This window comes from Carcharodon carcharias, chromosome 11 (assembly GCF_017639515.1).
Source record: "Carcharodon carcharias isolate sCarCar2 chromosome 11, sCarCar2.pri, whole genome shotgun sequence".
NCBI lineage: Eukaryota > Metazoa > Chordata > Chondrichthyes > Lamniformes > Lamnidae > Carcharodon > Carcharodon carcharias.
In genome coordinates, this window is record NC_054477.1 from 21,121,418 (window position 1) to 21,265,596 (window position 144,179).

Genomic DNA, 144,179 nt, shown 5'->3' on the forward strand with positions numbered 1-144,179 from the left:
GTGGGGTTGAGGTTACAATCAGATCAGCCATGATCTTATTGAATGATGGAGCAGGCTCGAGGGGCCAAGTGGCCTACTCATGCTACTTCAGCTGTTAGGACTGAGATGGGGCAGGGGGTAGGGGGGTGGGTAATGGGGATAATTATTTCACTCAAAGTGTTGTGAATTTTTGGAATTCTCTGCCTTTGATGGATGCTCCATCATTGAATACATTTAAGGCTGTGATGGATAGGTTTTTGGTCTCTCAGGGAATTAAGGAATATGGGGGATGGGCAGGGAAGTGGATTTGAAGCCCCAGATCAGCCATGACCGTATTGAATGGAGTAGTAGGCTTGATGGGCTGGATGGTCAACCCCTGCTCCTATCTCCTGTGTTCTTGTGCATCTAACTCCAACACCCCTTCTGAAGCCTGCACATTGCACCTCAGAGCAACTTACCTTCCATCTCTGACTAGGTTCCTCCTCACATCCCCAATCGACCATGCACCACTGACCCTCAATGTTGCTCTAATCCAAACGTTACAGCAAATCCTTCCCAGTGACTCTCCACAAATGCTGCCCATCCATCCACCTTACAGTTCTTTCACTAATTCATCTCTTCTTTCCCTCCTTGCAGAAAAAAAGCACAGAATGCCAGGGAGAGGCAGAGAACCAGAGGTGATCCTCCAGCCATCTCCGTGCTGACAGCTGCAGAGGTGATGCTGGAGACACACTGAGCCTCAAACTGCTTGGCCATCGGTCATGAAGGCCTGGAGGACTCCCAGCTACCTGGTGTCCGAGTGAAATATCAAGCAGCCACATAGCGTGCAATATTCACTCATGTTATCTTGATGTTAGCCATCAATTAAATATGATTATGTGCACTATGATGACTTAGCACCACCTTTTCATTACAGTTCCGCTTCATACAGAAGCCAAATATGCAGGAAATATGAAATAATAATAGGACATGCTGGAAATACTCAGCAGGTCAGTCAGTCTCTGAGCAGAGAGGAACAGAGTTAACACTTCAGGTCTGTGGCCTACACTGTTCAGTTGTCCTGTGTTTAATTATGTGAGTCTGCTTATAATTGATACTTACTGTGCTTGATTAGTTAAGCCTGGGTTTGGACTCAGAAAAGTGAGCTGAAGCATGGAGTAGACATTTTAATACATTTGCTATGATCCTTGGCCAGACCATGAGATGCAGGGGGAGATCTAGTTAGGGACCAATAATATTTTGTTTAAAGTAGATAAAGATTGAGATTCAAGACACCTATTTTAGAATAAAGCATCAAGATTCCATGGGATTTGGAAAACAATATCTATCTTATATTCTAACACCCAGGGTAAGTATGAGTACATGTGAATCAACAGACAAACTGAACAGACGAACTGTGGTCAGACACACAAAACTACAGAGTAAATGACAAATGCAACCAAGACAGAGTCCATGGATTTCTTAAGAACCCACCCAGATGTCAGTAAACACTAAGTCAAACTCTGTGTTATGAAGTATTCCCTGCTTCACCTTCAAAAATCTCTCCTTGGAATTCTCTTCAAAAGTCGCTCCCACTTGGACAGCTTTAACAGTGGCCCAGGATTTCATCTCACCTCCTGAGATTCCTTCTCCCTGGATTGCTGAGCACAATAGCTTACAAGCACACTTTTGGATCTATGGCCTTGTCAAGCAGAACACCACTGCTCCAAAGCGGGTACCTTTTCCCCCCAATGGCCCTCTTTATTTGAAGTCTGCCCCCTGCAGTTCTTTCTTTAACTTAACTGTTTCTTGTCCCTTTGATCCTTGTGACACTTGTTGGCTGGCAGACTGCTTCCAGAAGAGTGATTCACTGATCCTGATCTGATTGCAGAGGATCCCACCCTTGTTATTATGGAGGAAGCAATGTAATAAGAGTTGGAACACCCTGTACCTTAAATGTTACTATCTCCACAGACTATTAATTTTTTTATTATTCATTCATGGGATGTGGGCATCGATGCTGGGCCACCATTTATCACCCATCCCTGATTGTCATTTAAGAGTCAACCACATTGCTGTGGGTCTGGAGTCACATGGATCACAGATTTCCTTCCCTAAAGGACATTAGAGACCCAGATGGGTTTTCTCAACAAAAAGCAATGGTTTTGTGATCATCACCAGACTTTTAATTCCAGATTTTCACTGAATTCAAATTAACCATCTGCCATGGTGGGATTCAAATCTGGGTCCCCAGAGCATTACCCTGGGTCTCTGGAATACTAGACCAATGACAATACCATTGTGCCACCACCTCCCCTAGCGATACAAAATTCAATGACTTCATGACTCACTGCAAAAAAAACTTGTTAGGTGCCATCGCTGCATAGATCTGAGATATAAAATCTATAACACGGCCTTTCATCAGAACTCTGATGGCACAATCCCCTGATCAGTAGCCGATTTGTGGCCACAGGAGAAGGCTCTTCAAATTGTGCATGTTTTCGTAGCCACACAGGCACAAATCAGCATCTTTTGAAATATTTATACATGTTAAAAATCATTTAATTTGGTGAGAAACTGACTGATGTACACTAATGAGACCAGAGAAGTATTCCTCCATGTTGAACACCACTTGGAAGAAGCATTGAGAGTGTCAAGGGTGCAGAATGTACTCTGGGTGGGGGACTTCATTGTCCATCATCAAGAGTGGCTCGGTAGCACAACAACTGACCGAGCTGCTAGACTGGGTCTGCGGCAGGTGATGAGGGAACCAACGAGAGGGAAAAACATACTTGACTCATCCTCATGAAAACTGCCTGCCGTGGATGCATCTGCCCATGACGGTATTGGTAGGAGTGACCACCACACAGTCATTGTGGAGACAAAGTCCTGCCTTCACATTGAAGATAAGTGCTAAATGGGATAAATTTCAACAGATCTAGCAACTCAAGACTGAGCATCCATGAGGCACTGTGGGCCATCAGCAGCAGCAGAATTGTACTCGAACACAATCTGTAACTTCATGGCCTGGCATATCCTTCATTCTACCATTACCAACAAACCATGATTCAATGAAGAGTGCAGGAGGGCATGCCAGGAGCAACACCAGGCATACCTAAAAATGAGGTGTCAACCTGGTGAAGCTATAATACAGGACTACTTGCATGCTAAACAGCAGATGCAGCAAGTGAATAGACAGAGCTAGGTGATCCCACAACCAACAGATCAGATCTAAGCTCTGCAGCCCTGCCACATCCAGTCGTGAATGGTGGTGACAATTAAACATCTCACTAGAGGAGGAAGCTCCACAAATATCCCCATCCTCAATGACGAAGGAGCCGAGCACATCAGTGCAAAAGACAAGGCTGAAGCATTTGCTACAATCTGCAGCCAGAAGTGCCAAGTGGATGATCCATCTCGGCCTCCTCCGGAGGTCCCCAGCATCACAGATGCCAGTCTTCAGCCAAATCGATTCACTCCATGTGATATCAAGAAATGGCTGAAGGCACTGGATACTCCAAAGGCTCTGGGCCCTGACAATATTCAGGCAATAGTACTGAAGACTTGTGCTCCAGAACTTGCCGCACCCTTAGCCAAGCTGTTCCAGTACAGCTACAACACTGGCATCAACCTGGCTATGTGGAAAATTGCCCAGGTATGTCCTGTACACAAAAAGCAGGTCAAATCCAACCTGGCCAATTACTGTCCCACCAGTCTACTCTCGACCATCAGTAAAGTAATGGAAGGGGTCATCAACAGTGCTAACAAGCAGCACTTGCTTAGCAATAACCTGCTTACTGATGCCCAGATTGTGTTCTGCCAGGGCCACTCAGCTCCTAACCTCATTACAGCCTTGGTTCAAACATGGACTAAAGAGCTGACCTCCCAGGGTGAGGTGAGAGTGACTGCCCTTGACATCAAGGCAGCATTTGACAGAGTGTGGCATCAAGGAGCCCTCACAAAACTGGAGTCAATGGGAATTAGGGGGAAAACTCTCTGCTGGTTGGAATCATACTTAGCACAAAGGTTGTTGGAGGTCAGTCACCTCAGCTCCAGAACATCACTGGAGTTTCTCAGGGTAGTGTCCTTGGCCCAACCATCTTTAGCTGCTTCATTAATGACCTTCCTTCCATCATAAGGTCAGAAGTGGGGATGTTCACTGATAATTGCACAATGTTCAGCACCATTTGCGACTCCTCAGATACTGAAGCAGTCCATGTCCAAATGCCGCAAGGCCTGGACAACATCCAGGCTTGGGCTGACAAGTGATAAGTAACATTTGTGCCAAGCAAGTGCCAGGCAATGACCATCTCCAACAAGACAGAATCTAACCATTGTGTCCTGATGTTCAATGGCATCACTATCACTGAAACCCCCACTATCAATATCCTGGGGGTTACTATTGACCAGAAACTGAACTGGACTGCGCATATAAATACTGTAGCTACAAGAGCAGGTCAGAGGCTAGGAATCGTGCAACAAGTAACTCACCTCCTGACTCCCCAAAGCCTTTCCACCATCTACAAGGCAGAAGTCAGGAATGTGATGGAATATTCCCCTCTTACCTGGATGGGTGCAGCTCCCACAACACTCAAGAAGCTGGACACCATCCAAGACAAAGCAGCCCACTTGATTGACAGCACATCCACAAACATTCACTCCCTTCACCACCAATGCACAGTAGCAGCAGTGTGTACCATCCACAAGATGCACTGCAGGAATTCACCAAGACTCCTTCAACAGCACTGTCCAAACCCACAACCACTACCACCTTGAAGAACAAGGGCAGCAGATAGATGGGAACACCACCACCTGGAAGTTCCCCTCCAAGTCACTCACCATCCTGACTTGGAACTATATCACCGTTCCTTCACTGTCGCTGGTTCAAAATCCTGGAGCTCCCTCCCTAACAGCACTGTGGGTGTATCTACACCACATGGACTGCAACAGTTCAAGAAGGCAGCTCACCACCACCTTCCCAAGGGCAATTAGGGATGGGCAATAAATGCTGGCCCGGCCAATCCAGCTCACATCCCATGAATGAATTTTTAAAAAAATGGTTCAATATAGCTTTTCAAGTCTTGTTTGGTGATTTAAAATCAGGTTACTCATAGGTGCAGGAATAGGCACTCATTACAAATGCTTATTTCTTGTGACAACCTATTTACTGCTGCACTAATATAAATGCTCCAAGTTACCACTCTCAAACGCGTCAATGAAACTTTTCATTGCAAGGAAAAAATGATGAACATCTAATATGCTGCCCGATTGCACAGTTCCATGGAAGATGTTTCATTTGTGATTTGGCTGGCAAATTTTAGCAGAAATTGTAACCGATACAGTTACAATGTCAAGAGCAATTTCCTTTGGTGCTCGAGGGGGAAATCTAGCCATGTTTTTCCAGTTAATGGACCTGCTGTGAACCACTGGCATTCACCTGTTCCACTGTTTTTAAAATAATCAAATTTGAAACCTGCAGTCTCACGATAGGCAGGAATTCAGGTCAGCAGCTGGGGCATCCTCTGGGCTGAATTTGTAAGCTTCATACTGCTGTTTTCTGTGCTCAGAGCAGGACATCATAAACCACAAGACTGAAGCTCAGTTTCACAACAGAAGAGGTTTCTCATCCTTTTCCGAACGTCAATATATGTCATTAAACATATTCCTATCTTGTTATGATTGAGAAGGTAGGAATGCGCTGTTCCCCCGGGGCCCTCCTCTGTGAGATATGTCATCAGTGTAAATGTTTAAGTCGCTTACCCAGCTGGGTAATTGTTTCCTTTCACTGTTATTGGGCCCAGACTAAAAGGAACTTTAACCAGGCTTCTTTCAATAAGCTGAGAATCACAGAATCACACAGTGCAGAAGAGGACCTTCGGCCCATCGAGTCTGCACCGACACATGAGAAACACCTGACCTACCTACCTAATCCCACTTACCAGCACTTGGCCCATAGCCTTGAACGTTATGACGTGCCAAGTGCCAAGAATGATTGACCTATTATGAAACAAAGCTTATTTTTGAAAGCAAGTTGCAAAAGCTGCTTAACATGCAGTTTGTAACCTGGAAGTGTATCTATATACTCCTTTAAATCCCAACACACACACAGACACACGCACACACACACACACACACATAAAGGACAAAACAAATAGGGGGCAGGGTTTTGAGGTTGCTGGGAAGGCTCGTTGGTCGACATGGGAGCGGCCGGGAAATGGACCTCTGCCTGCCCAGCGTGAAATCACGGCTCAGCGCTGACCGGGAAGGGCCAAGTGGGATTTGGGGCCCGTCAGCCGCCAGGTCCAATGGTGACCCGGCAGCCAGTTTAAAAATGGCCCAGGCAGCCCCCGGAAGCACGCCTCCTCTGCACTCCCAAACCAAAATTACAGAATCGAGTGTGGCTGGCCACAGCAGGCGGGAGGGCAGGTCAGATGGGCTTTTCCGACATTCTCCTGAGGAAGCGGCTGCCAGGAGGGACGCCCTTGACCCCCAGAGATGGGAGGAGGAGGCCACTGCACCTCTCCAAAAGGGCATGGGAGGAGGTGGCAGCACTGGTGAGCAGCCATGACGTGGTGAGGGGAGTTCAGGAAGGGTGAATATCATGTTGTCATGGGTCAATGTGCAGAAGTGGTAAGGTCTGGCTGTACCCCCAGTGAGACCTTGGTTGCTAGAGCCTGAGTGCCAACTGTCAGTGACGCCGGAGCTGGCCAAGAGGGTGAATCCTGGCTGCTTAGACTGAGTGCCCTCGGCTCGAGGGCCACAATTCGAATGTGCTCTCAACTGAGGTTGGCCAGGCCGCAAGGGCGTTGTAGGTAGAGAGTGGATGAATCTAGGCTCCTCTGTTCTTTCAGTAGAAGACAAGCCATAACCAGGCAGAAAGGCCATGTACAGGCAGAGAGAAGCCCGGCCTCCTGCTGCTCTCCCAGTTCAAGAGAGGCGCCCTGGAGCTTGAGAGCCGGCATGCTCCACGTGCAACTGGGCGTAGAGAGGTGGGGGTGCCAGATGTAGGTAAGAGTGCTGTACACAGAGGTGAGACTTTTGGATTGTGCAACCATTCTTGTGTAATATCTTTATTGATGTGAACCTCGAACCTGGAGTCCCCATTGATCCTTGAAAGATGATGGCACCATGATCCAGATCTCCATGGTCTCACCAGGGTGCCTGGCATGACAGTGACAGTATGATGACTTTAACTAATGACATGTCCTTGCTTTCCCTTAGATTTGTCAGCAGGTGGTCGCTCTGTAGACCCAGAAGGGGCACCCCTGATGCTGGAGGACCACCAAGCTTCTGTTGCACCTGCATTACACCCATTCCCTGAAGCAGGCAACAGCACAGATACCAACACCTCGGTGGGCATTAGATCGGCAGCTAGTATCTCGGTGCACATTGGTGAGGGTACTTCATACTCGCTTGAGGTGCAGACAGAGGCAAAGGGTGCCCAGGGCACAGACAGTCAGAGGACTGCTGGGGACCAGGACGATGCTCCGTTGAAGGCAGATGATGAGACTCTGGTGACGTCCATTAGGCAGCAGATGCTGGATATCCAGCGAGATGTGGGGGAGAATCTGATGGAAATCCATGTTTGCCATGGTCTCCGTTATGGAGCAGTCCATGCAGAGCGTGAACACTGCGTTGACCTTCATGGCCAAGCACACTGCCTCCTCCATTGAGAGAGTGGCGACTCTCATGGAGAGACAGCTCCAGGGACAGAATCAGGGGTTTCCATGGTTGCGCATGGACCTGCAAGCCCTCACACAGGCAATGACCTCAGGTGGTCAGTGCCAGTGTGGAAGATGGATGAGGCACCCAGGATCCCAGCTAGGTGCCCATCCATCAATATGATGAGCGGGGAGGTCCACAGCAACCTCGCATTGGTGCATGAGCTGTCTGTTATCTCTGCGGGCTCCTCTCAGGGTGTTCTGGATGATGGCAGCAGCTCCTCTGCCCCTCTGCCAGTGACCGCTGCATCTGATAAGGCTGCAGTGACTAGGGAGATGCCAGCCATGGTACTGACTGTTCATTTATGTTTGCTTTGTTTATGAGTGCGCGATGACATTGGGAAGCTCACCTGACATCATCGCACTCTATTTCATGCTTGGGCATGTCGGACATGCACCCACACGCCAAGCAGAAAATCCTGCCCAAGAGCTCTGCAGAGGTTGGCGTTTAAGGGAAAAAACACCTTCTGGCCAATAGGAAAACTTGATGAAAAAGGATTGTCACAACCCACTGGGGATAGTGCGCTGTAATATTAAACCCCACTGTTCCCCGAAATGTGAAAAGTTTGACCAAACCACCAGATTGCCCCAATTCTACCTAACTGTTTAATTCAGGTTAACAGAAAACGAGCACTAGGTTTGTAAACTTCATAAGTAAATAACTGTTTATTGAACAAATCGTCTTTAACCAGTGGCAAAAGAAAGAAATATGAACTGCTAACTTCTGACACTATAACTTAAACTCTACCCCCTTCTTAAATCCCTGTCCACACATGCACACAAGACTCATTAGACACACAAAACATGGATTTTAATTGTGGGATAAAACAGTTCAATAGCACCAATCAAGAGTACAGGATTCGATGGGTTGATTTTTATCGATGTCTTCCAAATTCCTTTCAGCTCTATTTGACATCACGAGGTGGTCTTCCAGCATTTTCAGTATTTAGTTCACTGGCTGAGAACTTGTTTTTTAAAATCTCTAATACTGTTTTTCCCTTATTCCTTATTACAGGGGTTTCACCAAAAAGAGAGCAGGTTATAGAGCTATGGGAAAAAAAAAACAATTCCAGATGTTTTCTCCTTGCAGGACAGGAGCTTTTTGCTGCCCTGCCCTTCACACAAAACCTTGGTCACCTGCTCAGGAACCAATTAAAGTGCTATTGTCAGGCAGCTCCCTTGGTCCAGCACTGTCTTTCATGGCACACTCTGTTCCAGGACTGCAACGTTGTTTGTATCTCTCATCCTGTTCCAGTGGACATGTCTTTCAACCATTGTAATCCTAATTCACAGTCCAACAGAAAATAAAAGATGTGTTCTTTACAACAGTCCAACAGAAATAAAAAAGATTTTTTTTCTTTCAGGATAAAGTTTGAAGGATTGACGCTGTCAATCTGGTGTTCCTGTGTGTGAAGACAGATCGCTGGTCACTGTTGTTGTCTGGAAGTCCTTTCCAAAGGAGCTTTAGGTCAATGGTCAATGTCCTTGGCATCTCTCTCTTGTCTCAGCATCTCAGGTTTCCAAATATAGACAAATTATACTAAGATGAGGATTTCCAGCTGGACTAATAACTACACTGAGGCAGGGAGAGAGCAAGTTAGGTAATCTTCTCCTGTTCAGTTTATTCCCAAAGCTAAGTCGAAAACATGAGTTCAAAGCAGAAACTCATCAGGGCCTCGCAGCCTGAAAACAGCAGGTTTTTTTTTCTCTCCAGCAATTAAGGTTCAAATAAACAAATAATTCTTATGCCCTCAGATGCCTAGCTGGTCACTTAGCTGAAGTTGCGTGTCTTCTTGGAAAAAGCAATTTGCCGACAGCCCAAATTAAACTTATAACCTTTAAAAAAATGGTCAGTTCCAAGAAAGTGTCCAAATAACTCAATGTCCTTTCAATTTAAACAAAACATATAGTTCTGGGAGATATGTATTTATAAAAATCTCTATTTGCAGTCAAAGCAATACTAGTGCAATTAAAAGTAATGTGGTAACAACATTTGTTGAACATTGGGAGAGGCTATTGTAAGCGATAACAGCAGAGTGGGACTGTCACACGATTTACCACAAGGTATAATGCACAGGACAGTTTTGAGAAACAGTAACAACTCACTTAAACTGAACTAGACCAGCCAAATAAATACTGTGGCATATAAAAACAAGAATAAGTGAGGCTGGAAATTCTGCAGCGAGTAACTCACCTCCTGACTCTCCAAAGCCTGTCCACCATTTATAAGGCATGAGACATATAACAGAATACTCTCCACTTGACTGGGTCAAAGCAATTAAGCAGCAGCAGCACCCCCAAACCATTCAAGACAGAACAACCCATTTGTTTGGCACCTTATCCATCAATCCTCCTTCGACAGCACCTTTTGAACACACAACCACTACCACCTAAAAGGGCAAGGGCAGCAGATGTATGAGAGCACCGTGGCCTTTAAGTTCCTCTCTAAGTCACACACCTGCCTGACTTGGATCTAGAACAGAAGTTCCTTCACAAATGTTGGGTCAAAAACCTGGAACTCCCTCCCTAACAGCACCTACACCACATTACTGCAGCAGTTCAAGAGGGTGGTTAATCAACACCTTTTCAATATTAATTAGAGATGGGCCTTAATGCTAACCTTGGCAGCAATGCTCACATTCCAGGAACGAATAAAAATAAACTGACACAGCTCACATATAAGCCATCAATTCCAGTATTAATGAGTCTTGAGAAGGAATCAGAATTAATGGCCTAGCAGGGTTAAATTTACAATCTTTTTTACATACTTTTGCGAAGTGGACTTTAATTGCTTTTGAAAAGTTGGTGGTAAGCCATCGTTTCAAACTGCTCACATAAGTGTTCCCACAGTGTTGTTCAGGAGAGAGTTCCAGGAATTTGACAGCGTTAATAAAAGAACGGCAAATGAGAGTTTCAAGTCAGGATGGTGCAAGTTTGTCTTAGAATGTGACTCATTCTAATTCACAAAAATGGTGTTGCCATGCGCCTGCTGCATCTAACTCCTTCAGCACAGTTTTGTTATAAGCTGACATAACAAAGTTTGGATGAGAATCGGTTTGTCTGATGCCTCACTGTGGTTTCAGAGATTACAGTAAATCAGATGAACAGGAAGTTTTGTTAGTGACCTCAGCAGTGAGAAGCAGACGGAGAGGCACTTCCCTCTTCAATTGCTGCTCTCACACTGGACTGCACAGTGACCAGAATACACCTGGAGAAAAACATGTTTGGTGTTACTCTGACAAAGAAGCATCTGGCTTGTTCCTGAAGTCGATCTTGGGAAGGAAAGGGAAATTTTCCTTCTATCTCCTCGTACAAACGCTTTGGTTCTGATTCCAGCAGTGAGACTTTAATTGGCCATTTCAACTGACACGGGTAAGACCTTTTCCTAGTACAAACTTTTAGTAATCATTGCCTTCAATCTGTTTACTGGATTAGCTCAAATTTAGATGAATTTAATTTTAATAGCAAGTTTGGCACAAATTTAACTGTTTTGAAGCTTCTCTTTCATTTTCTCCAGGCATTGTATGAATACACAGTGCTGGACAATTTTAGTTGGGTTTCCTAGAATAAGAGCATAAGAAATGGATAAGCCTTATTGCCCATCAAGCCTGGTCTGCCATTCAGAAGGTCATGGATGATGATTGTAGCCTTAACTCCACTTTCCTGCCCACCCCCCAAAACCGTTAACTCCTTTGTCAATCAAAAATCTGTCTAACTCAGCCTTGGATGTATTCAGTAACCCAGCCTCCGATGCTCTCTGTGGAAGAGAATTCCAAAGGCTAAGGACCTTCTGAGAGAAGAAATTCCTCATTCCCTTCATAAAATGGGAGTTCCCTCATTTTTAAACTGAGTCCTCTACTTCTAGATTCCCCCACAGGAAAATGAGTGATAATTGTGTGATCCGACCTCATTGTACCTGTCAATATTTAGGGTAGCAAGGCAGAAAGTGAGTGAGCTGGTTTGGTTTAAAGGGGTAGTTCACCATCTTAGAAATATTGAACAGGAAATATAATTGATTGTATATGCAACAGTGCCTGTTTTGTGCTGATGCCCAATTCCTTGTGTTGAATTTCTAATCCATGGACATTTTGTCTCCTGAAATTCTCTCCTCAATGCATTGCTGGAGTGTTATCTAATGGGCATCGTCCTCCTAAGCCCATACCTCCTCTAAGGTACCATGTCTGCTCATCAATAACCACAGGCTGTCCAGGTACTGGCTAACTTAGGACCAATACACTAAGGCCAATCCTGTCCACCACTCATCAATGGCTGAGAATCCAGGCTGATTCATCTTTTCTTCCTTCTTCTGCCTCTATTGCAGTTCCGATTTGAGGTGTTTGCCTACACAGGTCAGAACAGAATCAGAAGGGACTTGGCAACTTAGTGTCTATTAGAAAGAGCAATGAATTACAATGCTAACTAAACGACTAGAAGGATCGCTATTGTATTTCAGCTTATTAACTGGCAACATAAAATAATGGGATAAGATAGTTAGAAGGGAATTATAAGTCCAGTGCAAATTAAATATAACAGTTATACTGTTGGATCTGGAGTGAAAACATAAAAGAGAGAGAATATAAGGGTACTTTGTAACTACATAGTGCACAGTTTATTTACTTCCACACCTTCCTCTGATTCAGACCTCTTGTAGTCCTTCCTCTGTCTTTGCTCCATCATTGGCAGCTGTTCCTTCAGTCACCTAGGCTTTATGCTCTGGAAATCTGGAATTTCCATATACAGCGTAGAACAGGGACTGAATGTAAGACATTCCTACTCTGTGTGACTCAGCTCTACCTGAGATGTTGCATTGGCAAACCAAGGCATCAAGTGAGAATTTATTTGTTTCAAGAATGTGAACCAGGCATCATTTCTGATCCAACAGTTGTAGCAACAATGGATATTTCAATGTGATTCATACTGTTGTGGTATTGCTTTGTAAATATGAAAGAAAAAACTTCTTTTGAGAAGGTGGTTCCTGTTTCAAGAAGGGCAGCCTTCAGATTCTGCAAAACTAGAGGCAGAAGCATCATCATTGCTTGAGCTTGGGATGGAGCAATATAGAGACAAATAAAGGACCTAGAACAATGGTTGAAGGCAGAGCCCAGGAAAGGGGTGCACAAGGTGCAACACACCAGGCCCCATGCCCTAGGGTGGCTGGGGCTCATTGACTGACCAACCTGTCAATTGGAATTCTCTACTCATCAGATTAACTGCTTTGGACACTGTCAGAACAGCTTGTTCCTCTTTTCTTGCTTACCTCGTGTACTTTCCTGTTTTTGTTGGGCACTGTGACAATGGGTGTTTTCTCCGCCCTTCAAACCTGGCTGAAGGCTGGAATGCAAGGTAAAATAAAGTGCCTAGTGCCTCTACATTAAGTTTACCTCCATAAGGCCTTTCCTGACCTCCTCCCTCAACGGTGTGACCCTCCTTTCCCAACCTCTTCCTTCAATGTGTACCCCTACCTGACCACCTCCCTCAATAGTGTGGCACTTCCCAACCTCCTCATCAATGGTGTGTCCCTCCCGACCACCTCGTTCAATGGTGTGGCCCTCCCTGATCTCCTCCTTCATGGTTTGGCCCAGGTTCCACTTTGCCTGCCAATTGGTTTGCAGAGTGCCATTCACAACCTCACAAAAGTGCTTCTCTCAGCTTCTGTGAGGTACTTCCGTAGTCAACGTTGTTATGTAGGAAATTCTGACACCCAATTTGCACTTGCAAGATTCACAATCAGAAAGGACCAGATGTTGGGGGTGAAATTGGATTTTTGGGTGCTGCAAGACCCTTTAAAGTACCGCAATGTAATCCGCGACACGTGCGCACACTTCTGACACAAAGTGTGCCAGATTCCATATTGGTGAGGGATTAACTGAGGTGATAAGGGGCCTGGAAACAGGAGAAGCACCAGGGCTGATGATTTCTCTCCCTGGCCCTGGTTGAGGGAGGCACATTCCTTCATTCTCCTGGCCCCTCCCCCACATTAGTTGGAAAACAGCGTTCATCTTTAATGCATCACAACACTGTGTTGAAGAGATGGTGAAACTCTCATTGACGGCTTTAGTGTTCACTCAGTGTTTGATTCGGAAACCATTTATTTTTGTCACATTTGCAAACCAAGGCATCTAGGGAGCATTATGGTTGACTCTTTGGTGATATGTCTTTTTTCCTGAAAGTGATTCCGAAATAACAACCTCCTTTAAAAATATGTTGCTGCCTCATCTGAAGACTTTGAAAATCCCAGGTGAACTGACGTTGTGTCTAGAAGTTTTGAAGATAATTTAAAATTTTCGAAGAGTAAGGGATCGTTGTGTGTTTGAGTTGGAATATTTTTGCTCCATGGAGTGGGGCTTGCGGGGAGGTTTCAAGCTTTCTTAAATTCCTGGAAGAGGCAGAAATCATTTGAGTCACTTCCATTTTTCTTTCGCTTCCAATCAGTTTGTGACGCAGTATAAACTGAAAATTGAAAACTTTTTCAAATTGTCTTTTAATCCTCCGGGGCTTCTTTCGGTAACTTCATTCCTTTGTTCCTGAAAGCATTGACTCTTGTTGAGTTATCGTTACACACTAGAGACCACCAATAGAAGAAACCCAGTAGGGAATTCAGAAGAATCTTCTTTACCCAGGAATGTGGAGCTATTTGCCACAGTGGGCAGTTAAGCGAATCACAGAATCACACAATTGTTACAGCGCAGAATGTAAGGGGTGGTAGTGTGTGTCAGTTTCATCTCTGACTTCTGAGCGGTTCGAATCGCTCCCACTCCCTGGGTTCTAGACCTTGGACTTATTTGAGGGTTGTGATAAAGTGCAGCAGACAACTGGTTTTGGTGCAAGAAAAGCTGAGTTTATTGAAGTCACAAATGAACTTATAACATTAGGATTACACTGAGGATATACAGACCTACAAAGTACACTTAGTTAAGAATGGGGAACACACGGCATAACGAGGGAAAAGTCACGCTACTAATCCCCTTACGCTTGTCCCACCCCCAAAACCTAACTAAATTGAACTAGGAGAGGTCAGGGATCATGCTCACCAACAAGGGTTCCTTGACATTTTGAAATCCAGCAAGGTAAGCCGGTTGCAGTTTTGGGGTACGCTCTTTGTGTCCTCTGGGGCCTGCCATCGCCACGTGGTCCTGGTCTGTGCAACCTGCGAAGGGTGGAGGGTGCGGTTGTGGGTGGTTGATCTTCGTGGAGGGCTGTGGTTGAGCCTGCCACCCCGTGCCCCTTGCTGTGATGTCACCTGCAAGCCTGAAAAACCTCCAGTCTTCTTGCTTAAACTCTGTTTCAACCGCTCCCAGTTGCTCACTGCCTGCTAGCAGGTTTCTCCCTCTCTCTCCTTCGTAACTGACTGCCCAGTTATACTGTCTTTCTAATTTCTTATCGGAATCCAAATCAAGGTTAGTTCTTTGTCTGACTTTGGTGGGCTTCCTTAGGTGATTGTTGTGTCTTTGTTTTTAATGAGCTCGCACGATGTTTATCATTGTCTTCCTAGCCTAGTAACTAGTTTTGAACTGAAAGCCATTGTATGTGTGGAGTATTGATGGGTTTGCATAATTGAATTGATTGTGCCTTTGATTATTTATGCAAGATTTTGATGGGCTTCAGTTTCGTGTGAGGTGAAGTCTTTCTCTGGGTTGGTTGTATTAAAGGGAAGAATGCGTATTCTGTCTCCTCTTGTTGTCTGGTTTCAAGCAAAACAATCCAGACTGCACTCAATAAGCCCAGGCATGTGCAGCCCCAGGCCTTCATGGGCCCAGCCTCCTGGTTGCAGGGTTTTACACTTAATTCAGCAGTTTAAGAGTCCAAAAGTCATATCCTTGTTGTTGATATGAAAAATGTGGGAATTTTGAGAACCCTTCAAGAAGGAGGCCGTTCAGCCCATTGTGTCTACACTGCCTCGCCAAATGAGCATTTAACTTAGTTTCATGCTCCTGCCATCTCCCCGTAACTCTGCAGATTATTTATTTTCAAATAATCACCTAGGTCCCCCTCTTGAATGCCTCGATTGAAACTGCCTTCACCCTACTCCCAGGCAGTGCATTCCAGGCCCTAACCACTTGCTGTGTGAAAATGTTTTTTTTCTCACATCACTTTTGGCTCTTTTGCCAATTATTTGCTGTCTTGTTCTTGATCCTTTCAAGCATGGAAACAGTTTCCCCCTATATACCCTGTCCAGGCCACTTATGATTTTGAATACCTCTATTCCCATTGAAGAGTCCTAACTTCTCCAATTTATCTTTATAACTGAAGTTTCTTATCCCTGGAACCATTCTCGTAAATCTCTTTTGCACTCTCGCCAATGTGTTCATTTCCTTCCTATAGTGCGGTGCCCAGAACTGTACACAATACTCCAGCTGAAGTCTGATTAGTGTCTTACACAAGTTCAACATAACCTCCTTGCTCCTGTACTCTATGCTCTTACAAATAAAGCCCAGGATTCTGTATGCTTTATTAACCACTCTCTCAACTTGTCCTGCCACCTTCAATGACACGCACATATACATCCAGGTCCCTCAGCTCCTGCACCCACTGTAGAGTAGTACCCTTTCATTTATATTGTCTCTCCATGTTCTTCCTACCAAAATGTATCACCTTACATTTCTCCACATTGAACTTCATCTGTCACTTCTCCACCCATTCCACAAACTTGTCTGTGTCCCTTTGAAGTTCTACGCCATCCTCCTCGTAGTTTACAATGTTTCCCAGTTTTGTATCATTTGCAAATTTTGAAATTGTTCCCTGTACATCAAGGTCTAGGTCACTAAGACATATCAAGAGAAGCAACTCCCTGGGGAACTCCACTACAAATCTTCTTCCAGTTTGAGGGACAACCATTAACGATTATTCTCTGTTTCCTGTCACTCGGCCAATTTTATGTCCATAGGCAGAATTTTCAGGGTGACGTGCGGGGGCCGGCCCTGAGCTCTTGCTGTGTGAAGAAGTTTTTTCTCACATCACTTTTGGCTCTTTTGCTAATTACTTGCTGTCACCGCACGCCATCGCGATATTTAGTTGGGCGGGGACCCGATGAACTGCGACATGCGCCCGCCGTTAATTAACAGGCTGGTTAAGGCCCTTAACTCGGCAATCAAAGCCGATTTTCAGGCGCCCGTGTGATCCTCAGCTCGGCGCACGGGCACAACGAGCAGGCGGGTAAGCAACTTTTTAATAAAACTCATCCACGGGTGGGATAAGAGGGCTCAGTGGGGGTGTCAATCTGGTCTGTGAAGTTTTTATTGCAGAAAGTTTTTTATACTTGCCTGTGTGATCTGTAGCAGTTCAGAGTGAATTCCAGCATCTTTCTGTGTACTTTTAGCCTTCAGTTCAGCAGTTTGCAGTCAGTAACCTTTATCGGGCTTGCAGCTTTCCTGGGGCCTCCCTTTAGCCTGGGTGTGGGTTCTGACATGTCCACTGGAGGCAGCTCCTCTGAGGACGAAGGGAGGGCTAGAAGGGGGGAGGAGGCCAGGAGTGAACAATCAGTCTCCAGGGGAGCCGCCTTTGGGAGGACAGGCACAGGCACAAGGGGCGCAGGGCCAAGAGGTAGTCCAAGGTGGAAGGGGCCGCAGAAGATGCCACTATCCTGCTGCCAGAGTATACAGGCGGCAAAGCAGCTACCTCAATATGACTAAGGTGCAATGCCGAAGGAGGCTCCAGCTGTCAAGGGAAACAGTTAACTATATCGGTCAGATGATTGGCCCTGAGATCTCTCCTAACTGTGTGGGTGAACACCCCATGCCAGCGGCTCTGAAGGCCACATTTGCTTTCCACTTCTATGCCTCTGGTTCCTTCCAGGGCTCGGTGGGTGATCTTCGTGGTGTCTGCCAATCAGCTGTCCACACTTGTATCAAGCAGGTTACAGCTCTGTTCAGATGTGCATTGACCTTCATCCACTTCCGTTGGGACCAGGCAAGTCAGACACAGTGAGCCAGAGGCTTCGCGGCCATTGCTGGCTTCCCCCGCGTCCAGGGTGTAATAGACTGCACACATGTGACCATCAAGGCGCCAGCAGGTGAGCCCGGTGCCTTCGTCAATAGGAAGGGCTTCCACTCCGTGAACGTGCAGATAGTGTGTGATCACAGAATGCTGATTCTACAAGTCTGTGCAAGGTACCCAGTCAACTCCCAAGGCTTCTACATCCTCAGACACTCCCAGGTGCTGGGGCTCTTCAGTGCTCCGGCTCGGCTGGATGGATGGCTGCTGGGTGACAAGGGCTATCCCCTCAGAAGGTGGCTCATGACACCTCTCTGCCATCCAAGAACAGAAGCTGAGCAGCGGCACAATAGGAGCCACGCCTCCAAATGGGCAATGGTGGAGTGAGCCATCGGTCTTCTCAAGATGCATTTCCGATGCCTGCACCACTCAGGGGGCGCACTCCACCACTGGGGGGATTGTGTCTCGGTGATAGTGGTTGCATGCTGCGCTCTGCACAATCTTGTGCTGGAAAGAGGGGACGCAGTGGATGACGAAGACGTTGATACAGTGGATGCAGTTGCACACGATGAGTCCAGCAGTGATTCGGAGGATGAGGAGGCACAGGGGAATGCTGAGGGACTGAATGCTGACCCGGGACTACACCAAGGAGGCAGGGACACCCGAGAGACTTTAATCCAAAGAACCTTCAGCTAGCTCCACACAAATGGATCAGGAGGACCAGGCTTGCCTGGTGCTTTCATACACAGCACTTAAACCCTAAATCTGCCAGGTCAACAGCTGCAACTAAAGACTTTGGACATAAACCTTAATGTCCACTCAAACACTCAATGACATGTCTGTAAAACACACAAATGCAGCACAAAGGAGCAACCCTCAGCCATGGTAACACATCTGGATTTAATTTTATCCATGATACTGTCCAACAAAATGAAACCAAAACATTTTTACAACAACAAGAAATAATAATTCCCTAATCTAGGGCCAAAACAAAATCACCAGTGAGAAACTCGTGGTGTGCCTAAGGTGCCTTATGCTTACGTTTACGGGTGCTACGTCTTGGTGCCGCCCCATTGCTCAGAGTAGCTTCTGACAGGCCTGCTGACTCTGCTGTCCTGCTGGCCTCAGTGACCTTGGCGGGCATCCTCTGGCCTGTGGAGCCTGTGCTGGCCCCTCCTGGGAGGGAGTGGCTGGTTTCACAGCTGGCATCTCCCCAGTCGTCGCAGCCTCAATGGACGCAACAGTCACTGGCAGAGGGGCGGAGGAGCTGCTGCCCTCATCCGTAGTGCCCTGAGAGGAGCCCCCAGTGACAACAGGCAGCTGCTGCACCGACGTGAGGTCGCTTTGGACCTCCCTGCTCACCATAGTTGGATGGGCATCGAGCAGGGAAATTTGGCGCCTAGACCATCTCCTACATTGGCAATGACCACCTGTGACCGCTGGCACTGTGAGGGTTTGCAGGTCCGAGCATATTCCCAGGAGAAGCTGGTTGTTCTCCTGGAAGCCCCTCTCCAGGAGAGTGGCCGCTCTCTCCATGGAGGAAGCATGACGCTCTGACATGAGGCTCATGGCATCACTCATGCTCCGCGTAGGCTCCTCCACCATGGACACCAAGCGAAGCATGGTCTCATGCAACACCCCCAGATGCTCCCGCATACCCAGCCACTTTTCCTGCAGCTGCTGTCACGGACGACTCCAGAGGCTCATCATCAGGCACCAACTCAGCATGTGCCTGGTCCCCTGCAGCCCTCCGGCTGCTGGCGCCATCGACACTCTCTGTCTCTTCCATCTCCTCCAGCGATTGTGAAGTGCCCTCTCCACTGTGCCCCAGGACACTAGCCGATGTTGCAATACCCACCGATATGCTAATATCTGTGCTGGTGCCTGCCTCGTTGAAATGGTGTGATGCAGGTGACAGTTCAGGGCCCTCAGGTGTGAGAGGGGGCATCTGTAATGGAGCCTGGTCAGCAGCCTCTGATGATGCTGAAAATAACAACAAGGACAGTGGATCGGTTAGCGTCCACACAGTGACACACTTCATCCCTTTCCCCCTGGCTCATTATGTACTCAACCTTCCAGAACCTAAGGAGATGAACATTGGTGGGGTGGCAAATAGTCAGGAGAAGGCCCAAACATTACAGGCAGGTACAGACGGCCTGGTCAGATGGCCTAAGGAATGCCAAATGGAATGTTATGTGGATAAGTGTGAGGTGATGCACTTGGGCAGAAGAAACAAGCTATGGGAAAACACGAGGAATGGTAGGACCGTGGAAAGTAAGAAGGATCAGAGGGACCTTGCTGGACATGTCGACAGGCCCATTAAGGTAGCGGGACAGGTACATAAGGTGTTTAAGAAGGTAACTTGCCTTTATTAGCTGAGGAATAGAATGTAGGAACAGGGAAGTCATGTTGCAAGTGCAGAAAATGCTGCCGTGGCCACAACTACACTTCTGCATTTAGTGGTGATCAGTGCTTCATGGGAGGGATGTGATTGGAGTGGAGAGGGTGCAGAGGTCGCTGACCAGGATGCATGCTGGGCTGGAGAGTTGGAGTTATGAGGACACATAGCATAGACTGAGGATATTTACCATGGAGCACAGGAGATTGAGGCGTGACATTATTGAGCTTCATAACATTATGAGGGGCATAGATAGGTGGACAGAAAGCAACTTTTTCCCTTTGGTGGAGGGATAACCAACCTGGTGGCATTTATTTAAGGTAAGGGGCATGAGGTTGACAGGTGAGGTGATGAGGAACCCTTGCACACAGTTATATGAGACGCACTGGCTGAAAGGGTGGTGGATGCAGAATCCCTCCTAACATGTAATAAGTATTTGGATATACAGTTGCGATGCCATGGCAGACAAGGCCATGGGGATAGTGGTGGGAAATGGGATAAGGCGACTTTGGAAGGTGCTGGACATGCGCATCTTTGAAGGGCCGAGGGACCTTTGTCTATGACCCATACCTCTGACTCTATCAGTCTGTGACTGAGCAATGTTGCTACATTAACGATTCCAACAATCATCAGTGCTTTGGATGGTGGGAAGACAGAGCGGATATGACTGTGGGCATCAAATACCTGGCCGCTCCACCCCAGTCTCACCAACACCAGTTGACCTGGGTGCATGGCACCTTTCAAGAATGGCTCAATATCACCACCTGGGCCTGGCTGACTCCAATGCGCAAACGCTCATAAGCATTGTGCGCATTTTTCTCCTGCAGAACAAACAAGACCATTCATTGGGGCTAAACGCACATGGACTCTGCAAACACACGCCGCACCCCAACCACAGTGGCCCATCTGAGGCCTCCAGCGTATTCTCTCCACGCTATTGCTGATCGATCACAAAAATATAGTATGACTGCTTCCAACCACCCCAACTGCCACCTTGGACACATTCTGCATCGGTCACTTTCAGAAACACATGGTCTTAGCTCCCATGGCAAGGAGGCTCAACTAGGTGCGGCGTCGAGGGTACCAGATGGCTCTTGGCTACGAGGCCTTGAGGCTCCCCTTCCATGATCTCATCACCATGAATAGGACATGTGTTGGAGTTCTGAGTATGCACCTAGCTGCTTTTCCTGCAGGTTGTCCCCAGATTAGTCATGTGCAACTAAGAGCAACACATGGTGCAGGGGAGAACTCATCTCCTCATGAACCACTCAGGCTGATGTAGGCATGGGCACTATCTGCTCACCCACCCAGCGTATGAGAAATGCCCAACATGATTCAATACAGTCACGTCAGTAAGACTTGTGGGGTGGGGTGGGGGGGGGTGCGGGGGGGTCTCAGGGGGTAAGGCTACCTGCTGGGTTAAATGCCCAACACCAACATGGTACTCACCCTTCCAGAGCACAACAAATCGTTGAAGCGCTTGCGGCACTGGATCCAGATGCGCCGCACCACATCGCGGGAGCTCACCACCTCCGCCACCTCCTCCCAGGCACGCTTCATCATGTGGGGGGGCCTCCTCCTCCCCATCCTGGGGGACCAACACCTCCCGCCGTGCTGCCACCTCCTCAAGGAGGGCAGCAAGGCAATCATCAGAAAATCGAGAGGCACATTGCCCCCCGCACCCCCCTCCTCCCCACTGGCCTACCCTGCAGCCTGCCCTGCTCCTGGCCCACAACCTGCAGCCTGCCCTCCTCCTCTGGCCTTCCCTCAACATCGGCCTGCTGTGCAGACCCCCTGTGGTGCCACCTGCAGCTGGCCATAGTGAACAGCCTAAAGGCGGCTGGCCAGGCCTTTTCTCAAACAGACTGCCGGGTCGCCATTGGACCCAGCGGTCTGTACACGCCCCCCGCAAGCGTCAGACTCCCGCTCTCCATGGGAGTCGGATATGTGCTGGGTGGGCCTTAATTGGCCCGCCCACGCAAAATGGCAGCGCAGCCCCGATTGCGGGGGGACGATCGGGTCCACAGCCGCCCGCGTCAGCACCTGCTCTGCCTGCGTCAGCACGCCAAATGGAAAATTTTGGCTCATGTTGCATATAATAGGGTAATAAATACGATAGATGCATTTAAGGGGAAGCTAGATAAGCATCTTGGGGGAGAAGGGAATAGAGAGTTACAATGGTAGATTTAGACGAGGAAAGATGGGACGAGGCTCAAGTGGAGCATAAGCACCGGCATTGACTGGTTGGGCCGAGTGGCCTGTTTCAGTGCCTTACATCCTGTGTAATGCTCCAGAAACTTAGTCAAGTCATATGTGAGCATAGACAGAGATTGTGAAGGAAATCACATCCAAGCATGATGCTATTTCCACACCTGCTCCTTCCAATGAATAAACAACACTCATGTACCCTGGTTGAAGCAATTCTAGTACTTGGGCCGGGGTTTAATGGTAATGCCCACCAGCTGCAGAAGCGGTGGGAACCTCACTTCCTGCATTTTTGGGAGGCCTGTTGCTATTTGAAGGCAATTCAGCACGTATTTGGACAGCATCGGGCCTCCTGTCGAATTAAGCCCCCAGCAGAGCAGAAATCCCACCCCCAAGAGCTGTGGGTTAATCCAGTACTGGCAGCGCCGCCGGGAAGTGGCCGATGCCAGTTTTGCACACAGGGACCTCACCAGAGATCGTCGATGGATCCCTGGAGGGACATAAGTGGGGTTGGATGGGAGAAAGCAGGGTGGGGGAGGTGGAGCAGGGTGTGCCGGCCAGCGAGGGGAGGGGGGAGGTGTTCGACAGCAAGGGCAGGGGGCAGCCTTCCCGCTCCTGATGCCAGGCCCCTTGATCGGGCACAGAGTGCCTGAATATGAAGGACCCATCTAGTAGGATGCAGGCAAACTGGAGATGGTTGGCTGGGCAGCCTTCCCAGGTGGTGAATCCCTTGCTTACCGCTAGTAGAATTCCAGTGATGTGGGATGAGGCCTTTAAGTTGTTACTTAAGGGCCTCAATTAGCCTCCAAGAAGGAAGGCCGCCACACCACCCCCCCCCAAACCCCCCACCACCTCCCCCCCACCCCCCCACCACCCACCACCCTTCCTGCCCTGAGTTTGATCAGGTGACAGTGGTAAGGCAAGGGGGCCTGCAACCTACACCTACACCCTCCTACCCAATCAAGTCCGCCTCAGAACTCGCCTCCAGGGAGGTCATTAAATCCCGGCCTTGGGGTGGAATTTTACAGCTCCATCGCGGTGGGAGCGGAGCCTTAAGATCCGGCAAGCCGTTCAAAGGTCCATTGACTTCAGCTGGACTGTAAAATCCTGCTGGCATAAAATTCCACCCTAGCAGTGGGTGAGAGGACAGGGGGGTGGAGGGCAGGAGGGGGTAGGGGTGATTGTGCTTAACCTACACGAATGGAACATTTGGATGGAGAGTGGGGAATATTCCCTTCTGAACTCACAGCTTTTTGGCACAAAGTTCAGCGTGGGTATAAAGGAAGTAAAATCACATCTGGTACTTGGAACCTGAGAGATTAGTCACAATAATGAAAATAATGCAGAATCGAGTTTTGATTGCACCCGCTTGCAGTTCTGTTTTTATCTTTTGGATTATGGTTCCTTTGCATCATCTGCTGCTCAGCATTCAGGCTTGGGCTCATAGCTCACGCTACACAAGTGCCAGGCAATGACCATGTCCAACAAGAGAGAATCTTATTCATCTCCTTATTGCATTCAAAGGCATTATCATCGCTGAATCCCCCACCATCAACATCCTGTGGAATACCACCGACCAGAAACTGAACTGGGCCAGCCATATAAATGCTGTGCATACAGAGCAGGTCAGAGGCTGGGAACTCTGAGTTGAGTAACTCACCTCCTGACTCCCCAAAGCCTGTCTACCATCAATAAGGCACAAATCAGGAGTGTGATGGCATATTTCCACTTGCCTGGATGAGCGCAGCTCCAACAACGCTCAAGAAGCTTGACAGCATCCAAAGCAAAGGAGCCTGCATGCCATCCACCACCTTAAACGTTCACTCCCTCCACCACTCACGCACAGTGACAGCAGTGTGTACTATCAGCAACTCACCAAGGCTCCTTTGGCAGCACCTTCTAAACTCATGGCCTCTATCACCTAAAGGGCAAGAGCAGCAGATGCACAGGAAGACCGCCAACTGCAAGTTCCCCTCCAAGCCACACACTACTCTGGTTTGGAACTATATCATCGTTCCTTCACTATCATGGGATCAAAATCCTGGCACTCCCTTCCTGAAAGCACTGTGGGTGTACCTGCAGTTCAAGAAGGCAGCTCAACAACACCTTCTCAAGGGCAATTAGGGATGGGCAATAAATGCTGGCCTTGCCAGCAATGCTCCACTTCCAATGGAAGGCTAAAAAATGTATTGAAGTGCGCCTTTTACAACACTCAGTCCCAAGCAAGTTTTGGCCTCAAATGAAGCTGTTCCTTATTAGGCCAAAGGCATTTCCATTGAGGGTGTCACCCTCCTTGAATGGTTGACCTTAAGCTCTGAATGTTTTCCCTTGACGATCAAGAGCACAATTTATTGCATGATGCACCACCAATACTCATTTCCAAAATGTTGGCCCATTCTCTGCACTTCCAGTAAATCCTGTTTTTTTTTCCAGCATTCATGGTTTTAGTTTCTGCTTTTATTTATCCTTGATTCATGCTTTGAAGCCATTTGGCACACAAGGAGGATGCAGGGTGAATTTTATTTTTTAGACTTAATTTCCCTCCCTATTAAGTGCTTCTCATCTATTTTGGCCTTTACTTTAACTAGAGATGTTCATGTGTATGGACCCATTGGTCAGATCATTGATTTAGATTTGTCATTTGGTCCCCATTCAGTTACTGGTGTTTGGAATTATGCAAATCTAAGATGTAAGGGAAGAGGAATATTTCAACATCTTGCTTTATCTCCATTTTCTCCCTCCATCCCCCAAGTCTTCTAAATATCCAGGGCCTTGGAGTAAGGCTCCAAAGGTCTTGCCTGCCTTTGGGTACCCCAGCCAAAAATGATCTGGACAAATGCATGTCAGCAAGCTGTTTATGTTAAACGGCATCTATGGTGGGCCCACCTTGATTTTGCTTGGTTTCCACCCACATGTAGACCAGAACTATTAGCTCGTTGGGCGGGTGTGCGCCTGACCCCCAACGAGTGTAAGATGATGCGTGATGACGTAGGGCGATGTCATCGCGCACTCGCACGATATTTCAGTCGGTGGGCGCGCACATGAGTCAGCAGCGCGCCCGCCGACAATTAAAAGGCCTATTAAGGCCATTAGCAATGTAATTAAATGACATTTTTCACTGCCTGTCCAACCTTACAGTTGGTGAGCAGGCGAAAAGGCCAAGCGGCCTTTGCAATTCTTGCAAAACCTCATTCACGGGCGGGATGAGTTTTCGATCTGTCATTTAAAAAAATAAAACATTTTCATGCTTATTTCTAATATGTCTCTGATTTTTAAATATTTAAAAAAATTTACCTTCATCTCCCTGAGACAACTCAGGAAGCTTTTCCTGTGCACGCCCGTGAGCTTGGGCGCGCGCCCTCCTCCACCCCATACAGTCAGCGCTGAGCGCTGTCGCGCGCGTTTCACACTGGGAGAGCCTTAAATCAGCCTGCCGGCGTGAAATCATCGGCCTGCCCCAATCGCGGGTGGTGGTCGGTCTTCTGACCTCTCCCAACTGCCCCCGCTGAGCCTGCCTGACGAGGGCATAATTCTGCTCATTGCCTCCAGCATTGGATAGTGTCCTCTGAGTTCACTGCCCTCCCATCCTCCCTTAATGCCTGCCTTCATATAAACTCCCCCATCCATATTCATGACCACCCGCTTGGCCTTGCCTTCTCATGTGGCCTCTCAATCACAGACAAGGCCATCTCTGATCATTTCCTTGTGTCACTAAACACCCACATCCTATGGCCTTCTCTACCAATCTCATTTTCTTTCTGTCCGTCCCTGCCCTGGAAAAAAATCCCCTTTCCACTCACTTACAACTGCACTTTCAAAACCCCATCTGCCTGACCTTTGACTCTCCATTGACCACAACTTTTCTGTGGCTTTTTTTGTGGCCAACTGCATCCTCAACTCCTTCTTTGAGGCCCCAAGCTCAAACAAAACCATCGCCTCTCTCTCACCCTGGTCATTTCCACGGTATGACCTTTATCTATGCTTCCTTAAATCCAAGGGTGCTGACTTGAACTAATATGGTGGGCAACTTGTTTAACTATTCGTTGCCAGATCTGGCGGGATCACTGTTATATTCTACTGTGGGGTCGCTTTGCTCACAAATCAGTTGCACGCTTATCTGTCCGCGGATGAGTCGATAACAATACACTGCAGGTGCAGAGACTAACATGAAATGAAGCACATGCTATTTATTTACACCGACAACAGAGCACTAACATGGTGTGTGCTTCTCCAGCCAGATGCTACTTTAGACTAACGTTAACATGGTAGCCCACGCTACACATCTCTCAGGTCTTACAGTCACGTGATCAATCTGTTCACAGTCTCTTAAAGGTGTATTACACCTCAGATTACCACATCCTTCCCCCTTTACTTGAAAGCACATTAACTATTTACATAAATAAACTATTTACAAATTCAGTCCCTCCAGAGGCTTTTTCAAATGTGTTGACCGTCATAGTTCTACGACTTCAGATGGTTTATCTGAGGCCTCCTTCTCAGGAGTTATCTGTCCGCTAGGCTCCCAGTAGGAACCTGCAAGTTTGCATCTTCGACTCTCTCAGGCTCAATGGGTCCTACAGGTATTTCCAATGCAAGAGAAATTCCTTCTTCCTGTAGTGCAGACTCCAAAGGGAATGCTTTCACCCTCTTACAGGCCCAGTCGCATGCACTCCTGCTGCCCCTCCCCTCCAGGTTCAAGAGTATGAAGGGCATCTGTAAGGCAGGTGGTTGGGCAAGGCTAACTTTAAGATGGAATGAACAATGCCTTGTTAACAATTTTGCTTTTCTCTTCCTACATGACTTCTTTTGATGAGGTTTCTTCTTGGCAGTACTGACTTTAACCCTGGCTTTCTCTTCAACTTCCCTATTGGCCAGACTAGGCTCAGGTATGAGCTCAACCTGAGTGAACTCAGTGGTTGAGTCTTCCAGCATTTGCTCATCTGTCAGCTCCTTTGAAAACTCAGGGGTCTCTATTTTTAAGGCTTCTTGGCTTCCACGTAGCTGGTTCTTCAGCTCTTCCATTTCTTTTTTATATTTGATGGTTGTTTCCTGGGGAATTAAATATTTTTGTACTTTCTTGCCTAATTGATTCTTCATCTCGGCCCGAGATATGCGAATTTTTTCTATTCTTCCTCATACCTTTTAGTGGTACAAATTGAGATCTGAGTGAATCTTGCAATATGTGAAAGTCCTTCAGCAGGTTTTCTTTTTGTTTTTGGAGGTTACTGACTTCAACTCAAACTCTGTCCTAAAGCATCAGCTCTATGAGTTCCTTTTGTTGAGTCTTTACGTGCTCCCTTTTCCATACAGCAACACTTACTGCTTCTGATTGAGACCTCAGTGATCTCTCAAGATTGATCTCTCTCAACCAGTTTCTTCCGAGGAGACTCGGCCCTCTGCTTGCTATCACAATGATGGGTAGGTTTGCTGACTGGCTTCCATATTGTACTGGAACCTTGCATACACCCCTTACTCATATGTCATCACCAGTCTATGCCTTTAGTCTGGCATCTGAGTTTTCCAGCTTTAACGAGTGGCCTCCTCCATTCAGATACTTAAATGTATGTTCCCCCATGACTGTCATGGATGCACCTGTATCCACCTCCATTTGAATGGGTTTTCTCTTGACTTCTACTGTCATGTAGATTGGCTCTGTTTGACCCATTTTTAAGTTGTGTAGCGAGTAAATATCTGATTCTGTTTCTTCGGGTTCCTCCATTATATAAATTTCATGACCTTTGCCTTTCTGTTTGAAATTTTACCTCAATCTCTCATTACAATATCACATAATGTGCCCATTGCGATGGCAGTAGGAACACTCGGTTCTTTTAAATTGTCGTTCGTTTGTAGCTGTCTGGTTCCAATTCTGCTATTATGAATGTGGTTTTTATCCGTTAAGCCATTGCTTTTTGCTGGTCTGTTAATGGTGGCTGCTCTCCACCTTTCCTTGGAGCCCTTAGCTTCTGCGTTATTTCTAACCTCCGGAATTGAAGGACGGCTCCATTTTGTGCTCCCTTGATTTATTCTGAACCCCTGACTGCGCTCTCTCCATTGCCAGCGCCAACTCCAGCGTCTTGCTGAAGTCTAAATTTGTTTCTGACAACAATCTTTTCTGAATGGCAAGTTCGCTAATCCACATACTAATCTGTCTCTTAAGATGTCATTAATCGACGTCCTGAACTCACAGCGCTCTGCCAATTGTCTTAAGGCTGCTACATAGTGAGTGACTGTCCCCGCAGGGGTGCGACACCTCGAATTGAATTTAAAACACTGGGTTGTTACCGAGGGTTTCGGCTGAAAGTGGCTTTTCACAAGATTCACCAACTCATCAAAGCTCTTGGAATCTGGGGTGTTGGGTGCTGTTAGACTAAGAATTAGGCTGAACGTCTGACTGCCGCATGTTGATTAGAGGATTGCTCACCTCTTCTCCTCCTCCAATATGTCATTGGCCAAAAATGAAAACACGAGGTGCTCAATATAATGTGACCAGTCATCGGTAGTCTGATCAAATGGCTCTTGCGGCCAAATTGTGGCATACTGGAGGGGGATAACTTCGACAACTACGGTGAGAGTTTACAATTGTAATGTACTTACAATCGGCCTGCAAGGCACAGCTGATTCACCTCAGTTGGGTTTTCGTGGCTTCCTTGGTGTCGCTGGCTGGTTGCGTTTTGCCTCATCACCAGTTGTTACATTCTACTGTGGGGCTGCTTTGCTCGTGAACTGGTTGCTTGCTTATCTGTCAGTGGGTGAGTCGATAATAGTATACAGCAGGCACAGAGACCAATATGAAATGAAGCACATGCTATTTATTTACACAAACAACAGAGCAATAACACAATGTGTGCTTCTCCATCCAGATCCTGCTCCAGACTAACATTAACATTGTAGGCCGCGCTACACAGCTATTGGGTCTTACAGTCATGTGATCACTCTGCCCACATTCTCTTAAAGGTGTATTATACCTCACATTACCACAGTCAGATAAAGCGTTAATGGATTCTGCTCTCATCTGCAAATTTTCTCTGCCTTAAATTCTTAAAACCCTCTCCCCTGTCTCTTCCACTTTCACCTCCAACAACAATTGTAAGGAGCTTATAAGATTCCTTGTCACTACAATTGAGATCATCCATTCCACTGCCTCTGCCTATTCCCTCCCTTTCCCTAGCTCATGGGCCAAACTCCCCCGAAGCTCCCTTCCCCCTACCCCCTCCCGCTGCTCTAGCCCTGAACTCACATCTTTCTCCAGATCTTCTCGCCCTCACGTCTTCTCTAAGCTCACTTTCTAGTGGGACCCACTTCCTGCTCCCTGTACCCTATTCTTACTAAACTTCTGACCACCCAAATTCTCTTCTCGGCCCCCATGTCAGCCGATATTGTTTATGGCTCTTGCTTGTCAGGTGCTGTCACCACCCCACTCCTTCAAACCTGCCAGCATCAACACCCTCCTCAAAACAAACGACTTTTGACCCCTCTCTCCTTGGGAAACTGCTGTCCCATTTCCAACCTCCCTTTCCTCTCCTTAAGTCCTTGAATCGTGTGTCACCTCCCAAATCTGATCTGGTCTTTCCTGGAACTCCATAGTTGAATCCCTCCAATCAAGCTTCAGCCCTCCACAGTACTGAAAAATCTCTTATCGGAGTCACAAATGGCATTCTATGTGACTGAAAAAAGATAAGCTTTCCCTCCTTGTCCTTATTGACCTGTCTACAGCCTTTGATTTGGTTGACGTCACTATTCTACTCCAACTCCTTTCCAGCTAGGTGGGACTGCTCTCACCTGGCTTCATTCTCACCTATCTAATCAGATTCAGGGTATCTCCTGCAATGGCTTCCCTTCGTGCTCCTGCACCATTGCCTCTAGTGTTCCCCTTGGACCCCTCCTAGTTCTCATCTACCTACTGCCCCTTGTCAATATTATCTGAAAACACAAGTTCACTTTCCATATGTGTGCACATTGATGACACCCAGCTTGAACTCTTCACCACCTCTCTCGATCTCCCTAAACTGTCACACTGCTTACCTGATAGAGATGTGGAGAAATTCCTTCCAGCTAAATACAGAGAAACAAGGCCATTGTCGTTGGTCCCCACAACAAACTCCATTTGTAGCCACCAACTCCATCTGCTCCCTGGCAATGGCCTGACTCTGAATCAGACTTTTTGTAACCTTGAAGCTATATTGACCCCGAGGTGAGATTCTGACCACATGTCCATATCATCCATAAGACCAGCTATTTCTACATTTGGAACATTGGACATCTCTGCCCTGCCTCAGCTCATCTACTATTGAAACCCTCATCCATGCCTTTGTTACTTCTAGATTTGACTATTCCAATGTACTTCCAATGGTCTCCCATCTTCCACCATCCATAAATTTAAGTTCATCCAAAACTTTGCTTTTAAAAATATTCATTCTTGGGAGGTGGGCATCACTGGCTGGGCCAGCATTTATTGTTCATCCCTAATTGTCCTTGAGTACATGGTGATGAGCGGCCTTCTTGAACTTCTACAGTCTACGTCTTGTAGGAACACCCACAGTGCAGGTAGGAAGAGAGTTCCAGGATTTTGATTCAGTGACAGTGAAGGAACAGCGATATATTTCCAAGCCAGGATGGTGAGTGACTTGGGTGTGGTGTTCCCATTTATCTGCTGCCCTTGTCTTTCTGGGTGGTAGAGGTCGTGGGTTTGGAAGGTGCTGTTGAAGGAGCCTTGTTGAGTTGCTGCAGTGTATCTTGTAGATGGTACACGCTGTTGCCACTGAGCATTGGTGATGAAGGCGGTGGATGGGCTGCTTTTTCCTGGACGGTGTCAAGCCTCTTGAGTGTTGTTGGAGCTGCACTCATCCAGGCAAGCATGGAGTGTTCCATCACATTCCTGACTTGTGCCTTGTAGATGGTGGACAGGCTTTGGAGAGTCGAGGGTGAGTTATTTGCTGCAGAATTCCCAGCCTCTGACCTGCTGTTGAAGCTACAGATTTATGTGCCTAGTCCAGTTCAGTTTCTGGTCAATACAATCCCCAGGATGTTGATAGTGGGGGATTCAGTGATGGTAATGCCATTGAATGTCAAGGGGCAATATGGTTACATTCTCTCTTGCTTACAAATTGCTCATGGTGTCACCCCTCCCGATTACTGTAACCTCCTCCATCCTCCCAATTACTGTAGCCTCCTCCAGCCCTACAACCATCTGAGAATTTTAAAAGTGAGATGTTAATTAACCAGGAGGCAATATGATCACTTGATGCGAGTTAGGACACAGATAGCAACATTGGCACCACACAAATACCAGGCAATGACCATCTGCAACAAGAGAGAATGCAACCAAATTCCTGTCTTTTTTACACGCCAGGTTAATCATGCACCATTGGAAGCTGTGCCTTCAGCTGCGGACAACCACTGGAATCGATTCCCTGCATCTCCCTGCCTGATTACTTCTCTCCATCTCTTTCCTCCATTAAAACATTCCTTAAAGCCTATCTTTTTAACCAAGATTTTGGTCATCTGCCCTAATATCTTTGCACGTGACTTAATGTCAAATTTTGTTTGATAATGTTTGTGTGCAGTAGTGCCTTGTGGTGCTTTACTTCATCAAAGGTGCTATCTTATTTGCCAGTTGTTGTTGATACCTATAGAGCGGATGTCACACTGACCTTCACCTCTGTCTTCCTTCCCCCAAATAACAATCGCTGATGCCAACTGTAGCTTTGAATTAGAACTCTTAGCTCAACATGGGCTTTAGAACCTATATCTAACTCTATCTAACTCAAATCCTCATTAACTCATCTAACTAACACATTAGGGGAACAAGTCTGTAGCTTCTCATTAGAATGTGATTAATATTCTCACTTCTACAGATAATTGTAACTTACTTGAGGCTTTGTTGTTCATGATCCATGCAGTTACACTTGTTTGTACCGTGTACAATAAATGTATGGCATAATGTCCAACATATGGTGTTGTGTCTCATGCTTTGGAGTTAGATGGTAGACATGTGTTTTGTGTTCATCCCCACTATTTCCTACATTCCTCCGCAAATATATTTTTTTGCATAGTCTGAAAATTTTAGGAGTGGATGGCATCACCTCTTAGGTCACAACGGTTCATCAGTCAGAGAGTAAGCCTAAACCTTACAGTAACCCACCCTGATTTCCTCACAGAAAGAACCTCCTCCTGAGGTGATAACAATATTTCAGTGGATCTCACTCTCGCCTCCGGGCCAGAAAGTTCATGCCCCACTCCAGAGACCTCCAGGGAAAGTGGTGGCATTGTGGCATTATCACTGACTAGTATTCCAGAGACCCAGGGTAATACTCTGGGGACTGAGATTTGAATCCTACCCTGGCAGATGGTGAAATTTGAAAAAAAAACCTGGAATTAAAAATGTCTAATGATGACCATAAACCCATTGCTGATTGTTGTAAAAAGCCATCTGGTTCATTAATGCCCTTTACAGAAGGAAATCTGCTGTCCTTAATGGTCTGGTCTACATGTGACTCCAGACCCACAGTAATGTGGTTGACTCTTAAATGCCCTCAGAACAAGGACAATTAGGTGTGGGCAATAATGCTGGCCTAGCCAATGATGCCCACACCCCATGAATGAATTAAAAAAAGACACCTGCTTTATAATAATGAACAGAAGGTTGGGTGTGCAAAAGCATTAAACCTTCTATGAATAGTCATTCTACTTTTTTACAACAACAACTTGTGTTTATATAGCACCCTTAGCATGGTAAATCACCCAGGTGCTTCACAGCTGCACTATCAAACAAAATTTAACACTAGGCCACATAAGGAGATCTTAGGACAAGTGACCTAAAGCTGGCAGTATATTATTAAGGGAAAACTACGCTTGGAGTACTTTTCTATCACTTGTTTGCCTTTGCTGGAATTGAAGATGGTCCTTTGGCCTATAGTGTTTAAAATATGTAGATAATCCCTTTTACTTACAAGAGAGAACCAATTTGATGTCCCTGCAGAGAGTCAGTGTTAAGTATCTGGTATGATACATGGTATCTGCAAGTACTCTATGCTGTACTTATGAAAGGTCCGGGTATGTAATTGCCAGGACTAGGGTAGCCAACTGTAATTAAAGGTATTCCTGGGGGTTTATTCGCATGACTTGTCCCCACACCCCAGCCATTAGTCGGCCAACACATCCAACCTTGTTACACACTGCCTTCCTACACCAATTGGAAAGCACAAAGGCACATTACGCAATTGGATGATGCTTGACTGTTAGCAACACAGCCTATTTTTTCCTATTTTCAACAGTTTATAAATCTGGTAAAGAGAAATGTTCAAAGAAAAGGACAGGAATACAATAGTTTTTAATATCTCTGATTTTTCTCCAGAGTTGCACAGGGCAGTGTCCTGGAGAATTGGTAGAGGTGATCAAAATCATGAGGAGGCTGGTTAGGGCAGACAGGGAGAAGCTGTTCCTGCTCATAAAAGGATCAAGAATGAGAGGACACAGATTTAAAGTGATTTGCAAAAGAAACTAACGTGACATGAGAAAAAACTTTTTTCACACAGCGAGTGGTTGGAACCTGGAGTGCACTGCCTGGAAGTGTGGTGGAGGCAGGTTCAATCAAGGCATTCGAGAGGGAATTAAATGATTATTTGAATAGAAACAACGTGCAAGAGTTGTGGAGAAAAGGCAGCAGAATGGCACTAATTCATAATGCTCATTCAGAGAGCTGGTGCAGACGTGATGGGCTGAATGACCTCCTTCAGTGCTGGAACAATTCTGTGATTCAGAAGATTGACCTTTAATTCCTGCAGGCTCCAGGCCAATCCTGAAGAGTTGGCAACTCTACTTGGGGCTGGTCTGACCTGTTTCAAATGCCACGCATCAACTTAAAATGTTTGGATAAGGACCATTGGAAATTGAAGTTCCCATCATTATTTTTGTTGCTAGAGACAATCTCCAGCACCAAAGGAAAAGTGATACTAATAGTAGCAGATTCTAATTTGCAGAATGCAGAAGACTGACACGATAGTTTCTGTTCACTATTTTGTAAAGTTAGTCCGGTGGTTTCCATGTACATTTCTGCTTGTAACTTCCTCTTCCTCTCTGACATGATTGATCAGTTGGTCAGCCGTCGTTCAGGGGATGGTATTCTGACTCACCTCTGGCTCAAAGGCATGAGCCTACAATCCAGGCTGACACTGTCAGAGGTATAATCTTCTGAATGAGAGTTTATCGGTCTTGACTCCCTTGCTAGCCACAAGTTTAACTTATATAAATAGAAGTAAAAATCCATTATTTCAAAGCTGTATTTACAATTTTTCTTCCACTTTTATTATGTGATATTGTTTTTTTTTCAGGGAGTTTTATTACCTGGTATCTGAGCTTATTTCACAACAGGCAGCACTTCTGCTGAAGATTCCCACTATGTTCCAATTGGCACATTGCATTGCAATCTCCTTTGTTTTAACAACTGCCTTAAGTGATGGAAACCTGGAGTTCCTAGCAAACCTTAGTAAGTATAGTTATAGAATCTGTTTTTTTCATTCCTTTTAACAATGGTAGCTCCATCTTTTTAATCCCATTTCCACATTCCTTAATGTCCCTCCTTCCCAAGTAAATGCCCAACTTGCTCGAAATGCCTGTTTACCGGCTGGATTTTATGCTAACCTGCAGGTGGGTTTGAAGGCAAGGGGATAGGTAAAATCCATCACTGCCATGCCTGCTGCCTACCTACAGGAAGTAGGGGAATTCCTAAATCATTGTGGTATGACCATTAGCTACTGAAAAAGGATGAGACCTTTCTAAGCCGAGAGAGAAGTATATGGAAGAGTACAGACTGGAAAGTCTTAGTATCACCAGACGGCATTGTAGAGAAAGTTTTAGGAAGCTTGAGGAGTTGTCTGAGTCCTGACATTGGTAGAGCTGGCTGAGGAGATTTTCAAATCCTCCCACTGGCATCCACAGCTAACAACCTCGACTCAATGGTAGCACTCTTGACTCTCAGTCAGACGGTTATAGATTTAAGCCCCATTTACAGACTCTTGAGCTACATTGACACTTTGGTACAGTACCAAGGGAGTGCAGCATTTTCGAACACACCATCTCTCAGGTGAACTGGGAATGCTGCCGTTCAGGTGAATGTACAAGGCTCCATGGCATTGTTAGAAGACACTGTGTCCCGACTGATACATGCCCTCAACCAATATCACCAAAAATCAGATTAGCTAGTCATTTATCCCCTCGCTGTTGGGAGAAAGTCGGCTGCCATGCTTGACAATGTGAGAAAATTGTCAACACTTCAAAAATAACTTTATTGACTGTGAAGTACTTTAGGTTTCCTGAGGGTATGAAAGTTGTTAAATAAATGCAACATTAGCTTATAGGAGCTTATTGAAATCAAGCACCATTAGCTGGATTAGAAAGTAGCAAATGTGTGACCCACATCTTTATAAAAAGAGGCAGGAATGATTCCTCAAATTAGAGACTTATTGCAATTGGGGTGAAAACAGTTGAGACTCTGATGAAGGATACTATTATCAACCATTTGGAAGGACAGTGGTTGATATGAACATACAAACAAGGAGGAGGAAGAGGCCATTCGGCCCCTCGATCCAGCTCTGCAATTTAATAAGTAACCTCAAATATGCATCCCCATGCCCCTGATAACCTATCATCTCCTTGCTCGCCAAGATTCTATCCACCTCTGCCTTTAAAATACTCAAAGACTCTGCTTCCACCACCTTTTCGGGAAGAGAGTTCCAAAGACTCACGACCCTCTGAGAGAAAAAATTTAGCCTCTTCTCCGTCTTAAATGGGCGAACCCTTATTCTTAAACATTGACCCCTAGTTCTATATTCTCCCACAAGAGGAAACATCCTCTCCACATCCACCCTGTCAAGTGAGGTGACAGTGACTGTCCTTGACATCAAGGCAGCATTTGATCGAGTGTGGCATCAAGGAGCCCTAACAAAACTAGAGTCAATGAGAATCAGGCGGAAAACTGTCTGCTGGTTGGAGTCATACCTAGCACAAAGGAAGATGGTTGTGGCTGTTGGAGGTCAGTCATCTCAGCTCCTGGACATCACCGCAGGAGTTCCTCAAAGTAGTGTTCTAGGCCTAGCCATCTTCAGCTGCTTCACGTATGACCTTCCTTCCATAATAAGGTCAGAAGTGGGGATGTTCGCTGATGATTGCACAATGTTCAGCACCATTTGGACTCCTCAGATACTGAAGCAGTTCATGCCCAAAAGCAGCAAGACCTGGACAATATCCAGGCTTGGGCTGATATGTGGTAAGTAACATTCGCATCACACAAGTGTCAGGCAATGATCATCTCCAACAAGAGAGAATTCAACCATTGCCACTTGATGTTCAATGGCATTACCATCACTGAATCCCATACTATCAACATCCTGGGGGTTACCATTGACCAGAAACTGAACTGGACTAGCTATATAAATACTGTAGCTACAAGAGCAGGTCAGAGGCTAGGAATTGTGTGACGAGTAACTCACCTTTGGACTCCCCAAAGCCTGTCCACCATCTACAAGGCACAAGTCAGCATTTGACCGAGTCTGGCATCAAGGAGCCCTAGCAAAACTGGAGTCAATGAGAAACAAGGGGTAAACTCTCTACTATCCACTTGCCTAGATGATTGCAGCTCCTACAACACTGAAGAACCTGGTCACCTCCCAGGGCAAAGCAGCCCACTTGATTGGCACCACATCTACAAACATCCAGTTCAAAGAACAAAGAACAAAGAAAAGTACAGCACAGGAACAGGCCCTTCGGCCCTCCAAGCCTGCGCCGATCATATTGCCCGTCAACTAAAACATTTTGCACTTCCGGGGTCCGTATTCCTCTATTCCCATCCTATTTGTGTATTTGTCAAGCTGCCTCTTAAACACCACTATCGTACCTGCTTTCACCACCTCCTCTGGCAGCGAATTCCAGACACTCACTACCCTCTGTGTAAAAAAACTTGCCCCGCACATCTCTATAGTTTTCTCCTCTCACCTTAAATCTATGTCCCCTAGTAATTGACTCTTCCACCCTGGGAAAAAGCTTCTGACTATCTACTCTGTCCATGCCACTCATAATTTTGTAAACTTCTATCAAGTCGCCCCTCAATCTCCGTTGCTCTAGTGAGAACAATCTGAGTTTCTCCAACCTCTCCTCATAGCTAATAACCTCCAGACCAGGCAGCATCCTGGTAAACCTCCTCTGCACCCTCTCCAATGCCTCCATATCCTTCTGGTAATGTGGCGACAAGAATTGCACGCAATATTCCAAGTGTGGCCTAACCAAGGTTCTATACAGCTGCAGCATGACCTCCACTACCGTTGCACAGTAGCAGCAGTGTGTATCATCTACAAGATGCACTGCAGGAATTCATCAAGGCTCCTTAGACAGCACCTTCCAAACACACGACCACTACCACCTAAAAGGATAAGGGCAGCAGCTAGATGGGAACACCACCACCTGGAAATTCCCCTACAAGTCACTCACCATCCTGATTTGGAATTATATCACCGTAACTTCACTGTCATGGGTCAAAATTCTGGAACTCTGTTCCTAATAGCACAGTGGGTATACCTACACCACATAGGCTGTAGCGGTTCAAGAAGGCATCTCATCGCCACCTTCTCAAGGGCAGCTAGGCATGGGCAATAAATGCACACCCAGCCAGCGAAGCCCACATCCCATGAATGAATCAAAAAATAAGTCCCCTCAGGATCTGATATGTTTCAATCAAGTCACCTCTTATTCTGATAAACTGCAGCTGATATAAGCCCAGCCTGTCCAACCATTCCTCATAAGACAACCCGCCCATTCCAGGTATTAGCCTGGTAAACCTTCTCTGAACTGCTTCCAATGCCAATTAGCCTGACCTCGGTCATTGGTAAGATTTTGGAGTCCATTATTAAGGATGAGATTTCAGAATACTTGGAAGTGCATGGTAAAATAGGGCAAAGTTAGCATGGTTTCATCAAGGGGAGGTCATGCCTGACAAATCTGTTAGAATTCTTTGAGGAGGTAATGAGTAGGTTAGACAAAGGAGAGCCAATGGATGTTATCTACTTGGACTTCCAGAAGGCCTTTGACAAGGTGCCGCACAGGAGGCTGCTCAGTAAGATAAGAGCCCATGGTGTTAGAGGCAAGGTACTAGCATGGATAGAAGATTGGCTGTCTGGCAGGAGGCAGAGAGTGGGAATAAGGGGGTCCTTCTCAGGATGGCGGCCAGGGTCACTGTTGGGACCACAACTTTTCACTTGATACATTAATGATCTAGATGAAGGAACTGAGGACATCCTGGCTAAGTTTGCAGATGATACAAAGATAGATGGAGGGACAGTAGTATTGAGGAGGCAGGGAGATTGCAGAAGGATTTGGACAGGTTGGGAGAATGGGCAAAGAAGTGGCAGAAGAAATACAACATGGGGAAGTGTGAGGTCATGCATTTGGTAGGAAGAATAGAGGCATAGACTATTTTCTAAATGGGGAGAGAATTCAGGAATCTGGAGTGCAAAGGGACTTGGGAGTCCTAGTCCAGGATTCTCATAAGGTTAACTTGCAGGTTGAGTCGGTAGTTAGGAAGGCAAATGCAATGTTGGCATTTATTTCGAGAGGACTAGAATATAACAGCAGGGATGTGCTGCTGAGGCTTTATAAGGCTCTGGTCAGACCACATTTAGAATATTATGAGCAATTTTGGGCCCCGTATCTCAGGAAGGATGTGCTGGAGAGGGTCCAGAGGAGGTTCATGAGAACGATTCCAGGAATGAAAGGCTTAACATATGAGGAACGTTTGAGGACTCTGGGTCTATACTCAATGGAGTTTAGAAGGATGAGGGGGGATCTGATTGAAACTTACAGAAGACTGAAAGACCTGGATAGAGTGGATGTGGGGAAGATGTTTCCATTAGTAGGAGAGACTAGGACCCAAGGGCACAGCCTGAAAGTAAAGTGAAGACCTTTTAGAACAGAGATGAGGAGAAACTTCTTTAGCCAGAGAGTGGTGAATCTATGGAATTCATTGCCACAGAAGGCTGTGGAGGCCAGGTCATTGAGTGTATTTAAAACCGAGATAGATAGGTTCTTGATTGGTAAGGGGGTCAAAGGTTACGGGGAGAAGGCGTGAGAATGGGGTTGAGAAACTTATCAGCCATGATTGAATGGCGGAGCAGACTCGATGGGTCAAATTGCTTAATTTCTGCTCCTATGTCTTATGGTCTTATGGTCATTTACATCCTTCCTTAAATAAGGTGCCCAATACTGTATACAGTACTCCGGATGTGGTCTCACTAGTGCTCTATATAACTGAAGCATAACCTTACTACTTTTGTACTCAATTCCCCTCACAATAAATACTAACAATCTGTTAGCTTTCCTAATTACTCGCTGTACCTGCATACTAGCCTTTTGCAATTCATGCACTAAGACACCCAGATCCCTCTGAATCTCAGATCTCTGCAATCTCTCACCATTTAGATAATATGCTTCTCTTTTATTCTTCCTGCCAAAATGGAAAATTCCCCTTTTTCCTAACTTATGCTCCATTTTCCAGATCTTTGTCCACTCACTTAGCCTATCTATATCTTTTTGTAGCTTCTCTATATCCTTTTCACTAAATACTTTCCTACCTATTTTTGTCATCAGAAAATTTGGCAACAATCCCATCCATCCCTTCATCCAAGTCATTTATATAAATTGTAAATGGTTGAGGTCCCAGCACTGAACCCTGAGGCACACCACTCGTTACATCTTGCCAATCTGAAAAAGACCCATTTATGCCTGTTCTCTGCTTCCTGTTAGCCAGCCGATCTTCTATCCATATGAATGTGTTACCCCCTACATCATGAGCTTTTATTTTCCAAAATAACCTTTGATGTGGCACCTTATCAAATGCCTCCTGGATATCCACTGGTTCCCCTTTATCCACAGCAAATGTTATTTCCTCAAAGAACTCCAATAAGTTGGTTAAACTCGATTTCCCTTTCACAAAACCATGTTGACTCTGCCTGATTACCTTGAGCTTATCCAAGTGCCCTGCTGTAGCTTCTTTAATAATAGCTTCTAACATTTACCTATGACTGATGTTAAGTTAACTGGTTGATTAGGAAAAGCTATCTTAAGTTTCTAAGGGGTACGTCATGCTTGACTAACTTTCAGGAACTTGATGAGGTCACATAGCCATTAACACAAAGATGAGGGAGTTAATGTTACCTACCTGGGTTGTAGCAGTGCATCTAACAGTATCCCATATAACTGGTACCAAATGGATAGATAGCAAGCTCTTCCCGAAGACTGATGCATGACTGAAAGTTAGAAAGAAAAGTTTGGTTGTGTATGGCGAGGTGACAGAGTGGAGACCCACAGTGTTGAAGTTTCTACCGTTTATCATTTTTATAAATTCTCAGAGGACAGAATATCAAACAAGGTGCTTAAGTTTGCAGGTAAGGCCAAACTGTGTGCAGTAGCTAATGTCTATAGCCAAATGGGACCTGAATAACCTTAGCCAATAGTGGCAGGCAAATCTCAATACCACTAAGTGTGTAGTGATGAGGTTTGGTGGAAGACCATTAATGTGGAATAGGTGTTTTCTGATAATGCGCTTGAGGTAACAAAGCAGAAAAGAAATCTGGAACTTTTGGTAGCTTGGTCATTCAAACTGTTAGTTTGGTACTTACAGGTAGTCAGTAAAGATTTGGTTGTGTCTCCCAAGTCCAAAATAATGATTTTAAAATTATATCTCGCTTTGGTGAGGCAGCCTCGGAATAATGCTGTTTACCTCTGGGTTCTATTTTACTGGAAAGAAATAGAATTACTGAAATGAGTCAGGAAGATTCTGATGAGATTGATTCTGAACATTTTAGGGCAGAGTTATGAAGAAGTGTTCTCTAGTCTGGAACTTTGCTCTTGCAGAAAGTAGAAGAGCATCAGAGCACATTATAGACCTTCAAGGGCAGACTTTGAATCTGAGACAGCTAGTAAGCGTGAGGGGAGGCAGTGGCATAGTGGTATTGTCACTGGACTGGTATTCCAGAGACCCAGGGTAATGTTCTGGGGGCTGAGTTTGAATCCCACCATGACAAGTAGTGAAATTTGAATCTAATAAGCATTTGGAGTTAAAAGTCTCCTGATGACCACGAAACCATTGCTGATTATTGTAATAAACCCATCTGGTTCACTAATGGAAACCTGCTGTCCTTATCTGGTCTGGGCCACATGTGTCTCCTGACCTGCAATGTGGTTGACTCTTAAATGCCCGGACAGTTAGGGATGGGCAGTAAATGCTGGCCTAGCTAGTGGCATCTACATCCCAGGAATGAATTTACAAAAATGTTTGGCATGGGATTTGCAGAACAGTAAAAGGTGTTGGAGGACAATAAGAAATTTTGACCACCTTTTATATTTAACAGGCGATGGAATTGCAGATCGAACAACCAGCATGTCCTTTCCAGTGAAAGGGTCACAGTGCTATTGGTTGCAGAATCCCAGTAAGGAGCTGGATAGAAGGTGATGATGAGTAGCTTAGATAGACTTTTCCTGCCTTGCTATGTTGCTAAGAGCTGTACAAAGTCTCGAGAAGTGCCTACATTTTCTCTCATTGTCTGCCAATGTTGAACAGGAGCCAGAATGTGAAGTAAACTCACGCATTTGCAACTTTTTGTTTTGCTCATTTATTTTTTGTTTATTCATTTTTAAACAGCTGAACTTAACCCACCGACCAACATCACAGTTATAAATAGAGAGCTCGGAGAGCTGACGTTTGCTTGGAATGACAACCTCAGTGAAGACATGAAGAGGCGGATTGACGTTAGATATCTATTTGAGTATAAGTACTTTGATTCTCATGATTGGGAAGTAAGATGTCGTTCTTTTCTCTCTATTATGTCAAAGCCTAATTCCAATATTTCATAGTTTATTTGTAACTTTCATTTTGGAGACGTGACTTTCAGTATTCATAGTATATCTCCACTTTCCAGAAAGGCCCCAATTTCCCTTTAAGAGGTTGCCTGTCAACAGCAGCAAAGATGCCACATTCAACTGGCAATAAAAAAAAATGCTTCACTTTTCCCTCCCCTCTCTAAGACCTCAACAGCACAACTGCTCACAGGGGGCGGAATTTTGCAGTGGGAATTGTGGTGGGTGGAGGAACTGAATTTGCCGTGATGGGAAAAGTTTTCCTGCTGACGGAAAATTAGTTTGGAATTCCCGACATTGATGGTGGGTTAAAGGTGGTTCAGGTTTCCCGCTGATCTATGTCGGCAACCCCATTTGCATCTCATGAATGCTCATAAAAGCTGGAATCACATTTCTGCTCCAAATTAGGTGCCCCAGCAGTGGATAATTAGAACGGTCTGTTTCCCAACTTGCATAAGTGGCATGTGCCTGGCGAGCCTTACATCATCAAGGACGTGGAATTACCTAGATGCTGCTATCGCCTACCTTTAAGAGTGACGCTGCAAGATTTTGGGTGCCTGTTTCACAAGCTGCACCAAGGCTGGATAGGGGAGGTGGGCTTATAAGGAAAAGGTGGAGACGGTGTCCGGAGAAGTTGCTGGTGGAGGGGTGGGTGGGGGGCGCTGTCCATGGAAGGAGGAATGTCCGGGAAGGGGTGGAGGGCTCTTAGGGGGTGGGGACAATGGCGTAGTTGGTGGAGTCCTCGGAAGGAGTGGTGGGGGAGCTCACGGTACTAGTGATAGGAGAAAACAGTCACAGTCAGAAGAGATGAAAGTCAAATACTGCGGATGCTGGAAATCTGAAATAGAAACAAAAAATGCTGGAAAAACTCAGCAGGTCTTGCAGCATCCGTGGAGATAGAAACAGAGTTCACGTTTCGAAGAGAGCCAGACCTGCTGAGCTTTTCCAGCATTTTTTGTTTGTATTGCAGCTGGAGGGGGAGTGGGATACAGTCAGGTTCAGGGTGGGAGTCTGGTGGGCGAAGGTGTCATCAGGTGGGTCAGGAAGGGGACAAGAGTTTTTTGATCAGTTAACAGAGAGGGTTGATAAGGGTAATCCACAAACAGGACTGTCCCAGCAGGCCAATCGTGTCAGCCTGTTCCTGCCCCACGGAACTCATTTCTCGCTATCTTGACTCCATTCTCTCTCCCCTTGTCTTCTTCCCACCTAATGTTCAATATGTAAATAGGCAGTCTACATCATTAGTGATGTAAGATCACATGACAACAGATTGTGCTAAGATATAGTCCTATGTGAAGCCTTGCGCTTAATTAGCACATTCCTTAGATAATATCACCACCTTCAACACCTCTTTCTCCTTTTATCTGTGACATCTTTTGGTTATCTCCACCTATCTCTGGCTCTCTATCCAGCTCTTTTTGTCCCATCCCCCCCCTTTAAACCAGCTTATATTTCACCTCATTTCTACTTTTACTTTGTTCTGTTGAAGAGTCATATGGACTCAAAACATTAACTGTGTTCCTCTCCGCAGATGCTGCCTGACCTGCTGAGTTTTTCCTGGTATTTTTGTTTTTGTTTTGGATTTCCAGCATCCGCAGTTTTTTGCTTTTATCTTTGGTAAGCGTAATGTTCTTGATGTGACGTACTTGGACTCCCATATGGCATTTGATGAAGTGCCACACAACAGACTCATGAACAAGGTTAGTGTCATAGAATTGAAATGACAGTAGCAGCACAGAGACAACACTAGTTGAATAAGAGGAAGCAGTGTGGTGGTCAGCTTTTTTTTATCTAGGGGTTCCTGAGAGGCCAGAGTCCGAGCCGCTGCTTTTTCTGATATGTATTAATGATCCAGACTTGGATGTACTGGGCAAAATTTCAAAATTTGTGGATGAGACAAACCGTGGGGCAGGATTTTTAATTTGGTGGGCACGCGCACTTGGCGGGCCCAAAAGCAGCTGGGGAACAGACCCCCGACTGCGATTGGCCCCCGGCCGCAATTTCACGCTGGCTGGCCAATTAACAGCTAGCCAGTCTGAAACGCGCGCTAACAGGCTCAGCACTGCCGGGGTGGGGGCGGTGGGAGGAGGGTGAGCGCTGAAGTCAGTGGAGGCACAGGGGAGCGCAGAATGGAAGCTCCCTGAAGGCAGAGAGCTGCCTCACGGAGCTAGAGAATTTAAATGCAGTGAAAACAGATTTTAAAATCCAGAACAAATGCCCACGCATCAGAATCACTCACCTGAACATACACAAGATGAAAATCCTGTCCACACGTTTTTAATTTTTAAATTTAATAACGGAAACGTATTCCCGCCCGTGGATGAGATTTCCTGAAAAATGCAAAGGCCACCTGGCCGATTTGCCCACTTGCCAACTGTAACATTGGACGGGCAATGAAAAGTCCCCATTCATTACAACTTTGATTGCCTTAACCGGTCTCTTAATTGTCGGTAAGCGCACTTCTGCTTCTTGTGCAGGCCTGCCGGCTGAAATATCGTGTGAGTGCGCGATGACATCGGGACGCTCACCCAACGTCACCACGCGCTGTTTCACACTCGAGTGGGTTGGGTGCGTGCCTGCACACCGTGTGAAAAATTCTGCCTTGGAAGTATTGTGAACTACGAGGAGGATACGGTAGAGCTTCAAAAGGACATAAGCAAGTTAGTGGAATGGATGGACAAGTGGAGGTGACAGTTAATGCGGAGAAGTGATTCCTTTTGACAGGAAGAACATGGAGAGGCAATATGGAGCATACAATTCTAAAGCGGGTGCAGGAACAGAGAGACCTGGCACAAATCACAGGGAAATTTGAGTAGCAGTTTATATGGGACCATGGGCTTTATAATTAGGGGCATAGAGCACAAATACGAGGAAGTCAAAATAAACCTGGAGTATTGTGTCCCATTCTGGCACCACACTTTAGAAGGATGTGGAGTCATTAGAGAGGGTGCAGAAAAGATTTACAGAAATGGTTCCAGGGTTGAGGGAATTCGGTTATGTGAATCGATTGGAGAAGCTGGGGCTGATCTCCTTGGAGAAGAGAAGCGTGAGAGGAGATTTGATATAGTTGCTGAAAATCATGAGAGGACTGGACAGATGGAGAGTAGACAGGGAGAAACTGTTCCCATTGGTGGAAGGATCGAGAACCAGAGGACACTGATTTAAGGTGATTGGCAAAAGAAACAAAGAAGACGTGAGGAAATACTTTTTTTTTAACACAGTGATGATCTGGAATGCACTACCTGGGAGAGTGCTGCAGGCAGATTCAATCATGGCTTTCAAAAGGGAATTGGATTGTTATCTGGAGAGAAAAGTCTTGCAGAGCCACAGGGGAGGGGTGGGGGCGGCGCTGGGGATGGGACTAAGTAAGTGATTCTTAATGGGCCGAATGGCTTTCGTCTGTGCCGTAACCATTAGAACGAGCATAAGATGGCGCGCGATAACATCAGGCAAGATGCCGACGTCGTCGAGCACTCACACGGTACTTCAGTCGGTGGGAGCGTGCAGGAGTCAGCAGCGCGCCCCCTGACAGTTTAAAGGTCTACTAAGGCCATTAAAGTGATAATTAAGATCAATTTTTCGCTGCCCGTCCATCTCATGTGACAGAGTCGCATCAGGGGAGGCGTTTTTTTAACATTTCAAAATTCTTTGCTTTAAATTTTTTTAAATCTTCGGCTCCCCGAGGCAGCTCTGTGCCCCAGGGAGCTTTTCCTGTGCGCACCTGCGCAGAGTTCTCCGCTCGCACCCCCCCTCCTCACTTGGCCCACCAGCGTGAAATTGTGGCCACGGCCTGATCGCGGCTTCCCGGCCGCTGCCGCTTGCCCCAGCCAAGCCCGCCCGACGGGGGTAAAATTCTGCCCTGCGATTCTAAGACCCAATGCCTAAGGCCCACCTCAAGTTAAAATCACCACTCATGCTTCTCTAAAACCCGCGTTTGCGGCCGTTCCGTATTAATAAGCCACACTTTTAAAAGTAACAATAATAAAACGAGTCCCACTAATGCCACCGGATACCTCAAAGCCAATTAAGTATACTTGAAGCACATTGGCTGTTGTATAAAATACAGTGGGATCTTCCTGTGCCATTCGCTGTCAGGATTTGCAGGTACTACCAAAGCCAACGGGCTTTTGGCTGGCTTGCCACAATTTCCGCTCCCGTTGTGAGGAACCCAGGTTTTGGAAGAATTTAAAGGAAACTGAATTTTGGACATTCTTCCTCCTGAGTTATTTTTTTAAAAGTTTGCAATATTAGTTTGGGGCTGCGAACATGCCATTCTCCAAGAAACCACGGTCAGGATGTCTGTCCAGCGGAGAACACCTCGGGGTGGGGGGTGGGGGGGTGGGGAGGGAAGAGATTCTTTGTAACGTCTAAGTTAAAAAAGAACTGCTGCTGCCGGGCTAAATTAAGACTCTTGCTGATTGGTTGGAAACACCTGGCCTAAGGGACGTATCCTTTGAACGTCCTGGGCCGGAATTTTCCAGCCCTGTCACACCGGCGGGATCTCCCGGTCTCGCCGATGGGAATGGAGATTTCAATAGCTCTCCCGTGGGAGATCCCTCCATGGGAGGAGGGGAGGGGGGGGGGGTGCGGGGAACAAGGCTGGAAAATGCCGGCCTTGATCTTTAAGACTATTAATCAGTGAGTGTGTGTGGGGAGTGCTTCAGACGCAGCCTTCCAGGAAAACACTCTTTCCCTCCCTGTGCCTCACATTTGTGATTCATGCAGCCTAAATTGGGATCGACTTTCCTCAGAAATGCCTCATCGGAATACATTATCTGTTTTTACTGAAAGTCTGCAAAGCTGTGACAATTAAGAGTCATCAAGGGCAGTTTCGCCAAAAAAAATCCATCTGAAAGGACTTTCAGATCTGTTGCGACCAGGGCCGGTGTTTTACTTGTGGCCTACCCGACATGCAGGAGATTAAGAGGATGCGCGCTGACGCCGGACGTGGGTCCCAATGTCATCACGCACTCGCGTGATACTTCGTTGGGCGGGGCGCGCGCTGGAGTCAGTTGCACGCTTCCGCCGATAATTGAAAGGCCTATTAAGGCCGTTAACGAGCTAATTGACTTCAAATTGACTTTGCCCGTCCAACCTCACAGTTGGCGGGCAGGCAAAAAAGGCCCAAGCGGCCTTTACATTTTAAAGGAAACCTCATCCGCCAGCGGACTGACGCTTCCTAAAACTAATACAAGTTAAATAAAAGCTTGATTTTGAATTTAAAAATTGTGTCCCATCTCGTGGGACGCAGGGGGGACATGTTTCATTAAACTTTAATTGTCTTTATTAATTTTTTTTTAAAAAAAAGCGCTTCAACCTCCCTGAGGCACGACTGAAGCGCTCTTGCACGCGTGTGTACGAACTGCGCACCAGGCCCCAGCCCAGCCCCCCCTCCCCACCACCCCCCCCCCCCACAGGTAGCGCTCAGTGCCACTGGTCGAAATCGTGGTGCAGAGCCGATCGTGGGTGGCGGGCGGCTCCCTGACTGTTCCTGCCGAGCCCGCCCGACAAGGGAAATATTCTGGCCCAGGGTCCTCTTAGGTCAACAGCGTCGAGACCTTTTATCTTATCCTTTTAAAAGAAACTTTCCCATACTTCATCCTCTGCATGGGACTGCGCTTCATTCGTTCTGTTTTGCGTTTGTGCGTGAGTGCATGGGAATCGAATATCTGTTTTTTAAAAGGGGAAAGTTGTTACATTTCTAAACTACAACTTGTACGTTAACCCAAGTTTATTAACTTGTTTTTTTTTATGAAGTTGTTTGTTTTATAATAAATCAATTTTTTGTGTGCTTACTGAAAGAAGCCTGGGTAGAGTCTTTTTATGCTGGGAATAACAGCGTCTCAGGTAAACAAATTGGCCATTTATGTGGTTGAACTAAACATTTAAGCTATTTTTGCGACCTGTGAAGGAGTGGGGCTAGAATTAACTGCACACTCCTCCCATCATAGTCTGTAACACTGCCCGCAATGAGTCCCGCTGAAGCAGGGTCAGAAAATCCCACCCAAAAGAAACCAATTTGCACAGACAAAACACCCTCAAACAATAATGACACTAATAGTTCACAGCATAAGACCATAAGACATAGGAGCAGAAATTAGGCCATTCGGCCCATCGAGTCTGCTCTGCCATTCAATCATGGTTGATAAGTTTCTCAACCCCACTCGCCCGCCTTCTCCCCGTAACCTTTGATCCCCTTACCAATCAAGAACCTATTTATCTCGGTCTTAAATACCCTCAGTGACCTGGCCTCCACAGCCTTCTGTGGCAATGAATTCCATAGATTCACCACTCTCTGGCTAAAGAAGTTTCTCCTCATGTCTGTCCTAAAAGGTCTTCCTTTTATTTATTTACTTATTAAGCATTGCAGGATTCAGCACACCGAAAACGAAGACACTTTTGAGTTACACAGGGGTGTTTCCGTGCGAGTTAAAAATGTGCTTCTGGACAGAAAACAAGTGACAGTAAAAGAAAGTAACTGGACAGTAGAGGAGATCGAACCATCAGGTATGGCTGCTGTCTATTTGAATATAACTAACGTGTGAGTACGCATCTGTATGTATCTGTGCACATGTTTTATTTATTCTTTCATGGGATATGGACTTCGCTGGTTAGGTCATGGTTTGTTGCCCATCCACAAGTGCATTTGAGAAGTTGGTGGTGAGTTACCTTCCTAAACTGCTGCAATCCATCTGTAATATATCTAATGTACTGTAGATGTACGTATATATATGTATAAGATTTGTGTACGGATACTGACATTTATAGGATCGACATCTTCCATCTGTAATGCTGTAATGAGAAGTAGCTTGTTTGGATCAAAAACACAAGCATGGGTTTGCTGGGCCTAACAACCTTTTTCTGTGCCACGTATTCCAATGTATCTTATGTGCAGGGCATTCAGTCTCAGAGGGCAAATTTTACGGGCAGCAGGATTTTATGTTCCCGCTGAAGCCGATGAGGTTAAGAAGGTCTCGCCGCATTTTACAGCCCTGTTCCCACCGAAACGGGGGCCATAGAAATCTGCCCATAGCACGCGGGTTACTGGTCTGATATGTTTCTTCATTCTAAAATGGCTTCATTGCAAATGTCTTTAGGAATGGTGCCATCTTTATTTTGATTTGACTGTTGTGCCGTCATGATTTAGCAAGTGTATGAGGGCCCATGAGATGATGCACAGGAGATTTACCAGAATGTTCCAGTGATGTGGGATATTAGCTACAGGGTTAGGTTGGAGACACTGGGGTTGTTCACCTCGAAGCAAAGGAGGTCAAGGGGATATTTAATAGAGCTGTACAAGATTATAAAGGAGGAACAGCACCCCATCTTCTGATTAGGCAATTTACAGCCTTCTGGTCTCAACATTGAGTTCAACAGCTTCAGGCTATGAACTCTGTCCTCTATTTTGAATCTCTTCCTTCCAGGTGCTGGTCTGTATCTTGTTCTTATGTTATTGCTTTCAGGCAGCACTGACCTTTATTCTGCTTTTAACACCTGCTGTGGACCAATGCTTTGTGTCTTTAATATTATTGTAACCACTCCCTTTGCCTTGTGTTCCATGATGTCTTTGTCATTTAATCTCCCCACTCTCTAACCCATCCCCGGCCTTCTCTATTGCTCCACCTGCTCCTCTCCCCTTTCTCAACGGCATCACGGTTTTACCTCTCTTCAGGTCTGAAACAGAGTCATATGGACTCGAAACGTTAACTCGGGGCAGGATTTTTAGTTTGGCGGATGCCTGCAATTGGCAGGCCTGGGAGTGGCTGGGGAACGAACCCCCAGCCGTGATTTCACGCTGGCTGGCCAATTAACGGGCAGCCGGCGTGAGAGGCGCACTGAAAGGCTCAGCGCTGCCGGGGCGGGGAGGGTGCCGGAGGAGGGCGAGCGCTGAAGTCAGCACGGGCACGGGGGAGTGCGGAATGAAAGCCCCCCTGACGGCAGGAAAAAATGCCCACACATCAGAGTCAGTCACCGGAACATACGGATATGATGAAAATTCGGTTCAAACGTTTTTATTTTAAAAAAAAAACGAATATTGGAAACCTCGCCCCGCCCGTGGATGAGGTTTCCAGAAAAATGCAAAGGCCGCCTGGCTGATTCGTCCACCCGCCAACTGTAACGTTGGCCGGGCAACAACCACAAAAAAATCTCAGTTAATTATTAATTTAGTGGCCTTAATGGGCCTCTTAATTGCCGGTGGGTGCGTATCCAACTCCCGCGCATACCCGCTGACCAAAATATCGCATGAGTGCGGGACGACAACATGCACTCGCCCGACAACATCGTGTCCAATTCTGTGTACAAGATTACGGCAGGTTTAGATTGGGTGACAAAGAAAAGCTGTTCCCATTAGCTGATGGAAGAAGGATGAGGTTCATGATTCAGGTTTATGATTTGGACCAAGAGATGCAGGGGCGATGTGAGAAAAAAACTTTGACCTAGCAAGTGGTAATGTCTGAGAGCTTGCTGCCTCCCAGGGCGGTGGAAACAGAGATGATGAACAACTTCCAAAGGAAATTGGATAGACAGTTGAGAGAAATAGAATTTTAGAACTATGGGAGTTGAGTAGGGGTATGAAACTGACTGGATTGCTCGAAAGAGAGCTGGCATGGGCTCAATAGGGCAAGTGGCCTCCTTCTGAGTTGTATTGACTCTTAAGGGTGGAATTTTCCATGCTTGGCTGGCATCGGGCGTGTTTGGCTGCGTGAGCAGACAATACAACAAAAAGGCATCGTGAAACCAGTTTGCAATCATCTGCCCAGCCCATCAATGGCAGTCCACGTTTCCTGTCATTGGACATCTGGAACCTCATTATAAAACATCTGCATATCATTATAAGCCCAGACCGCCAGAATCGTCCCCCCTCGCTGGATCGTACATCCATGTTGGTGAGAAAACATGCTGACGTGTTTCACAGCAGCGTATATAAAGCATGCACCTGGCGAGCTACACTTTGCTCGGGACTTCGATGTTTGTTTGCCTACCTTTCTTCAGACAGCACTCGCAGTCATCAGTGCCAGGCTTCGCAGGCAGCACCACATCACTTTAAGGGGGCCCATGAGCAGGTCTCTACCTACCAGAGGTGGGGGTGACTTTTCAATGGCTGCAGGGCTAGGTCTTGCTTAGGGAAAGGGGAGGAGTGGCCTCAGGCAAGGGAAGAGGCTGCAGGGCGAGGGTAGTACTGGGGAAGGAAGGTATCCCAGGGTGTGTGTGGGGGCATATGTTGATCTGTGCAAGTTGCCTCAAGATGATGAGGACTAAGGATGCGGTCTCCAGGGGAGGCGAGGCCAGATGGAGAGAATGGAGGGTGATGTCCCTTGAGCTGGCAGTGAGTGAGATGCCAGTGAATGTGTGATGGGTCTGAATGTGTGAGTTTAGAGTGATGAGATGGTTGTCATACCCAGGCAGCACAGATGAGATCATTCATCTTCTATCTGCATTAGGTATGGTGAAGCGACAAGGTGACAGCAGGGTGATTGAATCGGAGCCCGCCCACCATGGAAACACCGTGTTTCTCAGGAATGCATAATTAATGTGGCAGGATTGGGACGATACAGTGAGAAGCCCCCAATGCAGCCAGCGGTTAAAATATCATTCTTCCCGCCCGCTACCGCACTTAGTGCAAACCTGGGATGATTCTGCCCTATGATTCTATGATTATTCCCTCATATTGGAAGATTGGATCATGAGAAATGGAATTTCAGTTCCACCTGCTAATACCTCAATGAGCGCAAGCAGGACTCAACTTGCTTAGTGTTTTCTCCAACTCTGGAGCCTCACTTGCCAAAAGTGGGTCTGTTATAACTGTGTTCCATTAAAGTTGGCGTTGAGCTCTTGAAGCCATTTCTGTATGCATTCTTTCAGTGCACGAGGCCAGAAACATTCATTCGCAGCAATGGTCCTCAATGAGTTTGGTATCAGAAGAGATGGCCTGCTTGGAGCCTGTCACTTGCATTACGGACTGATTAATATTGAAGCTTCAATGCTTCAATGTGCAGATATTTGTTTATAGACTGAAAAGAAACACACACATGCATGGTGATGTCGGGGAGGGGGGTGAGAGGGTGGAGACTGAGAAATTTTCAATTGGCACTCTTTATACTGGAAAACAGGGCACTGGGGATTGAAAATTGGAAAACAATTGTCACCCAATGCCTGTCTGAGGCCCATCCAACAAGATGTTCATGTGAGGAAGGGACTTTATTAAAATATTTAAATTAGCATTGCTCAGGAACAGGATTGCTTGATTTGGACTGTACATTCTCTTCAGTTTCACTTCAAAGCAAAATGTAATCTGATATCTGTGTCATTCTGTCATCATTCCCATATTATAAGATCATAAGAAATAGGAGCCAGATAGGCCCTTCTGCCTTTCGAGTCTTTTCTGCCATTCAAGAACACCATGGCTGATCTGATTGTGGCCTTTACTCCACTTTTCTACCTGTCCCACATAACCATTGAGTCCCTTGTCAATAAAAAATCTGCCTAACGCAGCTTTGAATGTGTTCAATGACCCAACCTTCATTGCTCCCTGTGAAAGAGAATTCCAAAGACTAACAACCCTCAGAGAGAAGAAATTCCTTCTCATCTCCATCACAAATGGGAGACCCCTTAGTTTTGATCTGTGACCCATAGTTTTAGGTTCTCCTAGAGGGGAGACCTCCTCTCAGCATCTATCCTGTCAAACCCACTCATAAACTTATATGTTTTAGTAAGATTATCTATCATTCTTCTAAACTCCAATGAGCATAGGCCCAAATTGTTCAACCTTTCCTCACAAGACAACCCTTCATCCCAGGAATCAGCCTAGTGAACCTCCTCAGAGCAGATTCCAATGCAAGCATACCCCTCCTGATGGAAGAAAACCAAAACCGTACACAGTACTCCAGGTGCAGTCTCACCAATGCCCTGTACAGTTGTAGCTTCTTTTATACTCCGCCTCTCTTGCAAAAAAGGCCAACATTATATCTGTCTTCCTGATTACATGCTGTACCTTCATGCTATCTTTTTGCGATTCATGTATGAGGACAGCCAGATCCCTCTGTATTGCAGTGTTCTGCAGTCTCTCTCCATTTAAATAATATCCTGCTTTTCTATTCTACCCACCAGAGTGGACAAATTCACATTTTCCCACATTATACTCAATTTGCCAAATTTTTGCCACTCACTTAACCTATATTATATCCCTTTACAGATTCTCACAACTTGCTTTCCTACCTATCTTTGTATCAACAAGCTCAGTGCCTTCATCAAAGCTATTAAAATACATCATAAATAGTGGAGGTCCTGGCACTGATCCCTGTGACATTCCACTAGTTATGGGTTGTCACCCTGGGGACAAATGGTTGGGACCAATTTATCCCAAACCTCTGTTTCCTGTTAGCTAATCAATTATGGGGGACTGTTCCTTTAGCCATCTTGATTCTAAGCTGTGGTGCTTCATTTGTAACCCTCTCTGTCTCTCTCTCTCTCCTCCTTTACAATGTTTCTTAAACCATACAAAGTTTTTGGTCACGTGCCAGTTCTTCCTCTTTGGCTCAGTGTCATGTGTTGTTTCGTAATTTCCCTGTTAAGTGCCCAGGCAAAGTTTTATTACATTAAATACGCACTATTCAAATTAAAGGTGTTGTTTTATGCTTTAAGTTTTGGAACTACACTTCACAGACAAGAAATAATTAATCCATAAAGAGCTACTTATTGTGGCCTCTTGATGTTGAGGAATTTACTTGGATAAAAATTGAATAAGCGGATGTATCATTCTGTGAACATTTAGCACAGACACTTGATACATTCATAATGAAACTCCTTTGTTTCTTTTTTTAATGAAGGTGTTAAACCTATTTAAGGTAAATGCCTCTGAAACAACAGGCAGACATTTCAGAGGAACACGTTGTCTGCATTCTGTGGTCAGAGGTGAGGGGCCGATTCACACACTTCACCTCAACCTGCAGCTGCTCATAAATTGTTTGTGTGCTTTCGAGGGCAGCCTAATTCTAATCTGGGGTCTGATCCAATGCAGTGCCCTTTACAGTGACGTCTATGAGTGGGGTAAGAAATGGCGAAGCTCTTCAACCAATCAAGTTGAAGAGTCCTCACTGAGAGAAGCAAAGCTTAAACCAAGAAGCATAAAGCAGGAAATAAAAGAATAGATTTAAATGAAAGTGAAACAAAGATTGGGAAAGACAGATTGGATTAAGACAGAGAGAGAGAGAGTTAAGAGGCAGACAGAAAAAGTTTTAAAAAAGGATTCTGAATGACTGAACATCTACACTTGTAAAATTACATTTTGAGGCCCAGACAGGTAGTTTTGCAGTAATTAGCACTTACTGCTGTTATAAATTAATTTATTCCAAAGTACATCAACCTTAACATTTTATGGGAAGTTTAGTGGGAAACTAATGTGTAAGTACATCAAATTCATGCTATTTCATGTTCTTCAATCCCTAGCCTATGCTGAGCTGCTGTTGTAGTGGAGAAGGATAACTTGGACCACAACTTCTGTATTTTCATGTTCAACTTCACATGTGCGGACCCCGAAATTTGCTGTCCAATTTACTATGTAATAACCGTGAGCACTGATAGCCTCACCACCCATGTTAATATAAAATTTGAGGCATTAGTTTCTTGCATGTCAGTATTGCACCGTCTGACTTCATCCCAGAAAGGATTTGTGTCTGAAATCATGTGTTAGGAGCTGGCTCTTCCACACCGAGCAAGAAAAATCACAGTAGGGATGGCTGAGATTTTTTTCTTAAAAGTTAGAATTGTGATTAGCAGAGTGTGTTAAAATTTTCAGTTTTGTGCCTTGATTGGAGTGCAGGCCATAACTTCTCTTTTTAGATAAAAAAACTACTTGGAGCATAAAGAGGAAGATTGGAGGATAGGAAGTATGAACAGAAGAATAGGAGTGGACAAGTGATGTATGTATCAGCTCACGACAAAAGTGACTCTGCTACTCCCACTCCCCTGCCCTTCTCCCAAGCCCTGCAATCTTTTTTTCCCATCAGCTGCTTATTCAGATCTCTTTTGAAGGCCTCAACTGAATCTGCCTCCATCAGACTTTCAGGCAGTGCATTCCAGATCCTAAGCACTCACTAAGTTCTTCCACATGTTACCATTGCTTCTTTTGCCAAACAGCATAAATCACTGTCCTCTGGTTCTCAACCCTTCCACCAACAGGAACACTTTTCTTGCCAGCATTTTAAACAGCTCCTTCAAATCTGTTCTCAACCTTCTCTTTTATAAGGATAACATCCCACGCAACTCTCATCCATGGAGCATTCTCGTAAACTTTCCCTGCAAACTCTCAAAAGCCTTCACATCCTAGCTGAGTGTGGCACCCAGAATTGGAAGTTCCTCTCCAAATTACACACCACATAAAATGCAATTCCTTTGTCATCACTGTGTCAAAATCCTGGAATTCTCTCGCAGTAATTTGGGAGTGCCTTCATCAAATAGGTTGTAGCAGTACCAAAAAGGCACTCACCTTCACCTTCCCAAAAGCAGCTCCAAAAGATGCACTGCAGGAATTCACCAAGGCTCCTTAGACAGCACCTTCCAAACCCACGATCACTACCACCTAGCAGGACAAGGGCAGCAGATAAATGGGAACATCACTACCTGGAAGTTCCCCTACAAATTATTCACCATTCTGACTTGGAAATATATCGCTGTTCCTTCACTGTTGCTGGGTCTAAATCCTAGAACTCCCTTCCTAACAGCACTGTGGCTGTGCCTACACCACATGGACTGCAGCGATTCAAGAAGGCAGCTCACCACCACCTTCTCAAGGGCAACTAGGGATGGGCAATAAATGCTGGCCTAGCCAGCAATGCCCACATCCCATGAATGAATAGAAAAAAAAGGTTAGCAGTGGGGATATTCACTGATGATTGTACAATGTTCAGCACCATTTGTGCCACACCAGTGCCAGACAATGACCTTCACCAACAAGAGAGAATCTAACCATCGCCTCTTGGCATTCAATGGCATTACCATCACTGAATCCCCCACCGTCAACATCCTGGGGGTCACCATTGACCAGAAACTGAACTGGACTAGCGATATAAATCCCGTGGTGGGTAATTCATTTCCTAATCCCCCATGACCTATCCACCATCTACAAAGCGCAAGTCAGGAGTCTGATGGAATACCCTCCACTTACCTGGATGAGTGCAGATCTAACAACACTGAAGAAGCTGGACACCATCCAGGACAAAGCAACCCGTTTGATTGGCACCACATCCACAAACATTCACTCCCTCCACCACCGATGCACATTCGCAGCAGCATGAACCACTTAAAAGGTGCACTGCAGGAATTCACCAAGACTCCACAGACAGCATCTTCCAAACCCACGACTGCTACCAGCTAGAAGTATAAGGGCAGCAGATAAATAAGGACACCACCACCTGTGAGTGCCCCTCCAAGTTGGACGCTATCCTGACTTGGAAATATCTCGCTGTTCCTTCACTGTCGCTGGGTCAAAATGCTGGACCTCGCTCCCTAATAGCATTGTGGGCATATCTACACCACATGGACTGCAGTGGGTCAAGAAGGCAGCTCACTACTACCTTCTCAAGGGCAAATAGGATGGCAAAAATTCCTGGCGCAGCCAGCAATGCCCACATCTCATGAACGAATATAAAATAAAATCACACACATAATTTGTACTTGTAGATGGTGGACATACTTTGGGGAGTCAGGAGATGAGTTACTTGCTGCAGACTTCCCAGCCTCTGACCTGATCGTGTAGCCACAGCATTTATATGGCTGACCTAGTTAAGTTTCTGGTCAATGGTAACCCCCAGGATGCTGGACAGTGGGGGGATTCAGCGATGGTAATGTCATTGAATATCAAGGGAAGATGGTTAGACTCTCTCTTGTTCAAGATGGTCATTGCCTGGCACTTGTGTGGCACAAATTTTGCTTGCCATTTATCGCTTTACAGGGGGATGGTGGTGTAGTGGTATTTTCACAGGACTAATCCAGAGACCAGGTTCATATCCAGGGAGTGCAGCTTCAAATTGCACCTTAACAACTGGCAGAATTTAAATTTGATTAATAAAATTGAGAACTGAAAGCTGGCCTCAGTATTGGTGACTATGAAACTATCATCAATTCTTGTCAAAACCCATCTGGTTCACTAATATCCTTTAGGGACAGAAATCTTCCATCCTTGCCTGCCCTGGCCTACATGTGACTCCAGGCCAACAGCAATGTGTTTGACTCTTAACTGCCCTCTGAAATGGCATAGAGAGCCACTTAGTTCAAGGGTAATTGGTGATGGGCAACAAATGCAATGCCCACATCCCGCGAATGAATAAATTATAAAAAAGCCCGAGCCTGAATATTGTCCAGGTGTTGCTACATTTGGACATGGACTGCTTCAGTATCTGATGGTGCTGAACGTTGTGCAATCATCAGCGAACATCTGTATTTTGGGGCCTTATGGTGGAGGGAAGATCATTGATGAAGCTGCTGAAGATGGTTGGGGCTCGGACACTACCCTGAAGAAGTCTTCCAGTCATGTCCTGGGACTGAGATGATTGACCTTCAACAACCACAGCCATCTTCCTTTGTGCTAGGAATGATTCCAACCAGTGGAGAATTTTATCCAGATTCCCAATAACTTCAGTTTTGCTGGGGATCATTGATTCTACACTCAGTCAAATGTTGCCTTGATTTCAAGGGCCGTCACACTTATTTCACCTCTTAAGTTCAACTCTCTCATCCATGTTTGGACCAATGTTGTAATAAAGTCAGGAGCTGAGTGGCCCTGGTGGAACCCAAACTGAGTGTCAGTGTTGGCTTTACCCATGACATTCACGTCCTGAGAATCAATAGCCAAAAAAAACACACATAGGAAAGCAGGATCTGGGGTAGTTTTTTTTTATTAATTTTCCTGAGCTACTTAAAATCTTGGAACAATGTTTTTCATTCTATACTGCATGCACTAGATTTAATTTTACAAGATCTTTTTACAAGATCTTTTTACACGATAAATTTAAAAAAAATGTTTCCTCAAATTATTGGTAAAGAGCCACCTATATTACCTTTTAATTAAAACATTGTTTATTTTATGAATGCAGGTGATCCAGAAACATTGATTTCCAACTTCTCATGTATTGTGTATAATCATTCATCCATGAATTGCACATGGAGAAAAGGCAGGAAAGCACCAACTGACACCCAATATACAATGTATTACAGGTAAGTTTCAAAATGTGGGTACACAATTAATTAAAACTTCTCCAAATCTGCTGATTTTTTAAATGTTATTAATTACAAATGTTTTCCCTTTAAGTCAGAATAAGAACACAAGGCAATGTACTCAGTATTTTATGGACGTGTGTGGGATGCAGGGCTGTCATGTAGACCACATTGACATCGAGGAAATTCTAATATGTGTCAAAGGATCAAGTAATTCTAGAACAATTAGACCATATTATACAAAGATTGATCCAACAAGCTGTGGTATGAAATAGCCCCTTTCCTAATGTAGTATTTATATTTTTTGGATTGTTGTGTTTCTCAGTGCATGAAAGGGTCAATTGACTGTGAATGGTTTTGTGCCTTTAACTTTCAGTGACATACAGCCCACCAGTAAACCTTAAGGTTTTACAAAATCTTACTGTGAAATGGGACATGCCTCCAGATGAAGACTATTATAATGACTTTTTTGAATTTGAACTGAATGTCTCAGGTTTGGATGTGGTAAAGTATATGAATTCCTTCCTTCACTCTTTTGTATGTTGCTAACAAATGACATATTTTTAAACTCACCATTGTGTTTACAATTGAATTCCAAATTCCATGTTATGTTTGGAAGTGACATAGTCCTACCAGAAACAAGAATCTTAAACTTAAATAAAGGCAATTACAAGGTATGAGAAGAGAACTGTTAAAAGGTTGATTAGGTAAATAGGCTAAAATGTATGGTGGTTAATATACTTTGGGAAACATTTAAAGAAACGATTCAAAATATTCAACAAAAATATATTCCATTGAAAAACAAAAGCTCAGCAAGAAAGATCCATCCGCATCCTACTCAGGAAGTTAATGCTATATTAGATTAAAGGCAGAGGTTTCTGTGGATGCAGAGAATAGTGGATATGAACATCGAAGTTAAGAGCTGGAGTAGACCATTTGGTCCCTTGAGCCTGCTCCACCATTCAATAAGATCATGGCTGATACGCTTGCAACCTCAACTCCACATTCCCGCTTACCCCTGGTAACCTTCCAACCCCTTGTACATCAAGAATCTATCTGACTCTGCCTTAAAAATATTCAAAGGCCCTGCTTCCACCGCCTTTTGAGGAAGAGAGTTCCAAAGACTCACGACTGCGAGAAAAAAAATTCTCCTCATCTCTGTATTAAATGGGCAACCTTTTATTTTTGAAAGGTGACTCCTGGGCCAGAATCTTCGGGTCGGTGTGCGGGGGTAGGCCCTGCTCGCTGACGTGTAAAATGATGCTTGGTGACGTTGGGCATGTGTCCTGACATCACTGCGCTTCACTTCGATCTCCAGTTCGGCGGGCGCACACCGGAGTCGGTCTGCCTGTCAAAGACCTATTAAGGCCGTTTAAAAACTAATTAAAAGGATTAACAGAGCTGCCCGTCCAACCTTAAGGTTGGCTTCGGGCAGGCAAAGAGCCCAGGCTGCCTTCGCATTTATCATGAAACCTCATCCATGGCCAGGATGATATTTCGTGAAGGATTTTTAAATCAAATAAACTTTTTCATTAAAATTCATTGATGTATCCCAGCTCATGTAACAGCTTACTTTTTTTTCTTTGTTTAAATATTTAATAATGAACTTAAACTCCCTGAGGCAGTTCTGTGCCTCAGGGAGATTTCTGCACTCTATCGCGCAGGACCCTATTCAGCCTCCTTCCCCCAACTGCACAGAAAGCACTCAGCACTCCCAGGTGCATGTCACGCTGGACAGTCCTTAATTGGCCCACCCAGGTAAAATGGCGGCCACAGCTGATCTTTGGTGGCGATCGGCTGCGCAACCACCCACGCCCACTCTCGCTCAGCACCCCCCCAATGGAGAGAAAGTTCTCCCTCCAGTTCTAGATTCCCCCGCAGGAGGACAGACATACCTTTTCCACATCCACCCTGTCAAGATGCCTCAGGATCTTATATGTTTCAATCAAGTTGCCTCTTACTCTCTTCTAAACTCCAGTGGATACAAACCTAACCTATCCAACCTTTCCTCATAAGACAACCCGCCAAATCCAGATATTAGTCTAGTAAACCTTCTTAGAACTGCTTCCAATGCATTTGCATCCTTTCTTAAATAAAGAGACCAATACTGTACATAGTACTCCCGACGTGGTCCCCTTTATCCACAGCACATTATTTCTTCAAAGAACTCCAATAAATGTATTATACATGATTCCCCTTTCAGAAAACCATGTTAACTCTGCCTGATTACCTTGAATTTATCTAAGTACTCTGCTATAATGTATTTAATAATAGTGTCCAACATTGTCCCTATGTCAAACTAACTGACCCATCATTTCCTGCTTCTTGTCTTCCTCCCTTTGTGAATAAAGGAGTTACATTCGCTATTTTCCAATCTAATGGAACCCTTTTCTGAATCTAGGGAACTTAAGAAAATTAAAACCAACGCATCAACTATCTCATTAGTCCCTTCTTTTAAGCCCCTAGGATGATGTCAGCCTACAGCTCCAACACTTTTCTCATTACCACTTCCCTGGAGATTGTAATTTTCTTGAGTTCCTCCCTCCCTTCCATTCCCTGACTTACAGCTATTTCTGGGATGTTATTTGTATCCTCTATAGTGAAGACTGATTAACCTGGGACTCTGGATTACTAGTCCAGTGATATTACCACTACACCTCTAACTCCCCCACTCCACAAGGAGGACTTAGAGTGTTTTAGAAAACAGCAAAGGGCCACCAAACAGTTCTTAAGAAAGGGAAAAAATAGATTATGAAAACAAACTAGTTAGGAATATAAAAACAGATTATAAGTACATTTACAAGTATATAAAAAGGAAGAGAGTAGCTAAAGTAAATGTTGATCCCTTAGAAGTAGAGACAGGATAAATTATGGGGAATGAGGAAATGGAAAAGACATGGAACAAATATTTTCACTGGGGTTTCTAGTCAGGCCTATTGTGGGAACTGTTGTGGGTGGGGCGGAAAATTTGACAGACCAGTTAAAGGTCCGTTGAGTTCAAGTGGGAATTTGCAGTCCCATGGGGTTGTGGATGCTCCATCATTGAGCAAATTTAAGACTGACATAGACAGATTTTGGTCTTTCAGGGATCAAAGGATGTGGGGAGTGGGCAGGAAAGAGAAAATGAAGCCCCAGATGAGCCATGATCGTACTGAATGGCGGAGCAGGCTCAACTGCCCGCTTGATCTTCTCCTGCTCCTATTTCTTGTGTTCAGACTTTTTAAGCAGGGGCTATAAGTATAATGCCTGTATTGCATAAAAATAGAGCTGATCTCACAACATGATTGCCAAAATTATATTACTTGCATGACTAAAAGTCTGAAATATGAAAGAATGCACTTGGTACTGCATCATATGCAAAGGAAGTCCAAATATTCTGGCCATTGATCTTAGGATCTTAGTAGATAAGATGCACTATCCTCTCTATTTATTTCTCCAATTGCTATTACCAAAGAGTAATCTTCCATAGAATCTCATAAATTAGAATTACATTAAATTTTCCAGCAAAGAAACAGGCCATTCTGCTCCGTAGCTTCATTGCCAGTCTTTATACTCCTCATGAACCTTTTCCCACCTTACTTCACCTCACTTTATCAACCTTGACATCTATTCCTTTCTCACTTGTGTAATTATCTAGCATTGCCTTCAATCTCTCAGTCATAACTCTGGGAAAAACTCCCTCAGGGGAATGGTTGTTTCCAGCTGTTTGTGCCATTTCCCTCATAAGCTGTTTCCTCCCTTCTGGCAGGTATATGGGATTTCAGAGCCAATTTCTTATTTCTTCTAAGAAAGAATTAGAGAAGGCCTACGCAAATAGAATCCACTAAAGAATCATGCAGCGCATAAGGAAGCCATATGTCTATGCTGGCTCTTTGAAAGAGCTATCCAATTGGTCCTATCCCCTACTCCTTCCCCATAGACTTTCAAGTATGCCTACAATTCCCTTTTGAAGGTTACTGTTGAATCTGCTTCCAAGATCTCTTTCAGGCAGATCATTCCAGATCACCATAGCTCGCTGTGTAAAAAAGGGAAATGCTTCTCATCTCTCTTCTGGTTTTTTTATAAGGTATTTTAGTACACAAAGTCTGCATCTCTAACTGTTTTGTTTTAGCCTTTAATTACTGTTGATGAACCAAATTATGTTTTTGTAAACATCAACCCAACAAAACGTTACTCAGTGAAAGTAAGGATGAGATCAAAATATTGCAAAAAGGCTAAGATCTGGAATAACTGGAGTAACTGGAGCAATGAGGATTTCATTGGTAAGTTTTCTGTATTTTTCTTTTCTTGAACCTTTGCTCATTGTTATGACCACTGAGGCATATTGATTACTCATAGTTCCTGTTTTGTGGCATGGATTGAATATTTTTGAAAACTGTAAGTTTCCCACAACTGCTGCCAGTGAGGATGTGGGCAGGTTTTCTCAGCCGGCTTGTTTTTCAGCTTGAATGCAGTGTTAGTGAGATGAAAATGAGAATAAATTAACTTACTGTTGATTTCCACACCCGCACTCCACCCCCCCACCCATCCCTCCCACTCCCGAAGCCTGCCTAAAGGGATTTGGGAGAAGGCCTGAATGTAGCCAGCCTAGGTTTCTGTAGGAAATAGACAGGAACCTTGTTATCCTGCACAAAATGGCGTTGTGAGATGTGACGCCTCTTTTCCTCTGTCTTCTGAGTTTCATTCTCCTGCGCAGACAAGAGCGCTGAGTTTTTTATTAGGGGAGGTTGCCATGTTGAAGAAGTCAATGATTAATTCACGAAAGAGTAAAGCACAGAATCATTCAGCAGAGTGGGAGGCCATTTGTCCCATCGTGTCTATGCTGGCTCTTTGAATGAGCTATCCAATTAGTCCCTGCACATTCTCCAGAATGCATTTAGAAACAAACTGCTTTAACTCTGGTTTATCTAAGAAGCATTTCTCTGAAAGGATGTAGATGTATCTTGCTTTATAAAAAAATGGATAGCAAATAAAACTGGGTCACCAGTGTATGTTGAATTTTAAATGCTGGCCCATAATGTGGTAATGATTATTCATGAACAAGTAATTAGCTTTGGGTTATGTGCTAGATTATGTTTACTTTTTTTAAAAGATGCTCGTTTTTGAGAATTCCTTTGACAATGTTCCTTCATGGAGAGATGTAAATTTTTCATTTAGTTAGTCAGATATGTGTATTTACATACTCAAACAAAAACAAAATACAGCTGGAAATCTGAATTAACAACAGCAAATACTGACAACACTCAGCAGGTCAGGCAACATCACTCTCACCTCTGAGCCAGACAATTCTGCATTTGAGTCCCTTTCCAGAGACTTGAGCACAAAAATCTAGACTGACATTCCAGCTAAGGGATTGCTGCACTGCAGGAGGTGCCATCATTTGAATGAGATGTTAAACCCTGTCTGCTCTCTCAAGTGGACAGAAAAGATCAGCAATAAATGTCACCTATCCCTAATTGCCCTTCAGAAGGTGGTGGTGAACTGCCTTCTTGAACCACTGCATGTGGTGTTGTATTTCTATGTGTGGCGTAGGTACAACCACACTGCTGTTAGGGAGGGCATTCCAGAATTTTGATCCACCGACACTGAAGGAACATCGGTATATTTCCAAGTCAGGATGGTGAGTGGCTTGGAGGGGAACTTTTAGGTGGTGGGGTTCCCATGTATCTGCTGCCCTTAATGAAACTAGGCCTGGAAATCTGGTTATGTGAAATTAGTGTTCAGTCCTTGCACACCACACACACTGCACATACCAAATGAGGACGCCATCTGATTTCTAAGACCATTTCTTTGAATTTGGAGGTCTTGTGGTGCAGTGGGTGGTACCCCCACCTCTGAGCCAGAAGCCCTGTGTTCAAGTCCCTCGCCAGGACCCAATGGCCAAGGAAGGTATATTCATAATGCAGTCAAACAGTTTGCATATCAACTTGCAAATCCTTCCTACATACGCCAATGGCAAACAGTAAGAGTCTTGGTCAGCCATGTGGTGGAAACAAATCGGATCCTCCATCATCACTCTCCATAGCTCCAGACTACAACATGCACATAGAAGTGCATGTTGCCACAGCAACTCAGACTCCTTCTGGGGGGACAGGTTGGCTCAGTGGGTTGGACTGCTGGTGTTGATTAGATTGGTGCCAACAGCACCAGGTTCCATCCTTGTTCTGGCTGTGGTGGATTCAGGGTCTGCCTTCTTGCCCTACCTGTAGTGGAGGACGTGGTGCTATGTGTCAGACCTGCCTTCAGGCAGAGAATACAAGATGGCGACCTTGGAATGCATTCATGCTGATCGATTTTACAATATATCACATGCAACTTCTATTCAATCAATTTCCATATTTTTTGAAACAATGATTAACATTTCTGATCTATAATAACCGCCTTGTTTATTTACAGAACCTACCCAGTCGTTTAATTCATTTTGGGTATTGATTATATTGGCCATTATCGTAACACTGGCACTGTTGCTTCTACTCTTTGCATTCAAAAGGTAATTCTCCATGCAGAGGTTAATTGAGTTATAACTAGTGTCAGGTTTCTCCTGGTTCCTGTCCTGATGCACTGACTGGCATCGAGGCTCAGCTCCAGAGTGTTTCAGCTGCCCTGAAGTGCCTTGTTAAAAGTCAAGACTCCTGAAATTCACAGGGTTTCTCCCAATCTCCTGCCACAGCTTTGATGTGAGTCCAGGAGAGCCCTCCGAAAAGCAGCTGAACTGGAAACTCGCGCTATTCGCCTGTGGAGGTTGGGTTGGGTGATGCTCACTAATCTGGTAAATCACAGCAGGAAATATAACTGCAGACCTTTCTTCTGTCTTTTGTTCTTTTCCTTTCTCTTTCTTTCCTTCTTTCTTTTTCTCTCTCTCTGTCTCGCATGTTCTCATCTCACTACTTTCGTCTGAAGATAGGCAAAATCAGTTGCAGATAATGTTACCTTTTTCTTATGTTTGGAGACCAAGAATTATGATTGACACAATCCCACACTAAATCCAACACTTATATTGAGAATTTTATATAAAACTGTTTCAATTAAATCAGACAGATGGTCAATCTGAAATGACTATAGTCACTTAGGATCTTCCTGCTTGGTTGATAAGCACACAGTTAAAAATTAAGTCAGACTGTTACTCATCAGCGGTCATTCTGAGATGACTGTAGGTCACTTTGAAGTGATTTTTGACCAAACGCTTCCTGCTTGGTTTACTGGGATTCTTCCCATTGATAAGTATACAGTTAAAAATTAAATCAGGCTATTACTCCTCAGTGGTGAATTTAAGATGATGATTGGTCACTAAGGAGCAATCCTTGACTAAGTTCTTCCCACTTGGTTCACCAGGACACTTCTCTTCAACATGTATCTTGCATTCTTTCTGGAGAACTCTCCTTTGGGACAAAGCTCCTGTCTTCCTTCTTGAGCACTCCTGTGTGGGACTTTTTCAGGGGATTACACACAGAACACAATTTGTGCAAACCTCAACCCTGGTTGGCATTCCATTTCTGAACCCAGGGTCACTGAGGCCAATGATAGCGACACTGTGTAAAAACCTGAGCTAAGGCTCCCATTCAGAAAATTCTGATCTTATTTAAAATAATACGATAGAAATCGCAATTGTAAAGCTAATGCAAAGTCTTCCCATTGAGGTGGTGTACATAAATCATATTATTTTCACTTGTATTTTAGATTTTTTTAATGCACAGAAATGTAGATTTTAACTTTGTGGGATAGTGTATAACGGGTGATAAGGAGTTGGCAGTTTATTTTACATCTTTCCCATTGACTTCAGTGGAAATACTAATAGGGAGAGACCTGCAACAGGCTGCTGATCTGATATCACAGGTTCTTCACTATCACACAAAGCCACGATCTACCCTAAACATTCTTCTGTATTTCTATGTAAAATAGCGCAAAGCTAATGTGGATTTCGTTAATGCGTTTAACATTGCTTAGGTGCAAAGTGTTGGAAACTGTATTCAAACCAATCCCCGATCCTCGAAAGAAGTTCAAAACATTGTTTGAGGAATACAACGGTGATTTCCAGGTCAGCATACACTAATGAAATGCTTCATGGTCAGAAATTCAAATATTCATCGTCTAATTATTTGTATCTAATGTAACATTTTGTGTTTTGCATGGAATGGAAACTCAGTTTTAGAAGTAATCCCTCTTCAGGCATGCAATGTAAATTGTCAAAAAAAACCATTTTCACAGGTAATAAGTTTCAAATTTGAGTGCCCTTACCAGGAAGTGGAAGGTGTTATATCAACACTTGTTCTTTCTCACTCTGTGTCTTATCTGAGAATGAGTACTGACCCTGTCTGATGATCCAAGTGCCAGAGAGCCTCAGGGTTCAAACATTTCATTACTCAAAGTCAGCAAAACAGAAATAACACAATTGGGGAATCAGAGTTTATGGAGTAAACATTTGTCTTTACTGTATGCATAGTAATCTGGTACAACAGGTCATCTGCTAGTTATAGACCCTGCCCAGTTTACATTCCATTGATCAGCTATTAGGGTGCATTGATAATCAAGGAGGGTTGACTAATTGGATGAGATGAGAGATGAAGTGTAGCGTTCACCCAAACTATATTTAAGTTTCTCTATGGAGGGCTAGAGGAGTGTTTTATTGGTTTCTGGTGAACAAGGATATAGAGACACTCACATCAAAATAGGAGGCATGTCAACAGTTTCAAGCCAAATCATTTTTAGGTGCTGAATACTGTAAAAAAGACCTGATGGAAAATGAGCTGATTGAATCGGAGGGAAAATCTATTCTGAATAAAAACAGAAAATGCTGGAGGGCTATGGGGGGGAAGGCACGGGAATTTCTCCTTCAGAGAGCCAGCACAGATGCAACTGGTTGAATAGCCTTCTGTGTTGTAACCATTCTATGATTCTCTGATTGAAAGAGCCTGGAAAGGCATGATGGACCTGCCCATTGCAGTATCATTTTATGATTCTATGATAACTAAAGCAAACCAAAACCATTAATATTAAATTGAGCTTTTCTTTCCTCAACAGAATTGGATCAACTATCAGATACCAATCTCAAAAGCTGACGAGTGCCATCCAGTTGTCATTGAAGAAAGTCCCAAGGCTGAAGCATGAATGAAGAAAATTTCATCACAAAAAATTTTTGCACCTGACAGACTGCCATAAACCTGTGCGTACACAAACCAATATTCAGAATGCTTCACTTCACCCATGCCTTATCTATTAAAAACTGCTAGTTATTGTCAGTCAAGGTTTTCCACATCGCTCAGGATCAGTTCTGAAGCAACGTCCCTGACCAGGAATGTTGGGATAAATTTTCCCAGCCCCATGGTGGTGGGCTGGAGACGAGTAAGGTGGGACAATAAGAAGGAGATGCAGTGGGATGCAGTCTTCTCAAGGGTGGCCTGGGAATTGGATTGGCTGCCTGAACAATGGAGGTGCAGCCAATCTGCATATTTAAGGCCACAGTGGGGGCAATTTAGAAAATCGCTTTTGCTGGTAGAGCAGCCACTAACCACTAACCCTCCCCCCAATTTAGTGGAGTTGGCCTTCCTGCTGCAATCCAGGGAGACCATCGAAGCAGGAGGCTCCATGCTGGCTATTGGGTCTACAAGCGCAGGAGGTCATAATCGCGGCTGAGGCAGATGCAACTGAGGGGTTTCCCATTTGCATAGATTTGTCACTTTTCAATATTTCATGTGCAGGCCAGCAAAGGCACCTCCATGTCAAGGTTCACCCTCACAGTCTCTGATCTGCATCAGCAGCACCTGCCTCTCTTGGTAGGGCTGCCGAGATGTCAGCCCCCTGATTGGGCCGGCAGCCTTTAACTCCGGCTCAAAATCCTTAATTGGGGGTCCAAACTTGGAGGCAACTAATTAGGAGGCTGCTTCTGGGAATGTTGCTGGGTTGATCCGACTCTCGGCAAGTGAGGACCCCCATTTGCTTCTGACCGCAGGGTTCTGCCCATTAACTCTGTATCTCCCTCCATAGGTGCTGCCAGAGTGCTGACTATTTCCAGAATTTTTTGCTTTATTGCAACCTATTCTGTTGTGCTTAAATTCAATTCCCACAAACCTCCCCCTCAACCCCTCAGCCCCCGACCTAAAATATGGAGCTGTTTCTAGCAATGGGTGTGCATTTTGTCAAAATATAGCTTCTTTTCTTCGGCTGTGGTTTTTATGTTTGCTGAACTCTGCTGTCTCTATCTTATTTTGTCAATGGGGAAATTATGATTAGGTAAGGAAATGATGAAAATTCTGAACAATGTGAAAGTAATTCTAAATGCTTTTAAAATTTATTTTTACTGACCATTTGCATAGTTTCTTGTGAGCTGTGTTATTGCTCTGTAAATCTGAAAAACATCACGGATTGACAAACCCCCAGGACCAGGTGGTTTCCAATGCAGGGAATTGATAGACGTAGATGAGACTATTGTAGATTCCCTAACTATGTTCTTTGACAGCTCTCTCGATTCAGTAATCAATACTTCAAATTCTACTTTTTTATGATAGGCGAGATGGGATTAGCAGGGAATTTTAGGTCACTGAGCCTAACATCTGTTGTGAAGAAGTTACTCGATTCTATAATAAGGGTGGAGTGACTCAACACATTGGGAACCAGTATAGACTTGTTAATAGCGGACTGCTTAACATCTTTGTCCGCTATTTTAATGGAGGTGTTCATTTTCATTGGCGCACTGAGGTTGCTGAAATAGAGGATAAAATAAATTCAGACTAATACTTTGAAGTGTTTTCCTGCTGATAACGTAATTAGCGCTTTCTACACCATAGAATCTGACTGGACTTCCTCGTTTTGTTGCTTTTTACACATCATGTGGGAACTTTTAATGCAATAACTGTTTCTGTGCAAAGGTCTTGAGCAGATGTGGAAATGTGTTGGCACGTGTGAAGCAGATCACTGCTACAACAAGAAGTCATTTTTAAGCTAAATAGCCTGATGGTAGTTATCTATTCCAGCCTAGCTCAAACATTACTGCCATTTTTAATTCGTGTTTTTTTTAAAGCAGCCTCACAGCTAGCAGGTGGAGAAATGTGCAAAGAATTCAGGAATGTACATTGTTTTAACGACTACGGTCTGTGATGCATGAGACTGTCACACTATATTAAAGATTTTAATTTTTCAAAACCTAAAATGATCTGTGTGCGTGCTTGTTTCTTACGTTAAGCAAGTAGCCATGTGGTAAAATCACATTGTCTAAATGAGTTTGAATTGTACATGATAAGTGATCCCAGGTATTGATTTGTATAGAGAGGCTGATACACATGTACCCTGATGTTTTTTTTAATTAAAGTTTGCCCATAGGGGGTCATTTTGTGATTTTGCAGTTGTTGTTCCTGAGCTGTGGCATTCCGTGTTGTGAAGGGAATGAGATTCCCATATATATGTGAAGGACAATTCATCTGGCTTGAGGGGGAATAGAGGGTTACACAATGACCTATTTAGATGAGGAAAGATGGGAGGAGGGTTGAGTGGAGCACAAATACCAGCATGGACTGGTTAGGCCGATTAGCCTGTCTCTGTACTGTATGTCCAATGTAACCCTCTGTGTCTCCACTATTTAACCTGTAAGGGAAAGGATCATTGCTGAATTCATTTGTAATGATGGATAAACAAATGGAAGCTATTTCCTTCATCTTGCCTTCAGCTCCAACTGTGTACATGAACACAATCTGATACGTAGATATGTATAGGCTGTGCACCGGAAGATGGGTGGTGGTGGGGAATGTAAATGATGTCACAGTTATTGGTGTTACTCTGAACTTTTCTCCCTTCCTCCTCTTAAACTCAGAAGAGGAAGGCCTGAATTCTCTTCCTGTTTGTGGTGGACGGGTCCTAATACCAACCATCATGAAACTACCAGGCTCACCAATGATTTTTCCTCGCAACAATCAAGAGCCATTGAATGTATTTTGGTGACCAGGAAATCAGCTTTTGTTGACTTACAGCTGCTGGGAGGCAGGAAAGTACAGTCCTAATGCAGTCTTTAAAAGACTGGACCCAGTGTTTCTCACGTGTCGGTGAAGACTCGATGGGCTGAAGGGCCTGTTCTGCACTGTGTGATTCTGTGAGTCTGTGATTCAGTCAAAGGGAATGTACAAACATGCGAACTAGGGCCAGGAGTAGGCCACTTGAGCCTGCTCCACCATTCAATAAGTCCATGGCTGATCTGAATATAACCTGAACCCCCCATCCCTGCCTACCCCCGATAACCTTTCACTTCCTTGTTTAGCAAGAAACTATCTACCTCTGCCCTAAAAATATTCAAAGGCTCTGCTTCCATCATCTTTTGATGAAGAGGGTTCCAAAGACTCACAACCCTCCGTGAGAAAAAATTTCTCATCATCCCTTCTCAGATACAAGGCAGAAGAAACAGCAGCCTTGGGGCAATAAGCAGCTGATATGGCCCTAGGTTCACCAATGAATCTGTGGAAATATTTCTGGTAAAAATGAGGACCTGGGGAGATTGATGATCTCCGAGGGCAGCAAGTTCCATAGGGGACCTGTGCAGTCTTGTCTGGAGGGAGATGGCAGAATGGTTAACGTAGGCTTCACTAAACCAAGAATTGCCACATGGTGCAGAAAAGGGTTCAATAACCTCACAATAGTAGCTAAGGTAAGTCGAGTCCCTGGTAACAATACACATCCTCTATCAGTGTTACAGATTCACTTAGCTTTTTCCCTACGATAATCTCTCTCAGCGCCTAGTGTCAGAGAAACTTATTCTGTTAAGTGCGATATCTCCAAATACTCATGCACTTTTATTACCCAAAACATCCCAGCTCCCTGTCACAATGGTTTCTGTTGGCCAACAGAGAAGCTTCTTTTAAAGAGTCATGAAATGTTCATTTCTCATCAGGAAATTCCTGACCTCATCTGGGGCAAATCAATGCCACTTATCAGGAATGGTTTCAGTGACACGTGTCCAAAGTGCTGGAGGTCACCGGCCTCTAACTGATCCTCAGCTCTCTGAGGGGGGATTTCCTGTCCCTGAGGGCTGGAAGTCCTGCTTCTAGTATGTTGAAGACCAATTGGCACAGCTAGTATTCCCCTTGCTGGTTCCCCCCACCCTACTCGTGGTGACACTGAAAGGTAACGGGGAGCTGCCCAGTCTCTGATTGGTCGGCAGATCTCAGGATTTCCATCCCCTGGGGTTCTAAATCCCAGGGAAGGCCCACCGCTGAGCAGTTAAATTAACATGGTGGGCCTTCCCCAAAGGAGGCAAACGTGGGGATCTTGCTGGCTCTTCAGCAGATGGGAAAGGCCTCCATCACCTGAATTAAATTCCGTCCTCCGTTTCTCATCTCTATAGAGGCTGCCAGACCTGTTGAGTGTTTCCAGCACTTTCTTTTTATTATTAAAGCAAAATTGAAAGGTCATGTCAGTCAGAAACACTACTGCAGCCTAGTCTCTAGTTGATTATGGATTGAGAAATCCATGGTCATAACTTTACTTTCCCCTGTTGGCAGGTTTGTAGGCGGGTCAAAGGTGAGTGTAAAATTTCTCAGCATGGCCTTCCTGCTGGGTTGCTGCCCACCTTCGCCTCTCCGCAATTTTACACTTGGATGGGCGAGGCTTAGGCCAACTCGCCTCTCCTTACATCAATTGAGGTCCTTAAGTGGCCTATTATTGACCACTTAAGGGCCGTTTCCCACCAGCCTCAATTTTCAGGCTAGCGGGACGAGTTCAGGGACAGGGGTTGCCCGAAAATGAACCGGGTTCAGGACTCCGGCAGGAAGTAGGGAGGGGGCACCTCCATCAGCAGCACCTTTTTAACACCGGGCTCCCCGTTCAAAAGGCCTGACTCCTGCAGGGATTCCACTCCCCCCACCACTGCCACATCCCCCAGGCCTCTCTGCCAACAGCCCTGCACCCCTCTCTGCCCACTTCTGTGCCTCATCTCCCCACCCCACACTGAGAACCCCCCCCCCCCCCCCACCACCCCACACTTACCCAGTCCTGGACTTAGGATCTGGGGATTCAACGCAGTCCCCACTCCTGTCCGCTGAATCTTCTGGTTGTCTCGGGACAAGAGAGCTGCAGGCCAATCGGATTGGCTGGCAGCTCTCGGAGTCGGACTTCCATCTGGTTGAGGGGGCAGAAGTCCCATCTCCAGTCAATTACCGCTTGTCAGAGCGTGAAATCGCTGCGGGGCAGGCTGTGTCAGCGGGAATGTGTTCTCTGCCGGCTTTTCGAATGGCAGGAAGGGAAACCCCACCCTCCTAAAAATCCTGGCCCATGTTTAATATACATAGCAGTACTTTCAGCAGAAGTGAGTTAAAAATAACAGCAAAAGTTTTTGACCAAGGAAACACCCAACTACAGTCACCGTACACAAAATGGCTGCCTCAGCACGCTATCCGTCCACCTTGAGTATTCCCTGTAGCAGCTCTACTAATACAGCTTCGCCAGTTATTTTCAGCTTATTTGGGACAGAAGTTGAGGGAAATGAGGCAAAGGAGTTAGCCACAACCATTGATAGGTGGCAGAAAGGCATTGCATCAGGTCTTAAGGAACTCCTCTTTTGTTGGGAGGAGAGGTGCACTTTATTTTGTGGGAGGTTTGAACAGAAGCCTTCAAGAATATATTTTCCGAATAATTCAGCTGTCATTCTGAAGACTTAAATCCTGTTGCTCACTCTCGTGGCACCACTGTGGCAAAATCAAGACTAATTCCAAAGTGACCAACCACAACTTATTTCCCTCAGCACCTCAAAACCGCGCAAAATCACCATCTCTGAATTCTTCTTGCCTTTCAGTGTTTTAAAGTTGAATTGTTATTTCCAGGTTCCCCGCACCATCTGCACTGTTCTTTTCAAGTGCCAGTTCTATCTTCTGACTCTTCTGTTGCATCACCATGCTCTGAGAAACCGGTGATCACAATCTTGTTGGTTTTTGCAACAGGTTAAGAAATTTGCTCATTGTACTTGGCAGTAACATCCTCATAACATAGAAACAGAAAAGGCTGGGGGAGGATTTTCTCCCCATTGGGGGGGGGGGTGGGGGGGGTTGGGCAGCTCAGTCAATTATCTTAATTGGGATCTAAATGGCCTTAATTGGACGTCGACAGTTCGGCGGGCGCGCTGCCAACTCTGCTGGGCACCCACCGAACTGAGGATTTGAGTGATGTGTGGTGACATCGGGAAACGCGTCCAATGTCACCTGTCTTCATTTTACATGTCAATCCCTTCTTTGTCCCACTTATCGCTGGCCTTCTATCCAGCTCTACCTGCCCCACCCTCTTAAACAGTATAAATTACATCACATTTCCACTTCTCTTCAGCTCCGAAGGAGGGTCATACGGACTTGAAACATTCGCTCTGTTTCTCTCTCCACAGATGCTGTCAGACCTGCTGAGTTTTTTTTTCCCAGCGTTTTCCGTTTTTGTTTCAGATTTCCAGCATCTGTAGTGTTTTGCTTTTATCGATGTCCTTATGAATGGGCTTTGGCCTTCTCAACAACAACAGTGACTGGCAGGAAGACTGTCTGGTCCATCCAGCCCGCTGCCCCGCATTGTTCATCACAATAAATGAACTCTGGACCACACTCGAAACCAGCTTCTTCTATAATCTGTAAATTCAGTTCTGTGTTGGTCATGTTATGATCCTGGACCAAGCCCCCACATTTTGGGTATGATCTGGTTAGAGACCTGCAACCTTTTGTTTGAAATAGACACAGTTTGAGATTCAAGACACTTACTAAGAGAATAAAGCCATAAGATTCCACAGTTTTTGAACTAACAAAATAAACTTTATTGTACAAGCTTAGAAAAATAAAACAATGTAAAATGTCTATCTTATACTCTAACATTCAGAATCAACATGAGACACATGTGAATTAACAGACCTACAGTGGTCGAATATACTACACGGTACAATAAATGGCAGATGCGACCAAGGCAGAGCCCATGGATTTCTCAGCAACCCACCCAGTTGTCAGTATCCACTGATAGATTTTTTTTTTTCATTCTTTCACAGGATGTGAGGGTTGCTGGCTAGGCCAGCATTTTTATTGCCCATCCCTAATTTCCCTTGAGAAGGTGGTGGTGAGCTGCCTTCTTGAACCGCTGCAGTCCAAATGGTGTAGGTTGGAGACAGAGTTCAAGAATTTGACCCAGCTTCAGTGCAGGAATGGTGATATACTTCTAAGTTAGAATGCTGTGTGGCATGGAGTGGAACTTCCAGGTGGTGGTGTACCCATGTGTCTGCAGCCCTGAGGGAGTGGATGTTGGAGATGGTGGATGGGGTGCTAATCAAGCGGGTCACTTTGTCCTCGATGGTGTCGAGCTACTTGAGTGTTGTGGGAGCTGCACTTATCCAGGCAAGTGGAGAGTATTCCATCACACTCCTGGCTTGTGCCTTGTAGATGGTGGACAGGCTTTGGGGAGTCAGAAGATGAGCTACTCACCACACTTCCAACCTCTGACCTGCTCTTGCAGTATTTATTTGGTCAGTCCAGTTCAGTTTCTGGTTAATGGTAACCCCCAGGGTGTTGATAGTGGGGGATTCAGTGATGGTAATGCCACTGAACGTCAAGGGCCGATGGTTAGATTCTCTCTTGTTGGAGATGGTCATTGCCTGGCACTTGAGTGGCACAAATGTTACTTGCCACTTATCAGCCCAAGCCTGAATGTCATCTGGGCCTTGCTGCATATAGGCACAGGTTACTTCAATATCTGAGGAGTTGCAAATGGTGCTGAAGATTGCAAAATCATCAGCAAGCAGTGCCGCTTTTGAAATTATGATGGAGAGAAGGTTATTGATAAAGGAGCTGAAGGTATTTGGGCCTCGGACACTACCCAGAGGAACTTCTGTAGTAATGTCTTGGGACTGAAATAATTGACCTTGTTAGGGGGAATATAGGGATACAGTGAGAATCTATTGTAAGGGAATGAAATTGCTTGAATCTCCAAACAACCAGTGCCAGCAAGTACATCAACAGTTAAAAACTGCCATATGAACCTTGTACACCCTCAGGGCCTGTGAACATCAGTAAGATCCTGGGAGCCAGGCTAGGCATAGAGGAATGCAAATAAGATAGATTATGTGTCCGAAGAGTTAGACTGGAGACTTAGATTGAAAAACAACTAAGATTGAGCCTGTCTTCAGCAATTAAGGAAAGGCCAGATGGTTCCAGCTTAGATTGGGGGAGAAAGCTCTGCCTGGGTGTAGGGGGAAGTGTGTATCTATATGTTGACAAGATTGGAATCTGAACAATGTTCTTAAACATGAGCTGTAATGTATAAATATGCTGAATACTTGTAATTTAGCAGGGTGCTACCTCAAGCTGCTTGAGGTGGATCTCTCCTTGCAATTGCTTGAATTAATGATCATAACCTGTACCTGAGCCTCCTGTGGTCCATTTGTCAAAGATACCACAGCAATTTGGCGTAGTTGGCAGGATACTCAGATCGAATCCTCAGGACGGCTCTGAAAAGTAGGTGAATATATTTTATTTACCACCTGTAGTTTGTGCAGTAAGCTTACCCGAGAACAGTCCGGTTGAGTATCAAAAGAATTGGAAGGACAACTCAGGACAGGAGGTGCTGGGGTAGGAGGCGGTGCCGCACAGGCGGGCTAGCGGTGCCAAAGCCGCACAGGGAGGCCGGACCGCTACCAAAGATAGGAGACAGAGCCGTGCTGGCGGGCTACGGTTTGAAATAAACCGAAGCCGAAGCCACACAGGGAGGCCAGACCCAGTGAAATAAGCAGACCGCACGTACCGCAAGTAATTAATTTATCAGAGCCGCACAAACTAACTGCGCAGAGACGGATGGGAATATAAGAATAGAATGCCGTCAGGAAAACAGGGAAGTGCTATGGAACTTGACTGGGGGGAGGGTGGGGGGAGGGGGGGGGGTTGCTGCGGATTCCATCATGAGGTTCATAGCGGAACAACAAAGAATGGGAATATGTGGAAAGATGATTGGGACCCGAAAGGTCCCCTACCGAATTTTTTTTGTACTTAAAAAAATGAACTGATCTAAGTTACAAGAGCTGTTTGTGCTGAAGAGTGAGAGAGAGAGAGGGAGAGAGAAAGAGGACACCCCTAGGGGGTTAATGGGCAGTGACAGGCAGGAGCAGAGGAAATGTGAAATTCAGTCAGTTTGATTGTCCCTATAGGTGGAGCCTCCAAGATCCCTTTACTCCCCCACTGCTACTTGAAGTTTTGTTTAGAGTATGAGAGTGTTAAGTTGTTAAGTTCATGTTATTGGAATATAAATACATACCTTCAGATATGCGTTTGTATGCAAGGAAGCATTTGTATGTGAGTTTTAAAGTGTTTCCTTCCTTAAATTGTCACTTGTTTGTGTGGTTCAGCACTTGAGAGTCAAAAGTCCCATATTAGATTAAAGGAAAAGTATACTCAAACATTCCAAAGTTTTGAGTATAAGGCTTAAGTTGAGATTTCTGGCAAAAATTGCAATTTGAAGGTATTGTAAAGATAAAAGGGTTTGCCTTTGTTTGAGATGAACCAACCTTTGTACCACCCCCTTGCAGATCAGTAGCACCAGCGTCCAAGCTGATTGGGATTGATACATACGAGTTACATTAGCTCATATGAGTTGGTATTCAAAATTCTGACAGGAAAAAAATTACCTGAAGTTCAAAGGATTCTAGGAAAACCAAAAGGCATAAACACACGGTCTTGGTGGTTTCAATGGATGAAAAGGGATTTCTTCTGAAGAGGTGAATTAAATAGGAAAGGAAATCTGCATCCCAACAGCACTGTTATTTGAATTTGGGACAATTTTGAGATGTGAAAAGTGCAGTGTAATTTAACAGGTTACTTTGAATAACTAGGATGCTATCTAAAATGAGGAATGTGTCAATAAACACATGGGACTTTTAATCTGGAGACAAATCAATACACATGAGAAAGAGGTTGTTTTAATTTTGATAGTGTAAATTACAGTTCTTACAAAGTTTAAACATTTGAGGTTTGGTTCCTGATAAAGTTCTCAAAAGAGAGTTTTCATTTTAAAGGGTTTTTGACAACAATTGGCACTAATTCAAATGCTGCAAGGTTTTGTATTTATAAATCTATTCCAAAAATCTGAAGTTAAGCTCAAGACCTTGACAAAGTTTGGCAGAAATCCAATTTTTGGCCGCGTTAATGAATCTGGGATAATCCAAAAAAAAAGTCAGACATAATTTAATGGGTTACTTTTGACATAATAGGATATTGTTTGAGAAGAAGGTAAGGAAGCAAAACATGTCAATGCCTGATTTCTGTTTAAAACTGTTATGAGAATACTTTATTGGACTGTAAAGTCTCTTCAGACAGCCTGAACAAGATAAGATGGTAGCTGTTGCATGTGTAAAATGTTATGAGGAAAGTAGGAGAAAGACTTAGGGAAAGAGGTCATAATATACAAAGTGTCTTAAGGGAACTGAATTTGATAATCTGATCATCAACTGAGACATTGCAACCACATAGGGGGAGATAAGCAAAGATCTAGAGACAGAGATCCCCATTAACAAGGAATAGTTAATATGGCCTAAAGAGTAAGGAAACATTTTAAGCAATCAAGACAATAAAGAAGCTGACCTCAAAAGAATCTTAGGATGATCATGGTAAGGAAAAAAAATACTTAGAGGTAAAACTATGTGGAATCTGTAGTTGAGGCAACTGAAGGGTAAGGGGAAATAATACTTAACAATTTACCACAGGATGGATACAGGTAAAGGGGAAGCTGGAAAAAGGCTAATTAGATGTATTACTGACTATATTACTGTGCCTGCGAGCTACCAAAAGTAAGACTTTTGGATTAACACCCTGATGACAGGCAGAGTTAAGAGGCACCCAGAGGGAACTGTCACTGGAAGTGAAGATACTGAGCCATTGAAAGATAGGATAAGAAGGTGCATTGTAAAGATCTGTAGACAGCTTAAAGAATTGAGGTCCGACATAGGACTGCAGCAGGAGGTAGCGGACTGGAAGGAGTGGGAGGGGTGCCTACCCAGATGGACTCAGATCAGAGAACTCATTTCACAGGAAGAGCCATAAAGAAATGTGTAAACTTATGGGGATTAAACAGAAATTCCACATTCCCTACCACCCATAGAGCTCGGGGACGGTGGAAAGGATGAACCGAACTTTAAAAAAAACATCAATAGCAAAAGCAATTCAAGAGACAGGGAACAGCTAGGCAACAGTGTTGGCCAATATTCTGATGCACCTTAGGGTTACCCCAAGCAGAACCTCCGGGTTCACCCCATTTGACCTAATGACAAGGAGAGCAATGCAGTTACCCGAGAGAATCATAGAAGGAGAGGGAGATGTAGGACCACTGAAAGGAAGGATGCGAGACTATGTGAGGGAAAGAGTAAGCAATTGCATGAGTTAAGGAAGAAAATCAGGGACCGACAGATGATTAAGGATATGGAAACAGGTAAATCTGAAAGGCAACAACAGACCCCCCAGGTGGGGACCGAGGTGATGGTTAAAATAAACCCAGAACAAACAGGGTTTGCACCCAAGTGGGTGGGACCATGATTACCTCGTGGGCGTGCGTGGACTTTGTGGAAAGGGACAATGGAAGCACTGGTCACAATTGAAGCGTTTTATTAACAGATTCTATCCACAGAACTAATCTCAGCAACTGACCAGTCACGACTGGGACGGTTATCCGCTTAAGTTCACAGAATGTTAATTGCCATGTCGACGCTCGTGGGCATGGCGATACTGGCAACAAGGCCGGGGATTATCACAGCTCGTCCCACACCGCAAGAGGAGCTTTGGTGCAGGATGGACAGAGCCAAATGTGACACACAGTAGGGAATGCTAAATGTAACAGTAGAAGAACAAGTGATTTTGAATTGTAGCAAGGGTTTGCTTCAGATCGCGCACAGAAGTGTCAGGGATATGAATACGTACAGGGACATAAATGGTTAATTCTATTGACCTGGCAACTGTTAACCAGAAGGTCCGGTCCCTAAACTTTAAGCTTAAGGACATTTTAGAATGGGGACAGGGAATTCACAGCACCCAATTAAATACAGACCAGGATATGAAACGGTTAATCTAAAACCTGGCTACCGTGCTCAAAAGTCACGCGGGGACTATCAATAAACTGATCGGGATAGGGAAAAACATTTCAGATGAAGCAAGCAGAAATGATGTTTGCAGCACCTATGGATCTTGGGCACTGGAACAAACCTAAGAGAATTTAAGACAGTTTAATGAAGGGGTAGTTCCTTTATGGGCAACTAATGAACATTTATTTAATCTTTCACGACATAAGGATGATGACTTGACTGGTTACCAGCTCAGAGATTTAACACATGTATACAGAATGAATGTTGAACGTATAGTGAATAATAATATGCTAATAGGCATTGTCTTAGTGATACCTGTTATACCTATGTCAACAACCAGCCGAACATTATATAGAGAAGAAAATATTGGGGTGATACAGGGGGATTATTATATTAGGTGCCATACATTTCACCATATGCAGTAGACATAGAAAGGAGTATAGTTAGCACCATATCAGAAGGAAGTAGTATAGAGACCACTGCAGTAGTATGTGCACATCCAATATATGAGATGGAAGAAGCAAGGTGCGGATTTAAAGCAGCAGCAAATTGTACAATGGAAACTATATGGGCTGCAAAAGAACCGATCAACGTTGCATATATGGGGAATGGGAGATATTGTGTTACCATGTGGCAGCAAAAGATCCAGTACTGGAGCAACTGGATGTGCCCTATCCACAATCATGCCTACATCCGCAGGTGCCGGCAAGGGTGGGGAAGGTGGAACTGGTTGAAATATACAAGAGAGGAACAACTACTATTCAGGTCAAGGGAAGCCTTAAAGATAACCTGACACAGCATTTGAACCAGTTCTCCTATAAAATTCCCCTATTACCGGAGCACCTAACCGCGATTCGGAGACAGGCTCAGCAGATATATAGAACTTATTATACACTGCAGCAACAGGTTAGAGCCTTAAAAGAGGATATCGAGCAAATAGGTTCTTCCACATGATGGGAGGATCTGTGGAATTGGGGCTCAAACATACAAATAAACACCTGGATTCGGATTATCTTCCATGCCCTAGTTGTGCTTCAGCTGATATTAATTATATATATAACATACTTGATTCATCGCACCCAAAGGTCACAAAAAAGGTGGCGCTGGGGGAGTTCTTACAGCTGGAAAAGGAACTTAGTCAGAGGTCTGAATTGAAGGGCCAGATGATACAGATGATCTGACCAGTACCTTTTTAGGTGCCAAAGCTGGATACCTGGCCTGTATCAATGGGTGGTGGTACGTAAAAGGGGGCAGACAGGACCACTGTAGTTGGCTACCCTCGGCTAGGCCAAGGGCCAAAAGGGGGGACAGTTAGGGGGATTGTAGGAAAACAGTGCGAATCTATTGTAAGGGAATGAAATTGTTTGAATCTCCAAACAGCCAGCAAGTACATAAACAGTTAAAAACCACCATATGAACGTTGTACACCCTCAGGGCCCGTGATCATCAGTAAGGTCCTGGGAGCCAGGCTAGACATAGAGGAATGCACATAAAATAGATTAGGCGTCCGAGGAGTCAGACTGGAGACTTAAATTGAAAAACAACTAAGATTGAGCCTGTCGTAAACTGTTAAGAAAAGGCCAGGTGGTTCCAGCTTAGATTAGGGAGAAAGCTCTGCCTGGGTGTAGAGGGATGTGTGTATCTATATGTTGACAAGATTGGAATCTGAATGATGTTCTTGTACATGACCAGTAATGTATAAATATACTGAATACTTGTAGCAGAGTGCTACCTCAAGCTGCTTGAAGTGGATCTCTCCTTGCAATGGTTTGAATAAACAATCGTAATCTGTACCTGAGCCTCCTGTGGTCCATTTGTCAAAGATACCACAACAACCACAATCATTTTTCTTTGTGCTAGGTGTGATTACAACCAGCGGAGAGCTTTCACCATGATTTCCATTGACTCTACTTTTGCTCAGGTTCCTTGATGCCACACTGGGTCAAATGTGGCTTTGATGTCAAGGGCAGTCACTCTCACCTCTTGAGTTCAGCTCTTTTTTTCCCATGTTTAGACCAAGGCTGTAATGAGGTCAGGAGCTTAATGGCCCTGGCGGAACCCATACTGAGCATCAGTGAGCGTATTGTTTCTGAGTAAGTGTTGTTTGATAGCACTGTCTACTGCCCCTTGCTGATGGTCTAGAATAGACTGATGTGGCAGTAATTGGCAGGGTTAGATTTTTGTGGATAGGACATACCTTGGGCAATTTTCCACATTGCCAGGTAGATATCAGTGTTGTAATTCATTTGTAGCCTCAATTTTTTACAATTTATATAAATGACTTGGATGAGGGGGTCGAAGGTATGGTTGCTAAATTTACTGATGACACAAAGGTAGGCAGGAAAGTAAGTTGTAAAGGTGATGTAAGGCAGCTACAAAGGGATATGGATCAGTTAAGTGAGTGGGCAAATATCTGGCAAATGGAGCAAAAGGTGGGAAAATGTGAAATTGTCCATTTTGGCAGGAAGAATTAAAAAGAAGCATACTATCTAAATGGTGAGAGAGTGCAGAGCACTGAGGTGCAGAGGGATCAGGGTGTCCCAGTGCATGAAACACAAAGGTTAATGTTCAGGTACAGCAAGTAATTAGGAAAGCTGGTAGAATGTTATCATTTATTGCGAGGGGAATTGAATACAAAAATAAGGATGTTATACTTCAGTTATACAGGGCATATTGGTGAGACCACATCTGGAGTATTGTCTATAGTATTGGTCTCCATACTTAAACAAGGCTGTAAATACATTGGAAGCAGTTCAGAGAAGGTTTACTAAACTCACCTGGAATGGGCGGGTTTGTCTAATGAGGAAATGTTGCACAATCTAGGCTTAGAGTTTAGGAGAGTGAGAAGGGGCTTGATTGAAACACAAAATCCTGAGGGGATCTTGACAAAAATGTGGAAAAGATGTTTCCTCTTGTGGGAGAATCTTGAACTAGGGGTCACTGTTTAAAAATAAGTGGTTGTTCATTTAAGAGAGAGATGAGGAGAAATGTTTTTTTTCTCTTAGAGGGTTGTGAGTCTTTGGAACACGTCATCAAAAGACAGTGGGACCAGAGTCTTTGAATATTTTTAAGGCAGAGCTAGATAGATTCTTGATAAACAAGGGGGTGAAAGGTTATCAGGGTTGGTGGGATTGTGGATTGAGCTTAAAATCAGCTCAGCCATTATCTTATTAAGTGGTGGAGCAGGCTTAGGGGGCTGAGAACATAATTCTTATGTTTGTGTGTATAATCTTGTTAAAGCTCTGTCTCCCCTACGAGGGACTACAAATCTTTATTGTTTCCTTCTGAAGACCGAATCTCAGAATTTCCTCCAAAAGTCACTCAGAATTGGACTGCCTCAATGACTGCTCAGCTTCCAGGTTTCCAACCACGTCTCCTGAGAATACGTTCCTCTGGATTCCCGAGTCTGCACTCCAGCACCAACTCGCAGGCACAACATCAGCTTTCAGCCAGGCTGAGCAGAAAACCACTGCTCCAAAGGGTTACCTTTGGCCCAGAAACCTGCAGCACAGAGTCACCAACTTTCCATTGCCTCTCAGCTGCCCTGGGCTTCTCCAGAGCTCTCACTGCTCGAAGCCTGCCAACCACAGCACTTTTATTGTTTGGAGGCTCTTAATTTGCTCCTCTTAACGGTGGTTCCTAGTGGTGGTCTCCTGGTCCCAGTGACTCCTTTACCAGTAAGTTGTATTTTCAACATGTTATGATCCTGGTCAAAACCCCCATGTTTTTGTTATGATCTAGTTAGCGACCTCTAATTTTCTCTCTCCCTCTCTGGGACCTCTTGCTGACCTCGCTTCCATTCTTCCTTGTCTATGTTTCCTCTTTGGGACCTCTCCCTGTTCCCTCTCACTATCCCCTGTCCGTTGAATCCCCTCTGGTGCTCTCCTGGGTCCTGCGGTCGGGTTTTTGCACAGTGGGCACTTATCCCTGGCCCATAGAGCTCTAGATCACTGCACTGTCTGTGCGCTGCCCACTCCCAATCCGCGCAGATCCAGAAAATCCCAGGCCATCCCGGGTCCCTGTTGCTCCTGGCCTCCATTCTGGGATTCTTAACATCCTACACTTGGGGGATAAAAAGCCTCACTATTTTGAAGGTTTCTATGCAATTGCTTTACTAGAAGTACTTAACATCATAACATTTAACAAATAGCTCAGGATGCATTGTACCAATAATCTTTTCATTGGGCAGGATTTTGCTCTAGTTAGGTGGGCTCGGTGAGGGTGGTTCAGAAGCTCGATCGGAGCCAGGCCGCGATTTCATGCCGGCGGACCAGTTAAGGTCTGCCCAGTGTGAAACGCGTGCGGTAACGCTCAAGACTGCCTGTGTGGCGGTGGGGGAGGAGGAAGGCAAGCAGACCAAATGCGAACTTCATGCTTTTGCGCGAGTGAGTGCCTGAAAATCTCCCCGAGGCACACAGCTGCCTCAGTGAGATGGAGTTTTTTTTAAAAAAAACAAATACTTGAAAAATGTTAGAAAGCATGTCCCCTCGTGAATCTGTCCAAAAAAGTGCAAAGTCAGCTTGGCCTTTTCGCCTGCCCACCAAACCTAAGGTTGCTTCAGTTACCTTCAGTTAGCTTAAGAGGCCTTTTAATTGTCGGCGGGTGCGCTACCGATTCCCACCCGTGACAGCTGAACAAAATATCGCACGACTGCGCGTTGATCGCGTGGCGCTCGTCCAATGTCACGCGCGTCATTTTACACTCAAGCGGGTCAGGTGCACCCCCACCCACTGAGGTAAAAAATTCATTTTTTTTCACCATTACACATAACATATTATTAAGTCTTCGCCCAGATAAAAGCAAGCACATGTGACAATTAGGGTTAGCAGAATTTAAAAGTCCTAAAACTATCTCATAAATCAGTGCCAATGTTTTTTCTCACGATCATCCTTTAACTCTGCAAAGAATGTTTCAGTTAAACCCAGAGCCCAATTTTTATGAGCTGTGGCCATAATTCCATTTTTAAGTTCCTTTCTAAAGCCAAAAGTGGTAGGTTCCAGTTTTGAGGCAATAAGTCAAAATGGCTTCTTTGTACGCCAAAAACTCATTCTTCCTCTGATCGAAATCTCTTTTAGCCATTTCAACGATGTTATCGTGATGCTTTTTACGTTCACCCAAAAGGATTTGGAATTCCTGTTTGATCTTTGAATAGTTTAAGATCGTCAGTTTCTCCTGATTCCATTCTGAATGGAACGGGTCTCAATTTAATTCTGTTCAAGCGAGGTCAACCACTTCCCCACTCTGGACTTTCATTTATCCTTCCAATGCTTCGTGCCTTCCATGCAAGTCACAAAACACACAATTCCCATCAGTTTTGGGTTTTAAAATACCTTCTATTAACTGCCCAATTGCCTGGATTCCTGATGTTGTATCCTGCATCTGAACATTGGCCAGTGCTCTTGGTTTGGTGTCAGCTGCCATTCACCCTTTGAGGTCACTTTGAGGCCTCAGTCTTTCCCATTGAAAAACTTTGCTCGGCAATTCTGCGGGTCCTTGGACGGCCTCTATACCGTCCATTACTGAGATGGGTACTTCGTCTTTCTTTCCTTGTCTTAATTCTTAACTGAACTGGATCACAAATAGGCTCCTTGTTTTTACTTGCAGGAACCACTTCGGATCAGTGACACTCCGTCCGAGGTTGTGGAAACAACAATACTGCCTGCTATATCATTGTCCAATATAAAGTTGACAGTTTTTAATGAGTAATTCAGAAAGAATCCCAGCCACCCAAGGCCCCTTCATCAGAGCTCAATTTAAATCTACTTTACACAATGGGAAAGAGATACATTCCCCATCAATACCTTAATATATTTTTGAGCAACAGGTGAAGCTAACCGTTTCACACTGTTACTATGCAGTACCAACATGAATGTTATTCTCTACTAATAGGATGCTGCTGTTAAGTCAAAAAGGCGTTCTGCCTATCACACAAATGAGTAATGTGGGTATGTGAACTTCCATGCCGGTGTGGTGCCAGATATGTAGGCCATATATCCCAATGACTGGCAGAACATATCAGACAGCATGTATGTTCGGCTGTCACGACAGGCAGAGTACTGACCGCACCCAACCAGCCTGTGCTTGAAAAACTCAGAGCATAGTGTCCAACATTAGATGTGATTCCATGGTTAGGTAACACTTGCTAAACAATCCTGGATTGTACTAAGAATTACACTAACAATCAATTTAAGATTATTAGTTAGGTTTGCGGTGTGGCTCACTTACACGTGCTAGATGCCACATATTCAGACAAAGGGCACTGTTCTTTGCAAACAGAAAGAGCAAGTCCACAAATTACATCTTTTTCAACTAAACAAAAGCTTGGATGAAAGCCATTCCCTGGTTCATTCCCCATGGCAATGCTTTGACCAATCAGATTTGACCTGCCTGGTTTGAATTTGAACAGTAGCTTGGTAGTTAACTGTTCCCTGCTGCATTCTCAATGCCAATGCCTCTACTAAGAAGAGTGCACATGCCAACCAATCAGCACTCTCTTCTCATGCAATATAATTTATTGTTCCCTTTACTGTTGCTAATCTTGCGATCTGTCTTGATGCATGCAAGACGAAGAGCTTAGACAGCATGTCTCTTTTTCAGCAGTAATACATTTTTATTCAGTGAATCATTTGCTAACAATAAGCTCTGAGCCAAACCAGTATCTCTCAGAATGACAATCTTTCTAGGCTCTTTCGTGGACAAAAATGGAGCGAAATACCCTTTCAATATAAGCCACTTATAATCCTTTGCTGTTCAATCTATTCTTACTGTAAAAATGTTACAAGCAATAGGTTCCTCACAAGCTTCATTTCTGGTGATGCTTTTTCTGTGGAAATTCCTGTCACCTGCACAAGTGCCACTGTTTTAACATCCATTTCCTTTATTGGACCCATCTTTTCTGAACACTCCTGAAGTGTCCCTAGTACTTCCACCTGTTTGCCATTCAGCTTCCAACAATTGGCATTGACATGCCCTGTCTTATGGCGATAAACACATACTGGCTTCATTACAGCATTTTAACCCTCTATACTAGAATTTTTATTACCTGAAACAGCTTCTGCCTTCTCCCTAAAGCTAGACTCTTTCCTATTCCTTCAGCTTCCCTGAGGGTTTACAAATGGAGATTTACTGCCTCTCACTTATCTATGTGATATATCAGACCCATCTGCCTAAACAGCTGCTACCCTAACCTTAGAAATCTTATGGTCTTCCAGGTGTGACCTAATCGCTATTGGGATACTGTTTTGAATTTCTTCCGGTATCATTAGCTCTCTCGTATTCTCAAAATTATGTTCAAGTTTCAGTGCCCAAAACCATGGGTACCACACCATTCCTTTCTCCCCAGCACATTCTATAAATGTTTTATTCAATCTTATCTTTAACGTCCAAAATTTCAACAGATATGCTTCAGGGACAAGCTCATAAAGCATTAAGTACCATAGTTTTAACTGCTTCATAATCTGAGGCTTGTTCTGCTGAAAGGCTAGAATATACATCCATAGCCTTCTTCATCAAAACACTTTGCAAATTGCGAGTGCACGTGTCCCTAGGCCACTTTAGCTTTGTAGCCACCTTTGCAAACAAGGTAAAATATCGCTCAACTCCATCCTCTGTGAATTTAGGCACTAAGCGAAGGATCTTTGTTATATGAAAGCTTGGAGTGGGACTTGACTCATCATCTGAATGATTAGACTCTCACCTAAGCTTTCCTTTAGCCAGTTCATACGGCCTGATATCTTTCTCTCTTTGAAGCTCTCGGTTTCCTTCCCTACCTCTTTCCTCCCTTGCCATTTTCTCTCTCTGGAGTTCAATTTCAAGCTTTTGCATTTCTATTTATTTTGGTCCCTTCTTTTTCTTTTTCCAATTTGAGCTTTTTCATGTCTTTTTCTATTTCAAGCTGCTGTGTCTGCAACTGAACTGTAGCCAACCCAGCTGGATTGCCATCTGGACTAAATTTCCCTCCTTCCAATCTTGGATACTGCGCTATCACCTCAATTATGTACGTTTTCTTAGCTCCTGCTTTTAACTCTAACTTCAAGCTTTCTACTAATGTAACTAACCTAACCTTGGTTATGGTTGCAAATCAGTCAGGGATAAATCTTCCCTTTCCGGAAAAGTTGTAGCGATTGACAAAGCCATTTTGCCTTTCAATAAGAATAGTAAAGGTCACAGTGAAAACCTCATCAGCCTTAAGCCCAAGCGCCCATGTCTTTCTGTAGATTTGAAATCCCACAAGAGCCCCCAATTTACTTCATGATTCTGGACCAGATCACCAAGTGTTTGGTGCGATCTGGTCAGGGACCAGTCATATTTTCTTAAAGTAGACGGAACGTGAGATCCCAGGTACTTACTAAGAGAACAGTAGCTACGAGGAGAGATTGGATAGGTTGGGGTTATTTTTCCCTGGAACAAAGAAGGCTGAGAGGTGACTTGATTGAGGTGTACAAAATCATGAAGGGAATAGATAGAGTGGACAGGATAAAATTGTTTCCCTAGATGGAGGATTCTAGACCAGGGGACATAGATTCAAGATAAGTGGCAGAAGGTGTAGGAGGGACATGAGGAAGAACTTTTTTATGCAGAGGGTAGTGGGTGTCTGGAATTCGCTGCCCAAGTTGGTGGTAGAGGCAGAAACTTTAAACTCTTTTTAAAAGTACCTGGATCTGCACCTAAAGTGCTGTAAGCTGTAGGGCTATGGGCCGGTGCAGGAAGGTGGGATTAGAAAGGGCACCTGGGTGTCCTCAGGCTGGCATGGACAAGATGGGCCAAATGGCCTCCTTCTGTGCTGTAACTTTTCTATGCTTCTATGGTTCTGACAAAGCCACACTATTTCACAGTTTTTGAACAAACAAAATAAACTTTACTATACAAAGTTAGAAAGATAAAACAATTTACAATATCTATCTTATACTCCAACGTTCAGGAATAAAATGTGATACATATGAATTAGCTGGTGGATGCTGGTGCGATCCATGGTGACCACATTTGCAAGTGTTGGCTGATCGAGGAACTTTGGTTCAGAGCTGATGAGCTGAAGTCTGAGCTGTAGACACTGCAACACATCAGGGAGGGGAAGAATAACCCCTGTGTTTCAGGAGGCAGTTATAGCCCTTCGACTAATTACATCAAATGTGGTCTGTGGTCAGGGATGGGAGGATATGACTGTGAGTGAGGCAGGTATGGGGATCCAGAATTTCGCTTTGTAGGAGCCTCAGCTAGTGCTCTTGTCCAACAGATACGAGGTTCTTGCTCCTGGTATGGGTGAGGGCACAGGCTGCAGGGAGGATGTACCAGCATCGTGGTACAGAGCACCATTCAAGTGGGGGGAGAAAAGAGAAATGTAGATGTAAAAAAGGATAGCATAGTTAGGGGAATAGTTACTGTTCTCTGCAGCAAAGACAAAGAGTCCCGAAGGCTGCATTGCCCACCTGGTGCCAAGGTTAAGGACATCTCCCCTGGGCTGGAGAGGAACTTGTAGTGGGAAAGGAAGGATCCAGTTGACGTGGTCCATGTAGGTACCAATAACATAGGTAGGACTAGGAAAGAAGTTCTGTTGAGGGACTGTGAGCAGTTTGGGGCTAAATTAAAAAGCAGAACCACAAAGGTAATAATCTCCGGATTACTACCTGAGCCACGTGCAAATTAGCGAAGGGTAAATAAGATTAGAGAGGAAAATGCATGTCTCAATGATTGGTATGGGAGAAATGGGTTCCGATTCATGGGGTACTGGCACCTCTACTGGGGAAGGAGAGAGTTGTTCTGTTGGGATGGGTTTCATTTGAACCATGCTAGGACCAGTGTCCTGGCGAACCATGTAACTAATGTTGTAGATAGGACTTTAAACTAATTAGTGGGGGTGGTGGGGGAGAGTGTTCAATTGAAGGGGAGTTTAGAAAATCAAAAATAAATGAGAGAGCAGAGGTGCAGGGTAGTGAGGAGGTGAATGACAATCAAAGTGTGGCAGGAAGAGGCAAAAAATATAAGCAGAAGACTGCAGCAGAAATTAAAACCAGAATGAGTAATAATGGTAAAAAGTCAAAGCTTAAGGCTCTTTATCTGAATCACGCAGCATTTGTAACAAGAGAGATGAGTTGACGGCACAAATAGAAATAAATGATTATGACTTGACAGCTATTACAGAGACGTGGTTGCAGGGTAACTCAATATTCAAAGTTATTTGACGCTCTGGAAAAATAGGCAAAAAGGAAAAGGAGGTGGGGTAGCTTTGTTAATAAAGGAAGTTATCAGTGTGGTGATGAGTAGTGATATAGGTACAATAGATCATGATGTGGAATCAGTTTAGGTGGAAATAAGGATTAGCAAGGGGAAGAAGTTACGGGTGGCAGTCATCCATAGTTCGAGTTGCCTCACTGAAGGACAAGGTATAAATCGGGAAGTAATGGGGGCGTGTAGGAAAGGCGCTACAGTTGTCATGGGTGATTTTAATCTGCATATTGACTGAACAAGTCAGATTGGTAGGGATAATATGGAAGACGAATTTGTAAAGTGCATCAAGGATTATTTCTTAGAGCAATACATAGCAGAACCTACCCGGGAACAGACTATCTTAGATCTAGTAATATGTAATGAGGTAGGATTAATAAGAGAGCTTGTAGTTAAGAACCCACCAGGGGCTAGCGATCACAATATGGTAGAATTTAAAATATAGTTTGAGGGTGAGCAACTCAGATTGCAAACCAGTGTCCTCTACTGAAATAAGGGCAATTACAGAGGATTAATGAAGAGTTGTCTAATAAAGAGTTGGGAAAATAGACTAAGGGGAAGGTCAGTGGATGAGCAGTGGTGGACATTTAAGCAGATATTCCATAACACTCAGCAAAGATTTATCCTAGTCAAAAAGAAGGACTTAATGAGAAGGATGGACCACCCACGGTTAATTAAGGTGGTCAAGGAGAGTAACTAATCAAAAACAAAGGCATGCAAAGTGGCGAACACTAGTGGTGGGCCAGAGGATTGGAAATATTTTTAAAAACCAGCAGTGGATGACTAAAAAGCTAATAAAGAGGGAGAAAATTGATTATGAAAGTAAATTGGCAAGAAATATGAAAACAAACAGCAAGAGCTTCTACAGGTATATTAAAAGAGAGTGGCTAAAGTAAGCATGGGACCCTTGAAGGAGGTGACTGGAGAATTCATAACGAGGAACAGGGAAATGGTATATAATTTAAACTAATATTCTGCATCAGTTTTCACTAGGAGGACACTATAAACATTCCAAAGATATCAGACAAGCAACGAGCTAATGGGAGGAAAGGTCTTGCAACAGTCTCTATCATGAGGGACAAAGTATTTGACAAACTAATGAGATTAAAGGCAGACAAGTCACCAGGACCTGATGGACTGCATCCAAGGGTTTTAAAGGAAGTGGCTGCAAGAGATAGTGGAGGCATTGGTCAAAATATTCCAGAACTCACTGGATACTGGGAGGTCCCAGCAGATTGGAAAACTGCTAATGTGATGCCCCTGTCCAAGAAGGGAGGGAGACAAAAAGCAGGAAACTATAGGCCAGTCAGCCTAACATCTGTCGTTGGGAAAATGTTTAACACAATCTAACAGAGTCAATATGATTTTGTGAAAAGTAAATCATGTTTGACAAATTAGCTAGAGTTCCATGAGGATTTAACCAGCAGAATTGATAAAGGGGAACCGGTAGATGTAGTGTATTTGAATTTCCAGAAAGCATTCAATAAGGTTATTGCCAAGATATTGGGGGTAACGTAATAGGATGGTTTGAGGATTAACACACAGAAGACAGAGAGTTGGGATTAATGGGTTTTTTTCAGGTTTGGAAAGGTGTTATTAGTGGAGTGCTGCAAGGATCAGTCCTAGGGCCTCAATTATTTATTGTCAATCTTAATAACTTGGAGGAGGGGGCAGAGTGTAATGTATCCAAATTTGCTGATGCTACAAGAATAGGTGGGTGGGCATGTTGTGATAAGGGCATAAGGAATCTGTAAGGGGGCATAGACAGGTTGAGCAAGTGGGCAAAAGCTTGGCAGATGGAGTTTAATGTAGGATAGTGAGGGGTCATGCACTTTGGTAGGAAAAATCAAAAAGCAGACTATTATTTAAATAGAGAGAGACTTTGAAAAAGTGCAGCACAGAGGAATCTGGGTGTTCTTGTGCATGAAACACAAAAAGTTAGCATGCAGGCGCAGCAAATAATTAAGAAGGCAAATGGAATTTTGGCCTGTATTGCTAGGGGCTTGGAGTTTAAAAATAGGAAAGTCTTGTTACAATTATACAGGGTGTTGGTGAGGCTGTACCTGGAGTACTGTGTACAGTTTTGATCCCCGAATTTAAGAAAGGATATACTGGCATTGAAGACAGTTCAAAAGAGACTCACCAGGCTGATTCCTGCGATGAAGGGGTTGACTTATCAAGAAAGGCTAAGCAGGTTAGGCCTTTTTTCTTTAGAGTTTAGAAGAATGAGGGGTGATCTTATTGAAACGTATAAGATTCTGAGGGGGCTTGACAGGGTAGATGTTGAGAAGATATTTCCATTAGTGGGGGAATCTCAAACTAGGGGACATAGTTACAGGATAAGGGGACCTTCATTTAAAACTGAAATGCGAAGGAATTTCTTCTCTCAAAGGGTAGTGAATGTTTGGAATTCTCTATCTCTATCTCAGAGAATTGTGGAGGCTACATCACTGGAAGTATTTAAACAGGAGGTAGATAGATTTTTAAAATAACGGGGAGTTGAGGGCTATGAGGAGCTGGCACGAAAGAAGGGTTGAGGCCTGGGGCAGATCAGCCACGATCTTATTGATTGGCAGGGCAGGCTTGAGAGGCCGAATGGCCTACTCCTGCTCCAATTTCTTATGTTCTTATGTAAGTCGGGATTCTTAAGTCATAACAATCAAACAATTGGAGAATGTGCATTGATGATGGAGGGCAAGTAATTCCTATTCCAGCAGTTGTACATCTGCACATCGCTTTTTGTCTTCCATATGAAAATCAGACAGCTCTATGCATGCATCAGCAAACTAAACAGGCCCACAATTGGTCTGTGCCTTCATCCAGGAGATCTAACATTTATGGAATGCCTTGATAATGAGCTTTGCCATAGAAACAAAGCTATCCCAGCATTTATTGCAAAATAGATAATGCATCTGTGAAAACTGTAAAAAGACTTGCATTTATCTATCATCTTTCACAGCCTTAGGAATCCCTGTTTGGGAACCACTGGTATAGAGAATAAAATGAATAACATTAGAACCATAGAAACCATAGAAAAGTTACAGCACAGAAGGAAGCCATTCAGCCCATCTTGTCCATGCCAGCCCGAGGACACCCAGGTGCCGTTTCTAATCCCATCTTCCTGCACCCGACCCATAGCCCTGCAGCTAACAGCACTTTAGATGCAGATCCAGGTAGTTTTTAAAAGAGTTTAAAGTTTCTGCCTCTACCACCAACTTGGGCAGCGAATTCCAGACGCCCTCTATCCTCTGCGTAATAAAGTTCTTAATCATGTCCCTCCTACACCTTCCGCCACTTATCTTGAATCTATGTCCCCTTGTCTAGAATTCTCTATAAAGGGAAACAATTTTAGCCTGTCCACTCTATCTATTCCCCTCATAATTGTGTACACCTCAATCAAGTCACCCCTCAGTCTTCTTTGTTCCAAGGAAAATAACTCCAACCTATCCAATCTCTCCTTGTAGCTACACTTTTCTAACCCTGGCAACGTTCTTGTAAACCTTCTCTGCACTCTCTCCAGAGCTATTACGTCCTTCCTGTAATGTAGTGACCAGAACTGCACAAAATACTCCAGTTGTAGCCTCACCAGTGGTTTATACAATTCCAACATTATATCCTTATTTTTATATTCTATACCTCTGCCAATGAAGGAGAGCATTCCATAGGCCTTCTTTACAACCTTGTCTACTTGAACTGCTGCCTTCAGGGACCTGTGTACTTGTACGTCAAGATCTCTCATTTCATCTACCCCTTTTAATATATTCCCATTTATTTTGTAATCCCTGTAACTGTTTGACCTCCCTAAATGTATGACCTCACACTTCTCTATGTTAAAATCCATCTGCCACTTTACCGCCCACTCCACCAACCCGTCTATATTGTTTTGGAGATTATGGCTATCCTCTACACTATCCACTACTCGGCCAATCTTTGTGTCATCCGCAAATTTCCCAATCGTGCCCCCCACATTCACATCCAAATCGTTAATATATAACACAAACAGCAAGGGTCCCAACACCAAGCCCTGTGGAACACCACTTGAGACAACTTTCCATTCGCAAGGGCATCCATCGACCATTACCCTTTGTTTCCTGATACAAAGCCAACCTTTTATCCAGTTTGCCACATTACCCTGAATCCCATGGGCTTTTACTTTCCTGACCAATCTGCCATGTGGGACCTTGTCAAATGCCTTGCTAAAATCCATGTACACAACATCCACTGCACTAACTTCATCAACCCTTTTTGTCACTTCCTCAAAGAATTCAATCAAATTTGTGAGGAAAGACCTTCCTTTAACAAATCCATGCTGACCATCCCTGACTAGTCCATGCCTTTCCACATGACAGTTAATCCTATCTCTCAGGATTGATTCTACTAATTTGCTCACCACCAATGTAAGACTAACTGGCCTATAATTGTTTGGCATTTCCTTTGGTCCCTTTTTAAATAATGGAACTACATTTGCATTTCTCCAGTCCTCCGGTACCTCCCCTGTATCTAGCGAAGATTGGAAAATCATCCTCAGAGCATCTGCTATCCCCTCCCTGACTTCCTTCAGCAGCCTCAGAAACAATCCATCTGGCCCTGGCGACTTATTAACTTTCAAGGATTTCAATCCTTCGAGTACTTCCTCTTTCTTTATGACTATCCCGTCCAATATCTCGCAGTGTTCCTCCTACTACATGCTCCCTTTCCTTTGTAAAACGAAGACAAAATATTCATTCAAAACCCTTCCCACAGCCTCTGCATCTACACACAAGTTTCCATCTTCATCCCTGATAGGTCCCACTTTTTCCTTACCTAACCTTTTAGCATTAATATATTGATAAAACTTCTTTGGGTTATCTTTAACTTTACTTGCTAATTTTTTTTCATCCCCTCTCTTTGATTTCCTTATTTCCTGTTGTTTAAATCCAATCCATCCTCTGACTCTTCTGTCGCGTCACTATATTTTGGGAAACAGGTGAACACAGATCTTTCGAGTCCATATGACCCTTCATCAGAACTAAGGAAATATAGAAATAAGGTGAAATATAAGCTGGTAGAGGGAGGTGCAACAGGTAGAGTTCGATAGGGGGCCAGTGATATGTGGAGGCCAAGAAGAAGGCACCTATCACTGGCCCCCTATCCAGCTCTAACTGTCCCACCCCCCTCTACCAGCTTATATTTCACCTCATTTCTATATTTTCATAGTTCTGATGAAGGGTCATACAGACTTGAAACGTCAACTGTATCCGTCCCCGCAGATGCTGTCAGACCTGCTGAGTTTTTGTTCGAGATTTCCAGCATCCACAGTATTTTGCTTTGAACACAGATCTTGTTGGTTATTGCAATAGGTTTTCTGTGAAATTTGCTCATCGTCATTGACAGTGGATTGGCATAAATACATTACACAATTTCACAATTGCTACATGAGTCATCTTTCATCATGTTGTTGCTTTAACCTGCTGTCTTGGTTACTTACGGCTGCCTCGCTCTAGTGATTGTTTCATCATGTTTTGGTTCTCCTATGACCTTTACTGTAATCTACACAGTAACAGGCACCTCACTCACAATGTGCTAATTGGCAGCCAAGAGCCCTACATTGTGAGTCTTGTTATATTGTTTAGCTGAGGTATGTTATTTGTCACCTTTAGCTTGGGACTGGCCGACACGTAAAATGGCATGCGGGGAGGTTGGGCTTGTGTCCTGACATCACCGCGCGCCATCGCGATATTTCAGTGGGTGGGCACGCAATGAGCTCTTATGCGTGCCCGCCATTAATTAACGGGCCACTTAAGGCCCATGAGGCATTAATAGATGGCGATTTTTCGAAGCCCGTGCAATCTTCAGAGCATCGCATGGGTGCAACTGGCGGGCAGGTAGGCCACATTTTTAAAAACTTCATCCACGATCGGGATAAGAGGGCTGAGTGGGCTCGCGAGTGGTATTTGTTAGACATTTAATTTTTAAACTTGCTCCTACTTGCTTGTGTGAACAGGAGAACTTCAAATCTCTTCACAGCTGCTTGTACAGGAATAACAGGCTTCAGGTCAGGACTCTGGAGTAAACATCATTCTCGGGGCCTTGCTGGTTTCAGGAAGTCTTCCCTTAAGCCTGAGAGTGGGAGCTGTGCTGTCCACTGGAGGCACCTCCTCTGAGGGGGAAGAGAGGGCCAGAAGGGGAAGGAGGTCAGGAGTGCACATTCAGCCTCCAGGGGGAGCCACCTTTCAGAGGTGAAGCGCAGGCACAAGGGGTGCAGGGCCAACAGGAGGTGCAAGGTGGAAGGCGCTTCTATCCTGCTGCCAGGGTTTATAGGCGGCGAAGCAGCTACCTTAATATGTCTGAGGTTTAGCGCCCAAAGGAGGCTCCATCTCTCAAGGGAGACAGTCACCTCCATCTGTCAGATGATAGGCCTGAGATCAGCGGCAGTTGTGTGGGTGGACACCCCATGTTAATGGTGTTGAAGGTCACAGCTGCCCTCAACTACTATACCTCTGGCTCCTTCCAGGGGTTGGTTGGTGATCTTCTCGGAGTCTCCCAGTCAGTTGTCCACACTTGTGTCAAGTAGGTTACAGACACTCTGTTCAGATGTGCATTGACTTTCATCAACTACCATTGGGACCAGGCAAGCCAGATACAGCAAGCCAGAGGCTATTGCTGGCTTCCCCCGTGTCTAGGGTGCAATAGACTATACACATGTGGCCATCAAGGCGCCAGCAGGTGAGCCTGGTGCCTTTTTCAATAGGGAGGGGTTCCAATCCATGAACATGCAGATTCCGCAAGTCTGTACAAGGTACCCAGGCAGCTCCCACGACACCTACATCCTCAGACACTCCCAGGTGCTGAGGCTTTTCAGTGCTCCAGCCCGGATTGATGGATGGGTGACAAGGGCTATCCCCTCAGAAGGTGGCTCATGATGCCTCTCCGCCATCCAAGAACAGAAACTGAGCAGAGGTACAATAGGAGCCAGGGCACCACAAGGGCTGTGGTGGAGAGTGCCATTGGTCTTCTCAAGACCTCAGTGCACGGCAGTCTTACCTCCCCCGGGCACCCCAGCCTCGCCGCTATCGGTTGACCTGGGCACATGGCGCCTCTCCAGCTCGACAGCCTCCTGCTTGTATCTGGTGAGAATCGCCAACTGTGCCTGCCCTCTGCCAGTCTGCATCCGCTCAGAGTTATTGTGTGTGGTCTTCTCCTGAAAAGGAGAGGGGAGCATTGATTAGTCCACCCTGTACCTGGATTGCCATTGCAGCCCTGCCACCCCTACCTGAGTGAAACATTGCAGAGCTCATGTGAATCATGACCCTGGAGCAGCCGCACACTCACTCCAAGCAGCCCGGGCTGATCCCCTTGCCCAGATGTTGCCTCCACCACATTTGCCACCCACACTGGATCACCTTCCAAAGCAAAGAAGCACTACCACGTAGAATGCCAGGGGCAGTAGATGGATGGGTGCCCTGCCACCGGGAAGTGCCCCTCCCAGTCAGTCAGCAGCCTGACTTTGAAATGTTTCGGAGTTCCAGCACTGCGCCCAGGTACAGATCCTTGAGGCTGCCTCCAGAACAGCACTGTGGCAGTAAGGTTACCACACGCCACGGATACAGAAGGCGGCTCAGCGCCACCCTCTCAGGGTGAACTAGGCAAAGGCAATAAATGCTGGCCCACCCAGCGAAGGCCACAGGCCGTGAATGATTCAATACAGTAAGTACATTCAGAGTTGGGGAGAGGGAGCGGCCAGCGGGCAAACCTAACTGCTGTGCTAAGTGACCCATGGTACTCACCCTCCCCGATCGCATCGGGTCGTTGAAGCTCTTGCGGCACTGAATCCAGGTGTGCCGCACCACATCATGAGCACTGACCCTTTCTGCCACCTTTTCCCAGGCCCGTTTGACCATGTTGGGTGGGGGGGGAGTGGCCTCCCCCCCCCGTCCCTCGGCATGAGGATCTCACGCCGTGCTGCCACCTCCTCGACAAGGGCAGCGAGGCACTCATCTGAGAAGCGAGGGCCCCACCGACCTGCCCTGCCTGCCAGGCCTGCTCTCCGGCAGCGCCCTCGGGAGCCCTTCTGCTGGCCAATGGTTACCAGCCTTTGGGAGGCTGCCTGCGCGCTCTTTGAACAGGCCGCCCGCCCGCCGCCCGCCCCCTCCCACTGCCTTTGGGACCAGCGAATCACGCTGGGCGGGCCTTGATTGGTCCGCCCCTGTAAAATGATCCCGGGCAGCGATCAGCTCCACGCCTGCTTCCGAATGGCAGAAAATTCTGTCCAACGTTACCAAATTTACCTGGCTGGGCTTTGGGCCCAAGACCCACCTTGTAAGAAATTAAACTTGGTGGGGAAGCCATCACTGTTCTTCCACACAGGCATCTGACTAACGTTGTGATAATGTCGTCTGTACCTGGTTGGCATATTTCAATGAAGGACCCTCCCGTGGGTGTCCAACTTGAGCCAGTTTAAAAGAGAAACTTAGCATTGGGACAGGACAAGGTCAGAGGAGGTAAGTGTGAGCAGCCTCATTTCAACTGCCCATCCTGCACCAAACCCTGCAGCGCAGAAACCAGGTTAAGTTAAAATCAGGGTCAATGGGAATAATTCCCTTCTTTTGGTTCGGATTACAATTACAGGACTTTCACTCATTCCTCTGTCTCTGCCCCATTCCCAACCCACTGAAGGATTCACTACCCAATGCTGCAAATTGACATCCTGGGGGTTACCATTGACCAGGAACTGAACTGGACTAGCCATATAATACTGTGGCTGCAAGATCAGGTCAGAGGCTAGGAATCCTGCGATGATTAACTCACCTCCTGACTCCCCAAAGCCTGTCCACTATCTATAAGGCACAAGTCAGTACTGTGATAGAATAATCTCCACTTGCCTGATGAGTGCAGCTCCGACAACACACAAGAAGCTCGACAGCATCCAGGACAAAGCAGCCCACTCAGTTGGCATCCCATTCACCACTGACACACAGAGGCAACAGTGTGTAGCATCTACAAGGTGCACTGCAGCAACTCACCAAGGCTCCTTCGACAGCACCTTTCAAACCCACAACGTCTACCATCTAAAGGACAAGGGCAGCAGATAGATGGGAACTTCACCACCTGGAAGGTCCCCTCTGAGCCACTCACCGCCCTGACTTGGGAAATATATCGCCGTTCCTTCATTGTCGCTGGGTCAAAATCCTGGAACTCCCTCCCTAACAGCACTGTGGGTGTACCTGCACTACAGGGACTGCAGCAGTTCAAGAAGGTGGCTCACCATCATCTTTTCAAGGGCGATTAAGGATGGGCAACAAATGCTGGTCTTAGCCAGTGACACCCACATCCCATGAAAGAACAAAAATAATTTCTAAGATGCATTTTTAGCATATGAAACGTTGTGCTTGGAGTACTAATTCAGAATCTGTCCCTTCAAACCCAGGCAAAAAGACAACATACCAATGGCAGTCAAATGCTCTTGGAAATTGTGGAAGAACATTACTTTGGAGATAGGGTCAAACCTCCCTCCCACTCTTCAGCTGCACATTCATTTCTCCAACTGTTTCCTCTCCCCATATTACAGAACCCTGTTGTTTTGACCCCATATTGTAGCAAGTATTTATTGCCTATTTTTCCTATCCATCCTGAAGGTGCTGACTCCTGGTGGAGAATCTGCTTACAGGCCGCAGGGGAACTACGCTCCCCAGCCAAAATCATGGTTCTTCCTGTATGGATGCCTTGACAGTGCTTTAGAAGACCATTGAGAAAATTGGGTTCCAAAAGTTTCAAAAACTGCAATCAGTTCCCATTGAACTGATTGTAGAAATGATTCAATGAAAGATGAACTCATAGCTGAAAAAAGGCAGCCATTTTGGAGCTCGCCCAGTCGCCTGGTGAATCATCTACATGGTGCTGAGACACACTAACCAAGAAAATCTCATGAGTGATTATTGAGTTGGAGCAGAGTAATCTAACATCAACTAGGAAAAATTCTGAGGACACAAGAGTGCGTCCGTGGCTGGGAATTCTGTGGCGAGTAACTCACCTACTGATTCCCCGGTTGTCCACCATCTACCAGGCGCATGTCAGGACTGTGATGGAATACTTTTCATTTGCCTGGATGCGTGTGGCTCCAACAACACTCAGAAAGCTTGACACCATCCAGGGCAAAGCAGTCACTTGATTGACACCTCATCCACCATCTTCAACATTCACCCCCTCCACCGCCGACACATAGTGGCAGCAGTGTGTACAATCGACAAGGGGTACTGCAGGAGCTCACCAAGGCTCCTTCCTCAATTGACCTGGGGTATTGCTGTGTATTTTTTGCTGTTCCAAAAAATGACATAGCTGTGGGAGCAGGAGGGCTGAGGTTGGGGAAAAGCCCAGAGGGATTTGAGGGGGCAGGGGGGTTTGGGAAGCAGGATATTGTGTAAGAAGCGTTAAGTCATAATGTTCCAGCCATATCAATCTAACTACTTTAGTACCAAACTATAGCACTTCTCTCCTCTCAACGGGACGCTCAGCCTTGGTAGGCCTGCTGGTCTTTTCCTACTCATCATTTGCCTATGTTAAGAATGAGTTCACCGGAAGAGCTGGATGAGTTTTCACAGGTCTGACTCTCTCAGTGGTTTATCGACTGGTAACCCAGTTTCCAATTCATCCTTTTGCTTTCATAGTATAGTCACTTCACTCACATTGAATATTCTGCTGACATTCACTGTTTTGTCTCGTATATAAGGAATGGCCATCTGGGCAAGATTCTTGGGGTGCTTTTGGGACCGAGGTAAATTTGTGCTACAAGAGTCAGCGCCTGCAGGAGAACATAGGAAAAAAGGGCTGGAACTCAAATGACAAGCACAGAGGACAAGGATCAAAACACTGTTGTTTCCACCTTTTCCGTCCAATGTGAGTGTGGTAAATACCAGTATTGAATGCATCCATATTACATTGTTATACTATTTGTAAAGATTGAGGAGCTTTATTTTCATGTGCATGTATATCCAGAATGCTACATAACTCACCACTGCACTCAATGAGGTGCTGAGCAACAACATATTAATCCACGGCACATGATGCAATCTGCGAACTATGATTGAAGAAAGCTCCAGCATTTTGTGTCTAAACATGTGATTATTCCAAACTTCTGGGAACCAAAAACACAACAATGCATGAGGTGAAAAGCCGCATGTTTTTTTTTTTAAACAGGGAAAAATACAACAGGATTTGTGGCTTGCCTTGCAGTTAAACTAGCAAGTGACTTAAACCACAGTGCACACAAGCCGGAAGAGCTGGATGAGTTTTCACAGCTCTGACTCTCTCGGTGGTTTATTGGCTGGTAACTCAGTTTCCAATTCATCCTTTTGCTTTCATAGTATAGTCACTCTGGAATCGTTTCCCTGAATTTCTCCATCCCTCTACTTCTCTCACCTCTTTTAGGATGCTATGTAAAACCTATCAAGCTTTTGATCATCTGTCCCAATATATTCTTTGGCCCAGCGTCAAATTTTGATTAATAACGCATTCATAATTCATTAGTTAAATGAATACTCTGCACCGGTCTTTACCAAGGAAGATGCTGTTCAGATCATGGTGAAAGAGGAGAACATTCAGAGACGTCTGAAGGGTTTAAAATTGATAAGGACGAGGTATTGGATGGGCTGTCTGAACTTTTAAGTTGATAAGGCACATTTATCCAAGGATACTGAGGGAAGTGAGAATGGAAATTGTGAAGGCACTGACTACCATTTTCCAACCTTCCTTAGATTCAGGGGACCGGAGAATTGCAAATGTTACCCTTTTGTTCAAAAAAGGCTGTAAAGGTAAGTCCTGCAACTATCGGCCAGTTAGTTTGACCTCAGCTGTGGGGAAGCTTCTAGAAATGATAAAATAATTGAGGTATCATCAAAAACGATCCCAGGGTGTGTTTAACAGAGACTACTGGAAGCACGGCATCAAGGAACTCCCAAATGTTTATTAACTATATATAACTACGTACAGAGGCAGATAAGCACGGGGCTCCTTCCAGAGGCATCTCTCTCTGAGTTCTAGTGACATGTGATCTGACATCGTTGATGATGTATATTAGCTATTAGCATACAGTAGCCACATTATAGGAAGGGTGTGATTGCACTGGAGGGGATGCAGAGGAGATTCACCAGGATGTTTCCTGGGGTGAAACATTTAAGTTATAAAGAGAGGTTGGATAGACTTGGGTTGTTTTCATTGGAGCAGAGAAGATTGAGGGGCGACCTGATCGAGTTGTACAAGATTATGAGGGGCATGGACAGGGTGGATAGGGAGCAGCTGTTCCCCTTAGTTGACGGGTCAGTCACAAGGGGGCATAAGTTCAAGGTGAGGGGCAAGAGGTTTAGGGGGAGGAAAAACTTTTTTACCCAGAGAGTGGAGATGATCTGCAATGCACTGCCTGGGAGGGTGGTGGAGGTGGGTTGCCTCACATCCTTTAAAAAGTACCTGGATGAGCACTTGGCACATCATAACATTCAAGGCTATGGGTCAAGTGCTGGTAAATGGGATTAGGTAGGTAGGTCAGGTATTTCTCAGCTGTTGGTGCAGACCCGATGGGCCGAAGGGCCTCTTCTGCAATGTGATTCTGTGATTCTGTGACAATAGCTATTGACCCATTATACTACAAAAATTAATTGTTACTTGGGTGAATGTGGGTTAATTAAGGAAAGCCAACATGGATTTGTTAAGGCAAATTGTGTTTAACTAATTTGCTGGAGTTTTTTGATGAAGCAACAGGGAAGGTTGATGAGGGCAATGAGGGTTGAAGTAGTGTACATGGAATTTCAAAGGGCAATTGATAAGGTTTCTGAGGAACATTAAAGCTCATGGGATAAAAGAGACATAAAAGCAATATGCTTACAAAAATTGCCATAGAGTACAAAAGGAAGGAGGTCAATTTAAACTTGTATAGAACACTGGTTTGGCCTCAGCTGGAACATTGTGTCCAATTCTGGGCACCACACTTTAGGAAAGATGTGAATCCCTCAGCGATAGTGAAGTTAAGGTTCGCAAAAATGGTTCCAGGGCTGAACAATTTAAGTTTTATTGATAGATCGGAGAGGTTGGGACTGTTTTCTTTGGAGAATGGAGGTTGAGAGAGGATTTGATAGAGGCATACAAAATCATGAGGGGTCTGGACAGAGTAGATAGGGAGAAACTGTTCCGATTGGCAGAAAGATCATGAACAAGAGGACACAGATTTAAGGTAATTGGTAAGAGAAGCAGTGGAGACATGAGGAAAAACTTTTTCAGGTTGGGAACTGGAATGCACTGCCTGAGATTGTGGTGGAGGCAGGTTCAATGAAGGAATTTAAGAGGGAATTGGCTTATTATCTGAAAAGGAAGAATGTGCAGGGTTATGGGGAGAAGACCGGCGAGTGGCTCTCAATATATTGTTCCTTTGGCGAGGCAAGGAAGACACGATGAGCTGAGTGACCTCCTTCTGTGATGTAACCATTCTGTGATTCTGTGAACGCACTTGTGAAGCAAGTGGAATGTTTTATGATGTTAAAGTTGCTAAACAAATTGAAGTTGTTGTAATATAGGAATTGATGCAGGAATTATTGGATTTATCAGCCACATTAATTTAGCACTGACTCCAGTGGTTGAGGGATTCACCACTGTTCTCCAGGTCTGATAATTTTCAGATTGTAATGTAGCTGTTTGGAGTTTTGTTCTGATGATAGTTTGCCAGTTGCTGTTTAATTGTTGGTGTCTCTGGATAATTGTGCCCATTTTCCTATGATCTCTGTGCCTACAGGAGGACCCACTTTCATTTATCCATATCCTTCCACTGAGCAGGGGTTTGCTTTGTTAAATTGAGTGCTTCTGATTCCCTGTTGTGTTTGGCACTGATGGTCTCTCCCTTGGTCAGATTATCATTTCCTGAGTACAATTGTAATTCAGTAATTCCGAGAAAGCTGTCTATTTACGTGTTGAATGTTGATTTCAGATCTATTTTAACACTTTCAGTTCTCTTCCATTTTCTGTTTGCTCTTCTATGCAGATGTTAGTCATTGTAGTTTATCGACTGCATGTGAGTTTTTGCATAACCACTGCCTCATTAGAAAAGTGAAATTAATTCGCTGCTTCTCTAGACTCTTGTATATGAACTCATAGGCCTGAATTTTCCCGTCGGCGATTTGGGGGCTGGACCCACTCGGTGACAGGAAAATGACGCGAGATGACATTGGGAAGAACCCCCGACGTCATCCTGGTCTGTTTAAATATTCTGGAAGGTGGGCGGACAGTGAAATCAGCTGTCCACCCGCCAACCCCGTCAACAGGATCTTTAACCCAATTAAAGGCCTTGCCCGTCCAACTTTATGTGAGATTTATTAACATGTCCCACCTTGTGAGACATTGTCACGAGAGGGGCATGTTAATAATTTTTTTTATTTTTCTATTTTTAAATGTTGAAGCATTGTCAGTGATCTCCCTGAGACAGCACTTAGTCTCAGGGAGCAGTGCGCTCTTTGACAGTTGGGAAATCCCTCCCCCCTCCGCACAGGGAGTGCATAGCGCTTCCCATTGGGCAGGCCGCTGGGCGGGGCTTAATTGGCCCACCCACTCAAAATGGCGGCAGGGCCAGCTTCAGGGGCGGAGTTCGGCTGCCTGCCCAAAGCCGAGTTGGTGGGGCCCACCCGCCAACCTAGGGCAAAATTCTGCCCATAGTTCTTCCATAACATTATTTCACCTCTAAAATCCAGCAAGTCCCATTCACCCATTCCCCTGCTGTTGCTCGCTGACCTTCATTGGCTTCTGGTCCAGCAATGCTTCGGTTATAAAACTCTCATCTTTGTTTTCAGGTAACTCCACGGCCTCGCCCCATCCTCTCGTCGTTGCATCCTCCAGACCTACAAGCCTCTGAGGTCTCTGCATTCCTCCAACTCTGTCTTGGTACACATTTGCTATGTTATCCAATCCTGCATTGTGACTCCAGCTACCTAGGACCTAACCTTCAGGAATTCCCTCCCTAGACTTCTCCATTTCCCTACAACACTTTCCTCATTTAAGATGCTCCTTTAAATCTATCTCTTTAACCAAGCTTTTAATCATTTTCCCAATAGTTCCGTTCATGGCTCAGTATCATATTGGTTTCCTCTTGCCTCTGTGAAAAGCTTTTAGAAATTTTATTAGACGTAAGTTGTTGTAAATATAAAGAGACAACTTTCAGGGTGAAAATGGAAAAGGATCGGAGAAAATAAAACTGGCAAAATCACTTTTGGTTCCTATTGAATGATAGGCCTGATACTCCGGGCTATTGTTACGGAATGGAAAATCCAATGGAGTGTGTAACAGGCAACCCCTGTGGTTCCACCTGTTTTCAATATTAACTGGTATGGAGTGGGACAGGGTAGAGTGCGAGTATTAACTGCTAGGGAGTGGGTCAGGGAGAGTGTAAGTACAAACTGATTGGGAGAAGGGCAGGGAGAGTATCAGTATTAACTGATAGGGAGTGGGCAGGGAGATTGACAGTATTAATTGATAGGGAGTGGGGCAGGGAGAGTGCCAGTATTAATTGATAGGGAGTGGGGCAGGAGAGTGGCAGTATTAACTGATAGGGTGTGGGGCAGGGAGAGTGCCAGTATTAACTGATAGGGAGTGGGCAGGGAGATTGCCAGTATTAATTGATAGGGAGTGGGGCAGGGAGAGTGCCAGTATTAACTGATAGGGTGTGGGGCAGGGAGAGTGCCAGTATTAACTGATAGGGAGTGGGCAGGGAGATTGCCAGTATTAACTGATAGGGAGTGGGCAGGGAGATTGCCAGTATTAATTGATAGGGAGTGGGGCAGAGAGAGTGCCAGTATTAACTGATAGGGAGTGGGGCAGAGAGAATGTCAGTATTAACTGATAGGGAGTGAGGCAGAGAGAGTGTCAGTATTAACTCATAGGGAGTTGGGCAGGGAGAGTGCCAGTATTAACTAATAGGGAGAGGGGCAGGGAGAGTGCCAGTATTAACTGATAGGGAGTTGGGCAGGGAGAGTGCCAGTATTAACTAATAGGGAGTGGGGCAGGGAGAGTGCCAGTATTAACTAATAGGGAGTGGGGCAGGGAGAGTGCCAGTATTAACTGATAGGGAGTGGGGCAGAGAGAATGTCAGTATTAACTGATAGGGAGTGGGGCAGGGAGAGTGCCAGTATTAACTAATAGGGAGTGGGGCAGGGAGAGTGCCAGTATTAACTGATAGGGAGTGGGGCAGAGAGAATGTCAGTATTAACTGATAGGGAGTGAGGCAGAGAGAGTGTCAGTATTAACTCATAGGGAGTTGGGCAGGGAGAGTGCCAGTATTAACTAATAGGGAGTGGGGCAGGGAGAGTGCCAGTATTAACTGACAGGGAGTAGGGCAGGGAGATTGCCAGTATTAATTGATAGGGAGTGGGGCAGAGAGAATGTCAGTATTAACTGATAGGGAGTGGGGCAGGGAGAGTGCCAGTATTAACTAATAGGGAGTGGGGCAGGGAGAGTGCCAGTATTAACTGATAGGGAGTGGGGCAGAGAGAATGTCAGTATTAACTGATAGGGAGTGAGGCAGAGAGAGTGTCAGTATTAACTCATAGGGAGTTGGGCAGGGAGAGTGCCAGTATTAACTAATAGGGAGTGGGGCAGGGAGAGTGCCAGTATTAACTGACAGGGAGTAGTGCAGGGAGATTGCCAGTATTAATTGATAGGGAGTGGGGCAGGGAGAGTGCCAGTATTAACTGATAGGGTGTGGGGCAGGGAGAGTGCAAGTATTAACTGATAGGGTGTGGGGCAGGGAGAGTGCCAGTATTAACTGATAGGGTGTGGGGCAGGGAGATTGCGAGTATTAACTAATAGGGAGTTGGGCAGGGAGAGGGCCAGTATTAACTGATAGGGAGTGGGGAAGGGAGAGTGCAAGTATTAACTGATATGGAGTAGGGCAGCGAGCATGCCAGTATTAACTGATAGGTAGTGGGGCAGGGAGAGTGCAAATATTAACTGATAGGGAGTGGGGCAGGGAGTTTGCCAGTATTAACTGATAGGGAGTGGGGAAGGGAGATTGCCAGTATTAACTGATTGGGAGTGGTGCAGGGAGAGAACCAGTGTTAAGTGATAGGGAGTGGGGCGGGGAGTGTGCCAGTATCAACTGATAGGGAGTGGGGCAGGGAGAGTGCAAGTATTAACTGATAGTGAGTGTGGCAGGGAGATTGCCAGTATTAACTGATAGGGAATGGGCAGCGAGAGTGCTAGTATTAACTGATAGGGAGTGGGGCAGGGAGATTGCCAGTATTAACTGATAGGGAGTAGGGCAGGGAGAGTGTCAGTATTAACTGATAGGTAGTGGGGCAGGGAGAGTGCAAGTATTAACTGACAGGGAGTGGGGCAGGGAGAGTGCCAGTGTTAACTGATAGGGAGTGGGGCAGGGAGAGTGCCAGTATTAACTGATAGGGAGCGGGACAGGGAGAGTGCTAGTATTAACTGACAGGGAGTGGTGCAGGGAGAGTGCCACTGCTAAGTGATAGGGAGAGGGGCGGGTAGTGTGCCAGGATTAACTGATAGGGAGTGGGGCAGGGAGAGTATAAGAAATAACTGATAGGGAGTGGGGCAAGGAGAGTGCAAGTATTAACTGATAGTGAGTGGGGCAGAGAGATTGCCAGTATAAACTGATAGGGAGTGTGCAGGGAGCGTGTTAGTATTAACTGATAGCGAGCGGGGCATGTAGAGTGCCAGTATTAACTGATAGGGATGAGGCCGGGAGAGTGTCAGTATTAACTGATAGGGAGTGGGGCATGGAGAGTGCCAGTATTAACAGATAGAAAGTGGGGCAGGGAGAGTGCCAGTGTTAACTGATAGGGAGTGGGGAAGGGAGATTGCCAGTATTAACTGATAGGTAGTGGGGAAGGGAGAGTGCCAGTATTAACTGATAGGGAGTGGTGCAGGGAGAGAACCAGTGTTAAGTGATAGGGAGTGGGGCGTGGAGTGTGCCAGTATCAACTGATGGGGAGTGGGGCAGAGAGAGTGTCAGTATTAACTCATAGGGAGTTGGGCAGGGAGAGTGCCAGTATTAACTGATAGGGAGTGGGGAAGGGAGATTGCCAGTATTAACTGATAAGTAGTGGGGAAGGGAGAGTGCCAGTATTAACTGATAGGGAGTGGTGCAGGGAGAGAACCAGTGTTAAGTGATAGGGAGTGGGGCGTGGAGTGTGCCAGTATCAACTGATGGGGAGTGGGGCAGAGAGAGTATCAGTATTAACTGATAGGGAGTGGGGCAGGGAGAGTGCCAGTGTTAACTGATAGTGAGTGGGGCAGGGAGATTGCCAGTATTAACTGATAGGGAGCGGGACAGGGAGAGTGCTAGTATTAACTGACAGGGAGTGGTGCAGGGAGAGTGCCACTGCTAAGTGATAGGGAGAGGGGCGGGTAGTGTGCCAGGATTAACTGATAGGGAGTGGGGCAGGGAGAGTATAAGAAATAACTGATAGGGAGTGGGGCAAGGAGAGTGCAAGTATTAACTGATAGTGAGTGGGGCAGAGAGATTGCCAGTATAAACTGATAGGGAGTGTGCAGGGAGCGTGCTAGTATTAACTGATAGCGAGCGGGGCATGTAGAGTGCCAATATTAACTGATAGGGATGAGGCCGGGAGAGTGTCAGTATTAACTGATAGGGAGTGGGGCATGGAGAGTGCCAGTATTAACAGATAGAAAGTGGGGCAGGGAGAGTGCCAGTGTTAACTGATAGGGAGTGGGGAAGGGAGATTGCCAGTATTAACTGATAGGTAGTGGGGAAGGGAGAGTGCCAGTATTAACTGATAGGGAGTGGTGCAGGGAGAGAACCAGTGTTAAGTGATAGGGAGTGGGGCGTGGAGTGTGCCAGTATCAACTGATGGGGAGTGGGGCAGAGAGAGTGTCAGTATTAACTCATAGGGAGTTGGGCAGGGAGAGTGCCAGTGTTAACTGATAGTGAGTGGGGCAGGGAGAGTGCCAGTATTAACTGATAGGGAGCGGGACAGGGAGAGTGCTAGTATTAACTGACAGGGAGTGGTGCAGGGAGAGTGCCACTGCTAAGTGATAGGGAGAGGGGCGGGTAGTGTGCCAGGATTAACTGATAGGGAGTGGGGCAGGGAGAGTATAAGAAATAACTGATAGGGAGTGGGGCAAGGAGAGTGCAAGTATTAACTGATAGGGAGTGGTGCAGGGAGAGAACCAGTGTTAAGTGATAGGGAGTGGGGCGTGGAGTGTGCCAGTATCAACTGATGGGGAGTGGGGCAGAGAGAGTATCAGTATTAACTGATAGGGAGTGGGGCAGGGAGATTGCAAGTATTAACTGATAGTGAGTGGGGCAGGGAGATTGCCAGTATTAACTGATAGGGAGTGGGCAGCAAGAGTGCTAGAATTAACTGATAGGGAGTGGGGCAGGGAGATTGCCAGTATTAACTGATAGGGAGTAGGGCAGGGAAAGTGTCAGTATTAATTGATAGGTATTGGGGCAGGGAGAGTGCAAGTATTAACTGACAGGGAGTGGGGCAGGGAGAGTGCCAGTGTTAACAGATAGGGAGTAGGGCGGGAAGAGTGCCAGTATTAAATGATAGGGAGTGTGCAGGGAGAGTGCTAGTATTAACTGACAGGGAGTGGGGCAGGGAGAGTGCCACTGCAAAGTGATAGGGAGTGGGGCGGGTAGTGTGCCAGGATTAACTGATAGGGAGTGGGGCAGGGAGAGTATAAGAATTAACTGATTGGGAGTGGGGCAAGGAGAGTGCAAGCATTAACTGATAGTGAGTGGGGCAGGGAGATTGCCAGTATAAACTGATAGGGAGTGGGCAGGGAGAGAGCCAGTGTTAACTGATACGGAGTGGGTCTGAGAAAGTGCCAGTATTAACTGATGGGGTGTGGGGCAGAGAGAGTGCCAGTATTAATTGATAGGGAGTGGGGCAGAGAGAGTGCCAGTATTAAATGAAAGGGAGTTGGGCAGGGAGAGTGACAGTATTAAGTGATAGGGTGTGGGACAGGGAGAGTTCCAGTATTAACTGATAGGGAGTTGGGCAGGGAGAGTGCCAGTATTAAGTGATGGGGAGTGGGGCAGAGAGAGTGCCAGTATTAAGTGATGGGGAGTGGGGCAGCGAGAGTGCCAGTATTAACTGATAGGGAGTGGGGCAGGGATATTGACAGTATTAACTGATAGGTAGTGGGGCAGGGAGAGTGCCGTTATTAACTGATAGGGAGTGGGGCAGCGAGAGTGCCAGTATTAACTGATAGGGATTGGGGCAGGGAGAGTGTCAGTATTAACTGATAGGGAGTGGGGCAGGGAGATAGCCTGTATTAACTGATAAGTAGTGGGGAAGGGAGAGTGCCAGTATTAACTGATAGGGAGTGGTGCAGGGAGAGAACCAGTGTTAAGTGATAGGGAGTGGGGCGTGGAGTGTGCCAGTATCAACTGATGGGGAGTGGGGCAGAGAGAGTATCAGTATTAACTGATAGGGAGTGGGGCAGGGAGAGTGCCAGTGTTAACTGATAGTGAGTGGGGCAGGGAGATTGCCAGTATTAACTGATAGGGAGCGGGACAGGGAGAGTGCTAGTATTAACTGACAGGGAGTGGTGCAGGGAGAGTGCCACTGCTAAGTGATAGGGTGAGGGGCGGGTAGTGTGCCAGGATTAACTGATAGGGAGTGGGGCAGGGAGAGTATAAGAAATAACTGATAGGGAGTGGGGCAAGGAGAGTGCAAGTATTAACTGATAGTGAGTGGGGCAGAGAGATTGCCAGTATAAACTGATAGGGAGTGTGCAGGGAGCGTGCTAGTATTAACTGATAGCGAGCGGGGCATGTAGAGTGCCAGTATTAACTGATAGGGATGAGGCCGGGAGAGTGTCAGTATTAACTGATAGGGAGTGGGGCATGGAGAGTGCCAGTATTAACAGATAGAAAGTGGGGCAGGGAGAGTGCCAGTGTTAACTGATAGGCAGTGGGCAGGGAGATTGCCAGTATTAACTGATAGGTAGTGGGGAAGGGAGAGTGCCAGTATTAACTGATAGGGAGTGGTGCAGGGAGAGAACCAGTGTTAAGTGATAGGGAGTGGGGCGTGGAGTGTGCCAGTATCAACTGATGGGGAGTGGGGCAGAGAGAGTGTCAGTATTAACTCATAGGGAGTTGGGCAGGGAGAGTGCCAGTGTTAACTGATAGTGAGTGGGGCAGGGAGAGTGCCAGTATTAACTGATAGGGAGCGGGACAGGGAGAGTGCTAGTATTAACTGACAGGGAGTGGTGCAGGGAGAGTGCCACTGCTAAGTGATAGGGAGAGGGGCGGGTAGTGTGCCAGGATTAACTGATAGGGAGTGGGGCAGGGAGAGTATAAGAAATAACTGATAGGGAGTGGGGCAAGGAGAGTGCAAGTATTAACTGATAGGGAGTGGTGCAGGGAGAGAACCAGTGTTAAGTGATAGGGAGTGGGGCGTGGAGTGTGCCAGTATCAACTGATGGGGAGTGGGGCAGAGAGAGTATCAGTATTAACTGATAGGGAGTGGGGCAGGGAGATTGCAAGTATTAACTGATAGTGAGTGGGGCAGGGAGATTGCCAGTATTAACTGATAGGGAGTGGGCAGCAAGAGTGCTAGAATTAACTGATAGGGAGTGGGGCAGGGAGATTGCCAGTATTAACTGATAGGGAGTAGGGCAGGGAAAGTGTCAGTATTAATTGATAGGTATTGGGGCAGGGAGAGTGCAAGTATTAACTGACAGGGAGTGGGGCAGGGAGAGTGCCAGTGTTAACAGATAGGGAGTAGGGCGGGAAGAGTGCCAGTATTAAATGATAGGGAGTGTGCAGGGAGAGTGCTAGTATTAACTGACAGGGAGTGGGGCAGGGAGAGTGCCACTGCAAAGTGATAGGGAGTGGGGCGGGTAGTGTGCCAGGATTAACTGATAGGGAGTGGGGCAGGGAGAGTATAAGAATTAACTGATTGGGAGTGGGGCAAGGAGAGTGCAAGCATTAACTGATAGTGAGTGGGGCAGGGAGATTGCCAGTATAAACTGATAGGGAGTGGGCAGGGAGAGAGCCAGTGTTAACTGATACGGAGTGGGTCTGAGAAAGTGCCAGTATTAACTGATGGGGTGTGGGGCAGAGAGAGTGCCAGTATTAATTGATAGGGAGTGGGGCAGAGAGAGTGCCAGTATTAAATGAAAGGGAGTTGGGCAGGGAGAGTGACAGTATTAAGTGATAGGGTGTGGGACAGGGAGAGTTCCAGTATTAACTGATAGGGAGTTGGGCAGGGAGAGTGCCAGTATTAAGTGATGGGGAGTGGGGCAGAGAGAGTGCCAGTATTAAGTGATGGGGAGTGGGGCAGCGAGAGTGCCAGTATTAACTGATAGGGAGTGGGGCAGGGATATTGACAGTATTAACTGATAGGTAGTGGGGCAGGGAGAGTGCCGTTATTAACTGATAGGGAGTGGGGCAGCGAGAGTGCCAGTATTAACTGATAGGGATTGGGGCAGGGAGAGTGTCAGTATTAACTGATAGGGAGTGGGGCAGGGAGATAGCCTGTATTAACTGATAGGGAGCGGGGCAGGGAGAGTATCAGTATTAACTGATAGGGAGCGGGGCAGGGAGAGTATCAGTATTAACTGTTAGGGAGTGGGGCAGGGAGTGTGCTAGTATTAACTGATAGGGAGTGGTGCAGGGAGAGTGCCAGTGTTAACTGATAGGGAGTGGGGCGGGGACTGTGCCAGTATTAACTGATAGGGAGTGCGGCAGGGAGATAGCCTGTATTAACTGATAGGGAGTGGGGCAGGGAGAGTGCCAGTATTAACTGATAGGGAGCGGGGCAGGGAGAGTATCAGTATTAACTGTTAGGGAGTGGGGCAGGGAGTGTGCTAGTATTAACTGATAGGGAGTGGTGCAGGGAGAGTGCCAGTGTTAAATGATAGGGAGTGGGGCGGGGACTGTGCCAGTATTAACTGATAGGGAGTGGGGCAAGGAGAGTGCAAGTATTAACTAATAGTTAGTAGGGCAGGGAGAGTGTCAGTATTAACTGATAGTTAGTGGGGCAGGGAGAGTGCAAGCATTAACTGATAGGGAGTGGGGAAGGGAGAGTGCCAGTGTTAACTGATAGGGAGTGGGGCAGGGAGAGTGCCAGTATTAACTGATAGGGAGCGGGACAGGGAGAGTGCTAGTATTAACTGACAGGGAGTGGTGCAGGGAGAGTGCCACTGCTAAGTGATAGGGAGAGGGGCGGGTAGTGTGCCAGGATTAACTGATAGGGAGTGGGGCAAGGAAAGTGCAAGTATTAACTGATAGTGAGTGGGGCAGAGAGATTGCCAGTATAAACTGATAGGGAGTGGGCAGGGAGAGTGCTAGTATTAACTGATAGGGAGCGGGGCATGTAGAGTGCCAGTATTAACTGATAGGGACTGAGGCCGGGAGAGTGTCAGTATTAACTGATAGGGAGTGGGGCATGGAGAGTGCCAGTATTAACAGATAGAAAGTGGTGCAGTGAGAGTGCCAGTGTTAACTGATAGGCAGTGGGCAGGGAGATTGCCAGTATTAAATAATAGGGAGTCGGGCCGGGAGATTCCCAGTGTTAACTGATAGGGAGTGGGGCAGGGAGGGTGTCAGTATTAACTGATAGGGAGTGGGGCAGAGAGAGTGTCAGTATTAACTCATAGGGAGTTGGGCAGGGAGAGTGCCAGTATTAACTGATAGGGAGTGGGGAAGGGAGATTGCCAGTATTAACTGATAGGTAGTGGGGAAGGGAGAGTGCAAGTATTAACTGATAGGGAGTGAGGCAGGGAGATTCCCAGTATTAACTGATAGGGAGTGGGGCAGAGAGAGTGTCAGTATTAACTCATAGGGAGTTGGGCAAGGAGAGTGCCAGTATTAACTGATAGGGAGTGGGGCAGGGAGAGTATCAGTATTAACTGTTAGGGAGAGGGGCAGGGATTGTGCTAGTATTAACTGATAGGGAGTGGTGCAGGGAGAGAACCAGTGTTAAGTGATAGGGAGTGGGGCGTGGAGTGTGCCAGTATCAACTGATAGTGAGTGGGCAGCAAGAGTGCTAGAATTAACTGATAGGGAGTGGGGCAGGGAAATTGCCAGTACTAACTGATAGTGAGTAGGGCAGGGAGAGTGTCAGTATTAACTGATAGGTAGTGGGGCAGGGAGAGTGCAAGTGTTAACTGACAGGGAGTGGGGCAGGGAGAGTGCCACTGCTCAGTGATAGGGAGTGGGGCGGGTAGTGTGCCAGGATTAACTGATAGGGAGTGGGGCAGGGAGAGTATAAGAATTAACTGATAGGGAGTGGGGAAAGGAGAGTGCAAGCATTAACTGATAGTGAGTGGGGCAGGGATATTGCCAGTATAAACTGATAGGGAGTGGGCAGGGAGAGTGCTAGTATTAACTGATAGGGAGTGGGGCAGGTAGAGTGCCAGTATTAACTGATAGGGACTGAGGTCGGGAGAGTGTCAGTGTTAACTGATAGGGAGTGGGGCAGGGAGAGTGCCAGTATTAACTGATAGGGAGAGGGGCAGGGAGTGTGCTAGTATTAACTGATAGGAAGTGGTGCAGGGAGAGAACCAGTGTTAAGTAAAAGGGAGTGGGGCAGGGAGTGTGCAGTATCAACTGATAGGGAGTGGGGCAGGGAGAGTATCAGTATTAACTGATAGGCAGTGGGGCAGGGAGATTGCAAGTATAAACTGATAGTGAGTGGGGCAGGGAGATTGCCAGTATTAACTGATAGGGAGTGGGCAGCGAGAGTGCTAGAATTAACTGACAGGGAGTGGGGCAGGGAGATTGCCAGTATTAACTGATAGGGAGTGGGCAGCGAGAGTGCTAGAATTAACTGATAGGGAGTGGGGCAGGGAGATTGCCAGTATTAACTGACAGGGAGTGGGGCAGGGAGAGTGTCAGTATTAACTGATAGGTAGTGGGGCAGGGAGAGTGCAAGTATTAACTGACAGGGAGTGGGGCAGGGAGAGTGCCAGTGTTAACTGATAGGGAGTGGGGCGGGGAGAGTGCCAGTATTAAATGATAGGGAGCGGGGCAGGGAGAGTGCTAGTATTAACTGACAGGGAGTGGTGCAGGGAGAGTGCCACTGCAAAGTGATAGGGAGTGGGGCGGGTAGTGTGCCAGGATTAACTGATAGGGAGTGGGGCAGGGAGAGTATAAGAATTAACTGATTGGGAGTGGGGCAAGGAGAGTGCAAGCATTAACTGATAGTGAGTGGGGCAGGGAGATTGCCAGTATAAACTGATAGGGAGTGGGCAGGGAGTGTGCCAGTGTTAACTGATAGGGAGTGGGTCTGAGAAAGTGCCAGTATTAACTGATGGGGTGTGGGGCAGAGAGAGTGCAAGTATTAATTGATAGGGAGTGGGGCAGAGAGAGTGCAAGTATTAAATGAAAGGGAGTTGGGCAGGGAGAGTGACAGTATTAAGTGATAGGGTGTGGGACAGGGAGAGTGCCAGTATTAACTGATAGGGAGTTGGGCAGGGCGAGTGCCAGTATTAAGTGATGGGGAGTGGGGCAGGGAGAGTGCCAGTATTAACTGATAGGGAGTGGGGCAGCGAGAGTGCCAGTATTAACTGATAGGGTGTGGGGCAGGGATATTGACAGTATTAACTGATAGGGAGTGGGGCAGGGAGAGTGCCGTTATTAACTGATAGGGAGTGGGGCAGCGAGAGTGCCAGGATTAACTGATAGGGATTGGGGCAGGGAGAGTGTCAGTATTAACTGATAGGGAGTGGTGCAGGGAGATAGCCTGTATTAACTGATAGGGAGCGGGGCAGGGAGAGTATCAGTATTAACTGTTAGGGAGTGGGGCAGGGAGTGTGCGAGTATTAACTGATAGGGAGCGGGGCAGGGAGAGTATCAGTATTAACTGTTAGGGAGTGGGGCAGGGAGTGTGCTAGTATTAACTGATAGGGAGTGGTGCAGGGAGAGTGCCAGTGTTAAATGATAGGGAGTGGGGCGGGGACTGTGCCAGTATTAACTGATAGGGAGTGCGGCAGGGAGAGTATCAGTATTAACTGACAGGGAGTGGGGCAAGGAGAGTGCAAGTATTAACTAATAGTTAGTGGGGCAGGGAGATTGCCAGTATTAACTGATAGGTAGTGGGGCAGGGAGAGTGCAAGTATTAACTGATAGGGAGTGGGGCAGGGAGAGTATCAGTATTAACTGATAGGGAGTGGGGCAGGGAGAGTGCCAGTATTAACTGATAGGGAGCGGGGCAGGGAGAGTATCAGTATTAACTGTTAGGGAGTGGGGCAGGGAGTGTGCTAGTATTAACTGATAGGGAGTGGTGCAGGGAGAGTGCCAGTGTTAAATGATAGGGAGTGGGGCGGGGACTGTGCCAGTATTAACTGATAGGGAGTGCGGCAGGGAGAGTATCAGTATTAACTGATAGGGAGTGGGGCAAGGAGAGTGCAAGTATTAACTAATATTTAGTGGGGCAGGGAGATTGCCAGTATTAACTGATAGGTAGTGGGGCAGGGAGAGTGCAAGTATTAACTGATAGAGATTTGGGCAGGGAGATTGCCAGTATTAACTGATAGGTAGTGGGGCAGGGAGATTGCCAGTATTAACTGATAGGGAGTAGGGCAGGGAGAGTGTCAGTATTAACTGATAGTTAGTGGGGCAGGGAGAGTGCAAGTATTAACTGATAGGGAGTGGGGCAGGGAGAGTGCCAGTGTTAACTGATAGTGAGTGGGGCAGGGAGAGTGCCAGTATTAACTGATAGGGAGCGGGACAGGGAGAGTGCTAGTATTAACTGACAGGGAGTGGTGCAGGGAGAGTGCCACAGCTAAGTGATAGGGAGAGGGGCGGGTAGTGTGCCAGGATTAACTGATAGGGAGTGGGGCAAGGAAAGTGCAAGTATTAACTGATAGTGAGTGGGGCAGAGAGATTGCCAGTATAAACTGATAGGGAGTGGGCAGGGAGAGTGCTAGTATTAACTGATAGGGAGCGGGGCATGTAGAGTGCCAGTATTAACTGATAGGGACTGAGGCCGGGAGAGTGTCAGTATTAACTGATAGGGAGTGGGGCATGGAGAGTGCCAGTATTAACAGATAGAAAGTGGTGCAGTGAGAGTGCCAGTGTTAACTGATAGGCAGTGGGCAGGGAGATTGCCAGCATTAAATAATAGGGAGTCGGGCCGGGAGATTCCCAGTGTTAACTGATAGGGAGTGGGGCAGGGAGGGTGTCAGTATTAACTGATAGGGAGTGGGGCAGAGAGAGTGTCAGTATTAACTCATAGGGAGTTGGGCAGGGAGAGTGCCAGTATTAACTGATAGGGAGTGGGGAAGAGAGATTGCCAGTATTAACTGATAGGTCGTGGGGAAGGGAGAGTGCAAGTATTAACTGATAGGGAGTGAGGCAGGGAGATTGCCAGTATTAACTGATAGGGAGTGGGGCAGAGAGAGTGTCAGTATTAACTCATAGGGAGTTGGGCAAGGAGAGTGCCAGTATTAACTGATAGGGAGTGGGGCAGGGAGAGTATCAGTATTAACTGTTAGGGAGAGGGGCAGGGATTGTGCTAGTATTAACTGATAGGGAGTGGTGCAGGGAGAGAACCAGTGTTAAGTGATAGGGAGATGGGCGTGGAGTGTGCCAGTATCAACTGATAGTGAGTGGGCAGCAAGAGTGCTAGAATTAACTGATAGGGAGTGGGGCAGGGAAATTGCCAGTATTAACTGATAGGGAGTAGGGCAGGGAGAGTGTCAGTATTAACTGATAGGTAGTGGGGCAGGGAGAGTGCAAGTGTTAACTGACAGGGAGTGGGGCAGGGAGAGTGCCACTGCTCAGTGATAGGGAGTGGGGCGGGTAGTGTGCCAGGATTAACTGATAGGGAGTGGGGCAGGGAGAGTATAAGAATTAACTGATAGGGAGTGGGGAAAGGAGAGTGCAAGCATTAACTGATAGTGAGTGGGGCAGGGATATTGCCAGTATAAACTGATAGGGAGTGGGCAGGGAGAGTGCTAGTATTAACTGATAGGGAGTGGGGCAGGTAGAGTGCCAGTATTAACTGATAGGGACTGAGGTCGGGAGAGTGTCAGTGTTAACTGATAGGGAGTGGGGCAGGGAGAGTGCCAGTATTAACTGATAGGGAGAGGGGCAGGGAGTGTGCTAGTATTAACTGATAGGAAGTGGTGCAGGGAGAGAACCAGTGTTAAGTGAAAGGGAGTGGGGCAGGGAGTGTGCAGTATCAACTGATAGGGAGTGGGGCAGGGAGAGTATCAGTATTAACTGATAGGCAGTGGGGCAGGGAGATTGCAAGTATAAACTGATAGTGAGTGGGGCAGGGAGATTGCCAGTATTAACTGATAGGGAGTGGGCAGCGAGAGTGCTAGAATTAACTGATAGGGAGTGGGGCAGGGAGATTGCCAGTATTAACTGACAGGGAGTGGGGCAGGGAGAGTGTCAGTATTAACTGATAGGTAGTGGGGCAGGGAGAGTGCAAGTATTAACTGACAGGGAGTGGGGCAGGGAGAGTGCCAGTGTTAACTGATAGGGAGTGGGGCGGGGAGAGTGCCAGTATTAAATGATAGGGAGCGGGGCAGGGAGAGTGCTAGTATTAACTGACAGGGAGTGGTGCAGGGAGAGTGCCACTGCAAAGTGATAGGGAGTGGGGCGGGTAGTGTGCCAGGATTAACTGATAGGGAGTGGGGCAGGGAGAGTATAAGAATTAACTGATTGGGAGTGGGGCAAGGAGAGTGCAAGCATTAACTGATAGTGAGTGGGGCAGGGAGATTGCCAGTATAAACTGATAGGGAGTGGGCAGGGAGAGTGCCAGTGTTAACTGATACGGAGTGGGTCTGAGAAAGTGCCAGTATTAACTGATGGGGTGTGGGGCAGAGAGAGTGCCAGTATTAATTGATAGGGAGTGGGGCAGAGAGAGTGCAAGTATTAAATGAGAGGGAGTTGGGCAGGGAGAGTGACAGTATTAAGTGATAGGGTGTGGGACAGGGAGAGTGCCAGTATTAACTGACAAGGAGTGGTGCAGGGAGAGTGCCACTGCAAAGTGATAGGGATTGGGGCGGGTAGTGTGCCAGGATTAACTGATAGGGAGTGGGGCAGGGAGAGTATAAGAATTAACTGATTGGTAGTGGGGCAAGGAGAATGCTAGCATTAACTGATAGTGAGTGGGACAGGGAGATTGCCAGTATAAACTGATAGGGAGTGTGCAGGGAGAGTGCCAGTGTTAACTGATAGGGAGTGGGTCTGAGAAAGTGCCAGTATTAACTGATGGGGTGTGGGGCAGAGAGAGTGCCAGTATTAATTGATAGGGAGTGGGGCAGAGTGCCAGTATTAAATGAGAGGGAGTTGGGCAGGGAGAGTGACAGTATTAAGTGATAGGGTGTGGGACAGGGAGAGTGCCAGTATTAACTGATAGGGAGTTGGGCAGGGAGAGTGCCAGTATTAAGTGATGGGGAGTGGGGCAGGGAGAGTGCCAGTATTAACTGATAGGGAGTGGGGCAGCGAGAGTGCCAGTATTAACTGATAGGGAGTTGGGCAGGGAGAGTGCCAGTATTAAGTGATGGGGAGTGGGGCAGGGAGAGTGCCAGTATTAACTGATAGGGAGTGGGGCAGGGAGAGTGCCAGTATTAACTGATAGGGAGTGGGGCAGGGAGAATATCAGTATTAACTGATAGGGTGTAGGGCAGGGAGAGTGCCAGTATTAACTGATAGGGAGTGGGGCAGGGAGATTGCCAGTAATAAATGATAGGGAGTGTGGCAGTGAGAGTGCCAGTATTAACTGATAGGGAGTGGGGCAGGGAGATTGCCAGTATTAACTGATATGGAGTGGGCAGGGAGAGTTCCAGTATTAACTGATAGGGAGTGGGGCAGAGATATTGCCAGTATTAACTGATAGGGAGTGGTGCAGGGAGAGTGCCAGTGTTAAATGATAGGGAGTGGGGAGGGGACTGTGCCAGTATTAACTGATAGGGAGTGCGGCAGGGAGAGTATCAGTATTAACTGATAGGGAGTGGGGTAAGGAGAGTGCAAGTATTAACTAATAGTTAGTGGGACAGGGAGATTGCCAGTATTAACTGATAGGTAGTGGGGCAGGGAGAGTGCAAGTATTAACTGATAGGGGGTGGGGCAGGGAGAGTATCAGTATTAACTGATAGGTAGTGGGGCAGGGAGAGTGCCAGTATTAACTGATAGGGAGTGGGGCAAGGAGAGTGCAAGTATTAACTAAAAGTTAGTGGGACAGGGAGATTGCCAGTATTAACTGATAGGTAGTGGGGCAGGGAGAGTGCAAGTATTAACTGATAGGGAGTAGGGCAGGGAGAGTATCAGTATTAACTGATAGGGAGTGGTGCAGGGAGATTGACAGTGTTAAGTGATAGGGAGTGGGGCAGGGACTGTGCCAGTATTAACTGATAGGGAGTGCGGCAGGGAGAGTATCAGTATTAACTGATAGGTAGTGGGGCAGTGAGATTGCCAGTATTAACTGATAGGTAGTGGGGCAGGGAGAGTGTAAGTATTAACTGATAGGGAGTGGGGCAGGGAGATTGCCAGTATTAACTGATAGGGAGTAGGGCAGGGAGAGTGCCGTTATTAACTGATAGGGAGTGTGGCAGGGAGGGTGCCAGTATTAACTGAAAGGGAATGGGGCAAGGAGAGTGCCAGTATTAACTGATAGGGAGTGGTGCAGGGATATTGACAGTATTGACTGATAGGTAGTGGGGCAGGGAGAGTGCCAGTATTAACTGAAAGGGAGTGGGGCAGGAAGAGTTTCAGTATTAACTGATAGGGAGTGGGGCAGGGAGATAGCCAGTATTAACTGATAGGGAGTGGGGCAGGGAGAATATCAGTATTAACTGTAAGGGAGTGGGGCAGGCAGTGTGCTAGTATTAACTGATACGGAGTGGTGCAGGGAGAGTGCCAGTGTTAAGTTATAGGGAGTGGGGCGGGGACTGTGCCAGTATTAACTGATAGGGAGTGCGGCAGGGAGAGTATCAGCATTAACTGATAGGGAGTGGGGCAAGTAGTGTGCAAGTAGTAACTAATAGTTAGTGGGGTAGGGAGATTGCCAGTATTAACTGATAGGGAGTGGGCAGGGAGAGTGCTAGTATTAACTGATAGTGAGTGAGGCAGAGAGAGTGTCAGTATTAACTAATAGGGAGTGGGGCAGGGAGAGTGCAAGTATTAACTGATAGGGAGTGGGGCAGGGAGATTGCCAGTATTAACTGATAGGTAGTGGGGCAGGGAGAGTGCAAGTATTAACTGATAGGGAGTGGGGCAGGGAGATTGCCAGTATTCACTGATATGTAGTGGGGCAGGGAGAGTGTAAGTATTAACTGACAAGGAGTGGTGCAGGGAGAGTGCCACTTCTAAGTGATAGGGAGTGGGGCGGGTAGTGTGCCAGGATTAACTGATAGGGAGTGGGGCAGGGAGATTGACAGTGTTAAGTGATAGGGAGTGGGGCAGGGACTGTGCCAGTATTAACTGATAGGGAGTGCGGCAGGGAGAGTATCAGTATTAACTGATAGGTAGTGGGGCAGTGAGATTGCCAGTATTAACTGATAGGTAGTGGGGCAGGGAGAGTGTAAGTATTAACTGATAGGGAGTGGGGCAGTGAGATTGCCAGTATTAACTGATAGGGAGTAGGGCAGGGAGAGTGCCGTTATTAACTGATAGGGAGTGTGGCAGGGAGGGTGCCAGTATTAACTGAAAGGGAATGGGGCAAGGAGAGTGCCAGTATTAACTGATAGGGAGTGGTGCAGGGATATTGACAGTATTGACTGATAGGTAGTGGGGCAGGGAGAGTGCCAGTATTAACTGAAAGGGAGTGGGGCAGGAAGAGTTTCAGTATTAACTGATAGGGAGTGGGGCAGGGAGATAGCCAGTATTAACTGATAGGGAGTGGGGCAGGGAGAATATCAGTATTAACTGTAAGGGAGTGGGGCAGGCAGTGTGCTAGTATTAACTGATACGGAGTGGTGCAGGGAGAGTGCCAGTGTTAAGTTATAGGGAGTGGGGCGGGGACTGTGCCAGTATTAACTGATAGGGAGTGCGGCAGGGAGAGTATCAGCATTAACTGATAGGGAGTGGGGCAAGTAGTGTGCAAGTAGTAACTAATAGTTAGTGGGGTAGGGAGATTGCCAGTATTAACTGATAGGGAGTGGGCAGGGAGAGTGCTAGTATTAACTGATAGTGAGTGAGGCAGAGAGAGTGTCAGTATTAACTAATAGGGAGTGGGGCAGGGAGAGTGCAAGTATTAACTGATAGGGAGTGGGGCAGGGAGATTGCCAGTATTAACTGATAGGTAGTGGGGCAGGGAGAGTGCAAGTATTAACTGATAGGGAGTGGGGCAGGGAGATTGCCAGTATTCACTGATATGTAGTGGGGCAGGGAGAGTGTAAGTATTAACTGACAAGGAGTGGTGCAGGGAGAGTGCCACTTCTAAGTGATAGGGAGTGGGGCGGGTAGTGTGCCAGGATTAACTGATAGGGAGTGGGGCAGGGAGATTGCCAGTATTAACTGATAGGAAGCGGGGCAGGGAGAGTGCTAGTATTAACTGACAAGGAGTGGTGCAGGGAGAGTGCCACTGCTAAGTGATAGGGAGTGGGGCAAGGAGAGTGCAAGCATTAACTGATAGTGAGTGGGGCAGGGAGATTGCCAGTATAAACTGATAGGGAGTGGGCAGGGAGAGTGCTAGTATTAACTGATAGGGAGTGGGGCAGGTCGAGTGCCAATATTAACTGATAGGGACTGAGGCCGGGAGAGTGTCAGTATTAACTGATAGGGAGAGGGGCATGGAGAGTGCCAGTATTAACAGATAGAGAGTGGGGCTGGGAGAGTGCCAGTGTTAACTGATAGGGAGTGGATCTTGGAAAGTGCCAGTATTAACTGATGGGGTGTGGGGCAGAGAGAGTGCCAGTATTAATTGTTAGGGAGTGGGGCAGAGAGAGTGCCAGTATTAAATGAGAGGGAGTTGGGCAGGGAGAGTGACAGTATTAAGTGATAGGGTGTGGGGCAGGGAGAGTGCCATTATTAACTGATAGGGCGTTGGGCAGGGAGAGTGCCAGTATTAAGTGATGGGGAGTGGGGCAGGGAGAGTGCCAGTATTAACTGATAAGGAGTGGTGCATCGAGAGTGCCAGTTTTAACTGGTAGGGAGTAGGGCAGGGAGAGTGCCAGTATTAACTGATAGGGAGTGGGGCAGGAAGAATATCAATATTAACTGATAGGGAGTGGGGCAGGGAGAGTGTCAGTATTAACTGATAGGGAGTGGTGCAGGGAGATAGCCTGTATTAACTGATAGGGAGCGGGGCAGGGAGAGTATCAGTATTAACTGTTAGGGAGTGGGGCAGGGAGTGTGCGAGTATTAACTGATAGGGAGCGGGGCAGGGAGAGTATCAGTATTAACTGTTAGGGAGTGGGGCAGGGAGTGTGCTAGTATTAACTGATAGGGAGTGGTGCAGGGAGAGTGCCAGTGTTAAATGATAGGGAGTGGGGCGGGGACTGTGCCAGTATTAACTGATAGGGAGTGCGGCAGGGAGAGTATCAGTATTAACTGATAGGGAGTGGGGCAAGGAGAGTGCAAGTATTAACTAATATTTAGTGGGGCAGGGAGATTGCCAGTATTAACTGATAGGTAGTGGGGCAGGGAGAGTGCAAGTATTAACTGATAGGGAGTGGGGCAGGGAGAGTATCAGTATTAACTGATAGGGAGTGGGGCAGGGAGAGTGCCAGTATTAACTGATAGGGAGCGGGGCAGGGAGAGTATCAGTATTAACTGTTAGGGAGTGGGGCAGGGAGTGTGCTAGTATTAACTGATAGGGAGTGGTGCAGGGAGAGTGCCAGTGTTAAATGATAGGGAGTGGGGCGGGGACTGTGCCAGTATTAACTGATAGGGAGTGCGGCAGGGAGAGTATCAGTATTAACTGATAGGGAGTGGGGCAAGGAGAGTGCAAGTATTAACTAATAGTTAGTGGGGCAGGGAGATTGCCAGTATTAACTGATAGGTAGTGGGGCAGGGAGAGTGCAAGTATTAACTGATAGAGATTTGGGCAGGGAGATTGCCAGTATTAACTGATAGGTAGTGGGGCAGGGAGATTGCCAGTATTAACTGATAGGGAGTAGGGCAGGGAGAGTGTCAGTATTAACTGATAGTTAGTGGGGCAGGGAGAGTGCAAGTATTAACTGATAGGGAGTGGGGCAGGGAGAGTGCCAGTGTTAACTGATAGTGAGTGGGGCAGGGAGAGTGCCAGTATTAACTGATAGGGAGCGGGACAGGGAGAGTGCTAGTATTAACTGACAGGGAGTGGTGCAGGGAGAGTGCCACTGCTAAGTGATAGGGAGAGGGGCGGGTAGTGTGCCAGGATTAACTGATAGGGAGTGGGGCAAGGAAAGTGCAAGTATTAACTGATAGTGAGTGGGGCAGAGAGATTGCCAGTATAAACTGATAGGGAGTGGGCAGGGAGAGTGCTAGTATTAACTGATAGGGAGCGGGGCATGTAGAGTGCCAGTATTAACTGATAGGGACTGAGGCCGGGAGAGTGTCAGTATTAACTGATAGGGAGTGGGGCATGGAGAGTGCCAGTATTAACAGATAGAAAGTGGTGCAGTGAGAGTGCCAGTGTTAACTGATAGGCAGTGGGCAGGGAGATTGCCAGCATTAAATAATAGGGAGTCGGGCCGGGAGATTCCCAGTGTTAACTGATAGGGAGTGGGGCAGGGAGGGTGTCAGTATTAACTGATAGGGAGTGGGGCAGAGAGAGTGTCAGTATTAACTCATAGGGAGTTGGGCAGGGAGAGTGCCAGTATTAACTGATAGGGAGTGGGGAAGAGAGATTGCCAGTATTAACTGATAGGTCGTGGGGAAGGGAGAGTGCAAGTATTAACTGATAGGGAGTGAGGCAGGGAGATTGCCAGTATTAACTGATAGGGAGTGGGGCAGAGAGAGTGTCAGTATTAACTCATAGGGAGTTGGGCAAGGAGAGTGCCAGTATTAACTGATAGGGAGTGGGGCAGGGAGAGTATCAGTATTAACTGTTAGGGAGAGGGGCAGGGATTGTGCTAGTATTAACTGATAGGGAGTGGTGCAGGGAGAGAACCAGTGTTAAGTGATAGGGAGATGGGCGTGGAGTGTGCCAGTATCAACTGATAGTGAGTGGGCAGCAAGAGTGCTAGAATTAACTGATAGGGAGTGGGGCAGGGAAATTGCCAGTATTAACTGATAGGGAGTAGGGCAGGGAGAGTGTCAGTATTAACTGATAGGTAGTGGGGCAGGGAGAGTGCAAGTGTTAACTGACAGGGAGTGGGGCAGGGAGAGTGCCACTGCTCAGTGATAGGGAGTGGGGCGGGTAGTGTGCCAGGATTAACTGATAGGGAGTGGGGCAGGGAGAGTATAAGAATTAACTGATAGGGAGTGGGGAAAGGAGAGTGCAAGCATTAACTGATAGTGAGTGGGGCAGGGATATTGCCAGTATAAACTGATAGGGAGTGGGCAGGGAGAGTGCTAGTATTAACTGATAGGGAGTGGGGCAGGTAGAGTGCCAGTATTAACTGATAGGGACTGAGGTCGGGAGAGTGTCAGTGTTAACTGATAGGGAGTGGGGCAGGGAGAGTGCCAGTATTAACTGATAGGGAGAGGGGCAGGGAGTGTGCTAGTATTAACTGATAGGAAGTGGTGCAGGGAGAGAACCAGTGTTAAGTGAAAGGGAGTGGGGCAGGGAGTGTGCAGTATCAACTGATAGGGAGTGGGGCAGGGAGAGTATCAGTATTAACTGATAGTGAGTGGGGCAGGGAGATTGCCAGTATTAACTGATAGGGAGTGGGCAGCGAGAGTGCTAGAATTAACTGATAGGGAGTGGGGCAGGGAGATTGCCAGTATTAACTGACAGGGAGTGGGGCAGGGAGAGTGTCAGTATTAACTGATAGGTAGTGGGGCAGGGAGAGTGCAAGTATTAACTGACAGGGAGTGGGGCAGGGAGAGTGCCAGTGTTAACTGATAGGGAGTGGGGCGGGGAGAGTGCCAGTATTAAATGATAGGGAGCAGGGCAGGGAGAGTGCTAGTATTAACTGACAGGGAGTGGTGCAGGGAGAGTGCCACTGCAAAGTGATAGGGAGTGGGGCGGGTAGTGTGCCAGTATTAACTGATAGGGAGTGGGGCAGGGAGAGTATAAGAATTAACTGATTGGGAGTGGGGCAAGGAGAGTGCAAGCATTAACTGATAGTGAGTGGGGCAGGGAGATTGCCAGTATAAACTGATAGGGAGTGGGCAGGGAGAGTGCCAGTGTTAACTGATACGGAGTGGGTCTGAGAAAGTGCCAGTATTAACTGATAGGGAGTGGGGCAGAGAGAGTGCCAGTATTAACTGATAGGGAGTTGGGCAGAGAGAGTGCAAGTATTAAATGAGAGGGAGTTGGGCAGGGAGAGTGACAGTATTAAGTGATAGGGTGTGGGACAGGGAGAGTGCCAGTATTAACTGACAAGGAGTGGTGCAGGGAGAGTGCCACTGCAAAGTGATAGGGATTGGGGCGGGTAGTGTGCCAGGATTAACTGATAGGGAGTGGGGCAGGGAGAGTATAAGAATTAACTGATTGGTAGTGGGGCAAGGAGAATGCTAGCATTAACTGATAGTGAGTGGGACAGGGAGATTGCCAGTATAAACTGATAGGGAGTGTGCAGGGAGAGTGCCAGTGTTAACTGATAGGGAGTGGGTCTGAGAAAGTGCCAGTATTAACTGATGGGGTGTGGGGCAGAGAGAGTGCCAGTATTAAATGAGAGGGAGTTGGGCAGGGAGAGTGACAGTATTAAGTGATAGGGTGTGGGACAGGGAGAGTGCCAGTATTAACTGATAGGGAGTTGGGCAGGGAGAGTGCCAGTATTAAGTGATGGGGAGTGGGGCAAGGAGAGTGCCAGTATTAACTGATAGGGAGTGGGGCAGCGAGAGTGCCAGTATTAACTGATAGGGAGTTGGGCAGGGAGAGTGCCAGTATTAAGTGATGGGGAGTGGGGCAGGGAGAGTGCCAGTATTAACTGATAGGGAGTGGGGCAGGGAGAGTGCCAGTATTAATTGATAGGGAGTGGGGCAGGGAGAATATCAGTATTAACTGATAGGGTGTAGGGCAGGGAGAGTGCCAGTATTAACTGATAGGGAGTGGGGCAGGGAGATTGCCAGTAATAAATGATAGGGAGTGTGGCAGTGAGAGTGCCAGTATTAACTGATAGGGAGTGGGGCAGGGAGATTGCCAGTATTAACTGATATGGAGTGGGCAGGGAGAGTTCCAGTATTAACTGATAGGGAGTGGGGCAGAGATATTGCCAGTATTAACTGATAGGGAGTGGTGCAGGGAGAGTGCCAGTGTTAAATGATAGGGAGTGGGGAGGGGACTGTGCCAGTATTAACTGATAGGGAGTGCGGCAGGGAGAGTATCAGTATTAACTGATAGGGAGTGGGGTAAGGAGAGTGCAAGTATTAACTAATAGTTAGTGGGACAGGGAGATTGCCAGTATTAACTGATAGGTAGTGGGGCAGGGAGAGTGCAAGTATTAACTGATAGGGGGTGGGGCAGGGAGAGTATCAGTATTAACTGATAGGGAGTGGGGCAGGGAGAGTGCCAGTATTAACTGATAGGGAGTGGGGCAAGGAGAGTGCAAGTATTAACTAAAAGTTAGTGGGACAGGGAGATTGCCAGTATTAACTGATAGGTAGTGGGGCAGGGAGAGTGCAAGTATTAACTGATAGGGAGTAGGGCAGGGAGAGTATCAGTATTAACTGATAGGGAGTGGTGCAGGGAGATTGACAGTGTTAAGTGATAGGGAGTGGGGCAGGGACTGTGCCAGTATTAACTGATAGGGAGTGCGGCAGGGAGAGTATCAGTATTAACTGATAGGTAGTGGGGCAGTGAGATTGCCAGTATTAACTGATAGGTAGTGGGGCAGGGAGAGTGTAAGTATTAACTGATAGGGAGTGGGGCAGGGAGATTGCCAGTATTAACTGATAGGGAGTAGGGCAGGGAGAGTGCCGTTATTAACTGATAGGGAGTGTGGCAGGGAGGGTGCCAGTATTAACTGAAAGGGAATGGGGCAAGGAGAGTGCCAGTATTAACTGATAGGGAGTGGTGCAGGGATATTGACAGTATTGACTGATAGGTAGTGGGGCAGGGAGAGTGCCAGTATTAACTGAAAGGGAGTGGGGCAGGAAGAGTTTCAGTATTAACTGATAGGGAGTGGGGCAGGGAGATAGCCAGTATTAACTGATAGGGAGTGGGGCAGGGAGAATATCAGTATTAACTGTAAGGGAGTGGGGCAGGCAGTGTGCTAGTATTAACTGATACGGAGTGGTGCAGGGAGAGTGCCAGTGTTAAGTTATAGGGAGTGGGGCGGGGACTGTGCCAGTATTAACTGATAGGGAGTGCGGCAGGGAGAGTATCAGCATTAACTGATAGGGAGTGGGGCAAGTAGTGTGCAAGTAGTAACTAATAGTTAGTGGGGTAGGGAGATTGCCAGTATTAACTGATAGGGAGTGGGCAGGGAGAGTGCTAGTATTAACTGATAGTGAGTGAGGCAGAGAGAGTGTCAGTATTAACTAATAGGGAGTGGGGCAGGGAGAGTGCAAGTATTAACTGATAGGGAGTGGGGCAGGGAGATTGCCAGTATTAACTGATAGGTAGTGGGGCAGGGAGAGTGCAAGTATTAACTGATAGGGAGTGGGGCAGGGAGATTGCCAGTATTCACTGATATGTAGTGGGGCAGGGAGAGTGTAAGTATTAACTGACAAGGAGTGGTGCAGGGAGAGTGCCACTTCTAAGTGATAGGGAGTGGGGCGGGTAGTGTGCCAGGATTAACTGATAGGGAGTGGGGCAGGGAGATTGCCAGTATTAACTGATAGGAAGCGGGGCAGGGAGAGTGCTAGTATTAACTGACAAGGAGTGGTGCAGGGAGAGTGCCACTGCTAAGTGATAGGGAGTGGGGCAAGGAGAGTGCAAGCATTAACTGATAGTGAGTGGGGCAGGGAGATTGCCAGTATAAACTGATAGGGAGTGGGCAGGGAGAGTGCTAGTATTAACTGATAGGGAGTGGGGCAGGTCGAGTGCCAATATTAACTGATAGGGACTGAGGCCGGGAGAGTGTCAGTATTAACTGATAGGGAGAGGGGCATGGAGAGTGCCAGTATTAACAGATAGAGAGTGGGGCTGGGAGAGTGCCAGTGTTAACTGATAGGGAGTGGATCTTGGAAAGTGCCAGTATTAACTGATGGGGTGTGGGGCAGAGAGAGTGCCAGTATTAATTGTTAGGGAGTGGGGCAGAGAGAGTGCCAGTATTAAATGAGAGGGAGTTGGGCAGGGAGAGTGACAGTATTAAGTGATAGGGTGTGGGGCAGGGAGAGTGCCATTATTAACTGATAGGGCGTTGGGCAGGGAGAGTGCCAGTATTAAGTGATGGGGAGTGGGGCAGGGAGAGTGCCAGTATTAACTGATAAGGAGTGGTGCATCGAGAGTGCCAGTTTTAACTGGTAGGGAGTAGGGCAGGGAGAGTGCCAGTATTAACTGATAGGGAGTGGGGCAGGAAGAATATCAATATTAACTGATAGGGAGTGGGGCAGGGAGAGTGCAAGTATTAACTGATAGGGAGTGGGGCAGGGAAATTGCCAGTATTAACTGATACGTAGTGGGGCAGGGAGAGTGTAACTATTAACTGATAGGGAGTGGGGCAGGGAGATTGCTAGTATTAACTGATAGGGAGTAGGGCAGGGGGAGTGCCGTTATTATCTGAGAGGGAGTGGGGCAGGGAGATTGCCAGTATTAACTGATAGGGAGTGTGGCAGGGAGAGTGCCTGTATTAACTGAAAGTGAGTGGGGCAGGGAGAGTGCCAGTATTAACTGATAGGGAGTTGGGCAGGGAGAGTGCCAGTATTAAGTGATGGGGAGTGGGGCAGGGAGAGTGCCAGTATTAAGTGATAGGGTGTGGGGCAGCGAGAGTGCCAGTATTGACTGATAGGGACTAGGGCAGGGAGAGTGCCAGTATTAACTGATAGGGAGTGGGGCAGGGAGAATATCAGTATTAACTGATAGGGAGTGGGGCAGGGAGAGTGCAAGTATTAACTGATAGGGAGTGGGGCAGGGAGATTGCCAGTATTAACTGATAGGTAGAGGGGCAGGGAGAGTGTAAGTATTAACTGATAGGGAGTGGGGCAGCGAGAGTGCCAGTATTAACTGATAGGGAGTAGGGCAGGGAGAGTGCCAGTATTAACTGATAGGGAGTGGGGCAGGGAGAATATCAGTATTAACTGATAGGGAGTGGGGCAGGGAGAGTGCAAGTATTAACTGATAGGGAGTGGGGCAGGGAGATTGCCAGTATTAACTGATAGGTAGAGGGGCAGGGAGAGTGTAAGTATTAACTGATAGGGATTGGGACAGGGGGAGTGTCAGTATTAACTGATAGGGAGTGGGGCAGGGAGAGTGCCAGTATTAACTGATAGGGAGCGGGGTAGGGAGAGTATCAGTATTAACTGTTAGGGAGTGGGGCAGGGAGTGTGCTAGTATTAACTGATAGGGAGTGGTGCAGGGAGAGTGCCAGTGTTAAGTGATAGGGAGTGTGGCGGGGACTGTGCCACTATTAACTGATAGGGAGTGGGGCAAGGAGAGTGCAAGTATTAACTGATAGTTAGTAGGGCAGGGAGATTGCCAGTATTAACTGATAGGGAGTGGGCAGGGAGAGTGCTAGTATTAACTGATAGTGAGTGAGGCAGAGAGAGTGTCAGTATTAACTGATAGGGAGTGGGGCAGGGAGAGTGCAAGTATTAACTGATAGGGAGTGGGGCAGGGAGATTGCCAGTATTAACTGATAGGTAGTGGGGCAGGGAGACTGTAAGTATTAACTGATAGGAAGCGGGGCAGGGAGAGTGCTCGTATTAACAGACAAGGAGTGGTGCAGGGAGAGTGCCACTGCTAAGTGATAGGGAGTGGGGCGGGTAGTGTGCCAGGATTAACTGATCTGGAGTGGGGCAGGGACAGTATAAGAATTAACTGATAGGGAGTGGGGCAAGGAGAGTGCCAGCATTAACTGATAGTGAGTGGGGCAGGGAGATTGCCAGTATAAACTGATATGGAGTGGGCAGGGAGAGTGCTAGTATTAACTGATAGGGAGTGGGGCAGGGAGATTGCAAGTATTAACTGATAGTGAGTGGGGCAGGGAGATTGCCAGTATTAACTGATAGTGAGTGGGGCAGGGAGATTTCCAAGATTAACTGATAGGGAGTGGGCAGCAAGAGTGCTAGAATTAACTGATAGGGAGTGGGGCAGGGAGATTGCCAGTATTAACTGATAGGAAGTGGGGCAGGGAGAGAACCAGTGTTAAGTGAAAGGGAGTGGGGCGGGGAGTGTGCCAGTATCAACTGATAGGGAGTGGGGCAGGGAGAGTATCAGTGTTAACTGATAGGTAGTGGGGCAGGGAGAGTATCAGTATTAACTGATAGGTAGTGGGGCAGGGAGATTGCCAGTATTAACTGATAGGGAGTGGGCAGCGAGAGTGCTAGAATTAACTGATAGGGAGTGGGGCAGGGAGATTGCCAGTATTAACTGACAGGGAGTGGGGCAGGGAGAGTGTCAGTATTAACTGATAGGTAGTCGGGCAGGGAGAGTGCAAGTATTAACTGACAGGGAGTGGGGAAGGAAGAGTGCCAGTGTTAACTGATAGGGAGTGGGGCGGGCAGAGTGCCAGCATTAAATGATAGGGAGCGGGGCAGGGAGAGTGCTAGTATTAACTGACAAGGAGTTGTGCAGGGAGAGTGCCACTGCTAAGTGATAGGGAGTGGGGCGGGTAGTGTGCCAGGATTAACTGATAGGGAGTGGGGCAGGGAGAGTATAAGAATTAACTGATTGGGAGTGGGGCAAGGAGAGTGCAAGCATTAACTGATAGTGAGTGGGGCAGGGAGATTGCCAGTATAAGCTGATAGGGAGTGGGCAGGGAGAGTGCTAGTATTAACTGATAGGGAGTGGGGCATGTAGTGTGCCAGTATTAACTGATAGGGACTGAGGCCGGGAGAGTGTCAGTATTAACTGATAGGGAGAGGGGCATGGAGAGTGACAGTATTAACAGATAGAGAGTGGGGCAGGGAGAGTGCCAGTGTTAACTGATAGGGAGTGGGTCTGGGAAAGTGCCAGTATTAACTGATGGTGTGTGGGGCAGAGAGAGTCCAAGTATTAATTGATTGGGATTGGGGAAGATAGAGTGCCAGTATTAAATGAGAGGGAGTTGGGTAGGGAGAGTAACAGTATTATGTGATAGGGTGTGGGGCAGGGAACGTGCCAGTATTAACTGATAGGGAGTTGGGCAGGGAGAGTGCCAGTATTAAGTGATGGGGAGTGGGGCAGGGAGATTGCCAGTATTAACTGATAGGGAGTGGGGTAGCGAGAGCGCCAGTATTAACTGACAGGGAGTACGGCAGGGAGAGTGCCAGTGTTAACTGATAGGGCGTGCGGCAGGGAGAGTATCAGTATTAACTGATAGGGAGTGGGGCAAGGAGAGTGCAAGTATTAACTGATAGTTAGTGGGGCAGGGAGATTGCCAGTATTAACTGATTGGGAGTGGGCAGGGAGAGTGCTAGTATTAACTGATAGTGAGTGAGGCAGAGAGAGTGTCAGTATTAACTGATAGGGAGTGGGGCAGGGAGAGTGCAAGTATTAACTGATAGGTAGTGGGGCAGGGAGAGTGCAAGTATTAACTGATAGGGAGTGGGGCAGGGAGATTGCCAGTATTAACTGATAGGTAGTGGGGCAGGGAGAGTGTAAGTATTAACTGATAGGAAGCGGGGCAGGGAGAGTGCTAGTATTAACTGAAAGGAGTGGCGCAGGGAGAGTGCCACTGCTAAGTGATAGAGATTGGGGCGGGTAATGTGCCAGGATTAACTGATAGGGAGTGGGGCAGGGAGCGTATAAGAATTAACTGATAGGGTGTGGGGCAAGGAGAGTGCAAGCATTAACTGATAGTGAGTGGGGCAGGGAGTGTGCCAGTATAAACTGATAGGGAGTGGGCAGGGAGAGTGCTAGTATTAACTGATAGGGAGTGGGGCAGGGAGATTGCAAGTATTAACTGATAGTGAGTGGGGCAGGGAGATTGCCAGTATTAACTGATAGGGAGTGGGCAGCAAGAGTGCTAGAATTAACTGATAGGGAGTGGGGCAGGGAGATTGCCAGTATTAACTGATAGGAAGTGGTGCAGGGAGAGAACCAGTGTTGAGAGAAAGGGAGTGGGGCGGGGAGTCTGCCAGTATCAACTGATAGGGAGTGGGCAGCGAGAGTGCTAGAATTAACTTATAGGGAGTGGGGCATGGAGATTGCCAGTATTAACTGACAGGGAGTGGAGCAGGGAGAGTGTCAGTATTAACTGATAGGTAGTGGGGCAGGGAGAGTGCAAGTATTAACTGACAGGGAGTGGGGCAGGGAGAGTGCCAGTGTTAACTGATAGGGAGTGGGGCGGGGAGAGTGCCAGTATTAAATGATAGGGAGCGGGGCAGGGAGAGTGCTAGTATTAACTGAGAGGGAGTGGTGCAGGGAGAGTGCCACTGCTAAGTGATAGGGAGTGGGGCGGGTAGTGTGCCAGGATTAATTGATAGGGTGTGGGGCAGGGAGAGTATAAGAATTAACTGATTGGGAGTGGGGCGAGGAGAGTGCAAGCATTAACTGATAGTGAGTGGGGCAGGGAGATTGCCAGTATAAACTGATAGGGAGTGGGCAGGGAGAGTGCTAGTATTAACTGATAGGGAGTGTGGCAGGGAGAGTGGCAATATTAACTGATAGGGACTGAGGCCGGGAGAGTGTCAGTATTAACTGATAGGGAGAGGGGCATGGAGAGTGCTAGTATTAACAGATAGAGAATGGGGCAGGGAGAGTGCCAGCGTTCACTGATGTGGTGTGGGGCAGAGAGAGTGCCAGTATTAATTGATTGGGAGTGGAGCAGAGAGAGTGCCAGTATTAAATGAGAGGGAGTTGGGCAGGGAGAGTGACGGTATTAAGTGATAGGGTGTGGGGCAGGGAGAGTGCCAGTATTTACTGATAGGTAGTTGGGCAGGGAGAGTGCAAGTATTAACTGATAGTGTTTATGGCAGAGAGAGTGTCAGTATTAACTGATAGGGAGTGGGGCAAGGAGAGTCCAAGTATTAACTGATAGTTAGTGGGGCAGGGAGATTGCCAGTATTAACTGATAGGGAGTGGGCAGGGAGAGTGCTAGTATTAACTGATAGTGTTTATGGCAGAGAGAGTGTCAGTATTAACTGATAGGGAGTGGGGCAGGGAGAGTGCAAGTATTAACTGATAGGGAGTGGGGCATGGAGATTGCAAGTATTAACTGATAGTGAGTGGGGCAGGGAGATTGCCAGTATTAACTGATAGGGAGTGGGCAGCAAGAGTGCTAGAATTAACTGATAGGGAGTGGGGCAGGGAGATTGCCAGTATTAACTGATAGGAAGTGGTGCAGGGAGAGAACCAGTGTTAAGTGAAAGGGAGTGGGGTGGGGAGTGTGCCAGTATCAACTGATAGGGAGTGGGGCAGGGAGAGTTTCAGTATTAACTGATAGCTAGTGGGGCAGGGAGATTGCCAGTATTAACTGATAGGGAGTGGGCAGCGAGAGTGCTAGAATTAACTGATAGGGAGTGGGGCAGGGAGATTGCCAGTATTAACTGACAGGGAGTGGGGCAGGGAGAGTGTCAGTATTAACTGATAGGTAGTGGGGCAGGGAGAGTGCAAGTATTAACTGACAGGGAGTGGGGCAGGGAGAGTGCCAGAGTTAACTGATAGGCATTGGGGCGGGGAGAGTGCCAGTATTAAATGAGAGGGAGCGGGGCAGGGAGAGTGCTAGTATTGACTGAGAGGGAGTGGTGCAGGGAGAGTGCTAGTATTAACTGACAAGGAGTGGTGCAGGGAGATTGCCACTGCTAAGTGATAGGGAGTGGGGCGGGTAGTGTGCCAGGATTAACTGATAGGGAGTGGGGCAGGGAGAGTATAAGAATTAACTGATTGGGAGTGGGGCAAGGAGAGTGCAAGCATTAACTGATAGTGAGTGGGGCAGGGAGATTGCCAGTATAAACTGATAGGGAGTGGGCAGGGAGAGTGCTAGTATTAACTGATAGGGATTGGGGCAGGGAGATTGCAAGTATTAACTGATAGTGAGTGGGGCAGGGAGATTGCCAGTATTAACTGATAGGGAGTGGGCAGCAAGAGTGCTAGAATTAACTGATAGGGAGTGGGGCAGGGAGATTGCCAGTATTAACTGATAGGAAGTGGTGCAGGGAGAGAACTAGTGTTAAGTGAAATGTAGTGGGGCGGGGAGTGTGCCAGTATCAACTGATAGGGAGTGGGGCAGGGAGAGTGTCAGTATTAACTGATAGGTAGTGGGGCAGGGAGAGTGCAAGTATTAACTGACAGGGACTGGGGCAGGGAGAGTGCCAGTGTTAACTGATAGGGAGTGGGGCGGGGAGAGTGCCAGTATTAAATGATAGGGAGTGGGGCAGGGAGGGTGCTAGTATTAACTGACAGGGAGTGGTGCAGGGAGAGTGCCACTGCTATGTGATAGGGAGTGGGGCATGTAGTGTGCCAGGATTAACTGATAGGAAGTGGGGCAGGGAGAGTGCCGTTATTAACTGATAGGGAGTGGGGCAGGAAGATTGCCAGTATTAACTGATAAGGAGTGTGGCAGGGAGAGTGCCAGTATTAACTGAAAGGGAGTGGGGCAAGGAGAGTGCCAGTATTAACTGATAGGGAGTGGGGCAGGTATATTGACAGTATTAACTGATAGGTAGTGGGGCAGCGAGAGTGCCAGTATTAACTGATAGGGAGTGCGGCAGGGAGAGTGTCAGTATTAACTGATAGGGAGTGGGGCAGGGAGAGTGCAAGTATTAACTGATAGGGAGTGGGGCAGGGAGATTGCCAGTATTAACTGATAGGTAGTGGGGCAGGGAGAGTGCAAGTATTAACTGACAGGGTGTGGTGCAGGGAGAGTGCCACTGCTATGTGATAGGGAGTGGGGCGTGTAGTGTGCCAGGATTAACTGATAGGGAGTGGGGCAGGGAGAGTATAAGAATTAACTGATTGGGAGTGGGGCAAGGAGAGTGCAAGCATTAACTGATAGTGAGTGGGGCAGGGAGATTGCCAGTATAAACTGATAGGGACTGAGGCCGGGAGAGTGTCAGTATTAACTGATAGGGAGAGGGGCATGGAGAATGCCCGTATGAACAGATAGAGAGTGGGGCAGGGAGTGTGCCAGTGTTAACTGATAGGGAGTGGGTCTGGAAAAGTGCCAGTATTAACTGATGGGGTGTGGGGCAGAGAGAGTGCCAGTATTAATTGATTGGGAGTGGGGCAGAGAGAGTGCCAGTATTAAATGAGAGGGATTTGGGCAGGGAGAGTGACAGTATTAAGTGATAGGGTGTGGGGCAGGGAGAGTGCCAGTATTAACTGATAGGGAGTGGGGCAGCGAGAGTGCCAGTATTAACTGATAGGGAGTAGGGCAGGGAGAGTGCCAGTATTAACTGATAGGGAGTTGGGCAGGGAGAATATCAGTATTAACTTATAGGGAGTGGGGCAGGGAGAGTGCAAGTATTAACTGATAGGGAGTGGGGCAGGGAGAGTGCCATTATTAACTGATAGGGAGTGGGGCAGGGAGATTGCCAGTATTAACTGATAATGAGTGTGGCAGGGAGAGTGCCAGTATTAACTGATAGGGAGTGGGGCGGGGACTGTGCCAGTATTAACTGATAGGGAGTGCGGCAGGGAGAGTGTCAGTATTAACTGATAGGGAGTGGGGCAGGGAGAGTGCAAGTATTAACTGATAGGGAGTGGGGCAGGGAGATTGCCAGTATTAACTGATAGGTAGTGGGGCAGGGAGAGTGCAAGTATTAACTGATAGTGAGTGGGGCAGGGAGATTGCCAGTATTAACTGATAGGTAGTGGGGCAGGGAGAGTGTAAGTATTAACTGACAAGGAGTGGTGCAGGGAGAGTGCCACTTCTAAGTGATAGGGAGTGGGGCGGGTAGTGTGCCAGTATTAACTGATAGGGAGTGGGCAGGGAGAGTGATAAGTATTAACTGATAGGGAGTGGGGCAGGGAGAGTGCAGTAGTAACTGATAGGGAGTGGGGCAGGGAGATTGCAAGTATTAACTGATAGGGAGTGGGGCAGGGAGAGTGCCAGTATTAACTGATAGGGAGTGGGCAGGGAGAGTGCCAGTATTAACTGATAGGGAGTGGGGCAGGGAGAGTGCCAGTATTAACTGATAGGGAGTGGGGCATGGAGTTTGCCAGTATTAACTGATAGGGAGTGGGCAGGGAGAGTGCTAATATTAACTGATAGGGAGTGGGCAGGGAGAGTGCCAGTGTTAAGTGATAGGGAGTGGGGCAGGGAGTGTGCCAGTATTAACTGATAGGGAGTGCGGCAGGGAGACTATCAGTATTAACTGATAGGGAGTGGGGCAAGGAGAGTGCCACTATTAACTGATAGGGAGTGTGGCAGGGAGAGTGCCAGTATTAACTGATAGGGAGTGGGGCAGGTAGAGTGCCAGTATTAACTGATAGGGAGTGGGGCAGGGAGAGTGCCAGTATTAAGTGATGGGGAGTGGGGCATGGAGAGTGCCAGTATTAACTGATAGGGAGTGGGCAGGGAGAGTGCAGTATTACTGATGGGGAGTGGGTCAGGGAGAGTGCCAGTATTAACTGATAGGGAGTGGGGCAGCGAGAGTGCCAGTATTAACTGATAGGGAGTAGGGCAGGGAGAGTGCCAGTATTAACTGATAGGGAGTGGGGCAGGGAGAGTGCAAGTATTAACTGATAGGGAGTGGGGCAGGGAGATTGCCAGTATTAACTGATAGGTAGTGGGGCAGGGAGAGTGCAAGTATTAACTGAGAGTGAGTGGGCAGGGAGAGTGCCAGTAGTAACTGATAGGGAGTGGGCAGGGAGAGTGCAAGTATTAACTGATAGGAGTGGGGCAGGGAGAGTGCCAGTATTAACTGATAGGGAGTGGGCAGGGAGAGTGCAGGTATTAACTGATAGTGAGTAGGGCAGGGAGAGTGCCAGTATTAACTGATAGGGAGTGGGGCAGGGAGAGTGCAAGTGATAACTGACTAGGGAGTGGTGGCAGGGAGGATTGCGAGTATTAACTGACAGGGAGTAGGGGCCAGGGAGAGTTGTCGTATTAACTGTTAGGTAGTGGGGCAGGGAGAGTGAAATTATTAACTGACAGGGAGTGGGGCAGGGAGAGAGAGCAGGTATTAACTGATAGGGAGTAGGGGCAGGGGAGAGTATCCGGAATTACCTGATAGGGAGGGGGGAAGGGAGAGTGCATAGCATTAACTGATAGTGAGTGGGGGCAGGGAAGATTGCCAGTATTAACTGATAGGGAGTGTGGCAGGGAGAGTGGCCTGTAGTTAACTGATAGTGAGGTGGGCAGAGGAGAGTCCAGTATTAACTGATAGGGAGTGGGCAGGGAGATTGCCAGTATTAAACTGAAGGGAGTGGGGCTAGGGAGAGTGCAGTATTAACTGATAGGGAGTGCGGCAGGGAGAGTGCAAGTATTAACTGATAGGCGAGTGGGGCAGGGAGAGTGCAGTATTAACTGATAGGGAGTGAGGCAGGGAGAGTGCAGTATTAACTGATAGGGAGCTGGGGCAGGAGAGTTGCAGTATTAACTGATAGGGAGTGGGGCAGGGAGAGTGCCAGTATTAACTGATAGGGAGTGGGGCATGGAGAGTGCAGTATTAACTGATAGGGGAGTGGGCAGGGAGAGTCTCAGGATTACTGATAGTGTGTGGGGCAGGAGAGAGTGCCTTGCATTAATGTAGGGAGTGGGGTGAGAGGAGAGTGCCAGAGTTAAATGATAGGGAGTGGGGGCAGGGGAGAGTGACAGGATTAAGTGATAAGGGTGTGGGGACAGGGAGAGTGCCAGTATTAACTGATAGCATGCGGGGCAGGGAGAGTGCCAGTATTAACTGATGGGGAGTGGGGCAGGTGGAGTGCCAGTATTCACTTGCTAAGGGTGTGGGCAGCGAGAGTGTCCAGCATTAAGTGATAGGGATGTAGTGGCAGGAGATTGCCAGTATTAACTGATAGGTAGTGTGGCAGGGAGAGCTAGCAGTATTAACTGATAGGGAGTGGGGCAGGGAGAGTGCCAGTATTAACTGATAGGGAGTAGGGGCAGGGAGAGTGCAGTATTAACTGATAGGGAGTGGGGCAGGGAGAGTGCAGTATTAACTGATAGGGAGTGGGCAGGAGAGTGCCAGTATTAACTGATAGGAGTGGGGCAGGGAGAGTGCCAGTATTAACTGATAGGGAGTGGGGCAGGGAGAGTGCCAGTATTAACTGATAGGGAGTGGGGCAGGGAGAGTGCCAGTATTAACTGATAGGGAGTGGGGCAGGAGAGTAGCAGTATTAACTGATAGGGAGTGGGGCAGGGAGAGTGCCAGTATTAACTGATAGGGAGTGGGGCAGGGAGATTGCAGTATTAACTGATAGGGAGTGGGGCAGGGAGAGTGCCAGTATTACCTGATAGGAGTGGGGCAAGGAGAGGTGCAAGTATTAACTGATAGGGATTGTGGCAAGGAGAGTGCCAGTATTAACTGATAGGGAGTGGGGCAGGGACAGTGCCAGTATTAACTGATAGGGAGTGGGCAGGGAGAGTGTCTGTATTAACTGATAGGGAGTGGGGCAGGGAGAGTGCCTATAGTTAATGAGTAGGGTAGGTGGGGCAGGAGGTGTGCCAGTATTAACTGATTGGGATTGGGCCGGAGAGTGCCAGTATTAACTGATAGGAGTGGGCAGGGAGATTGCCAGTATTAACTGTTAGGGAGTGGGGCAGGGAGAGTGCCAGTATTAACTGATAGGGAGTGTGGCAGGGAGAATTGCCAGTATTAACTGATAGGGAGTGGGGCAGAGGAGAGTGCCATATTAACTGATAGGGAGTGTGGCAGGAGAGTGTCCAGCATTAACTGATAGGGAGTGGGCAGGAGAATGCCAGTATTAACTGATAGGGAGGGGGGCAGGGAGAGTGCCAGTATTAACTGATAGGGAGTGGGGCAGGGAGAGTTGCAATGATTAACTGATAGGGAGTGGTGCAGGGAGAGTGCCAGTAGTAACTGATAGGGGGTGTGGGCAGGGGGAGAGTGCCAGTATTAACTGATAGGGAGTGGGGCAGGCGAGAGTGCCAGTATTAAATGAGGGGGAGTTGGGGCAGGGAGAGTGCCAGTATTAACTGATAAGGGAGTGAGGGCAGGAGAGTGCAGTATTAACTGATAGGGAGTGGGGCAGGGAGAGTGCGCAGTATTAACTGATCGGGAGTGGGGCAGGGAGATTGCCAAGTATTAACTGATAGGGATGTGGGGCAGGGAGAGTGCCAGTATTAACTGATAGGGAGTGGGCAGGGAGATTGCCAGTATTAACTGATAGGGAGTGGGGCAGGGAGAGTGCCAGTATTAACTGATAGGGACTTGGGCAGAGAGAGTGCCAGTATTAAGTGATAGGGAGTGGGGCAGGGAGAGTGCCAGTATTATCTGATATGGAGTGGGGGCAGGGAGAGTGACAGTATTAACTGATAGGGAGTGGGGCAGGGAGAGTGCAGTATTAACTGATAGGGAGTGGGGCAAGGAGAGTGCCAGTATTAACTGATAGGGAGTGGGGCCAGGGAGAGTGCCAGTATTAACTGATAGGAGTGGGGCAGGGAGAGTGCCAGTATTAACTGATAGGGAGTGGGGCAGGGAGAGTGCCAGTATTAACTGATAGAGAGTGGGGCAGGGAGGGGGCCAGTATTAACTGATTTTGAGTGGGGCATGGAGATTGCCAGTATTAACTGATAGGGACTGAGGCCGGGAGAGTGTCAGTATTAACTGATAGGGAGAGGGGCAGGGAGAGTGCCAGTATTAACTGATAGGGAGTGTGGCAGGGAGAGTGCCAGTATTAACTGATAGGGAGTGGGACAGGGGGAGTGCCAGTATTAACTGATAGGGTGTTGGGCAGGGAGAGTGCCAGTATTAAGTGATAGGGAGTAGGGCAGGGAGAGTGCCAGTATTAACTGATAGGAGTGGGCAGGAGAGTGCCAGTATTAACTGATAGGAGTGGGGCAGGGAGAGTGCCAAGCTATTTACTGATAGGAGTGGGGCAGAGAGAGTGCCAGTATTAACTGATAGGGATTGTGGCAGGGAGAGTGCCAGTATTAACTGATAGGGAGTGGGGCAGGGAGAGTGCCAGTATTACTGATAGGGAGTGGGGCAGGGAGAGTGTCAGTATTACTGATAGGGAGTGGGGCAGGGAGAGTGCCAGTATTAACTGATAGGGAGTGGGGCAGGGAGAGTGCCAGTATTAACTGATAGGGAGTGGGGCAGGGAGAGTGCCAGTATTAACTGATAGGGAGTGGGGCAGGGAGAGTGCCAGTATTAACTGATAGGGAGTGGGGCAGGGAGAGTGCCAGTATTAACTGATAGGGTGTGCGGAAGGGAGAGTATCAGTATTAACTGATAGGGAGTGGGCAGGGAGAGTGCTAGTATTAACTGATAGGGAGTGGGGCAGGGAGAGTGCCAGTATTAACTGATAGGGAGTGGGGCAGGGAGAGTGCCAGTATTAACTGATAGGGAGTGGGCAGGGAGAGTGCCAGTATTAACTGATAGGGATGGCAGGGAGAGTTGCCAGTATTAACTGATAGGGAGGTGGGCAGGGAGAGTGCTAGTATTAACTGATAGTGAGTGGGGCATGGAGAGTGCCAGTATTAACTGATAGGAAGTGGGGCAGGGAGAGTGCCAGTATTAACTGATAGGGAGTGGGGCAGGGAGAGTGCCAGTATTAACTGATAGGGAGTGGGGCAGGGAGAGTGCAAGTATTAACTCATGGGGAGTGGGGCAAGGAGAGTACAAGTATTTACTGATAGGGAGTGGGGCAGTGAGAGTGCCAGTATTAACTGATTGGTAGTGGGGCAGGAGAGTGTCAGTATTACTGATAGGATTGGGCAGGGAGAGTGCAGTACTAACTGACTAGGGAGTGGGGCAGGGAGAGTGCCCAGCTATTTACTGATAGGGAGTGGGGCTGGGAGAGTGCCAGTATTAACTGATAGGGAGTGGGCAGGGAGATGTGCTAGAATTAACTGTTAGGGAGTGGGGCAGGGAGAGTGCCAGTATTAACTGATAGGGGGTAGGGCAGGGAGAGTGCCAGTATTAACTGATAGGGAGTGTGGCAGGGAGAGTGCCAGTATTAACTGATAGGGAGTGTGGCAGGGAGAGTGCCAGTATTAACTGATAGGGAGTGGGGCAGGGAGAGTGCCAGTATTAACTGATAGGGAGTGGGGCAGGGAGAGTGCTAGTATTAACTGATAGGAGTGGGGCAGGGCAGAGGAGTGCCAGTATTAACTGATAGGGGAGTGGGCAGGGAGACTGCCAGATTAACTGATAGGGAGTAGGGGCAGGGAGAGTGCCAGTATTAACGATAGGGAGTGGGGCAGGGAGAGTGCCAAGTATAACTGATAGGAGTGGGGCAGGAGAGTGCCAGTATTAGACTGATAGGAGAGTGGGGGCAGGGAGAGTGCCAGTATTAACTGATAAGAGTGGGGCAGGGAGTGTGCCAGTGTAACTGATTGGGAGTGGGGCAAGGGAGAGAGCCAGTATTAACTGATAGGGAGTGGGCAGGGAGAGTGCCAGTATTAACTGATAGGGAGTGGGGCAGGAGAGTGCCAGTATTAACTGATAGGGAGTGGGGACAGGGAGAGTGCCAGTATTAACTGATAGGGAGTGGGGCAAGGAGAGTGCCAGTATTAACTGATAGGGAGTGGGCAGGGAGAGTGCAGTATTAACTGTTAGGGAGTGGGGCAGGGGAGTGTGCCAGTATTAACTGATAGGGAGTGGGGCAGGGAGAGTGCCAGTATTAACTGATAGGGAGTGGTGGCAGGGAGAGTGCCAGTGTTAACTGATAGGGAGTGGGCAGGGTGAGTGCAAGTATTAACTGAGAGGTGAGTGGGGCATGGAGAGTGCCAGTATTAACTGATAGGGAGTGGGGGCAGGGAGAGTGCCAGTATTAACTGATAGGGAGTGGAGGGCCGAGAGAGTGTCAGCATTAACTGATAGGGAGTGGGGCAGGGAGAGTGCAAGTATTAACTGATAGGGAGTGGGGCAGGGAGATTGCCACGATTTACTGATAGGTAGTGGGGCATGGAGAGTGCCAGTATTAACTGATAGGAGTTGGGGCAGGGAGAGTGTCCAGTATTAACTGATAGGGAGTGGGGCAGGGAGAGTGCCAGTATTAACTGATAGGGACGGGGCAGGGAGAGTTATGCAGTAGTAACTGCATAGGGAGTGGGGCAGGGATGTGTGCTAGCAGTAACTGAGTGGGAGTGGGGCAGGTCGAGTGCCAGTGTTAACTGATAGGGACTGAGGGCGGGAGTGTGCCAGTATATACTGATAGGGAGTGGCAGTGGAGAGTGCCAGTTTAACTGATAGGAAGTGTGGGGCAGGGAGAGTGCCAGTATGTTAACTGATAGGGAGTGTGGGCTGGGAGAGTGACAGTATTAACTGATAGGGAGTGGGGGCAGAGAGAGTGTCAGTATTTAACTGTATGGGAGTGGGGCAGGGAGAGTGCAGGTATTAACTGATAGGGAGTGGGGCAGGGAGGAGTGCCACTATTTAACTGATAGGAGTGGGGCAGGGGAGAGTGCCAGTATTAACTGATAGGGAGTGGGGCAGAGAGAGTGCCCAGTAATAACTGATAGGGAGTGGGCAGGAGAGTGACAGTATTAACTGATATGGAGTGGGGCAGGGAGAGTGCACAGTATTAACTGATAGTGGAGTTAGGGGCAGCGAGAGTGCCAGCTATTAACTGATAGGGAGTGGGGCAGGGGATAGCCAGTATTAACTGATAGGGAGTGGGGCAGGGAGAGTGCCAGTATTAACTGATCAGGGAGTGGGGCAGGGAGATTGCCAGTATTAACTGATAGGTAGTGTGGCAGGGAGAGTGACAGTATTAACTGATAGTGAGTGGGGCAGGGAGAGTGACAGTATTAACTGATAGGGAGTGGAGGCAGAGAGAGTGCAGTATTAACTGATAGGGAGTGGGGCAGGGAGAGTGCAGTATTAACTGATAGGGAGTGGGGCAGGGAGAGTGCAGTATTAACTGATAGGGAGTGGGCAGGAGAGTGCCAGTATTAACTGATAGGGAGTGGGGCAGGGAGAGTGCCAGTATTAACTGATAGGGAGTGGGGCAGGGAGAGTGCCAGTATTAACTGATAGGAGTGGGGCAGGGAGAGTGCAGTATTAACTGATAGGGAGTGGGCAGGGAGAGTGCCAGTATTAACTGATAGGGAGTGGGGCAGGGAGAGTGCCAGTATTAACTGATATGGAGTGGGGCAGGGAGAGTGCCAGTATTAACTGATAGGGAGTGGGGCAGGGAGAGTGCAAGTATTAACTGATAGGGAGTGGGGCAGGGAGATTGCCAGTATTAACTGATAGGGAGTGAGGCCGAGAGAGTGCCAGTATTAACTGATAGGGAGTGGGGCAGGGAGAGTGCCAGTATTAACTGATAGGGAGTGGGGCAAGGAGAGTGCAGTATTAACTGATATGGAGTGGGGCAGGAGAGTGCCAGTATTAACTGATAGGGAGTGGGGCAGGGAGATTGCCAGTATTAACTGATAGGGAGTGGGGCAGGGAGAGTGCCAGTATTAACTGATAGGGAGTGGGGCAGGGAGA

The 144,179-nt window shown here is 46.5% G+C and overlaps 1 protein-coding gene across 3 annotated transcripts; it reads left to right on the top strand.

Annotated features, from left to right (window-relative positions):
- The first annotated feature begins 10,714 nt into the window (after nucleotides 1-10,714).
- Nucleotides 10,715-69,466, top strand: LOC121284250 (interleukin-13 receptor subunit alpha-2-like). Of its 3 annotated transcripts, XM_041199574.1 has the most exons (11): nucleotides 10,716-11,051; nucleotides 34,542-34,696; nucleotides 41,897-42,051; nucleotides 48,474-48,618; nucleotides 58,203-58,323; nucleotides 58,418-58,587; nucleotides 58,700-58,827; nucleotides 62,435-62,585; nucleotides 64,720-64,813; nucleotides 66,268-66,358; nucleotides 67,342-69,466. In XM_041199574.1, the coding sequence occupies exons 2-11, from the start codon at nucleotides 34,609-34,611 to the stop codon at nucleotides 67,426-67,428; spliced, it is 1,230 nt and encodes a 409-aa protein (XP_041055508.1). In that variant the 5' UTR covers nucleotides 10,716-11,051; nucleotides 34,542-34,608; the 3' UTR covers nucleotides 67,429-69,466. The 3 variants fall into 3 exon arrangements, with proteins under 3 accessions (XP_041055509.1, XP_041055508.1, XP_041055510.1); XM_041199575.1 differs by lacking the exon at nucleotides 64,720-64,813 and having other exon boundaries at nucleotides 10,715-11,051; XM_041199576.1 differs by lacking the exon at nucleotides 34,542-34,696.
- The last annotated feature ends 74,713 nt before the right edge of the window (nucleotides 69,467-144,179 follow it).

What these genes read in the sequence shown, in the direction of transcription:
- LOC121284250 (XM_041199574.1), top strand. Translation starts at nt 34,609, where the DNA reads ATGTTCCAATTGGCACATTGCATTGCAATCTCCTTTGTTTTAACAACT. An exon ending in GGAGTTCCTAGCAAACCTTA is followed by an intron (nt 34,697 to 41,896) that starts GTAAGTATAGTT and finishes ATTTTTAAACAG; the next exon opens with CTGAACTTAACCCACCGACC. An exon ending in CAATATACAATGTATTACAG is followed by an intron (nt 58,324 to 58,417) that starts GTAAGTTTCAAA and finishes TTTCCCTTTAAG; the next exon opens with TCAGAATAAGAACACAAGGC.